Raw genomic sequence first — 142,736 nt, 5'->3', positions numbered from 1 at the left:
GCTACAGCATTAAATAGAAGACTAATCTGACAGGAGGAGCCTGACCCATACTGGATTATACTGGATTGAGTCTGATATCGCTATTTGAAGGTTTACATTTTTTATTTGTTTTACATGAATACATAAATAATGTACTTTATGTGTTCGTCTTGCTACCAATTTGCTTTACTTACAGAGTGGCACATACAAAAAAAATTATTAAACAAAACATGACTAAAAAAGATGTACAAATTACAAACTGGCCACAGTTTCTGAATTATTTTAGTTTTTTATGTTCTGCACTTTTATTTAGATTCTATGCAAACACATACAAGGATATTGAGATTGCAGATAAGCTATTGGTCCTTGGTTATAAAAATGATGACCTACAAAGGTTTGAGAAATTTCATAATAACTTTAATCAATTTGACGAATCCAATCGAACATTTACGCAAATGTAGGCCGTTGTGAGTCTTACAAAAGCATACTTGTGAAGCAGTGTGTTGCAAGAGGCCTCCCAGATGCACAATTTGTGAGTGACGCCTGTTTATGAAACGGGATACTGCCGCCATTCCTGCTCTGTTTCCAAGAAGTGCGCACAAAATCAGAATCAGTTTGATCTCATTAATCTAGATTATATTTTGTATTTCTGTATCTCCAGAAATCATTATTTCACGACAACATCCCAATGAAATACAACAAAGGGTCGATGAACCACTGCACAGCCCAAACTGGTTGTTGCACTGACATTGATCGATGGTGCTGATTAATCGATTGTTAATTAGCTCTGAGAGAATGTGTGTCCTGTGTGTGTTTGGCATGTTTCATCCTCTGAAGTAGGTCAGTGTAAACCAAAGCCTGGACACACATCTGTGGAGGAGTTTGATGATTATTTGTATTTTGTACTGGAAACAGTACATAAAATACATTTCTACACTCTATGCTTCAGGTTTTAATATCTGCCTGTTTCTGTGAGCAGCGCTAATGCTAATGATGTTTGCTAATGATTACCAGTGTTGGAGCTTAGCACCCCCACCCGCCCGATGTCACAATGCTCCACAGTGCACACTGATTATATGCCAAGTCAGTAGACGTCGGCCAACACTAATGAGCACAAGTACTTCCTTCACTGCTGTAACCCGCTGTACTGTGTCCATGTGTCCTCCTCAGAAAGAGATGACCTCTCGGATGTGCCACTGAAGAGGAGCCCAGAGGAGCCGTGGACTCACACCGGGCGCACACACCCATCCGTCCATCCAGACGACTGCAGCAGAGAACAAACAAATTCAGAAAGAGAGTCTATTTTTGTATTTAAGTACTGTAATCTATTTTAGCCACATACTGTAGGTTTCAACCAAGAACCTTGTCGTGTGAGTCGTTCTGTTCCTTTCAAACGTTTTATCAGAGCACAGTATTAAGAGGTCTATGTTTGTGTCGACGTATTTTTGTTTTTGTTTTGGCTTGTTTTTCTATTTTTATTTGAATCTCAATCATTCCATGATGCTTCGGTCTTTCTTTCCGTAAAAAAAATGATCTAAAATTAGAACGATTTCTTACTGTAAATCTATAAAAATCACTATGTTGCTATATTAAAATGATTACTCTTACTGCTGATGTTATGATTTGAATTTATTAATCACCGTTTGATTGACTTTCCCTTTTCCCAAACTAAGCTTAATGTATTGATTTTACTATTCAGTCAGAAAAAGTATTATGTACAAACAGTCCCATAATGTTAAACCACAGTGAAGAAATAGCTTTTTCCTTTCTATTTCATACTTTTATGCTTTGAATACAAGTGTTTTGAGTTCAGCTGCATTCATGTAAAGGTCATGTGGAAACACTAGTACAGTAGTACAGTGCTGGCGACCCAGACATGATCACGTCTGTGTTATTGTGCACTTTGGGCCTCGTGCCACCGCACAGCTTCTCATATGTCAAAAGCTGCAGGTGTTCGTTGCGGATGCCGTTGGCTGAGACTCGAAAAACCTCACATGACAAAACTGCTGACGGTGGCTGCACAGACAGAGGAAAGACAACGTCCTATACCGTCCACTGGGGGGCGTCAGACACCACTTTTTTCTAAACTTTTCCTTTTTTTCTCAGTGGTGATAAATAGTGTAAATCCAAGTTAATGTCGCCCTTCTGAAATCTGCTCAATGTCCCAGTTGTGGTCGTGAAGAGGCGATGGGGCCACTCGATCAGGGTTAATGATTCCACTCAGCAGCAGGTTATGTAAGAAACAGGCCAGACTGTGCTGTGATGGTGAACACACACAGAGAGCTTTTGTTTTGAATGAGCCTGGCTGGGTCAACAGCATTCATGAACAGGCTCGAGGACAACATAGCTGGTGGGATTTAGAGGCAGTCATCAGTCACAATGGCTCAGATTATGAGGTTAATGAGCAGTAATCTTCCACACAAGAAACACCCATGGAAACACACTTACAGGATTACCTGCTCGAGCTTATGCAGCTTGTGACAGTCATAAAATCAAGGGCATCTCTTTTTTCCGTATTGACGCTGCAGGTTTACGGTTTGTCGAGAGAGACGGGGCACTGGGGGAGGAAGTGATTATATTTAAATACTTTATAAGGAGAAAAGATAAGTAAGAGTAAATAGATATTATCAAGGAAATGTTCTCTGAAGTACAAAAGGACTTTTATGCAGAATGAAGGTGGTAAACACACTCAGCTTTACCTTTAATAGGTTCATGTGTACAGTCTGATGCAATAATACAACATGCAATGCTGTGGCATGTGACTTTTCAGGAAGTTATTAACATTGATTACATAGATTTAGAGGGGAAATATGCTAACAACATTTAAATTTGATTAAGGGCCCTAACTCAAGAAGATCTGCTGGACCTTCTTTAACATCTTGAGACGGGTGTTTTTCTACAGTTTCCTTGATTATTCAGAGAATAACTTGTGACTCTTAATGAAAACAATCTGGCTTGTTTTGGGCTTTGACATTAATGAGTTTGAGCATTCTAGGAACTACATCTTTTAAGATTATGTGTTTAAACTTTATCTTTAAAGTATTTTGGAGGAAAGGGTCAGACATGTACTTCTGAGATACTGTTGGGGAGGAGTATAAAGCAGTAGGAAATGAGAGTACTCAAGTACAAGTGACTTAAAGTTGTACTCAAGTACAGTAGGGACTAAATTATACCTATACTTATAATTTTCCTTCCCATGTGAATGGCTGGGGATGATGTGAATTGTTCTATCAGTAATTAACTGGATGTTTCCCCTTTTGATGTTTATCAGTACATTAAAAAAATGATGTAACTTTCTGTCCCATAACATCAACCTATGACTGTTGCAACCTGATCCTCTTACAGGACTGTCCCTCCTCGGTCAGTGGAGTCACTTCCTGTGAAACACTGGCAACATGTGTTACGCGTGTTACGTGCTGTGCCCGCCTCCCGCTCCTCCCTCCCTCTGGTGTGTTTGTCTCTTTTCTGAAAAGCATCAGACAGCCCCCAACGGTCTCAGTGGTTGCAACAGTCGAAGTGAAGAACTGGAGGGAGGCCAAGAACAAGGGAGGAGAATATCAGGTTGCAGCCAATCAGATTGCAGCTCGTCCAACTGTGTCAGGGTTTAGGCAGCAGTGTCGAGCGTGCAGCTTCGATGGCACAGGGTGATTGTTTACATGGAGAGAAAGGGTTTCGGGACACAATGTGAATCAGCAGAAGTCGGATTGTGCCCGCACCCTAACGGCTTTGTGGTTTGCCAGTGGGTTGCCCCATGTAGCCGGCAGCTACTGCAGCCACAGGGAAGGGAAGCGATTATGAATACCAGGGCCCACAGTTAATGTGGAGCCCCAAAAGTTTCAGATGATGAATTGGTTATATGTTATCTGCAGTTCAACAAATTTAGAGCATCTCATCTTTAAAGAATGGCACTCTACCTCTAATGGCAGTAGAGGTTGTACCTCTGCCAAGACCCAAGAGTAACCTGAAATTCAATCAAGCCAAATTTGACACACTCACGGATATCAGTCCCATAATTATGCTGAATGATTTTATCATGAATTATTACCTGGAAAATTTGAGAAAATGTCAAAGTAAACACCATATCTCTCAATGGTAAAGAAAGGGATAAAATATTCCCGGATCTGGCCCCTAATCTGGATCTGCCCCTGACATGAATGGGTTCTTTCATGACCCACACGCCCGCCTTCTGCCAAGCTTCGTGGAAATCTGTCCTGTAGTTTTCGAGGAACTGGCTCACAATCAAACAAACCAAACAAAGAGGACAGGGGTGAAAACATAACCTTTTGATTTACATCACACATAATTCAAGTCGTCTGGACTTGGTTGAGTAAAAGCAGATGACTTGTCTTTAACACTTATCGAGTATTCGATAACCTTGAAGACTAAGAATGTCCACAGACATCAAACTAAATTTTCAATATGTGCATTATGGACTCATGGAGACCTTTTTGAGGTTTGCAACTAATCAGTTAACAAGTTCATTTAGAAAATAATCCAAAAATAATAATCAACTAATCTTTATATGCAGCCATAACTGTAATAACACTTTACAGAACAATACAATCAAATCACAGCATCAGCTGTTGTGAAATCGACATTAAACAATAAAAAGCTTGATGCTGAACTCGATGTTCTAAACTACCGGCTCATTCAGAGGTGAAGTCGCGACACAAACACAAAAACAGCTGAGCCGGAACGTTTCAGCCTCTTGCAGACGAGTCAGCGGTTGCAGCTTCTGGTGTGTTGTTGCTCCATCTGAGAGAAGATTCAAAGGCCCGATTAATTTCAAATGCTTTTTTTTAAATGTGGTTATATAACAAAAGCAAAGTTCAGGGGAGAAAAAAAAGAATACAAGGTTTTTCTAAGCACAAATGGAACAAAGTGTGTTGCAAAATTCTTGTTAACGCCTCCTGTGTGAAAGTATTTTTCTGGATATTGGATTAATTCCAATGCTCCAGTGGGATGTCTGTCTCCTGCAATGCCTAGAGGCACTTACATTTTTGGCAGAGGTTTCGTCGGAGTCTTTTTCTCAACGCTAGGTTGCGTCCTTCTAGGAAGTTTGCTCTGGGAAGGCTTCTTGGAAAAGGTTCAATCATCGCACTGAGGCCAAGCGACCTTCCTACCTGAGAAATGTACAAAACGCATTGTTAGAGTGGAGGACTGCGGGTGGCTTCCAGCACCATTATCTTCTTGGCTCTTGATGAAGTTTTATTTTGACTTGCTCGGGCAAGCTTTTCATTCAAAACAGTTGCAGGTGTAAACATATTTACTCACATGTACAGATGCATGTAGCATTGTACTGCGTTGTTTATACAGTTAGGCAACAAAGCCCTGCTGGTTTTTATGAGGAGTTCAAAATGATAAAATTAGAAACACAAAGTTTCTTTGAGCAACTTTGAGGTTGTGCAGACTTTCACATATACAATAAGTGCTTTATTGGCATGTTGCATAAAGTTTACATAAAGTGATGTATTCCCACCCAAGGCTTGCTTTTCTATAGCAACAGGGCAACAATATACAATTTTATTTAAACTAGAATGTGTGGAACCTGTGACTTTGAACAATGAGTACAATGATCTGCTATTTTATAAATAACTTTGTGCTGTTTTCGAAACATCTGCAAAAACTATTCACTTACAGCAAAGTGCAATAATATTATTGCACTTTGCTGTATTGCACAATCAAGGAGTAAAGGCGACGATGCAGATGCCAGAACCACGCAGCACACTGGTTGATACCAGTGAAGCTGTGGATCCATACTGCATGTGGACAGTGTAGAAGACTAGAGTTGGATTTGTAGTTTTTGTCATGAAACACCACAACAACAACTACAGAGACACACCTCAGTTATATCATATTTCCCACTAAAATAACCTCCTTCCTGGCTGTGTCCTGGTCGAGGGCCCTTCCTATCAGAAAGTGGGCTGTTGCCGCCTAAAGTTATTTATGATGGCCCATCCCTCTCCCTTTTGACCTGTAGTGACTCAAGCCCACCCCTTGAGCTTTGACGTGTGATCTTGTTTTCCTACTAAAACTGCAGCTACACCATGTGCTCCTGGCTATAGGGCTACTCAGTCTGCCAGCAGCTTGCGTAATGTTTGCTACCACTGGGCTTATGTTTGAGGGGCAGAAGGTGAGAGGAGGAGAGGCAGAAAGCCTCCAGTCACAAGACAGGAGCTGCTGAAAACAAACCCTACATGGTTTTAACTAAGACACCCTTGATAAATAATACATTAATATGATACACAGCAAGTCTGCTGACTCTGGCTTACTCTTCATACAGTCATGACAGTGAAAGTTCACAAGAGGAAGTACATTAAAACAAAGCACATGGCATAATACAGCATGTGCACTTATGCCACATATGCAACACAATACATGCCATTTTTAACATCTGGATTTAATAAGCCAGATGCATGTACAGCAGTAACAGCAATAACTAAAGGGATCTAACACTTCTATCCTGTGCCCCCGTCAGAAATGCCTGTGCATTTAATCTCACAGAAGAAGCAGGGACATGTCACCTCTGTGGCATCTCACAATTAGCAGACGAGTTAAGAGAGTGCACATTTCCACCAGCATCGCAGTTCCTGGATTTCTTTCATTATCACAACCATGAGACCCCGTCCCCTCCCTCGTCGGAACATGCCTCCTCACCTGGCTTCAAAACCTGTCGCGAAAACATGCAACTGAATACTGATTTCAGTATAACAATTCTTATACATTTGATTTCACACAACTTTTAACAATGCTGAAACAGATTTTACATTTAAAAATGAATCAGCAGCAACTAGTGTCAGCATATAACTCTAACAGGACTTAGTGTCTGCTGTAAGAGTAGCCTATACTTTTATTTTTTTAGATTATAAAAACATGTAGATGCCCATCAATCATTCACTAAAACCTAATTTTACCTTGAGATACTGTTGCTTCTACTATGCAACTCATTGCAACACTTCTTCCGACTGGTTCTACATCCACATTACATTCCAGGACAGTGTATAAATAAAGTCATGTCACTGCCCCTGCGATGCGGGGGACAGACGATGCAGGCTGTGACTCAGACGGGGATTTCTTTGAACTCCCATCTGGCCACTGCAATCCATCCCTGGGTGTGAAACTAACGTTTAGGGCATTGTAAAATGCAATGGAAATGTGACAAGGGACCCAAACTAAAAATGGTCAATAATGCTTTAACATATATTTGATTTTAAGTAAAAAGTTAAATATTTATATACGAGTAAAAGGTTAATTATTTAAATGCGAGATATAGTGGAGTAGGAATGTAAAGAAGCATAAAATGGAAGTAAACCCACGTGGATATGACAGATTTAGTTATTATTATTGTCATTAATGCAGGTATACTTTGTATTGTAGCCTTAGTAAACCAATATGATTAACTACCATAAATTATATCATGACAATTATCCAAAATCATGGGCGAAAGATGCACAATTTCTACTTATAAAGAAGAAAACCTAATAATAACACTATTGTTGCTAATAAAAGTAGATTTAACTCAATCGTTGTAGTTCAGAGCAGTAATGGAGTAAATGTACTTAGTTACACTTCATCACTGGATGCCTGGTGTATATTGTGACCTTCTCGGGTCATTTGAACTGGATCTTTGTGTATCAGTAACAGAACGTTTGTCCATGTGAGACACACAGGGGCCGAGGCGTGGTGCAGGTCGTGTCTTCTCACACTCTTTATATAACCGGATGCTGACCAGTAGATGTTTATGAATGGCTCTTGTTTGTACAGTGACGGCATCATCTCCACCATCACACGGTGAACTGGTTGATCTGGTCCGTGTTGATGCGGGTCCGTCTCCATCTGCATCGCCATCCTCTCTCATCGGAACCAGCCTGGTGCTGCTGATTGTGCTGATGAGCACGTACTCGCCACTTCGCCCCTGCACAAAATACAGCTCCGCGTCCGCGTCCGATTTCGGATCCTCAACACATTCTGTTGCGTGGGGCTTCTTCTGAATAACAGTCGATAACATATAAAACCAGCCTCAATAAATGAATTGATAGCTGTGAGTTTTCTTCAGCACGCTGCGGGGGGGGGGGGGGTTGCGTGTTTTTAACGTCCACAAGCTTCGTAGAGGAGCGATGGAGCGAAACGGAACGAGTCCTTTCTAGAACCTACTTTCCGCATCCAGTGGTGTTGACGTGACCCATGGGGCGGAGCCAGCGGAGTGCGGATGACGAGGAGGAGGAGGGGGAGGAGGAGTCAGGGGCCGAGGAGGTTATAAAAGCCTCCACGCTGTTGTTGAAGCCACCTTCTCCTCCACGCACTTACGATCAGGCGGCTCCCTCCCCCTCCTCCCCGGCGACCGTCCTCTGCGGGCTGTTGAAGCAGCGGGTCAGTCAACAACGCCAACACTGGAGCTGTAACATTAACAACGGGGTGAGTGGAGGAGAGACGGACACACAAAGAGAAAAACGTGGATTTTAACATGGAGGCTTTGCAATGGCGATTCTTCTCCCCTTTGTTGGTGTCTACGTGACGCGACGCGAACACGGTGACGTTACCGTTTTAACGCCAGATCCTTGCAGCTTTCTGACGGGGGAGGGGGGGGGGGGGTTAAAAGTTGGATTTCAGCTCGAGCACTATTGCTAGCTAATCAGGTGTTAGCCTCCCTGGTGCTAATGTATGCTTTTCATGTTTTAGCCCCAACACGACGCCCCCCCCCCCCCCCCCCCCTCAAAAAAATAAAAATATGCGCATCTTACTCACACGCGCTTTGTTTGACAGTTTTCTCTGCGCTAGCTTCTTAATTTAACGTCCTGCATACAGCTAGCACTGACGCTATAGGGGGGTGGTGTTGTGGCTAGTAGCTGTCCGTTGTTTTAATCACCACGGACGTGCGATATGTCACAGTTAGGAGCGTCTTTTCGTTTTAGCGTCGGTCGTGTTTGTTAGATTGTGCTAGTTTACAGACAACTGGCTCTTTCTACGTGTCGGTACTAAGTTGTGTGTTGTAACGCTGAGGTGTTTCCCCCCCCCCCCCCTCTCCTGTGTATTGTCCACAGGGCTCCCGTTCAAAAGCTGACCAGCCAGGGCAGTGTGATCACTTGCGACTCCCTCTGAAGCCACCTTCTGTTTCGGAGAAGTGCAAATTGACCCCACGCCAACCAAAAACTACCAACCCCACCACCACTGCTGTCGCTGCCGCCGCCGACATCCGCCAGTCAAACACCCAATCTCCACCCAAATCGAAGCCAACATGGTGCAGAACAAGATCACCGAAGTCACCGGATTCCACCGCTCGTTCAAGGTGAGATTTGTGGGCCTCATGGAAGAGTCTATATCGGAGCACATTTGTCAGCCTGCAAGTGTGGGGGGGGGGGGCTTCACTTTGCTATATATAAACACATCTGTTGCTCTCTCGCATCTTATGACTGATGAACACTCCACGTGGCTCATGGAAGCACATTTGAGAAGACTAAAGCATTGAAAAGCCAACAAAAACAAGACGTTTGTATTTCCTGCTCTGCACATATCCTGTTATGATAATTGATTTGTGTAGCTGTGCATCACACGTTCCAGTTTCAAGAGTTTCAGTCCCTCGGGTGTGTTTTATAATGTAGTTTTAGTTTATGGTTGCACGGTGGGAGATAAGCGGGCCTCTCTTATCTGTCATAACAACTAGTGCATTCTCCGTCATTGAGATTGCAGACCTTAACGGGCACATTTGTTGTTTCTTCTCAGGGTCAAAATCCCTTTGAATCGGACGACTTCACTAAAAATGGATCCCATCTAATTGATTCGTCCTTTAATTTTGATTCCTCCCCAAGATATGGTGAGTATTCTAACCTGCTGAGTGCAGTTTAAAATAACTTATTTGTGTGCGTTGTTGATGCAACCCATGATACATTTGGTGCAACATAGCCAACATATCTGTTCAGTCAGCTTTCTCCAAATGAAATGTACACTTCTATCTCAACAGATGTGCTTGCACACAAATTGCATGGTTTTACTTGCTCATAATAATGTGGGCGCTCCTGTTTCCACAGACATCCCTTCCAGCCGGCCTATCGACATCCCCGATGCCAAGAAGAGAAACAAGAAGAAGAAGCGTTGCCGGGCAACTGACAGTTTCTCTGGGCGATTTGAGGGTAAAAAAGCTTTTAAGCCCAACTTATCATATTGCTATTCTTAACACTCGTAATCAAATATTATCTGCAGCAACTTGTGACATCCTCCTTTCATCATGAGTGAAATAATCATTTTTCTAACCGAGTCCTCTTTCTGCCACAGATGTCTATAGACTGCAAGATGAGTTACTAGGGGAGGGCGCTTATGCCAGAGTGGAAACATGCATTAACCTCATCACCAACAATGAGTATGCTGTCAAGGTAAGACATTTTTACACACTTATTGGAAGACTGAAATATATTAAAACAATATTCAAAATATATGGAGTCTTTGTTCCTGCAAATCTTCTCTCCTCTGTAAATGTAGTTACCATTGTAATGCTTCCAGTCTGTCGGGCACCTTGACAAGTGATCAGTATGATCTGAGTTGTGCAATTAAATGTCTCTATACAAGGAGGAACCATGTGTCTCTAGATGCTGTTTGAGAGTTAAATGGAAGAGAACTAGACTGTGGGATGTGGGTCAATGTGTGCCTGCTGCCTTCTGTTCACCGTTAATTCTTTAGAAATCTTGTCATGTGAAGTTCTGATCCTTGGGCCTTGTAATTCTGTTTTTCCCCCACTAGTTCAGCTCTTTACTGGGTAGCTGCAGGCTCTAATCTGTGTTGTGGGTTTTTTTCCGTTTTTCCCCTGAGTGTGCAACCCGAGCTGCTGCTTACAGGCTCTTCTCCTCACTGTTTTTATAATTTGTCATCCAATCGGAGGACTGGGAGGGATATACCCACCCCCTTTCTTTAATCATTTAGCCTACAGAGGACGCTAGTGCTGAGAACATTGTGTACTGGCAACTGTGTCAAAACAAAACCCACAGAGGGGAAGGAGGGGGGATGCTGGGTGAGGGTTGTGACCCAGGGTGTTTACATAGCTTTGTTCTCCTTGCTCGGTAAATTTAAACTTTAACTTTTCTTCTCCAAATGGGGCGTGGATGCAATCTTGACTCTCTGGAACTTCCCTTTTTGCTTTTATACACTTAATGCTCATTTCCTCATTTTTAGGAACAAAACAGTGTGAAATTATTTTATCTGTGGAAGTGCAGCAAAGTGGGACAAGAGATTTTTATAAAAGTGCTTGGCCTGTAACGTCTTATCCTATTGGACACTGGACATAACCAGTGATCTGTCTTCTCGCTTCTAATTTTTTGCGGTAGTTCTGCTTAAGTTTGGAACAGTGTTGACAGTTTCATGCTTGTTTGAGCCGAGAGCAAGTGTCCATGTAATGCCATTAATATTTCAGAGGAATAGGAGACCTGATTCCATCATGTGACCATGATCTCTTGGTAATGTTTATCCTGAGATGGTGTGGTAGATCCCTTGGGACTTTGCGATTTTGGGGGTGGAGACACAGGGTTCTGCAGTTACTGGAGGTCAGTCGGGAGTCGGCTGGGGCTCAGACGGCTCCTGCCAGATGTCTCTCCCCTCCCCCTTCAGACTGGGATGAGATGCATGTGTGGGCTCCTTGTGTTGCTATTGCACAAAAGCGTCAGCACCAAGGACTCACAGGAGGGTGTGCATTGCAAGCCCTAACTAAAGGTTGATGTTTAAGCCTGCAGTGTGGTTTAGTGACTTGTTTTGCAGCTGGCTGCTGTGCCTCTAATCTGTGCCTTTTTTCTTCTTTTTTTTTTAAACGACTGTAAATGTACCACCTCGCAAGTAACAGCCCACCCACTTATCATTTTGGTAATTGATTTGATAGCATTGTGTTGCAGATTCTGATTTATCGGCTTGTTGGCATCACTGTGATTTGTGTTGTGATTGGGAGAAAGTGAGCTGATCAGGGGCCGTTTGCTCTGCTGACTCAGACTGGAACATTGCAGCGGCTTTGGGCTACTCACAGGCCCCTTGTCTGTGCATTAATCCTAGACATACACTGCTGCCGTGGCCCCAACAGGATTCAATAGCAGCTGTAATCCAGCAACCAGGAAGAGAAACATGCACAGCCTCCCAAGCAGACAATAACTGAGCAGAGCTGGAAAATTCAGGCCTTTTGCTCCGGTGTCAGCAGTCTATCATTCTGTCACTTTTTGACCTTGCAGCCCGTGGCCCTTCTGTTTATTTCCAGGCAGCATAAAGGTTAATTTTAGGCAGGCTTTCTTGATAGCGTAAACACTTTTAGCTTAGCAGATGGGATATACTAATGACTCCTTAAGTGCAATTTAGAATCACACAAGACTGCTAAATATAGAGATTGTGTGACTGTTCCAGTCTTATTCTGTTATATCTCTGCTATGGCAGCAACCCTTCAAAAGTAGGTTACACTATTCTTGCAACTGTGTCACAGGGTGGGATGAATGTTTGGTCTTTAAGGCGACCAGTTATAGGGCACTCTATATGGAGTATGTAATCTAGGCTATACCGCCTGCTCTACAGTAAACAGACACAGGTGGTATCTTGCGGTGCAGTGTTAGGGGGTGGCCTTCGACGGAATATAAACTCTCACTGATGAGCTAGATTCTTCTGTAGCAATCCAAGAGCCAACCTCATTTTCCTTCATCCCACCTCTGTGAAACACATGGATGTTACAGGCTCTCATGTTTAGGTGTCTATTATTAGATAATGAAGCTCAGCCATGACATTGTTCTGTTTCAGATCATCGAGAAAAGACCAGGTCACAGCCGCAGCCGTGTCTTCCGTGAGGTTGAAATGCTCTACCAGTGCCAGGGCCACAGGTAATGTCATGTCCTGTTAAACATAATTCCACATGAGGATGAATGTATAGATATAGCTCTGCAGGCTGACCAAATTTGTGGTGGCTGTAATTCCCCAATACTGTAGAGATTGTATGAAAGTTTCCGTCAGAGGACTCGGTTACCAGTGGCTCATTGGACTTTTTTTCTTCTACTCTAAAGTAACATCCTGGAGCTGGTGGAGTTCTTTGAAGAGGAAGACAAATTCTACCTGGTGTTTGAAAAGCTCAGAGGAGGTGAGTGAATTATAGCTGCTGCTGGATGTCTGCATCATTATCCCTTTGTTTATTTAGTAAGATTCCTCTAATGTATGTTTACGGTCTGTGTGTGGTAAGACATTGATTCTATGCTTTTCTGCTTGTAAACAAGTCTTTAATTTCCCCCTGTTAGGGTCAGTCTTGGCACACATTCACAAGAGGCAGCACTTCAGTGAGCAGGAAGCCAGTGTTGTCGTGCAGGACATTGCCAGTGCGTTAGACTTCCTGCATAACAAGGGTAAGACCACTTACACAAAATTGCAAAATGACAAGCAATTAAATTACTACTATTGATCACCAATTGTCCACAACTGCCCCATATTCGATTTAGGGATCCCGTTCCTTACATTAGATAAATTGTACACAATGTTATTTCTCGATCGATTGACCAAGGGACACATTACTTTTCTTTTAACAGAAAATAGGACTTGCTACATACTAACAGCTTGGCCAGATGTCGGTGAAAAGAAAAATTGACTCATTGTTTTCCTTTTTTAGGAATGGCACATAGAGACCTGAAGCCTGAAAACATTCTCTGTGAGAGAGCCGACAAGGTGAGTTTACTGAAACCATGTTTGAGTCCTAACCGTTCAAAGGGCAACTAATGTGCTGATAAGTTTGATCATTTGCTCATAGATTGTGATAACAAACCACAGTGATGATAATAGACAGTTCAAATATCTCCTCCCACGAGTAGTTTTTATACGAATATACAAAATCCAAATGATTTGGAATAATCCTGAATTTGTATGTCTTTGCCAGATTTCCCCAGTCAAGATCTGTGATTTTGACCTGGGCAGTGGGATCAAGCTGAACAGCGACAGCTCACCCATCTCCACCCCTGAGCTCCTCACTCCTGTAAGTCCAGCTGCTCATTTGTATTTTTTTGCCATCCAGCTCAACAACCCTAATAAACAGGAAAAAATTGCTGCTCAATGAAGCTAATCTGATTCACGTTTCCCAGTTCGCTCATAAATTCCTGATTGTGGATAAGAAAGTTGTTTTCAGGCTTTAAAAGTTTATCAAGTCCAACTAGCTGGGTGACTATTGGGCAGCCCTGAGTGGCGCGAGCTGCAGGACAGCTCGCTGATTGGAGGAGTAAACGTTGTGTTTTAAATTTACGGTACTTCAGTGTTAGGCTGTTTTCTCTGACATGATGGCTAGGATTGTGTCCCGAATGTCCCAGTATGACAGCTTGTAACCTCCCTTATCGTACTGAAGTATCGGCAGCACTTGGCTATAGACCTCTCAGTTTAATGTCCACGTCCTGTTGCTTATCAGAAACAAATATTTTTGGCCCACAAGCTTTTGGGGGGGGGGTCATGAGGATTTAACCCTCGTGCTGTCGTCACAACACAAAGGTCTTCTAAAGGCACCTGGAAAAGCATGATGTTTGCAAACTCAGAGAATTGGCAAAGTTCAACCGCAAGCTTTCTACTTTTGTCAACACAGGCTTGTCTGTTGGTTGTCTTGGGGGATGGGGAGAGATGGATGGGAGCAGGTGAAGCACAGTGGTTTAGCCTGCAGGAGTGCATGCCTGCCTGTGTTGGGGGTTTTCAACACTGGTAACTTCATCTTCCTTTAGCAGAACTAAAGAACCGAGAGCCCTTCCCTGAACTATTTGAAGGGGGGATAGTTTTGGGGCCTCACTTTAGTCTACAAGGGGCCTCATAGTGGAGCCTGAGTAAATGTCTATTTTGTGCAGTGCAATGCACCTTTTTGTTTGTCTTCATGTTTCTGTGATTATTTTATAACCTGTTACACAGGGAATTTTGGTACATACCTACAATACTTGAACTAAACACAATGTGGTAGCCTTGGAATGTAATAAGGCTACAGGGAAAACATTTTTACTTTACAAGGACAGTCCCTTGGTTTGAAGAAGTTGCAATGAAAACAAGCCATACACACTCCTGCTCATTTCCCTTTTCTCTCTGTGGTATGAGAGAGAAAAACATCCACCCTCTGTTTAGTCTCCGCCCAGTGGCCCCAACCACAGCTTGTGCTGCTCTGCGCTTTCTTTATGTTCTTTATACAAAGGCTGTGCATAAGGCCTGTTCTAGAAATTGTTAGTCTCTCCCCCCATACCTAGCAACTGAGATGTGATTGGCTGGGCAGTGGGAGGTGGGGGTAAGTGGGAGGGACGAGTACCCAGTCTGCTCATGCGCTTTGACTTGTTTTCTTTGCCTTGGTCACAGGGACAATGTTATCTGATTTCCATCTCACTATTGGCATTCTCACCCTGCCCCCTTCTTTGCCTACATTCCTACAGTTGTTGCGCTATATATAATGCAATGTTATATTTATTGCAAAAGTTTATGATCCTACTGAGCGACCTTTATTGGCTTAAGTTTGCTGTTAAAGATATAATTTTCTGTGGATGTGTTCGTGCAGTCTATAAACAAGGAACGTCAGGGAGAGGAGAGGGACCTTTCTAGGAAAAATACTAATTTTAGTTTACTGAGAATGCTGCACAAGTGCCTGCCTTGCCCAAGTACTTGGCATGAGCTGTTCAAATATCCTCACAAGTGCTGCAGCTGTGAACTGGGCACTACACCGCTCCCCAGTCTGTAGTTGGTTCTCCTGACAGTTGCAGGTACAGCTGGATGATGACAGAACAGGTCCCCTCTCTGTAAGCTTCTTCAGCTAATCCTGCAGTTTACAAACTGCAGACTTGTGAATCATCGCGTCTGTTAATATGGTCTCATTGGTCACATGCTCACTGGAAAGCCCCAGGTTACAATACCAAGAAATCCTGCGGCAGCAGCAGCTGATTATATATCTGCAGCTCACAGGGAGGTTTGCGGCGACTGTGATTGTAAGTGCAGAAGACGTTTTCTGGAAGAATAAACCTGAGGTTAGGTTTTTGACCAAAGAATCGCGATTGCTTGCACTCCCCTTGTTTTCAGCCCTTATCACTGGCAGTTGCAGGCAGTGCTGGATTGGCTCTTTATCCTGACTTGTCTTGGATTGGCCGTGTGTCCGGGCAGCTTTTAAACAAGATTAGCCTTGATAACTGATTTCGATAGGACAGCTATGTTATTGCCGTTCTGTTTTAGGGTACCTTGGACAGCATAGATGTTGTTTGTTTGTGTGGGTGGGTGGGGGCTTCTATTGGCCTCAATCCTTGAGGTTTGTCTGTGGATGCAGCCGTCACAGACATGTCGATGCAATCGTGGGGGTTGGGGTGTTCTCTCCCGACAAAAGCAGCTTTGTCTGACTCTAGATTCCTGTGCAGCAGATTTCATTACATAAGGTCGCAGTGGGGTGGAGGAGGAGTCTGGAGACAGCTGGGTTATGGTACTCGGACACAAAAGAGTGAACGATTCAATGTAAACATGCTGCTCCACAGATGGAAGGGAGGATAGGGGGGTTTTGCCAGGATGCAGTTTTTAACTGATGTTTATACTGACGTGCTGTACCTTGTGCTACAGTTTTGGAAATTGCTGAGATATTCTGACCTTAGACCAGCAGTTGTCTATAGTAGGATCCTCTATAAATCTCAAAGAATCCAAACTCTATTTTTAAGGATGTAAAAGTATGAGGTAATGGTAACATCCTGTCCACAAACATCTGCCCTGCTGAACTGCTGACCTGCTCTTTTTTTCAGTATCAAAAAATAATTTGTTGTTTCCAAGTTATGTAACCGGTGAAGTCTCAGCCCAGACTCTGCTACTGCATGACAGCCAATCCTCTTTTCCCTGCTCAGTGTTTGGCCTAATTTCCCTCTTAGCTACATAACAAGGCACCGTCAGAGCTCAGCCCATCCCGGCCATCAGCCTGTTCAGCCTGGCTTGTGTACAGTTGACTGGTTAAAGCAGTGACTCACCGCTGCTGCCTACCCACACTAACCTGCATCATTATAGTCCAGCTCTTCCCTTCTCCACCCTTTAAATGTAGCTGTACAAAATGTTTCTACATCTGTTCTCAAGACATTAAGAAAAGCTGTAGAGGTAATTTTGAACGGCCAGCACTTCAGATAAGCATGTGACTGTCACATAGGCTGCCCGCCTCCCTCCCCAACTGCACAAGCCAAGAGAAGGCATCAAGCTGAAAGACTTTGAATCATAAGCTTTCAGCTGAATGAGGGAATGTACAGAGGGGCCAGTGTTTCTCACTTTGTACTATCTTGACTGTTTTTCATTTTATGTCATCCCTGGGGCTGACAAACCTCTTCTCTTTTGTTCCATGTGTATTTTTACAGTGTGGCTCAGCAGAGTACATGGCACCTGAGGTGGTTGAGGCTTTCAGTGAGGAGGCTACAATTTACGACAAGCGCTGTGACCTGTGGAGCCTTGGAGTCATCCTTTATATCATGCTGAGTGGCTACCCACCATTTGTAGGTCGCTGTGGTGGTGACTGTGGCTGGGAATCGGGGGAGCCCTGCCACACCTGCCAGGTAAAAATCTGTCACTGCTTTCATATATATTTTACAGGACATTAATGAAAATAGCTGTCGTTCTTGCCCATTAAGGTTAAGTCAACTAATTGTATTTTGTCTCCACTTCCAGAACACTTTATTTGAAAGTATTCAGGAAGGGAAATACGAGTATCCAGAGAAAGACTGGGCTCACATCTCCTCAAGTGCCAAAGACCTGATATCCAAACTTCTGGTTCGGGACGCCAAAAACCGCCTGAGTGCCCGCCAGGTGCTGCAGCACCCCTGGGTGCAGGGGGTAAGTCTACAACTAGGAGTCCATTTCTTCATATCTTTGACACACATTTTAGTTTTTTATGCAGTGTGTTTCAAGGCACTAAAATGTATTTTCCTTTTTCAGGGTGCATGTGACACTTTGCCCACATCCATTTTGCATCAAAGGTGAGATGACTTTAGAATTACACTATTTTAAAAGACTCTATTCATTTGACACTGATTTAAAATATTTGAAGTTTATTCAAAGATTTCACATTTTCTGTTCTTGTCCTTTTTAGAACCAGCAATGCCAGGGATCTGACTTTCTTTGCTGGAAAGGCCATGGCTGTGAACCGGCAGCTGGCTGAACAGGACGACATGGAAGATCAGCAGCAGCAGGAAGTCCCCTTTGTTGTTACTGCCGCTGGCTCTTCTACCCACCTCTCACCTCTTTCCAAATCCAAGCTGGCCAAGCGCAGGCAGCGAGGCAGCCTGCCCAAGGGAGGGCCTGTCTCTGCTACGGAGCTCCGTCAGCTCTTGGCCCCTCTGGTTATCATGGGAGACTGTGCCTGAATGTCATCAACCCTGACCTCCGACCTCCCGTTAAGATTTAAGTCCAGATCTAAGACTGTCCTGAAACTCTCCCACCCCTTTCCTGGCCACTCTCTCTGATTTCTAGCTGGCCTTGATTCCTCTGCCATTCAGGCTTGATTGCCTCGCTGTAAAGGAAGTTGCTGCTTGCAGCTATTCCTCTAAATGCCTTCTGCCCTTCTGCAGCACTTCTGAAGCACATTATCCCTGGGTCTGCACATAGCAAATGTGCACGTCCAGGCTGGGGAGGGGGGCCAGGTAATGGTTTGGGAGAGAGAGATGGAAGTATTTTCAAAGCTCTGTTCTGTTTTCTTTTCATACAACTCGGTTCAGAAGAAATCAGAACACTTATCTTCAAAACTAAGCTCAGACACCAAAGGACAACCTGTTGTGCTGCTCCCACGTTACAACTGGATCCACTGTGAATTAAGTTATCTGGAATGTTCTCTTTGCCTGTATGTGTTTGCATGAATGGCCCATATGCAGATACATACAAGCTTATGCAATAGGCCAAGATGAAGGCTGTTCTTGTCTTGAAGGGATTCAGTATACAGGGCTGGGAGGGCTGAAAGTCAATGCTGTCCGTGCCTGGTGCGGTTCATTGTGCGACTGGGGACGCTTCAAAGATTTTTCTTTCCTCCTTCATTTAGGATCAATTCCACACAGCTCTTGTGTAAATGGCTGAAATGAAACACGCCCTTGTCCAGCACTTAATGCTCCGGAAGAATGTTTTTCTGTACCCAGCCAGCTCTGACTTACTGTTGCACCAATTGGATAAGAAGCCAAATCATCAGGGGCCACATCGCTCAGTGTTTATGAGACAGTTAGGCAAGTCTGATAGTATTAAATTAAAACTATTTTTCTTGGGCCATGATGCTTGGCCACTGCTAAATAAAACCTCAGAGTGCGTTCTGAGTTTACCTGGTATGTTGGTACACGCTGGTTATACAGTATGTTAATTGGCTAGACAGGTGAAAACAGGCAATTAACTTTACTCTGTAAAGAATGACCTGCCACAACGAGAACTACTTTTTCAAATTTTTGGGGTTAATTTTTCGGTAAGATTATTTTTTTTTTTTTTTTACAGATCAAATGATGCATTAGATTTAACCTCAACTTTTGGCAGTATATGTTAAAGCTCCCATCAGGGGTTTGAAGAACATTTTGGCCAATGTGACAGATTCTCATTTGTTGATCAAATACATTTACCATTATTTGACAAATTTCTCTTACAAAATAAGAGGCAGATGAGATTACTCTAAAAAAAAATAGAAACAGTAAAAAAAAGAAAAACATTCCATAAAAAGAAAAACAACAAAAAAAGTCTTCCAAGGATGTGTAGCTGTATTAAGTTTACTTTATTTTTCATGTTTGAAAACTCCATGTCAATGTGCCACACTGATTTGTTTTTCTTTTCCCCCCACCCATTTTTGTATGGCTGTTAATAAGCTTCTTTTTTCTATATGGTGATTTCCATGCAGGTGCAGTTAAGTGAACACCAGATGTTTTTCCTTTTTTTTAAGTTTTCTTTTTTTTTTTATGTATGTGTTTTTAAAAGTTCGGAGTATGTGGTGTATGAGGTGAGAAGATGGAGTTTGTTTATTTGATCTGGAGCGTTCATGCCCAGTGAAGGCAAGTTTTTAAGTTTTTTTTTGTTGTAAGAGTTGGCAATAATCTTTTGGTTGTCGTTTGTTCAGATTAAGTTAAAGCTCATTCTGAAACTGACAGGTAATGGACTCGTGATGAGGTGGTATCACAACACTGTAGCCATTTCACCAAAGACGGTTCATTGAACTTGTGATCCATCACCTTGCAGTGACAAGTGGGAAACTTCTGATTGTCCATGTCCTGTCGCCAGCACTGGGGCGATGGTACTCTGGAAATGGTGTCACAGGACCCATTATGCTGATAAAAGGACACTGTATTAGTTCTAAAAATACCTTTCTGCAGATGCATCGTTATGGGGTTTTATGTCTTATACTAAGACTTACTTGAATTTGTGTATGCAGCTGTTTCTTCTCCATTTGGGAAACTACTTTGCTATCGGTAATCTCAAACCATTAAGCTAATGAACAAGGCAATCTTGGGGTTTTTGAAAATACCTGTTCACTTCAGTATTCTGCCTTTTCCCCCTTTAGAGCATCAGACAAGTTAGTCCCTACTTTTTTTGATAGGGTTGGATACTCAAACGCACAGATTTGGCCATACTCTGTAATATCCTCAATGGTATATGGGAGTTTTCTTGGTCATGACCATTTCTACTTTTTTGTCAAGTGGCAGTCGCTATTTTTTTTTTCCGACTGCCCTTTACTGGTGATACTGGGACAAAATGATATCCTAAAGCCTCACAACTTTTATATTGTATGTCATTTTGAAGAAGGAAGTGTTAAAATTCATTCATTCAAATAACCATCATCATCCACCTCCCCATAATTTGAATGTAGCCCAAAGGCAAAAGCATTTAACATCCAGCAACACTGATCAAAAGTTTTATAAACTGTTTGTTTCATGGACGTGGTGTGGGGTGTCTAAGTGGATCCAGTCGTCAACATTTTTCCTATTTTTTTTTTTTTTGGGAACATACCTTTAACACTGTCTGAATCACCCATCGTGTTCATTGGGAAGAAATCTGAAATAAATACATCCTTTAAATACAAAAGATATTTTGATTTAAAATAAGCACTTTACTGTACCATCTGAATGATTGCAGTTCACTCAAGGCAACATTTATGACAGTTGCTACAGATTTTTGTATTGTTTTTTCTAAAAAAAAAAAAAAAGCAATAAAGCGTTTTTGAACTACACACTGTCTTGTTTGTTGTCTGTGGTCTCCGGATGTTTAGCCCGAAGCCAGAAAGCTTCAGTGAAAACGACTGTACTTTCCCTGATAGGAGCTCTCGGTTGTATCACTAGTTTCATATTAACCAGCCGTTCTTATCTCTTGGCCAAGGTTGAGGTTGTTTCACCTGATTCCCGAGCCGTAAATCCTTCTATCAGGAACACTCCCTGATATCTGAGCTCACTCTGTCACAGATGTCCTTGGCAAGTATGAGATCACTTGTCTCCTCACACACGGAAATGTGACGTCCGTGTCCCTTTGCATTACTCATGTAGAGAGAGCGCCGGTGGGGGGCGCTGCAGCCACGGGCCTCATCTGGTGAGACTGATGCAACCTGCTGCAAGAGCTCCGGCTCCAGCGCGACACCTCCTGATCTGCCTGGGGATACACGATGACTGCTGCCTAGGGAAATGAGTTCCAGTATATTACTGCAAAACCCGGACGCGTCATCCTGCAGCTAAAACCTGCTGAGTACACGGAAATGATGTCTGTAGAAATTTCACTGGTATTTAATGGATTGGTTATTAAAGGGAGAGTTCACCCAAAAATTTTAATTCACTAACTACAAACTAAGAGAACGATGGAGGGTGGAAGGTGAATTGTTTGAGTCCACAAAACACTTTAGCAGTTTCAATACTATTGAAGTGACACGACATCCGGCATCATTTCCACCATGTTTTCAGCCTAAAAGTCTGTTTGAAGAAGTGGTCGCCATTTACTTAAATTGTGTTTGATTTGGTAGCAACTATTTTTACCCCTGAAACTCAAAGGGTTTTGTGGATTTATACACTTCACCAACTCTGCCATCAGCATACTGGTGACTAAATAATGAGGGATATCCTTTTTTGGGTGAGCTATCCCTTTAAAGCCAAACGGATATATCCATCACCTGATGTCATCCCGATATATATATATATATCACATTCATCAGTACTTGTGTGAAATGGTGAGAATACATAAATACAAAATGCTCTGCAACAACTATTCATTTCCAATTTCTATTTTAAGTCCCTTGACAGATGAATGTGTGTGTGTGTGTTTGTGTTTCTACAATTATCACCTATTAATATTTATGTCGGGAAAGTTTCTCTATTCATCCCATGTAATTGGACTTTTCTTCAGCTTTTACAAAAAACAAGTTCAAGTTTCTCAACTAATCTCAAAGCAAAACCTGTTTATTGCCCAACTTCTATTTCAGTATTGCAAAAGTCATATGGCAGCAGGAAATGAAATGATGCAACCGCAGTGTTTTCTGTGCAGCCTCCAGGGAAACTTCACATACATATGTCTCCCTCTAATGGAGAGTTTTCACAACTGCATGTGGCACTACACTGACAGGATTCTAATGAAAGTGTATCGTCTCTGTATTTAGTGATAAATAACTGTCTGATACAGGTGGAGCTGATTGTGTATTTAATAATGAAATGAACACATCTTCTTTTCAATGTGACTACATCGAGGTCCACTGGTAAATGAGAACAAATGGATCTGGTGTGCGCCACAGATCATGGGATTCCAGGTCATGAGATTGATTCGTGAGATCTGAAGAGAGTCAAGTGAATTCTATTTCTGCACTGAACACTGGTTTAGAAAACAGAACAGAGCAGAGCAGTGTCAAGTGAACTGAAAACAACAGTTGACCTGCTGTTGGAGCCTCGGTTCCTGCGTCTGTGATCATCTGAGCAGCACCTGAGGAGGGTGAAGATGATTGGATCACATGTCTGTAATGGAGAGCACAAAAAGCCTGAGCACATGTTGGTATGAAGTTTGAGAGGCCGACTGTGTGGAGGTAGGCATCAAGAGGTGTTTGAGGAAGCGTTTGTTTTAGGGATTTTCTAGAAGCTGTTAGATTGTGTGTGGTTTATTTTTTATTCAAATGTAGACATTTTGCCACTGGTTGCTCAAAATTTAAAAAAGGTCACTGATCACATTCAGTAACTTTGGATATAGCAATACAGTTGGCAAATGCAATGTGGTAATGGTTCTTAAATGAAGTCACAGTACTAGCCTACGTCTACATGTTGTTTTCTATCTTCAGTGAATGTGTTTAAGATTTAAAGAAAAAACAACAAATGTGTTCATCTCTAAATCCTGTAACTCTTCTCAAACATGTTATTGAGTTTAGCTTGTGTTCAGGCAAATGTGACTCATATGAATTGATCAGAATAGCATTTCAAACAATGGTTGGACATCTGTGGAAATGTATATATTATCTTCATAGAGGGATTCAGCTCAATATTTGTAAACTGAATGGTATTGATCTCAAATGCTGCTTAGGAAATAATGCAAATAAAAGTGTTTTACCTTAATGTTGTAACTGTTCTTTAAATGTTATAGAATTTCCCCCCCTAAAAAAGCATGATGGCCTTTCCAGTCTTCAAGCAAGCTTCTAAAACTGCTGGTAGCGTGGAGCCTTGTTGGTGGGATCTACAATCCTGGCGTCATTGCTGTGTCCTGTGCACAGCCATCATAGACTAGACACTTTGTGATGTGATATAAAATCAAATGATTATAAAGGTGTTCCCACTAAATTGTCATTGCTGTTGAAGCCATTTTATTTTAGGGGCCCTCAGAGCTCAGTAACACTTCCTGCTTTACCCTCCCTGTTGCCACGGCCCTGCCATGTTTCCACAGCAGTCGACCAGAGGCCGAGAGGAACCACCGCTGGACTCCTGAGAAATAAACATTAAAAAAACACTTCTTTACTTTTTTTGACAAACCAAAGCTTCTACATCACAGCTATGCTACTTCAGGCACTTTAAAGTGTTTCTGTTCACTAATGTTTGAAGTGGTGAGTGACAGCAAGTCTATACATATGATAAAGTTGAGGAGAGGAGACTTAAATCCTCAGCAACTCGTAAACAAATACATGAATGGAGAGCGGACATCTTTATTTTTTTCTAGAAAGTACTGACTTGTTTCTTAAGCTCACATTGAACAGATTTGTTTGCCTACTGGACAAACCGGAAGTTAACCCAGGGGGTAACCGGTTCATTTCCTGTGTGACGTCAGCGGAAAGAGTTGCACGTAGCCCGTAGACCCCCACGACCCCCCCCCACGCCCCCCTTCCGCTCCTACGACTCCTCCCACCGATCCAACATGGCGCCGTAGGGACGTTGTTATTGTTCGGTCGCTCTCTCCGCTTCTTCGCAGCGCCACCAAAAACTACGCAGGAGAAACCACCCGAGCGAGTCCACGCGGGCATGAGCGCAGCACCCGGACGCCATGTTACGCTCCACCGGCTTCTTCCGAGGGATCGACTGCCCGTTTTACGCCGAGTCCGGCGACGCTGGCGGCGGCAGGAATGGGTGTAGCAGAGCCTACTGTCACTTCAGGCACAGCCAGCAGCGGCGGCCGTCCTACGGAGCTCCGCCGGCGGATGTGAAGAAGCACAGGGAGTCGCTCTCCTCCCAGAAAGGTGCTTGTCTGTGGTTTTACTGGGGGTTTGAACTCGACACTGGGACGTCTCAGGCCGCTGGGTCCTGGGGGTGAATCCTCCCGAAGACCAGACCTCAGTGTGTCTCTCGGTGTCAAGTGATTTTCTGTTGTTAGCTTCGTTAACATCGAGCTAAATATCTGCACTGGGTTCATAGGATCCATGGAGAATGCAACCTGAGAAGTTTACTAGAAAGTACATGTTTTGCTCTATTGTGTTGACCTGCCAGGGAAGTTCCAGTGCACAGTGTCAGATCTTGAGACATTCTAACACAAAATAGCGGATAACCGTTTTAAACATTAGATTTCTGAAGCCTCCAGCTTCACATCCAGTCCAGGGACCATTGTTGTTATATATGTAATAATAACTTATTCAAATAGCACTTATCCTAACAAGGTTACAAAGTGCTTCAATAAAGCCCAAGATAAGAAATGGATCAATTCAAACAAAAGGTCATCAACTCAGCTCAAAATTAAGCTTCCAATCTTAACTAAACAGAATAAGGTCAAGACCTTATAAGTTCAGATCCCACAATGAGCAGCACTGTGGGAACTGTGGGAGAGAGATAACTCATTAACTGGATGTGGTGTCGCACTGTCCCTGAAAAATAAACAGAAATTATAAAGAAAAGGTACCAGACACTGTTGCCAACAACATACTCTCTGTTCTCGGACCCTTGGACAAAGATGATTCAGTCATACGGTTCAGTCGACTCCTCTTTAACACTGTTTCTGCCAAACACAACATTGAAACCACCACGAACATTGATATAATAAAATGACTTGTACTGTAAGACGGTAATTTAGTTAATTATAGCTGTGTGAAGTGTTGAAAGGTTTAAGAGACTTTTTTAAAAAGCCAGTGTGAAATTTAGTTGTTGAATGTGGTTTGAGATTATTTGTTTGTCTGGAGCTTTAAATCACATTTCAATGGCAGCTTGTTACCTATATCAGAGTCAAATTAACATCATAAATCATCTAATGTGCATCGGTCAAATCAAAAAAGGTACCAGCTCGGGGCTTCTCTATTAGTAAACTCAAATCTCAGACGAGTCTCGATTCAGTTTGAATACAACCATTTCCCTTGTGTCCCTGCAGAACAAGGTTATGATCCCTTCAACCCAGAAGTGGTGCGGCCCCCCCCGGAGCAGCAGAATGGGAAGCCGGCTGGGTCGGGGGACTTCAGCGGGGCCCTGGAGCAGGTCAAGAGGGCAATTGAGGAGGCGCGCAGTGAGGTGGAGTGGGAGAAGAGGAAGCTCTCTCGAATGGGGGACGAACCCTACAATCCCAGTGGGAGTACCAGTTTGTCTTCATCTCGTGCCACGAAAAGTAAAGCTGCAGCTTCGCACATGGCCTACGATCCTGGGAGTTATCAGATCACATCAGTTGGTTATAATCCCGCCCCCAGCTGCAGCAAGTACACCTTGGATTCCGACACCCAGGGGAAAAACAGTAACTCTATGGAATATGTTCCTACCTTGAAAAAGCCTCCAACTCGGACAAAAACGTACAAACTCCCCTCTCCCCCTTCCAGCCCAAAGTATTCAATCAGCGCAGTCGCCTCAAAGTGTAAATACACTCTGGACGATTCAAAACCTTCTACAGACATGGAGTATGACCCACTCTCCAACTACACGGCAGGAATTGCAGCGAAAAGCAAGAGGGCAGAGGCCCGGGCTGTTAAGACTCAAGGGAGCAAGACACACAAGTTACCTGTGCGGGATTTATCAGATGAGGAGTGCGTTGTAGCTGTGAAAAAAACCCAGCAGCCGAGCGTAGACATGTCCAAATACACTTTTTCTGACTCTGAGGATGAGAGCTCTGGAACGGAGTATCGACCCACCTCTCTTAAGAATCTCCAGCAGAGAAAAGGCCACACTGGAACGCCTGGTGTCGCTTTTGCGAAGGAGAAAAAAGAGAGAACTGAAAGTGTAATAAATGCACTGACACAAAGGAATAAAGAGGACTCGGCACAGGACTCGGACGTCCAGGTAGACATTAAGCGAAAGGGCAATCCAGAGAAGAAGAATCTGGTTAGTCAAATTAGTCATGAGAAAAGTGGCAAATCTGAGAAGATCCATAAATTAGATAAAGAGGCAAAGAAAACATTAAGTAGTAAAAGCGGTAGCAGCAGCCGTAACGACAAAGGTTCAATAAAACACTCAAACCAGGAGTCTGCAAAAAAAGAGAACAAGAGTCTAGGGAAGAAAGATGATAGTAAAAACACGATAACGGATAAGACCAGTGATAAAATTCAGAGGGAGGGAAGAGACAAGAAGAGAATCGATGGTAAAATCAAAGCTGTGGAAAAAGGTCAAACAGACTCAAGCAAACGACACATAGACACAGAAAATGATTCGAGGGAAAGAAAGAAACCCAAAACATTAGACAAGGAAAAGGAACCCGTAAGAAATAAGGACCCCAAACATAGAAATGGTAAACTTGACACGAGTAAAAGAGAAAAGGATGTGAAGAAAATGAACAAAAGCAGTTCTCACGGTGGGAGCAGTAGCAGTCACAGTAAGGGAAGTTCTGCAAGCAGCAATAAGACGAAGCACAACGTCAGCTCGTCAAACGGGAAAAGACCTGAGAGCAAGCGGAAGAGTCTGAGCCACGCAGATCTGTTTGGAGACGAGAGTCCAGAAGAGGCTGATCCGATGGAGGTGGACGACGACAGCGACGACGACGATGATGGAGAGGAAGTTTTGGTGAGAAAGTCAGCTGATGCTGTAAAGAGGGCGTGTCTAAACAAGAGGAAAGCGTCCGAGCGGACTCCGTCTTCCTCTGACGATGAGGGTGACGTGGAGGGAGGCAGCGCAGGTCGGGACGAGGTGGAGCATCTCGATATCGACTTCTCCGGGTTCCATGACGAGTTCTTTGACTCAGATCCCATGGAGGAGTGTTTGCGGATCTTCAACGAATCCAAGGATGTAAGGAAGGAAGACAAGGGCAGGCAAACTAAACAGGTATGTGCACTTCCACCATGATTTTTCTGACCAGATTCTTATTAAGCTCATGCCAGTAGGTGGAATTTGATTTGAATCAACATGCCATGTTGTGCCCTCTCAGCCCTCCAGGGATTCAGAGGAGGAGAAAGGCACAGAGACGACTCTCATCCCCGGTCAGAAGAAGAGAGTCTCACATTGTGCTGCCACAGTAAGTGTGAGGTTTTCGTCTTTCACCATCACACTATGTCGTAACAAGACAGGCACAAGCCCTGTAGATGTGTTGTGCAACAGTATTAGAAGTTGCAGCAATTCAGAACATCCCTTTATACAAAGCATGCTTGCAAATTGGTATTATAGTAATATGGTATTTTAAGAGTAATTCGATTAAACTTATCAAAGTCAAATTTTTTTCTATGGGAGGAAGCTATTTACAGTAGAGCTCGACTGATGTGATCTCTTCACAGACATATCTATATCTGCATTCCTGTTTGTTGATAGTAAAACTTTATTTTACAGATTAAATAATGCAGAAAAGATTTGTATTTATGTTTAGATTTCACAGTCATAAGATATGTCTATTTTCTCGGTTCAAGTTCTAGTATTCTTTTTATTTACAGTTTACTTTTAAACAAAAAAAATATCAAACCTCAATTAAATTTCTTTGTCATAAGTGTTTGGTAACAACATCTAAGAAATCATTGTCAATGTATTTTCTCAAGATATATATTTATCATATTATTTCCGTATCAGACATTTTTACCCTTACATCTCCATATCGGTCAGGCTCTACTGCATAACTTAATTATCTTATTTGGTTATGATGCTTAATTAAACTGTTGACATTGTAGGATTTGAGTCCTGACTTCAAACAAAGTAGGAATGGTTCAGTTCATAGTTTGACTCAAGTCAAATCTGAGTTTATGCTTGAGTAAATGTTTCTGGTAAACTTCACCTTTATTCTCTGGTCATGAGACACAAACTCAAAGTTGCCATAAGTGACTCTGAACACCTCACAGATTTCACTGAGTAGTTGTGTAACTTTTCTCTGTAGATATATGAGGAAAATAAATGACACAGGGACAGAATAAGAACCTCTCTGCCCGAGGCACGGAGTGCTGAGGCCTGCCGGCAGTTACAACAAACAAGGAAGTCTGATGTGAGAATACTGTGATCTGAGGCAGAACGCGGAGGTGGTGGGGCTTTCCACTTCATCAGGTTGTGAAAGTCAACCTGCTGTTTCCAAAGGGGCAGTGAGCTAATCAGTCAGCTGATTCATCAGTTAACATACAAAAATACAGTAAAGAGAAAAACTAAATCCGATCAGCATTTGTTTCTTCATGGAATTCTAATCGTACTCGATGACTTGTCCTGTGGGTCTTTCACCATTTGCTGCAGGACTCCTTGTTCTGCTTGTCACTGGTGACTGTTCTGCGGCTGTGTGTTGGGGTCGCTGTAGCACTGCAGAAATATTTCGAGAACCATCGGACTCCTCCCTGATGGAATATAAAGGATAATAATCTTAACATAAGAGCTTCAATCCTTTGCACACTACCACTTAAGTTGTTCAGCTTCCGGCTACTTACTTTCTCAAAGAGGAAACGCAACAAATACTTCATATTTGTGTTCTTATTTGCATTAGCAGCCTTTCAGTCGGATGTTGGGTAATTTCCAGAGACAAATAAATACTTGACTGCTCCTGTGTTTCAGAGTGAAGCATCTAATTCTGGTGTACGACCGTACAAGAGAGCCTCGGCCCAGGAGGTCTGCTACCAGCGCATGCAGCTGGCCCAGCATCAAGCTGCTCAGCTCTCTGCCTCAGTCAAAGCTGCCTCACGGAGCTCCAGCTCCATCTTCCCCGGAGAGAGGAAGAGGATAGCACACCGTCCCGGCCCACCGACCTCATCCTCCAAAACAAGTAAGTGTGCCTCTGTCACATGGCAACAGCCTTCAGCTTTGTCTACATGACACTCAGAATTTGAAGTCACATCTGTGTTTGTGTGCGTGTTTTGTCTCACTAGGTTCTGCAGATTCTAAACCAGCTGTCAGTCGAGTGTTGTCCCCCACCCAGACGCATCAGACTGTCAAGGCTCAAACCACAGCCGGTATTCTGTCCAAGACTATGTCCACTGTGACGGGGAAGAGGATGGCGCACACTCCCACCATGAAGGTATCCACAGGTTTCTAAAGTCTATAAAAAACAAAACGAGGTTTAATCTGCAACGCCTGATGTTTTTCTCTGTGCTTTCACTTTTTTCAGAGTTCCTCGATGAAGCGGCCCATAATCCCCACTGAATTTGGGGCCAAGGTTCCTACCAACGTCCGTCAGCGCTACCTCAACATATTCATAGATGAATGTGTAAAATTCTGCCCATCAGAGGACGCCGCCTTCCAGATGGTATGAAAAACCTCCCAATATCACTTCAAACTGGGATGTGACTTGGTGTAACGGATGAATTTCTTCTCTCTTGTAGCTTGTAACTATGTATAGTTCGTAAACTGTTTGGGAGAAGATGCTTCCTACATAGAAAGTAAAATGATTTTATTCCGAGGGCCTCTCGATTGTTTCCCAGTAGAACGAGCTGAAGTTCGGACTGTGATAGAGATGTTCTTCTGGTTTCAGGGCCTCGACGAGGAGAAGCAGGTGTATGACCGCAGTAGCAGTAAGAGCATCTATCTCAATATAGCTGTCAACACCTTGAAGAAGCTCCGCGGCAAGTGCACCTCCCGTCCAACACCTGTCCCCAGTAAGTCCCCTCAACACACAGGAAACACAACCTGACCGTGACCTGCGGGTAAAATCCGGATGCTTTCAAACATGCACAACACAGCGGGAGTTGTTCTGCACAGACACATTCACAACAGCATCGAATCCTCCACATTATTCATGGTAGAGTTGGAGCAGCCGGTGGCAGCAGGCAGAGGCAGGAAGCGACATATTACCTCCGCTGCTGAGATCACAAGATTTACTGGACGACACAGAGATGCTGTCGTCAGCTCTGATCACCACAAACTCTCCTGATATCTTCATCGGTGTCTTCTACTTGTGCGTCACCGCTTTGTCACCGGGAAATATTTGTTTTTCTTTGAGTTTTTTTCCCCATTTCTGCATCTGTTGTGTTTTAGAAGCACAATCAACCCCCCCCCCCACTCGCTCACAGTGAATCCAGCTGGGGATCAACTGCTGTGTTCTCACGACTTTCTGCTTACATACATTTACAAGATATAACATTTTAGGATGCATCAATGAGCCGAATAAATATAATATATATAATATGATCCACTGCAACACGTGAGCATGGACATTAGTGATGTACTGGTGGTATCCAAGTAAACTCTAGTTGTTAACCCCTGTATCTTTGTGTGTTTTTCTTTTGTTGTTTTTACAGAGTACCCGGGGGGGTTCGCTCACAGGAAGGCCCTGTCCCATGAGGAACTCCTCGGGGGTCGGTTGGCTGCTACAACCAGCTTCACTGTCAACAGGATGGGTAAACAGCAGGAGGAGAAACTCACAGGTGAGGGACCAATTCAGGTTTTGTCTTATTCTGGGCTGAGCTAACAGTGGAGCGCCTGGTTCGCGATGACGTGAAGGATCACGTTTTCAGTGTTTACACATGTTGCCCTGTTTCTTTGTAGGAGTCACTCTGTACAGGAAACTGAAGGCGTACATGATGACAGAGGAGCAGCTGCAGGAGCACGGATACCCAAGATTTAACCCAGATGCTCCTGGCAAGGCCTTAGTATACAACGTTCCAGAGAAAAAGGCCATCACAGATCGTAAGTATCTCATCTGTAAATTAAAAACAACATGAATACACAGCATGTGGTCCAGCAGTTATTACACGTTCAGCTGACAGGTAGTCTCATGCACCAGATGTAGACTGTGGGTGTAAGCCTGCTGTTTGCCATATGTCTCACATGGCATCCTCCCATCCTGTGACTGTTTGCTGTAAGAAACAACAACTTCCTCCGAGCTGCCTCGAGAAACCTACACTGAGAAAATAGCTAGTTGTGACAAAGATTATGATTTTGCAGTCAAACATCAGTCACACGCCTGTGTTTTTTTTTTCGTTACTTTTTTTTTTTATTAAGAATTTGTGAAATTTAAAGACGGTGATCGCTTCCCCACTTGTTCCACTAAAAACTAGTTCCTCCCTTACAATATTTCGCTGGGGCACAGACGCTGCATCCTGTGGGTAGCGCTGCTCAAGATAATTGGAAATGTTTTAAAGAATTTAAAACAAAGTGTCACCATTCCTGCAGTGCGGACTCAGGACTGCGAGGGTTCGGCTGTGTGAGACTTACTGACATGGCTCTGTTATATATTTTCCCAGCCTTGAACAAGATATGCTGTCGATGTGGAGCAGAGTATCGGATCAATGTCAATGGCAACTGTGTACGGAAAGAGGAATGCAGTTTTCACTGGGGACGTCTACGGAAACACAAAGGTAGGTTTGTTTCCATTTATCATTTAATAGTGTAAATAGTTGTAATCGTCCAATTTTTAAATCAGATTTGTCTCTGTCTCTTGTGTCCATCAGGCTCTGGAGGCTGGGAGACCAACTACAACTGCTGTGCTGGTGCAGTGGGCGCTCCAGGTTGTCAAGTGTGCAAGGTATCATCAGAACCTCACACAGTGTGAAATGACTGGGCTGGGTGTATGAAGTGTGTGTGTGTCAGTATCAGGAACACATTTAAATTAAACTGAAAACAACTTTCCATTCAACCACTAGGGGTCAGTCTCTTTCCTTTATTTCTGTGCCTTCCAGTTGAAAATGTAAACAAACCACTTCCAGGATCAATTTTTGTTTTTCGTACATAGTCCAAGTTCTTTATTTTCTTAAGATGTCGACCCTTGAGTTCACTTGTTTCCTGTTCCAACAGCAACATGTTCAGGACGGGCGTAAAGAGTCGTTGGACGGCTACATGTCCACGTTCAGTAAATCTCTACCACCAGATGGCAACGGAGGGGTGTTTGCTTTGGACTGTGAGATGGTGAGTGAGACGAATGATTCCAAAACATGAACCTACTGAAAAACTCCAGTGTAAATACAGACTTGGCCTTGAAGATGTATTCTGGAGTTAATTTATTGGTGGAACAGTTTTATTATTATTGGGCGAGTCATTCAGAGCTCAATCTTTTATTAATGCACATGATTCTTCCATCTGGTGAAATTAGATTCTGAGAAACTGTTGTGTGTTGTTGTCTTTCCTAAGTTCACAGGGTCAGTGCTGTTTTCATTCTGTCTTGTGTTTTTGTTCTTGTGTAACAGTGCTACACAAAACAAGGCCTGGAACTGACGAGGGTGACGGTCGTTGACGCTGAGATGAAAGTTATCTACGACACCTTCGTCAAACCTATAACCAAAGTGGTGGATTACAACACACGGTGAGTTTGGGCCATTGGACTAGTTTTACAGTAACTGTCAACTGTTGCCGAGCCTTAGATTATTTTAATCTTTTTAACAACAGTTCCAGAAACAGTATTGTAAAGGGAGCTTTTGTCTCACACACAGATTTTCAGGGGTGACTCAGGAGGACCTGGAGAGCACCACCATCACCCTGAGAGATGTTCAGGCCGTGCTGCTCAGCATGTTCAGCGCTGAATCCATTCTCATCGGACACAGTCTGGAGAGCGACCTGTTCGCCCTGAAGGTGCCGTGACTCTACATTTATTATCTCTTGAGACGCTCTATTTTTACACTTTGGTTTAATTTGTGAAGTGAATATGATTCAATCTGGAAGATGTGTCACTGACAACCAGAGAACTGGTTATAATTAGTTACAGTTATAGTAGAGCAGTATCTGTAGCTGAATGTTGCTTTACTGGGAGAAACCCGTTGTTCATTGGCCCTTTGCCCAGGATGAGACACTGGGTTTTATCGGTTTAATCACTCGGCCTCTTCCTGTCTCTCATTTTTTCCAGCTAATCCACAGTTCAGTGGTAGACACGGCCATCGTGTTCCCTCACCGCCTCGGCTTACCCTACAAACGTGCCTTGAGAAACCTGATGGCTGAACACCTCAAACGCATCATCCAGGACAACGGTAAGAGTTGTGTGATCATAACCCAACAGCAGGATTCGAATCAATCAATAAAAGTAATAAAGGAAAGTGCAGGGAAAGCGAGTCAATGTCCTAAATGTGTTTATATATTATATCATGTGACTGCAGTGTGGCCATGTCTCCAGCAGATGTCGCTCAACTGCTCTGTGTTGGTGGAAGTCTGAGCTTTGAAGCTATTTATTGCACAGTTTGTTGAATTCGCTCATTGAGTCACGTTTCTTCATCACTACATTTACATTTACTTGACGTTTTTCTGAAATATTAAGATCCGTCCAGGACTTATGAAAAACCCTTTACAGTAGTTTAACGAACAGTTTACTTCAGCACAACATTTCTTAAGATTCAGAAGATCCTTTTTCATTTCTTAAAATCATTCAGAGTCTCTGGCCCTGCCCAGACCTTGAGTTAACATCCGTCCTGAGAGATTTGATCAAATGTCCTGAATGTGAAGACTTGGCATCTGATCTCTCAACCTGCTTTAAAAATGCAAAATGAACATGTGCGTTATTTTCTCATTTCTGTTCACAAAGACCCAATATTGTTTGTACCCAGTCTGAGTTTTCAGTCTTAGTAACTGTTCCTCTGGTGCCATCATCCAGGTCATCTTTATAATTTAGATTAAAAACCTTTTAACAACTATTAACTGGATTGCAAATGGATTATAATTTCTAGTATAACTTGCTCCTGTGTTTCCAGTGGAGGGCCATGACTCGAGCGAAGATGCCACCGCCTGCCTGGAGCTGATGATATGGAGGATCAAGGAGGATGCAAAGGGCAAAAGATGACCTCTGACCCCTCTGCTCCACTTTCCGCAGCACGACTTCCTGCGTTCACGTTTGTGAGCAGGAAGTCAGAAGTTCAGGAGGCCTGCACCTGCTCTCAGAGCGTCTGAGTGGTGGAGAGATCAGAACAGAGGGAAGTTTTCATCAGTAAAGTCTGATCCCTTCTCTTTCTGAAAAGCAATAGGAGGCGGAATTGACAGTGTTTTCATTTGTTTGTATTTCAGTTCTTAACCATGTTAGTTTCAAAGAATTTCTGTTATTTGAGTGGTGTCTTTTAACACCTCGGACAGTCGATGAATAAAAACCTTTCTATAGCAGAACTACTCGAACCGCCGGGGCATTGTCCACTGACCGATAATGATGATATTCACGCCAGGCTCCACCCTCAGCCTAAATTGCACTATAGAAATGCTCTTGTTGTATAGGGCCAAAGTCTGAGTACCTCATTGTGTTATACTGCATTCACTTATAACGGATAACACATGTTCTTAGTTACACATAAGTGCATTGATGTCTTAGTCTGTCAAGCATTGCTGTGTAAACGCACTTTTCACGATGCGCCTCGTCTGGCGTCGCAGCGGTTCTTATCGCCTTCATTATGTCAGTTGGCTCTCAAACCTGAATAATCCTATAATACTTGATCATTTAAAATAAGCAAAACCCTCAGCAGGCGTTGTAAAGTCTCTGCTGCTACCTGTTTGGTAAAGTTGATGGACGATGTCACTGTAGTTTATAGTTCAGACAAAATACTATATCTGCCACCGTCTCCGTGTCGAACGTTGCATGAGATACAAAATATTCTTTCATAAACTCAAAAGTAGGCTCAGTATTGTAGAATTAAACCTGGGTTGTGAAATACTGACACTTATCATTTAGTGTGAATCGGCTGTTTTATGTTGAAAATGACAGAAGATTTAACCAAGTGCTGTAAATATGCAGTTTCCTTTTGTATTTTTGGTTGTTCATCTTTTTCTATTAAAAGGTATTAGTAAAAAAAAAAAGAATAAGATGTCGCTCTTTGTTTATGTTCCTCTAGACGTCTGCTTTCCTCCTGCTGCCGCCGTCAGCAGCGGAATCAACAGTGCATGACAGTGTGCTGGTTCCACTGGCCAAAGCCATAACAGAACCAGGTGGAGTGGTGGGATGCTCCTCTTTAACCGCCACACTTTCCTCTTTCCATAACTTAGCACGTTTGCATTAAGTCCCGTCTCCCTCACTGACGAGGAAACATGTCCGCCTACACAGTCCTGACCTGCTGTGCTGTGTCATAATGTCTTTTTCTGCTCATCCACACGACTCGTGTTCTTCAGTCAATCAGACTTTTTGCCATTTTCTACATTTCCAGTGCTCCGCTGTTTTTAATGCCTCTGTGACGGCAATGGCGAGCAGCTGGAGACATAATGTAGTCAGGTTTTACGTCTGTCCTTCCAACCTTTTGTAATTTGGGCATCGTGCGGTAAATGGTTACATCTCCCTTTCATTTCTAAAGCTAAAGCTGAGACTTTGCACTTAGACGTTGAAATCCATCATTTTAAATCACATTGTACTCGCTGCAGCTTAGATCCTGAAGAACAACATGTTTGACTTCCCCTTCAGTCTGGACTGCAAGTGGACTGTATATAACTTTCCAGTTATATAAAGAACTAAGCAGAGGGTTTGTGCTCTATAAGTAAAGTGAGGATGTTTTCAAAAAGAATACCATTTATATTTTTTACTTACCAATGAACACTATTTTCTGTAACCACCTTTAAAACAGAGCAGCACTTCCTCAAAGTGTTTTAAGATAATCTACTAGATCTGAAAATGAAAATTGTACGACATCTGTAAAACTGGTATATGAAGTTAAAGTTCACACTTAATTCCAGTACTCAAAACTACTACTTATAAGCTACTTATAAGCCAATATAACAACAAACATCCGTGAGATTTAGTCTGCATCACAAATACTTTAACTTCAGATATTCTATATTCTATAGTACATTTTACGGATGATGTTTTTTTACCTTTACTTGAATAATCTAGTCATTTCTTTAGTATTTCCCCACATTTGAATTTCTACCCTTCCTCCAGTAACAGTAAGCTCGGCACACTTCTCCCACCTCTGCTGCACAAATAGTGTTTGACAGTGTGACAGCTTTCTCTCGGTACAGTGCCGGGCCTCTTGCCGTCTATATGTCTCTTTAACAGCAGGTGCAGCGGCCGTAATTCTCCTTTCTTCAGCAGATGTGTAAATTGGGAAAAAATGGGAGAGAAATGCTAAACCGAGAGGCCCATCCTTTCTTCGATGTGTTTGCCTATTAAGCTCGTCCCGTCACATGTCAGGATGCATTTCCCGAGGCCGGGCCGCAGACCCCAGGTATTAAAAGAGCCAGTTAGCCGGGATCAATACCTACACAATGTTCCAGTGACAGGGAGGGGGGCTTCCTAGTGTTTATCGAGTGTTGCAGAGATTTTGAACATGTGGAGCAAAGCAGCTTAGAGATCGTCTTCATTATAGCATTCGATCAGTGCCTCTCTTTCTCTGTCCCCAGTGATCACCTTTGACTGGTGGGGGTCGGGGGGGGGGGGGGGGGGCCTCCACACTGACCCCATGCTGGGAGATGGAGAGCTGCATTATCTCCTGTGAGTGCTTCAGCAAAGAAACACTTAGACTGGGCTCATCCCAAACAGACGTGAAGCCGTTTATCAATCAGCAGCTCTTCAGAGAAAGTGTTTCATTATCAACAGAGCGTGTTGTTTATCCAGACATCCGAAGACGTCACCTTGAAAACCAAACTTTTCATCATATGAGCAGAAGCAAAGCAAAGTTTCGGGTCTAATATTGTTCGGGGAAAGTTTGTTGGTTTGTCGTTCAAATATCTCGGTAATGGTGACTTAAAGATCTGTTCCAAGAAGTAGACTTAACACTTGATTCTTGATCACTACCCCTGGTGGCTGGTTGCAGCACAGGTCATAAACCAAGCCTCCTCCATGTTAGCGGAAGGGACGAACCTTAAAATTCAGAGTACATAGTAAATAATTTATGTAGTTCTCATCACACCGATGTTTTTTCAAGTGTTGTTTTTTCTGGTAAGTTTTTTAATTACTTTGATGCTATTAACATGGGGAGAAACACCATGATTGACAGCTGGGACTGACTTGTGGTTGGCTCAGTGTGTGTATCTACTGCAGCTCCGTCCCCTGATAGCTACAGCTCAGTCTCTAACTTCAAATGTTCAAGATGGCGGCGTTAGGATATGGGATATTTTGGCTTCACTTATGGATATTGGAAGTGGAGACGCATGTTGTCCATCTGTATTTACAGTGAATATTATAAATGGATCAGTGAAAAGATACAGGTAAACCAGAGTGGGCATCATCGGATGGAGAGAATCGAGGATGTTAGATCTTTAGAATCTTAAAGCTGTGCACAAATACACATTGACAGGTTGAAGCTTTCTCAGTCTCATGCAAAATCACTTCTTCATATCCTGACTTTTCTGTGATTTCTGAAACTCCAACCTGCTTGGAAGTGGAAGAAAATCCTTGTTTACACAGTTCGTATTATCACCAGGCTTAAAAACACCCGGGGTCTGCTTTCTCTCTGTGGCCTGAGTTAAACCCTGCACCCCAGTCTGGCCCGCAGTGGGTACCCCTGACCCCCGCGGATACCCACAGCTGCCTGGCCCTCTCCCTCTTTTCTCTCTCTCTCTCTCTCTCCCCCTGTCTTTAATCTATGGCCCTTTCGTCCGACTTAGCGTCTGATCGTTGCTCAGCACCTCAAATTGATCTGCAGGCGGAGCTGCTTATTGCTCTGCTCCCGAGGGCCTTGCAGCAGATCATAAGAATCTAATTGGAAGCTAATAAATCTCTGGGTCTTATAAAAGGGGGGGCGGGGGGATGATTATATTCTGATGCACGTCTCACATGATCTTCATTCTAGATCATTAAATTCCCACTAATGGTTCGGTTTCCTCACTTCCAAACATCGACCTCTAGCAGTCGTGAAATTACATTCTCCCTCAACCTACAAACACACTGCGAAGCAAAGCCGACTCGGTGTGTGTGTATGTTTGAGATTTTCTGTGTGTACTTGTTGTGTTTGCAGCCGGGTCAATGTCACTCTAAGCCCTGAGTGTGTCACAGCCAGTGTCAGGCCTCACAGCGTGATCCTGGCACTCAGAGGGGCTTAAGAAGACCGGCTGACCTGCCGCCCGCTCAGCCTGTCCCCCTCAGGTCAAAGGCCAGCCGGGCCCTATTGATGAAGAAGTCTTTAGCTTCTCCACCCGCTCTCACTGCTCCGGCCCCCACATGCTCCCGGACTCACATCGAGGCCCCCCCGAAAAGGCCTCTCGGTTGTGTAATGCGTGCCGATCGATCCACTTGGTGTCCGAGGGGGCCTTCCTTTGAGATAACTGACAACTACAAAGGTCCCCTCCTGACAGGCCCTTGTCAATACAAATTTCTACTATTGATAAGTAATTAAAGAAAGCCCGAACATAAGGGAGCGCTGCTTTATAAAACATCTGTTAAACAGGGGACATTAACAAAAACGACTGAAGGACAAAAAGAGTAAATAGAGAAAGAGTGAGTCCCCCTGCGTCCTCATTCATCTCAAAAGAATCAGTTTCCATCAATCCGTCTGTCTTTTAACAGATAGAATGAACACACTCAGCGAGAGAGAGAGAGGATTAATTGATTAGTCAGATGGTTAAAATATCATTTGTCCAGCAGCAATTTTTATAAAACCAAACATATTTCTCTGATTTCAGCCTCTCAGTTGTACAACTTGTCTGTTTTTCATTGTTTTTCGTGATCACAGACTGAATCTATTCTAGTTTCTGGAGCTTTTTACTCATTATCTTTGATTCAATGCTTTTTTTTTTCAGTCACCAGGATCCATATCTTTACCCTCAAACCACAAAATAACTGCTCCGACAATGTGATGTGATAGCAGCAGAACTATAGAGGGTCGTATCATTTATTATTCTGTAGGATCCAAGAGCTTCCAAGATGTTCCAATGACCTGACGCTTAAAGATGGAAACAAGCAGTTTTTCCTCACTATTTGCCCCAGCATATAAAACCAGTGTGAACTTTAATAACTTCATGTTATTTGACACGGTGCAGGATAAACACTGGCTGCTCTGACTGTTCACGCTGCAGGGACGTGTGTTTAATTCCCTCCGCTCTGTGACAACAGCCGTTAAACCTGTGCGAGTTTCACCTGTTCGCCGGTCGTCGGTGATGTGGCTCAGCTTCTTGTCTTTTATTCCCTTTAATCCATGCATGTGTAAGTGGATCCTCTAAGACCAGGATAAGTCCCTTCAAGCAGTTTGAAACACTGCAGGAGGGACTCAAATCCAGTATCCTCTCATTTACCCCTGCACCTCACTCCTTTAATGCAACATACTTAGAGTATATCCTGGTGATTAGACCCAAAGCACCCAGGGCTGCTTCTTAAAACCACCGATTAACTTGAAGACTACGGAAATCTGATGATAGTGTTGATTAGAGTTGCTGTGGGGGGGGGGGGGGGGGGGGCCTTCGAGGATGAAAGCCCATCCGCAACTTTTGGATGAGTGAGAAGTGAGGAGCTAATTAAAGATTGAACCCGGCTCGTCTTGACGGGTATAGGAGGTGAACCCGGGCCGGGCCCGGCTGGCCTGCAGAAGGGGGAAGGATCCGGATGGGGGGGGGGGGCCGTGCAGTGAGTGAGTCGGTGGCAGCGGCTCCGGGGATGGGGAGGGTCACACACAACCACACTCTTTGTGTGCCACTAATCCCCCCAGCCAACACAGCTTTGGCCAGGTTTCATCATGAAAGTGCCATGAAATAACTACTTTTTTTCTCTCTTCGCAGTAAATCTCCCCTAATCCTGCGGGCTGCGGAGACAAAGGCCTCTGGGACCTAATCCTGGAGCTTTTAGTGGGGCTGAGGGGCTGGCCGACAGAGGCTCTTCTAAATGACTTATTTCTATCGGACACTAATATAGCTTGACAGCCAAGAACAGCGAAAGGAGGCGGAAAAGAAAAAAGCCAGGGGAAAAGGGAGCACAAACATTTTCACATATTTCGGGACTCTGAGCTGTTTATTGTGTGCGAGTGTGAGAGGACGAAGTGAACCGTGCTTATTGGTCTATACACCCTCAAGGTACACGGCAGTGGGGACGACTCACATATAGATTTAGAGAAAACATAGACAGGTTCCTTATATGCAGCTGATTTCGGTGCAGGAATGTACCTGTAGCTTCTTAATGAGCCGGTCTGTTGGATAAGAATCTGCCTTGAAACTGAACACAGGGAAACAGCTCCACGATAAACAACCTGCACGGACTGCAAAGCATTTCAATACCAAATGAAATTCACATTACAAACGTTAAAAATGGATGAATATGATGGACAGTGTGGTTTCATGTGAGTTTTCTCCATATTTATTTGTTTAGACAGATTTATTTCATCACTGTAGTAGTTGAAGCTTTTATTTGGTCCCATAAGTTCTTACTAACACATTAGAAACATTAAAAATGGATATGTATGAAAGAAAAGTCTTATTTGAGATTTAATAAATGCTCATCGTGAACTAGGATAAGTTTATTAGTTAATGTAATTACATTTTAAGTTAACTTCACGAAAAAGGAAAGACACCTTGAAACTAATAACTATTCACCTCCATCAAAGGAATTAGTATCATAGACTTTTTTAAACATTGTTTTATGTTAAAACTTACATTGTCACAAATATTGCAATCGCAATATCCGGATGTTTCTCTCTCTTTTCCCAGAAGAAGAACTGATCATCTAAGGATGGAGCCTGATGTGTTTGGGACAGATTTGGGTTTTTTTCAGCTGTTTTCATTGATAAACTAATAAAAGTCTTAATTGTAGTTTTATTATTTGAGTTAGTTGAGAGAAGACTAATCAGATGGTCAGGGAGAAAAATACAACAACTACTACTATTTCTAATAACGCAGTGGTCAAAGTATTCAGAGGAAACTGTCCCCTATAAGTACAATGTTTTATTAAATGTTGTGTAATAAAACTGCACCTTGTGGAGATGGAAATGCTGTGAAAAGACAAATTGAGAGAACTTCTCCTCTGATGTTTTATTAAAGGTTTTTCTCTTCCTGAGAAACATTTCTAATTTCGCCGGGCTGCGTCTTAAGACCTTGTCCTCATTGAGCAGGCTTCAGATTAACTTCACACGGTGACAGTTTATGGGCAAAATATGGCGCCTGTTAGCAAAACAAACCCTCGGAGAAAACCCCCCTGTGTATGGGAGAAAGAGGGCCGAGAGGGAGAGGACAATCAAAGGCTGTTATTTTAATCTGTGCTGCCTCGGAGATTAGCCGACCACATTGTTTTAATTGTTTTAACGGGGGGAATGAAATGCTCGCTTATAGGGGGGATCCTTGGCATAAATCTCTCAAGTTCAATAGTTTCAAAAACTTGAGCCCCTCGCAGCCCCCCTCTCTCCCCTCATCCCACCTAATCCCGGCTAATACCTTTCTTTCTATTGGCTAATGGCTGAGGGGAGCCTGGGTAAATGCTTCTTAAAGAGTCGTGGGTGAGAATGGTTTCGGGGAATGAGATGTGTGGCTCGACAAAGAAGCGCTGCTGTGTGAGGATTTAAGGCCCAAACTGAGACCGAACCCCGGACCAGCGCTGAACCTCTGTGCGTAAAGACGCACCAGGACCTCGGCCTCTGGAGCTCAGGTAACAGCCAAGGACTAAGAAACTGTGATATCAGAAAGGTTTTCATGTGTGAGTGAGGGGCCAGTTCTGTTGGGGCACGTCAAAGGTTGTAATATGCTGTTTTTATGGCTAATGGATGGAAAAGAGCTGTAAAGCTTGGTGTAGGGAGATTTTAAATTAAAACCTTTTATTTTTAATTTGGTATTTCAATCCCCAATTAATTCAACAACTAGCTGCAGGGGTATAAAAAGAGTGAATGACCCAATGCTTTGGTTGGTTTTGTTCTCCTTTTACAATCACATTTCTATATCTAAAAATGTTTTTAAATGATTAATATGAAAGTCAACAAGGTTTCATTTGAGTTTTTATAAACACAGCAAATGCTCATTGGGACCTTAGCTCACTGGGATCAGATTATTTTTACTTTCCAGTGAATTAAATTATATATAAGTAAACTTTACTACTAAGGAATCACAGCTATAATTAATCAGTAGTAGAGTTTTTAAAACCACCAACTTCTTTTGTGTTTTTTTATTTTTATGCCACAATAAGTTTTGTTTGGTCAGTAAAAAAAAACAACTAAATAAGGGATACAAATTGAGGAAATGGTCAATTGTGACCTGATGTTAGTTCCTTTGATCGTTAAATCTCACAGTTATTATTTCTCATCTATCAGTTTTATAAAATGAATAAATCAGAGCATTATGAAGCCATTTAAAAATTATTTGAGGCAAATCCCACAGACTTTTGCTTCGAAAAAAGAAACGAGCCTCTATGTCTCCTTCATATCTCTGGATTTAAAATGGCACCTTTCCCTCTGTTTCTTTAGATTCACCATGAACTCCTTGAATTTCTGCGGGACATCCAGCGGTGGAGTGTTTCCTCTCCACGGCGCCAGCTCCATGTTGTTCGACCTGCACCAGCAGATGGCGGAGCAGTACCACGTCTACTCTGCGGCAGGGCCCGCGGTGCACACCCTGTCTGTGGCGGAGCGGCTGGCAGGTGGGTCCCCGGGCTCCGGCTCATGTGGAATCTAAAAGTTTCACCCACTTCTTTTGTTTTACATAATCTAAGTATCTCTCGAAGTTGGGGGGTTGAGAGTGTTGAGGTCACATGAGTAGTAATGGGGAGATGGGGTGTTAAGCTGCCAGAGGAAGGAACTCAGCTAATTCACCAAAGGTCCAGTCAATCTACTCTGAAATAGTCCATTGTAGGTTAATTACATTTTAAGCTGCCATTTTAACTATTTGATCTTTTACTTTAATATAAATAACTTGTGACAGGCTTTTAAAAATATCATCTTTATTGATAAATGGTCAATTTAACAGTTGAAACTAAATCCACCTCGAACCAACTACAACAGTAAAGTCTAATGTACACATGAATCCCTCCGTCATAATAATCAAATAATCAAATGTGTAATTGTTTAGCACTTACAGATATTTTTCTGACTGAGTATTGATTTTGATACTTAAAAGACTTTTTAAGTGCACGACTTTAACTTATATTATATTCACCATTCAGCACGATATCGCAACTCTGCCTTAGGTGAAGAACACTTTCATACTTTTTCCTCTACTTCATAAAAGGGCTATATAATGGTTGAATAGAACTTTTATAACCTATAATAAAAACTAATAGAAATGTTGACTTGTGGATTCTTGCCTCTGACGTCTTTCATATAACTGTCATTTATGCAACATAACTTGTATTAATAGATAGAATGATGTACATATGTAAAGATTGTGTCAGACAAAAAAAGGAGGATTGAAGTTTATTTTTTATAAAAAAGCTGAAAAGTGCAAATGTGTGAAAACTGAGTGGAGCAAAGTCAAATTTATTCAATGGAGGAGTGTCATGGCAACAGCTGTAAATGTATATATATATATGGACAATAAAAACGGAAACAATTATAATTTTACCAATTAACTTACTATGAAACATGTATCAATCTATAATTTTGATAAAGTAGATTAAATTATCAAAATTTAAGTAAAAATACATTGTTGCCTTTGTAAAGTAAATGATGGAACGGTCACATCAATTTGAAAATGCAGAGAGTTATTAAACTGAACCCACATAATGAATTAACAACACAGGTTTTATTCAGCTTTTAAGTCTCATTTTAGCTTGTTGGGCCTAGCTCTGGTAAGATGTCCTAAAACAAATGCTTTATAACAATTGACCTGACATGTATGCTACTGACTAATTACACAGGTGGCTCCTTGTCAACCTCAGACAATCTGCTGACTCATGGTGTGATGGTAATTTTCCTCTCTCTGTCCCATCAGAGCTGATCCTGGAGGCTCGCTATGGGAACCAGCAGAAGCAGCGTCGCAGCCGCACAGCGTTCACCGTGTCCCAGCTGCAGGCTCTGGAGAAAGCCTTCCAGCAGACACAGTACCCGGACGTGGGCATGAGAGAGAGGCTGGCTGTTTGCGTCAACCTGCCCGAGGCTCGTATTCAGGTGAGAGAGCAAACTCCACCCGGCAGCACCTGACTGATCACCTGACACCAGTACTGCAGCACTGTTTGTTAATGGAGAACATTTAGCTGGAAAGCATGAAGAAGAAATCCCTGCTGCAGTTACCTTCTGATACTGATATAGATTATCAATGAGGTGAAGAAAGTGGTTAATATGAATAATGGCTACTGCATTGTTAAGATGTAATACAATACAGCAAATATATACATATCTACATTGCGCCATTTTGATGAAGCACTTTGCCATTTCTATACTAGAAAATGAGAGGTTCATAATAGACTTAAACTAAACAGAAAACTAAATTATGTATTTTATTGTTTTTTCATTTAAAAAGTTTAAACTTAAATTTCACTTATTTCACTTATTGGTGTGTGTGTGTCTGTGTGTCTTCTTTCTCTGTCAGTCAAATGATTGAATTTATACTTATAGTTAAGTGATCATAAAAATCGGTATAACGATCTTGTTATTTTCTTCTGCCTTCTGTTTTAAAGAATAAATCTCAGTGTAGTAATGAAAAGCTAAATAAATTGAACAATAACATAAACAAACTTACCGTGGCGGTTTCCTCTCTCTCCTCCAGGTGTGGTTCAAGAACCGGAGGGCCAAGTTTCGTAAAGATCAGAAGTGCTCCTCCTTCTCCAGGGACAACAACGGACTGGAGGAGACCCCCCACCGCAGGAAGGTGGGTCAGGAGGAAGTGAGGCCTGATGACAAACAGGAAGTCAACATATCATACACTGACAGCCACAGCCCTCCTCCTCCTCCCGCTCCTCGTCCTCCTCCACGTGTCCGGGATGTTCACCCCCCTCTCACCCATTCAGACTCGGATATCTCACGGTGCCCCCTCCGACTACACTCCCCTCCGCTGTTCCCTTACATGACGGGGGAGCACTACGGCCTCCCACATCACCAGCCGCATGTTGGAGTGCTGTCCTCTGACCTCGCCCTCCCCCCGGTGTTCTGGCCCATCATGCAACAGCACAGCTCGGCCCTGGGGGTGCCCTCATCATCACTAACTAAAAACTGTAGCCTGTCCCTTCAGACTGCTTGTTCCAGAAAAGCTATACCTCACCCTCACCTGGGGCTGTAAGGGATGTGGACTTATACAACCAGATGTTCTCTCTTCTCATGGGACACCTGAAGAAATCCAGTGTGGGAGACAAGATGGAGAAGCCCCTTTCTGCCTTGTTCTTCTAAACCTGATCACAGACAGTGCAGAGAATATGCAGAGAATATGATTTCTTATTTAGACTTTTTTCCTTGAATGTCTGTCTGTGTAAAGCAATGTAAAAGCTACAGTCTACATATTCTCAGACGTGATTTTATCAGCCTAAGTCTAATCTGGGTTCTGCTTTAAACAACATGTACACTTTGGTTGAGGTTGGCCTGTTGTTGTTTATTCCATCACAGACAATAAGCAGTGTCAGCAACACATCTAAAGATATTCCCTGTCTCCTTCAGCGTTATCCAACTGGCTTCAACGCCAAAAGTAATATCGAGAAAAGCCCCTCATTCTAACAAAGCACTGTAAAATACAAATGTGTAATAAAATTATTTGTTGTAGAATTTCCTGTTGTGTTCTTTTACTTTGATTTTGTGAGGATATGTTTCTCCGACTTAGAATACACTCTGGGACATTTTTAAGAGAATATATGGGTGTTTTCTGATTGAATATTGAATAAACCAACAATAAAGTGTCAAACCAGTAAAGTAGTTGAGTATTAGTAGATGGAATGATAACAAAAATACACATTAATATAATAAAAGGTTTACTAAATAAATACATATATAGTATATAAAGTAAGAAAAAGCAATGATGGCAAAACAATGGAACGGGATCAGAAAAAGTTGATGAATGAAAATAGATTGAATTATATAAATAGATAAACAGGATTTTTCAGTGTGAATAGGAGACTATGTCAATATATAGTGTAAATACTTGTATAGGTGAAGTCCTCAGCTGGGAAATTTGACCATAAAACAAATATTGAATGGCAAACCTATATATGAAGCCATGATAATAATCCAACATCATAATTTGTATATTTGATAGAATTATAAATCAGTATTTGGTGTTGAATTGTCTGACTAAAGCAGATACACAACTTGGTCTTACCCAGGTTGTGTGTCTGTGTGTGTGTGTGTGTCTGTCTTCACGCCATCTGAACCTCTCGTGTGTGTGTGGTGGGGGGGGGGGTAAAAAGTTCAGATGTGATCAAACCCATCGATCAGTCTGGCTATGGTCTGGCGCAGATGCTTCGCCCGCCCGATGCTGGGACTGATTCACCAAAACCAGTTGCGTCGGTTTTCCAGCGTAGCGCCAGTGACGCCGAGCACCGCTGCGCTTAAAGAGACAACAGCGAAACCATAGCAAGTTGAGGACGAGAGACGCGAAATGAGGCAGAATCTCCACAAACCCAGAAGCACCATGTCTGCGTGTCGGTAGCGCACGTCTGAAGGTAACACGCTTTGCTAAGGGGGGACAGACACTCGGTTCGTCCGTTGCTGATTTATTACAGACGCCATGTACAGGGGCGCCCTCCTCGGTGTTTCGTGTGCTAGCTTGCTAAGTGGCTAGCTACCGTGCTAAGCGGTAAGAGATCCCCCGGCTGCCGCTGGCGAGCAGTCGCTTGTTCGGGATTAAGGAGTTGCCCGGCGGCGGTCACAGAAACGAACGTAGCCCGGAATCTGAAAAATTACAAGCGACACTTTCAGGTAAAACCAATAAACCATTTATTATAATGTCACTGCGGCTGGGAGCTTTAATAACAACGTCGCCGGGGACGTTGTTATTAAGCATTTACTAACTAAGCACCTAGCATGGGTAATGCCAATCAATGAATAGTTCCTGCTGTGTCCCGACCCACTCCTGTATCGATACTGGTTCAGCAATAGTTATCTTGATGGTGTTGTCAACACACTGGTAAATGTTTCAGTGGCTTTTAATCAGGCGCTGCTGGGGCCGAGGCGACCGCTGTGTTTGGTGGGAAGCTAGCCCGGGTTAGCTGTGTGACATGCCGCCCTAGCTGTAGCAGGAGGAGACACTTCTCCTCTGGATCCATTCTCTGCCTTGCTACGTTTGTTTTAAATCACAAGAGGTGAGTCGGACAGGAAACGAGCGGGGCTGCGATCGAACGACACCAGGCGGACGGAAGCTAGCTAACCAGCGCGAGGATAGCCGGAGAACATTTGGCCTTGTCCGCCGAACCAGCTGCGGTAACGTTACCGCTAGGTTCCCCCCACACGCGTATTGACCGGACCGGCTCGTACGGTTTTCAGTGTCTATTTCTCAACTCGTATCAGAAAAACTAACTTTGTCCCAACCACGGGGAGAAGTCGGGTACTTTGGAATCCACCGATCAGTGACGCCTAATGACAGCTGCCAGCCACTAGCCAGGTAGCTAGCAGCTATCTTTAGCCCAAGATCAGGAAGGCAGCTATTTAGCATCACGTACGAGGAATATCTGGGGATCTGGCCCTGAGAGCTAGTGTTCGATCTCATGTGGAGTCTTTTTTAAAATTTGTTGTTGTGTTTATATTTCCTCGTTGGACCTCGCCTCGCGTCGTGTTGGTGCTAGCTAGCTGGGTTGGAGGATATTTGTAGCAAGGCTGTCGAAACGTACTTTTCAGGAGATATTGTTCATAGAGCTTTTGTTTCTGGGTTCATAAAAGCCACCTTTACACTTCCTGCTTGTATAGATACACACTTGAAGTGTTGTGTGTGTGTTGGCTGATGCGAAAAAAACAAAATACAACTTCCTGAAATGAGTGGTTAGCTTTGCCAACACTGCCAATAAGTTAATAGGGTTTAACATCACTCTGATCTTATTTGGATTCTACTTTCACCTGTTCTCTTCACCAGATCTCAGTTGGTTAGTTGACATTACCATTGTATTTTCAATTCCTTAACTGGAATTGGCTTTAGGTTGGTCTCTTGTGATGTCATGCAGTATTTCCATGGTATGAGGAAGACATGACAGTACAATGATTGACTGCACGCCCGGCTTCTACATGTGCTCTTTTCTTCAGGCGTGCCGAGCCCAGTAGTCAGATTACAGAAGTTTTTTTCTCAGTGGATCTTTGTGGGCTGTATCGTTGTTTATTTGCTCTCACACCCAAAAAAAATGTTGCCTCCTAAAGGAAGTGTTATCTCATCCATTATTTGTGGAATAAACCTGTGACAGATTCAAATCACAACGGCAACAAACCCCTGAAATGATTTAAATAGCATAAAAAAAATATACAGCTGAGCTAGCAGTCGACTAGACTGTATGCAAATCCATCCAATAATATGCTTCCCAATAATGAAAATGTTACGATGAGATGAGGCATTACAGCAGCCATTGATCCATGTAAGTGCCTTTCCATAGGAAAAAGTAGCTGCTCATTGCTAGTGCCTGCATTACCTGCACTCTTCAGCACCACCAGGATCTTAGCTCATGGGAATGGGGGAGTTAGGAGGGGGGCGGGTGGAGAAACATCGCTATGTGATTGTTTTCAGAAAGCTGCACAGAGATGGTCAAATTACACTCATTGCCAATATGATGTTGTTGGCTGTGCCCGGCAAAGCTTTTATAATAGTGTAGTCTGATTTCTTGTCACTTGTTTACCAGAGCACTTTTTGCACCAATAAACATTCAGACAAAAGGGGGAAAATGTGTGTATATGTTTCTAATCCTGCCATTCTGTTTATTTGGGGATTTACACCCCTGAAGAACAAGCCTGAAACTTACCCCAGAATCTCACAATATTATGTGCATACGTCTCATATTAAAACCCAACTTTATGATCTACAAAATCTCCCTCAAAAATAGCTTTAATTGCAAAAAGAGATAATATTTTTCCCATGTCTGAGGTTCCACTGTTAAATATAATGCTCCTATTGATTGCTTTATTGAATTTGTCTGGAGCAAGATCTCATTTCAGCTTTAGTAAGAAACGGCCACAGTCGACATAATTTGATCTTCGAGTAAAAAATAATTCTAAGAGTTTTAATCTCCTAATGACCATACAATGTTATTGGCACAAAAAGGATAGATTTGCCTTTTTAATACATTTTGATTCCAATTTATTGCTTCACAGAAAATGTAGTGGAGTGGCAATCTTGATTGCAGTTAGTAAGCACAACATTTTCTGATTTTCAATAGGCCGCAAGATATTATGGTCTGCCATGCTTAAGTGTTACAAATGATCCACATGCTACTAAACTACATGACAACCAGCATCATAACATACGGTTTGATTTCTGTCTGTTTTTTACTTTTGCAGATATCCAGTACATCAAATCCATCTGTGGCCCGTCTCTCTCATCGCTGTGCTCTCTCAACTTTGGGTTTCCTCGTCTTTTGTGGCCCTGCAACATGGAGTCTAACCACGGTGTCACCAAAGGCTGACCAGAAGGAATGAGGCACTCCAGGACATGTTTCCAAATCGCCTTGTGGATGCAGTAGCTGGAGTTTGGAGTGCTTTTTTATGACTAGCATTGTATGTGCATCTGTGGGCACAGCATAGCATAACCTGCCTATTCCGCAGGCAGGGAAATGCTACTCTGAGACTGGTGCTGGAGACAAGCAAAAGGAAGGAGCCCCTCCAGAAAACGAGGAACACAAAGACAAAAGGGAACCCTCAGCAAAAGAGGCGTCTTCATCGACACACTTCAGCTGTAGTTGGGCTTGTTTTCTCAATGGTCTTGTGAACCATTGCACATTTTAGCAGCAAACACCTTTCCTCTGTCCTGATTTATCTTCCTCCCTCTCTCTGAAGCCTTCTCAGTCACTGTTATTGGGATTTCTCTGGTTTGCATGGCTGGAGAATAACCGTGGAGAGGCCAGGGTATCACAAGCTTATGGATATTGACAAGAGAGGGGGCAAGGGAGAGACAGAGGAAGGGAAAAAGATGTCTAAGACAGCAGGCAGCAGGACTGGACATGGGGGCCGGAGTTCTGGGACCAATTCTGGAGTTCTTATGGTTGGTCCAAACTTCCGTGTGGGCAAAAAAATTGGCTGTGGGAACTTTGGCGAGCTGCGGCTGGGAAAAAATCTCTATACTAATGAATATGTGGCCATCAAATTGGTAAGTGAATCCTCAGGGATGTTTTATGAACCCAGATTTCCATGTATTCAACATAACTATAATGGCATTTATTAAGTCATGATAAATGTTTATTTTAATGTGCACTAGAGTCTCTTAGACTCTTTGACCTAAGTCTGACAGACACAGGAAGTACATTTTCCCACAGCTCTGTCTCATGCACTGTTAATGAGTCAACCATGTTCCTCTTTTGCTTATGAAAGAGATGGAAGAAGAGTTCGCTCAGATTAGCCTGAATCTTGATTATTTTCTTGGGCAGTGTTTTTGCATAGAAATTCATACATTTCAAAGTAACAGCAGAATTTTTTTGTTCCTTAAATTGGATCTAAATAAGTCTACTAATAGTTCCAGGTTGTGCTCTGAGCAAAAATAGTTGCCTGTGAAACAAATGTCTTTGTAAAAACAGAATTTTCTATTCCCTGTTTTCTCTCGTCGATAGAGACGATATCAAAACATGTGGAATCTCTTCCTCTGATAAGCTCTCACCAGACCCTAAGAGCAATCAATAATTTACTATGTCTTTATGTTTTGTCTCAGCATGAAACCTTTCTTTCCACAGCGTCTGGTTTAGTAGCATTGAGTCTGAAAACCACATGAAATGTTGAGGCCAGTTTGTTTATCCATTGTGAGGCAGCAGACGATGGCTCAACCATTTCCTCTTTACACAAACATTTCTCCACATATATTTTTTCCTTTACTATAAATGTGTTGCTACTCGTAACACTTTAATCACTGGTAGGTATACCCCCCGCTGGTAATGACTCAATCTAAGCAAGGCCTAACTCTGACTCGGCCCTTGTGAAACTAATGGAAGCAAGGCGTCATCTGCACCACAGCTCCACTGGTCTGTGTATGATTATCCTTACATTTGTATCTCTCAGGGAGGTCATTATCTCCCAATGGGCATCCATTGAAGGCCCTGCTAACCGCATAGAAGGCAGAGGTTAGCAAACAGCTGTAATTGCAGTTCTCCTCTTTTCAAAATCTTTAGTTGTGCTTGCTGCCTCTCCCCCTTCGCCTGTGAACCCTCCCATCTGTTTGGGTATTTTTATCGCCCTGGTGTCCAGCTATATCTGGATCTGGCATTAGGGCCATAACCCAGTTCCATAGATGTTGTGGCCCACTGGTCCCAGCATTTATCTGAATGCGCAGGGCGAGAGGAGGAAGTGTGCTACTGGTGTAAACAAGCTTAACAAGGCCTTGCTAATAGCAGGGCCTGAGTGAGAGGAAACTGGTTTATTTAGGATTTCATTTTGTAACTAATCTCTGATGGAGATGTTTCTTTGTTGCTTTTGGAGGTTAAATGATGACGCAAGTTTGTTCCTTTTTAACACTCACAACGATTATCTCTTTTCAATGAACCAGACACATTTCACTTTCATTGTTTAAGTGGTGTAAAATACTGGTGTTTCTGAGCCTCACGTGGAAAAGGCTTCTCCCCTGTCAGCTCTCAGGCTAACCCAGATTTTAGCACAGTTGTCTGTCCACATGTTTCTGTCCCTGGTCTTGCACTTCCCTGGTGTAACTCTGTGAATATGACTGTCTAGCAGGGCATCTGATTTGTCAGGGGCTGTTATTGAGCTCTTGCTTATTGACTAAAACAAATCACAGCTCTGTCATCTGTGACTGACATGCTTGAGATGAGTTGTGACTTCTCGTTGTCTGTCAGTCATTTCACTTGTTCAAAATGTTCAGATGTATAGGACCTAAATTAATAGTCAGTAATATGAGGTGCCAGGGAAATACCATACGATGGTGTTTATTTATTATAGTGCATTGCCTTTAAGAATTTTATAAATCATTCAATATTTAATCCTTATTTAATTTCTGATTATCGATATCAATAAACCCTATTTGATGCCTGGTCGCTCAGAAACTACCGGACTGAGAATTCAGAAGGACACTTAACTGGAGAATCAATCATTTTACCGAATTACTTGACTTTAAACATAAAATGCAAAAGACATTTAGTCATTGCATCAACAAAATAGCACACAGTTAAAACCTTAAGATGTCTAGCTTTCAATTATTTAAAAAAGTTAAAAGTGACAAATGCATTTTAGAAACTGGAAAATAAGAAGGTTTTTCTTTTAGGATTGAATTGATGTCTTCTTATGAAGCAAGAATACCCAAATTCTGGCAGTTCTGCCATTAGATGATACTTTTGATTTCACCGGTTGTAACTTGGGTCTGTTTTTGTAACTTGTTTATGTGTGGCATATTACTCACTAAATTGATTTGTTGAGCAAGAAAAATAACGGGCAGATAAATTAATGATAAAAACACAACTATTAGTAGCTGTACTTGCAGACTAGACTCTTTTAAATAGTCCCCTCGTCATTAAAATCAAAAAGGGGCACAATAAAACTCATTACTTTGTGACTGGTGGATTACCAGATGGTTCTGGGCTTTACCAATGAGTTGATAAAGCGGCAGTATACTAAATATTGAACTTAATTCGGCCCTAGTTGCTTAAATTATCTGTAATGAATCTTGGATTTTTGACTACCACGGCATAAGTGTTGGTGCGTTATGTGGTGAGTGTCTTGTGTACCGACTTGATCAGTTGGAAATTTGGGTGGAGCCTGTCTGCACCTGGGATAAAGGTGAGTCCCAGTGTCACCCTGCTGTACCGCGTGATCGCAGAGAGAGAGAGAGCTGTGTGGCAGCCCAGTGCTCGGGGTCCTCTGGCAGTGGTCGTGAACTGCTGTGAATGTTGCTGCAGAAAGCAAGAGAGAAGTGGGAAACTGAAAGGTGGTCTTTGTTCGTAGGCCTTGTCGACACACAGTGGTTCAGTCTTTGGTTCAGCTGGGCGCTTTCTCACACTGACAAACGCCTGTGTGATGGAGGCAGGACCGTGCAGCCACTGCTGTAAGTACACTGCAGGCTTTACTCCCAAGGGGAGACCCCGGTGCCTTAAAGAAACAGCAGCATAGAGTGTGCGCCTGCTATCGAGGCTCACTGTAGAAAGTCACACCCCCCACCTCCATCAATACATTCCCTGCAATGCTGATATAAATGTCCACTGAAAAAAGGAGACTTTAATTACATTTTTTGCATATTTCTGATATACTTTACATCATTTTATTTTAGTGCTCTGTTTCTCTTACTATATGATATTATCTTAATGTTTTTGTTTTATCAAGGTCATCGCCAGCTCCTAACTGCAATATTATTCAGATTGCAAGTCACATGCACACTCCCATTGTTCCTGACATTTCTACAGCTCGACCCAGAGTTACAAACTTTATAGCTTGTATTACATTATAGCCCCTCTTAGTGTCGTTGATCATTCACTGACATGTTAGAGGAGCCTATGAGATGCACCGTCTGTGAAGCTGATATTATCAGCTGCAAGTAATAAACCAGTTGGAGGCTCCTCTTTGTTGTAAAGGCTATCTTTGACTGTGACAAGTGACCATTATATTTTTCCCGCAAGGGAGCAGAGCAATAAGTGAGCGTTATAGTGTCGAGACTTATTGTACAACATGGTGCCTCCCTATAGCTCACACAGAGGGAGCTGCTATAGGAGTGTCCATCCATGGAGATGTACACAGTGACCACAGACTAATTGTACATTATGTGCCAGACGTGTAGATTCAGAACAGGGACTTATCCTATATTGACAGTGTGTTCACAGCAGGGATAGATATCTAATTTAGAAAATACCATTGTCCTTTGCAACCCAAATATTCATTGGTTGCCTAGGCGTGTTCGATTTAGCCTGCAACCGTGATTGCTCCGTCTGAAATGTGTTGTGTCAGAGGCGAACTTAATCTGCCGAGGCTAATTTGGGTTAATTACACAAGTTGGACCATCTACTAAATTTAAGTCTGGGTTGTTGTCAGACTTATAAATCTGTTCTGCTGATGTCTGTACCTTTCATACCCGAGGATAAGGAAATGGCGTTCTTCTTCAACAGAGCGAGAAGAACACTACTGAATATTTGGTTTCATAGCATGTTTGTTAGATTGCCAGAAACTCCTTTCTTAATGAATGCTAATATTGCTCCATTTCTCGGGGATAGCATGTTTATTAACATGTTAGTCATATCAATTAGAGGCAAGATGTAAAATGTGTTTTCAGAGATCATTATGCAATCTTTACACTGATGGATGATCTGAATTGTAAATCGCTGCCTTCAAATTGCCGGCTTCCCCGAATCGGAGGAGTAACGTGTATCACAACAACGGCAGCGTCTGTGCCACCACCCTGACTCTGTCACTGTGTACATGTTTATACCCTTTACATTCATGAAGGTTAACATTCGTGCCTTGAACAGGCTGTTGTTTAGATTGTTGTGGAGTTCTGCTCCCAGGTGTAAAAACAATAAAGTGGGCTCTAAGTTAATATAATATATTTAGATTCCGACAGAATACCAATATCATGTATTTGCCACTTTATGTAAGGTGATGGGTTGAATTGCCTCTGGCAGTCTTCTTATTTTCCTCCACCTGAGTCACTGATGTGGAGGTGTTAATGTAAGAGAGATCAGATGAGTGAAGCCACACAGCGCCGGTCAGTCGTGATGCTCAGAAGGAAATCTGAGGTGTATCAAACTCTCCTGTCGGCCTCCCACTGTAGCTTGATGAGCATCTCTTGTTGCAGTCTTTACTCAGCAGGTTACACCAGCTTGCCACAATGCAGTTGCCGAAGGACTGTGCAGCCACAAGAGCTCCATCAGCATGTTTGGTGAGAGTTGAAGTGACATTTTGATGATATTTAGTTCTTCACTGTTGTGTTGAGTTCTCCAGAGAGCACAGTGGCCACACAGAATGAATAGATCCTTCCATATCAACAGCAGGGTTTTACCTGGTGGGCCACAATCAACTTTTCAAGTGACTCGTAGGGAGCGGGATAAAACTTGCAGAGTTTACATTTGCTGGAATACTGTTGTAGGTATGACTGGATACTAGCATGACTCGGATACATTAAAGCAGACAAGTCTTTATTCAATCCACTTGATGGTGTAAGTACTGCAGCCAAGGCCAGCACGACTGCAGTAAAGTGTCAGGCTCCTAAAGAGATGGAAAATACACCGTCGATGTGGAAAGGTTAATGGAAGAGACACGATGTTCTCTGCCATTTGTGCAACGGCAGGTAGAACAAATGGTTTTACCAAAAGGTCGGTCACTTTATAATCCTCTAGACTTGCAGAATATGGTCATTGCGGTGACCGCGCACCAGCTGTTCATCTACAGTTAAGTGTCATGACACGGCACTCTGGGAAGATGATCAAGTTAAAAAGACACTTATCTCATAGCTGAAAGTTATTTAAATTTAGGCAGATATGTTTTTTTTTTTTAAACATGTCAAGTAGTTTTTCTTATCGCCTCAATTCTGCAATATTAACGGCACTGAAAGAAGTCCAGTCTAAACGGGTCCACCTATGGAAATCTGCTGAGTCAGTTGTATATCCAGGAGGTTACTGAATGAGGACCAGGAGCTACCGGGCTCATGTACAAATATAGGTTCACATGTATTATTTGCCAAAAACCAAGTTTAAGTGTATTTGAGTGGTATTATATAAATCTACTGCAGCATACAATTAACAAGGTGGTGCAGGTTTACTGGCAAAATAATAAATACTTAATTGAAAGGCTAAATCCACCGTCATGCATCTGCAGGTAATGGGCGTAATATTTACTGAACAGAGATGTCCGGTTGTAAAATTTGTCACGGAGGTTGTTTGTTCTGTCGACTTTAATATTCCGGAGCAGATTCAGGTCCCAACACGTGTGGATGGATTTGAGAATTTGCTATTTCCAATCAGTTATGTTACTTCTCTTTTCACATTTAGCTTTTTAAAACCCTGACACCATTAAGAGGATGAGACATTGATCAGAAACACTGGGTTCTGCCCCTTGGCGGGCTTCTGGAAAACAGCCAATCAGAAGAAAGTGGGTTTTTAGGGAGTGGGTCCTAAAAGAGCCCACAGCTAATATTGCCTGTTTCAGTTAGAGGCTTAACTGAGGGGTTGTGTAACAGGCAGCTTATTTATATTTTTTAAACTGCGAATCACAAAAAGCTACTTCAGCAGAGTCCCAGATTAAAAAGAAAGAGTTGTGGTTTTTGGGTTTCAGTAATAATGAACCTTTTCTCACATTTTCTGATGAGGGTGTCTGCCGTGTATTTACAATAAACTACACTTCACTTAACTTTCTTTATAGCATCAAAATTGAAGAGGTGAACTGGAGCCAAAATAACCAAACCAGAATCAGATGACGGTAATTTAAAAAGGGCTGAAGCTAAATTGACCTCAGGTCTATTTTGAGTTTGCTGAGGAAGACAAAACGTCCAGGTTTCAGAATTTAAGAGTCGGAATTAAAGCAGCTTTGTAGCATGTGAGAAATGAAATGATGCTGCTGGATGACCTAAGCCTGACAGGACATAACGTCAGGACAGATGGAACTTGATAATGACAAATCACTTGAAATAAAACCAGTTACCTTTATCAAAGCAGACATTTAGCTGTGTGTGTAATTAATGTTATTAATGAGGGGTTGCAGGAACCTCACTATTTTGTGCTGAGCGCCACGGACAGAAGTAATTCAGCTTTCATTTCAGGGTGTAACAGCCACATCAGACGAATGGTAGAACATCTAACCCCTAATACACATTATTTATATTTTTGCCTTTTAATGGATCAATAGACTCATATGGTTGAAAATTGTCTGCTTTGCCTGTTCTCAGCCAATTTTTCATTCCGTTTCTCTTCGAGTTATTTTGCTTCCAAACATTGTTCCTCTTATTTTGTTGTGACACTCTTGATGCTGACAACTAGCACTTAAACAAGATTGTTAAATATAAAACCTAATATATGACATTTAACAATGGATAGTACTTGCTGTTCTACTGTTTAGCGTCTGTACTGTGTCATTACTGTCAGGACCCCACAGAACAGTTTATATTGGGCATCGGCTCACAGTTCAACAAACAAGTGAGTACTCAGAACAATACTTTGTATTTACGCTCCACCTCGCTCCTGTATTAGATGACAAAGGAGACGTGCGTCTCGTGTTTATGGAACTTCGCATGACTCTGTTTGTCACTGGCATCATTGTGCTGGTGTGTTTGTCATCTGACTATAGCAACTGAGCTCAGCACATTTGTCATTTCTCAGCCAGACAAACTTTCACAGATTTGTAAAAACCTGTGAATTTGACTGTTGCCTTCAAGACGGCTACTATAGTTTTTGTATTGTTTTCATAAAGTAAATAGGTAAAACATTCTACACTGATACATTACATTGTCAGAGGCCTTTTCAAGTTCCATAGTCAATATTTTGTTATTATTATTTACAGCAGAATGAGAAGAAATTCAGTTTTTATTTACCGTGCATTACAGCTTTTAGTTCCTCTCCAGTTCTGACGATGATGCCACAATCGAACCTTTGTGGTGGCCTCTTGTCTGTCGCCATTTTTCAGACATGAACTCTGAGTCAGACGCGTTCACAGCAACAGGAAAATGTCCGTAACATTCAGGCGAGGGATGGGGTCTGGGTCGGTCAAGCAGGAGGTGGGACATGATGTGTAAATTCCACAGTGGAAATCATATTTTGTTTTTTGTTCACCAAATTGTCTTGAACCGTGACGTCTTTCCAAGTGGACGTAATCTTCAGCGTTTCGCGTTTTTTAATCCTGAGAATCGTTATTTTGATTGAATTTTTTTTTCCCCCATTGCGTGTTAGAAACGTCCTCAGCACGCCCACTCGCTCCCTGTTAATTGTCTGGACGTTTTTCTGCTGTATCCTCTCGTGGGCTCACTCAAACATTTTACAGATACTTTTCCAGGGGGCTGACTGGAAACTCTTTTGAGAATAACTAGAGTAACTGTCTCGGACAGTTGAGTTTTTCAAATACAACCCAAAGGTCAAAGGTCATCATTCTCCCACTCTGGTCTGTACAAAAGTGACCGCAGAACCTACAACCGATGTCTTCTTCTGTCTAATTCTAGCAGTGACTGATCACAGTAGGTTTTCAGAGGCAGCTGACGGGCTCATCTGCGTTCGTTGAATCTGAGCTGAAACTGGAGAGGTGCTGGACTCAGGCCAGCTGTTGCTCTCGGACAACGCTCCCTCCTTAACACCATCTCCAATCCTTACACACCGCTGATCATAAAGACGGCTTTGATGGAGAAACGCGCGCACAAGGAGCTCCACCCGTCTCCATTTGTTTCAATGTCACAGTACACGTCATTAATGCCTAATAGAGATGCGCTGTGTTGACATTTAGGTTTGTTCTGTCTCAGATGAGATGAGTCACATTGCCGGTGTCATTTTGTGAAATGGTTTACTGGGAGCCAGGCAAAGGTCAGGGTCTATTCTGGTCCTTGGGCGTAATGCTGGATCTGTTGCCTTGGACATGTCACACATGCACACACATGCACACGCTGAATATCACACTTACTTTAACTAAACGACACAAATCATGAGTGTAGTAAAATATTATAATGAAATTCAATTTTAATTTGGCTTGCTACAATTTCATGACCGCTTCTCCCCATACAACACTTATGACTCTACACACACACACACACACACTAACACACTCACCCATCCCAATGACTGCGTCGCTTGTGTGTAAAAACAGAGCAGAGGAGATCAGAACTTCTCTCTTTCATGTGCTCTCCCACTGAGAGCTCATAGTCAAGATTGTTATTCATACTAATAACTAATACTTGTCATGTCGCACTTTGATCTACATAGTTGCTGCATCATGACAGAAAGAAAAAGGCACTGCATTGATTTGTTTCATTATATTATTAAGGTTATATCAGGAAGTCATTTTAGTACTGGGATATTTCTACACCCCTATTAAAAAGCAATCTTTTCACTGATATTGAGTCTAATCCAATATTTGCTGTTATGTTGATTTAATTAAGTATCTTGACACTGAAATGACAATTTTAGTCATCGAAAGCTGACACATCAGTCTTCATCACATTACATACTAGACTTGATATTTCAGGTTGTAGGTGAAAATAGCTGAAAAACTGATCAGCAATATCACCTTGTTGAAATGTCTTTTTGTTTTTCATTTTGAATTCAAAGTCAAGGTTTTGACCAGACATTCAATTTGGGCTGTGACTGTGGTCGAGTGTATTTTAATTTCCACAGTCAAACGATGACATCTTATCATTTATATTTTCCCATTTTGTTTCGTGGTCATTTTCCTCGTCCAGTCACCAAGGTCAGTTCTGATCTTTCTCAGCTGCGTTGGGGCAGAGATCAGATTTAGATGAGATGACATCATATGCAGGGCTGGTTAATCCCACGAAGAGGACTTTATGTGGTGCCGATGGCTCGCTCCATCCCCGCAAGTCTAGGGAGGCTGCCACAGGTTGAAATACACAAACCACCTAATCCACGATGACATAATCACATATTTGTACAAGCTTCAAGTGTTTAACTCTAAGCAGGGCCCTTGAAATGGCATGTAATGTTTCATCTCACACCACCACCAGCGACAGGATTTGATCTTGCTGGAGCAGTATTTGCTGGTTGTGCTTTCATCAACAAATCTTTAAGCCTTTTAGCTGTGAGCAGCAGATAGTTAAGTCTGTTATCACTGTTTCTCTGTCCCTCTTGTCCATCGTCCCCGCGGTGTTTGTCATGATTTGATCGAGGAGTCGGACAATACTGGCGCAAACAGAAGTTGTCGGATCTGTTTGCACTTTGTGCAGTGGGAACGAAGGCTCGATGTTTTTGGTTGAGGTGTTTCATGTTTATCACCATTTTAGTTTTTCAAGTTCAACCTTTCATTTTACCAGAGGCTGCTTTACGTTTGGCAAAAAAAAAAAAAACAATAGTAGAAATGCCCGGGATGATGAAACTAGTGGTTGAAACCCTTTTGTAACTTGAACTTCTCAGATCTGTTGTCAAACAAAGTTAACAGACTTCATGACAAACATAAACTGGAATCACAGACATGGCTCATTCTATTCAGCTCAGTACATGAATACATAACTGTTGTATAATGCTACAGAGCACATCACAATACACAAATTAAGATTCGCTGGTGTAATGGCAGTACCTGATATAGGTTTATTAAATATTTCTAAACTGAATAAACTAGAGCGAAACTCAACCAATCCACTGTAACACAGAATTGTTGTGGCCTTGACTTTATTAGCTCTCGTGGAGCTGTAACTAAAATTACGATTCCCACTCGGCACACCTCTTTTTGGTTTCACCGCTGCACAAGGACAGTTTCGTTTCAGACCCATTGATCATCAAGATTAAACAGAGACAGCTGCAGTGTGGAACAGCTGAGGTGGAGAGGTTCCTGTGGCAGCAGGTCAGACAGGAGAGGGCCCTTCTAGCAGTAGGGTCAGCTGTCCTGGACACAGGTCTGCACACTTTGCAAAAAAAGCTGTTCTCTGCATGACACCACACAGGGGAAACCACAACGTCCCCTCCACTTCTTTTATTTCTGAAAAACAAGATGATATCCTGAAACATGACTCCTGATGCCGAGGGCCAGGTAATGGTAGCAATGTAGAAAAAGCTGTTTCACTTCATTTTCATCTGTAAAATGTTGGTGTGCTGTCTTCATGAACAGGTTGTAATGATTTGTAGATATAAAGGAGGTGAAAGGTGGAGTTTATTTGGTAGAAAAAGTATAAATATACTTTAAATGCTATTCCCTTGCAGTATATTGCTTCTGCACGAGCAGCCTATGCCAGGGACGGCCCACTCATTCTAAGCATGTCAGCCCAGAGAGTAGATCACCAAGTATCTGATGAGAAGTAGCTGAGAAAAATCCTTGTCATATACAAAGATGTTACATCAGACATTTGCAGCTCGGCCCTGGTCGTTTACACAGCCATAGCTCAGTCCATCTGCTGGGAAAAGAGATGTCTCTAAGTACGTAAAGCTGCCATAAGCCTCTGTTTCCTATTGTAAGCTGTTTTTTAAAGGGTCCTGCGGGTTGTGCCATCTGCTTTGACTCATTATTTATATATTTTATATTTTCTTCCCCTCTCCTCCCTGACATGGCCTGACTTGTGAGAGACGTGCTCACGGTCCGTGTTCAAGTGGGAGATGCATGACACCACAGTAGATTCCCACTCCTCCTCTCAGACTCGTCACGTGTCCTCCTCCCACCGGCTTCCACTCCTCTTTGCCGCCTCCTCTCTTCCACTCAGTTGCTGCCTCCTCACATACTCCCTCCTTACTCCTCTGGCAGGCGTCCTCGTTGGCATCTTATTGGAGCGTGACGCTGAAATGATTTTTTCCATAGATTGAAGAAAAACATGTTTGTACTTTGAGTGTGAGATCATCATATATTTTTTTTTTGTGGGGATGTTTTGAAGTCGCTTTAATTCTCTCCATTTTCCACATTGCATCATCATAATCCAGTCATTTTATTATGTGGCTGCTTTTTCGTCGTTTGGTATACAAACAAAATCACAAGTCACAATATATAGTTCCTGCAGTGTTTGATAGAACATCAGCATTATTCATAAGAAAAAACGTAAACATATCCAACCAGGAGCTTATATTTTCAGCCGTGTTTGTCTGTTTGTCACTTAGCAAGACTACAAGAACACTCTAGAACCGATTTCCTTGAACCTTTATTGGAGGGGTGGGGCATGACACAAGGAGGAACCCATTTAATTTGGAGTGGATCCTGTTAAACTGGCAGACCCAGGAATCTTTCCTCTTTCTTTAAAGCTGCATTTGATTGTGCGTTAGCTTCAGTCAAGGAATAGCTTCTCCATGCAACCTTTTAGTTTTACTATGTTTAAGTGATCTTCTGATTACGATTTTCCGACTCTGATACCTGGTCTTTGGATATCGGCAGATGCCATGTACCAATCCAATACCAGTGTATTAAACGAAACGTCAACTTGAATAACATGAACTATGACAGTTTTATGCTACTAACCCTATAAGGAAGTGAATATTGCTGTCATTAGATTAGAAAGTCGCCAATTTATCCCACAGATGCCTGACCCGGTCATTCTGTCAGTATCTGAGGCATTTCCAATACTGGTATTGGAACATCTGTACTGGGATTTAAAGTCTTGACTCTGTTTTAGAAACATTTCCTTGGATAGTCTGCCACTGATGTCACGTTCCGATGTTTTTATTGTCTGCTGTGTTGTGGTGTTGGCATTGCAGATTAGCAGTAGATTAATACATCACAGCAAAGTATAAGAGCACTGCGTTGTGGCCAGACTCCTGAGTCCATCATACAGTCAGAACATGGTAGATGGTTATGTAAGACTGAAAATCACCGGCCGGTGGGAAAATTAAGAGATGCTGAGACTCTTAGTTCTTTCTTTATTGGATCAATAATTCTTAAGACTCAGTTGGCTGTTATTGTTTCGTAGAAGGCAGACAGGATGAAATGAGGATTGTCTGCAGATTAAAATCCAGATCTGTGTGAGTGATATTTTGTCACAGAGATGCAGTAACGCAAAGTTGGTAAATAATTTTGTTTACCTACTCTGCTAAACCATGTTCTGATCTAAAACCACAGAAAACACTATCAGACTGAGAACGGTCATCGTAAAAGGATGGAAAGTCCCTCACTGTGTTGAACATGGCTCATACTGTGTGTGTTCACTCCTACACACTCACAGGGCACCAGCACTGAAAGCAATCCTGATTTGATAAAGGCCTAATGGAGTGAATGTGGGAGCTTAACAGCCTTTCGGCTATCAGTTTATGTAATTTAAAACAGAAGTGCTTTGGAATTAGATGCACATGGGAAACAGCTTTTAAGATTAAATCTTACTTCAAGCACCTCTGGAGAAGTTGGTATGCTAAATTAAGTTTGAGGCATTTTTGTATGTATAGCGGTAAGTTTAATACACACTCAGGCTAGAGTCACTCGCAATGAATTTTTCATAAGTTGGGCTGAAACTAAGCTGTGTGTGTCGTCATCGTCGTATTTGAATTGAAACGTCACCTCATTTACATTTTCCTAACGACGAATGATGCGTGTGGCTGCTTCACGATGTCGGACATGGTGCTTAACCCTCTGAAAGTGGAAATCCCCCTTGGACTCTTACTGCCCACGGAAGATTCTGGTTTTGCATGATCCTGTTCAAATCGATCTAGACCATTAACTCATAATAGGTAGAGCATTCACTCATTCAGTGGAAATCCAGGCCTCGGTCACGTTTGGTTACCTGTGGTAGCAGAAGTAGTAGATAAAAAAATGGTTCAGTGATTTACGTGACATTCAGCTTAGGTTATACAGATTATAGAAATGTGAAGCATTTGAAGATACTCCAAGAAATGACATCACAGAAAGCAATAACACCAATGTCTTATTACAGAGTTCTGGGTTAAATAATCCCTTTGAGAGACGGGATGATGTCCATTTTTCATTGGTTGGCCTTGTGTGTGAAAAGGTGTCTGACACTGTACATACTCACACAGTAGATTAAGGCTTTAAAACAGTCTATGGCACAGCTATTGAAGATTAAGGGAAGGATTTAAGTGCGTGTGTTTGTTCCCTCCTCTTCATGTTTGTCCATAATGCCCTTGTCATCATGAGAGTGGGGCTAATCAGATTACATTTAGGTTGTAAAGCTGAAGCTAGCGATATAATGAACAATATGTCCTGGCGGGTTGATTATCAACCATGTCATCACTAACGCCTGCTGTTCACCGGCTGGAACTGCTCTTTATCCCATCACATCCCACACGTCTGACCTGAGACTTATGTTCTGCAAGGCAGGAAAATAGGGGAAACATTCTACTGTAGGTATTTAAGTTAATTGCAGGCCGGGGAATCGTAGTGTTGCGTGTGTGCAAGGTTGTCAATCACAAACCACTTTCTTCCTTTAGGTTAAAACTCTTTACACATTGGTGCAGACTTCATGCTAAATGTTTACATGTTCCATTAATAAGGAAATGTAAAGTATTTTTTAAATAGATTAATCCATCTGCTTATTTTACCCTTTTCTGCTGTTTTCTGCCTCTACCTCGTGTTTAATTGTTAATAGTTTAATGCTGCTTATTCTACAATCATGTGAATAGTTATCATATTTACGCTCAGTTTAAGTGGAATTATTTAAGTGCATTAAACATGTGCAAAAAATATCAATGAAAACCAGATCAACATACTTTGACCAGTGTAACTGTGGAATACCTTTTTATTGCTATGCCTTAGAATTATTTTACTGCAGAAACCTTGTAAAGAATGTTGACGTTGTGCATTAACTGTTTTTTTCTTTTTATCTCGTCTCTTTCAGGAACCTATAAAGTCGAGGGCGCCACAGCTCCATTTGGAGTATAGATTTTACAAACAGTTGGGAAACTCAGGTAAGAGGAATTGCACCTGTAGATTATGAGTCACTGACAAACAGCAATGTAATGATGTGGGTATTTTCACACGATATTGTGAAAGCGACATCCATTCACGTTTCAGATCGTTTTTGCTTTGTTTGGTTGTGCTGATGTTAAAGAGGGCAATATTGTTATCATCACTGTGATTTTAATATTGGTTTTATTCAGTTTAACTGGCTGAAGGGGGGGGGGGGATCTATTTCCCAGCCTGTGTAAGACAGAGCAGGTTGCAGTTGCAGTGTATATATTTTACTTGTGAGGTTACTGGATCTGTTTTTCAAGGAATACTGGCTGCAAAGACTTTACTTTTTATATGGACAAGTGCTAAAATGGGTGACAGACAGAGGATGACGAAGATTTAATCCCTAAAAACCACTGACTCTGATATGGAGGTGGCTAAGTCAGTTGATTTTACTTGGCTGAGTGGAATTTTTTAATACCTCTCCATTAGTGAAAGCCGTGGCCACAGGCATTATACTTTTGGGTTGCTCAACCATTTGATTCCCATGAAAGTAATTGTCATTCTGGAATGCCTTGAGGAGGTTTTTTCCAAATTGACACAAAAAATGCCTTGAGTGAATATTTAATTTCATGTTTACATACGTGCAATTTATTTGGTGTGCAGTTATTGATTTTGTTGTAATAGATTTGTTTACCTTTTTGTGTAGTCCTCCAATTAGAATGGATTATACCTGTAGATAATTCGTCTCTGCACTGCAGTGTTATGCCTCTTTTTTTGAAGAATCAATCTGGAAAATGTAAATGTTTTTACAAATGAAAACTGCCAGCTGGTGGATCAAAAACAAACCTGGAGAAGAAAGGATGCATTTTTAAATGTGTTTGCACAAGTGTTGACCGGCAGCAGAGAAATTATAACAACTGTAATTTAGGCATGTTTGTTTGCAACCTCTCTCCTAAAACCACCTCCACAGTTCCCAGAGTAGTCACTCTCCCTCAGTACTGCCCAGAACATCCACATGTGTTATGATGCATAACTGTGGCTCCGGGGCGGCAGAATCCGTGATCTGGCCCGGCTGATCAGCTAGTTATGGAGGAGGAGAGAGGTGGAAAGAGTCAGATAGTTGCAAGGAACTGGGAGTTGAATTGTTTCACAGCACTTCCTGGTTTGCCGTCTGTTTGAAAAGGCTCACCTGTCATGTCCGTGCAAGTGTTTGTAGATGCACAGTGTTGGTTTGGCAAGCTTACAACACCCACGCTCAGCCGTTTATTCAGATTCATGTGCAAACGTTACTTTGTCAAACTGACTAAAGCAAAAGTCTGGTTCTGTTCTTTGTGCAACAACCACATCCACATGTCCAAATCAGTTATTCTTCAATTCAGTCCTTTACAGTCGAATAATTCCAGGCATCAATCCCCAGCTTAGATGACATGATTTAGCCTAACTACAGATCAAACTACCAGTTAATGAGTTTAAGTGTGTATATGGTAGTATGTCTGTACTATGCTTGAAACTGTTCAGTGTCTTTGAGCATTGTCGGCATGTTGCAATGAAGGATCTTGGTTTGTTAGACCTATCTGGTCAGACTGGCCATTTTACAGTCCCCAGCCAGCTGGCAGAACTCACCACAACAGTGGTATTCTCTGCTTATGCTCTCTGCGTTCCTGCAGTCCTCAGCAGGCAGTCTGACCTCTGCTTAACACCTGGCCTCTGTTTGCAGTGTAATCACAACAAACCTGCACCTTTGCCTTTTTCATAATGTTTCATCTGTAGCCTGTGTATTTACTGTATTTGAGATAGGTTCTCTCTATCTCCTGGAAATGGCCTCATCATGTTGTTACAGTGATCCACTCGTGTGTCTGCAGTGGTCTGATTATGTGACACGTCCTTGTGCCAGCCCTCCACTGCTGATAAGGAGGTGGGGCAATGGGGCAGTCCTTGACTATTTATAGATGTCCCTCTTCAAGCAATTGGGCCGTTATGGTGTCTCTACTTGGAGAGCTTCCCTCGCCACAGTACCCTCTGCCTCCCTGATTGACTTTGTGCTGCCTGCAGGGAGTGCAGGGAAACACTCCAACATGCATTGCTGACAGGGTGTGGCTTATTTTCCTCTACGCTGAACTTGTATTAATCTGATCTGTCTGATCTGTAAGCGTATCTCACACAATGCATCCCACCACACATTCAAAAACCCAACTGTTACTGTAATTGTAATCTCCTGCGATTACTTTGATTACATTAGAGGAGTCCTCCAGTCCAGGCTTGCCTCGCTCTGCCTTTGGTTGTTTCCTCCATTGTATTAAATCTGCCCTCATCATCCTCTCTTCCATTGAGACACTGGTGGCCTTCAGCTTCCCTGTCATTGACCGAGGTCGAGTGGTTGTAACGTACGTATGTGACAGAACGAGAGACGGGCAGTAACAGTGCACTAGGATAACAAAGCAAGCTAATGTGTTGATCTACAAGATTAACATGAGCCGCTTTAGTCATGTAGGCATATCTTCTGTGTAAAAAAATATAAATATGAAAATAGTTTCCAAGAGCAGATAAATAATTAACTAAGGTATGTACTGTGTTATCTTTACATGTACACACAGTATAAGGTTTTCTACTGTGAATCCCTTGAAGCTATAGTAAATCTGCACACCCTGTGTCACAGTCATTACATTTCATTTTATCTTACATTTGTTGAGGCTACATTGACCTATGTCCACTATGCTATTGTATTTCTGTCTTACAAAAATTAAAGCATAAAGGTAATACACGTTCATTTTATTTTTGTTGATGCCTTAAAAATCGATTTACTTTTGAAGATCCGGTCAGATTTCACTTATTTTGATCATCTGAAAATAAAAACAGATTCAACAGGAAGTGTGACGTCTACACACAGTGAAGGACACAATAAATGACAGGTTACTACCTCTGTTTTTATAGCATTTCACTGCCCTCAATTTTGTAAATCAAAAATAAACATCCTACATTTTAAAAAGTAAAATAATCTACAATAATCAGATAAGTGAGTCATTTTGATCTAAGTATTTTAGACTTGTATTGGCAGGGCCAGAAAGGGAATCGTTTTCAGTAACTTAAACTATTATTTATTGCATGCACAATCTGGCCGAGAGGCCTCGTCTCCTGCAGATGATTTGCCACTTCATCATGATATGACAGGATAGCTCACTTGACTGTATAGCTTTAGAGGAATCAAGGCAATAGATTAAATCTACTTATGTTGTCAACTTGGCTAAATGGAGACATGTGACCCTGTTAGTCCTGCATAACCCAGGAGCCTCAAATATGTCACGCCCAGGAGGAGCTTATCTGCACACTGTTAATTCTCTCTTGTCCTGAACACATCCCAGCTGTTGGGAATACTGCCTCTCCAAAATGTTGTGAAAACTGATAATAGACCTGACATTTTAGAGATGGCAAAGCAGGGCTTTTTTTCAAAACCACTCTGTGGGGTCTTGGTCAGGGGTAGAGCTTCAGATCTATCCTCCAGTATTTATGGACCAACCGTTAGATAATAATACACAACTTAGCTCATGCAATCATGCATTCATGATGCATAGATTTTTGAGTAATTACTGTCGCATTCATTTACAAAGAATTTTCCTCACTGTTATTATTCAGCGATGGATTTCAGCGTGACTGTGAATATTCATGAGCTACATCAAGGCTTGTGATTGCATGATATGATGAATCAGTGACACAGGATCTATGTTGATCATTTTATTTCATGCAAATCATGGACTCTTAACCACGACATGTGGATCATTTTAATGAGAACTGTTCATGTGGTTACTCTAGGTTAGATTGATGAGATCACTTTAACAGCTAACCGCTGACGTGCCTTTAGAGCCCACACATAAGACATAATGCAGCGTTAACCCTATCTGGGCTTTACTCTGGCAGCCCACCTAGGTAGATTATGTCCAGTACTCACATAAAGGATTCAGTGTAATAAAGCCTATTAGGTCAACAGTGGAACATTACATAAACCATTGTGCTGCTTGATGGAGAATGACAAACACTCTCTCATGACTAATCTTAAATACAAAGCAACAAGACTAAATATCTTAACTTAACCTACTTTACACTAGTTTGTACACATGCATGAATATAGAAAGTGCTGCGTAGCATCAGAAAAAACAGAACTGCCCCTGGATTTTCCAAAAATGGACAAATGGTTGCACGAGTGAATTCTTTCAGATTGGAGGTTAAAAGCTGCAAGTATTTGGTAGAATTAGTAATGCATCTATTATGAACAGTTTTTTTATTTATTCCTGATGAGCAGTAAACCCTGTGGCTTCCTGTGGCGTTGTTGTGCTTATATGAGCTATGATGCATTTGTAGCTCCAGGCTCAGTCTGTGCAAGCCCGAGCTCTGATCACATTTCAGCCTTGTGAGTACATCTCCAGAGCACTGGGCCTAATGGAAGTCACTCCTCCTCCTCCTCAATGCCCTCCATACCATCATCTAAATCTTTAATACACATTCCCTCTCCTCTCCTCTCCTCTATGGCCCTTAATGCAGACATTTCATTGTATGGCCACATTGTCTTCAGTTGCCATGATGCAGCCTCTCCTCGTATACTGTGACGCCCGAGAGGTCCCGCCTGCTGATACAATAGGTTTGATTGTCTCAAATGCTCAGTACAGCGGGGGTCAGGGCATCATTTATGTTGGCCAGCAGTGAGACTATATCCTCAACTATAAGATGTGTTTTATGACTGATTTTATTAGAGCCCAACCCATGTATCAGTTAGGCGATAATATCGGCCAATAATGAATAGTTATTATTTTTATTTCAGACATTTATCCTATGAGAGTTGATTTGAGTTTGCTGAAATGCTTTGGTTGGCATTTAGTTTGTGGAAAGAACACAACTGTTGTCTGATCAACTGTCTGTTTTGGTAGTTTTGGCTGAGTCTTCCAAAAGCCAATAGCTATAGTGGGCAAGCTGTGTCCCAGTATCAGAACAGAATCACCCCCAGAATGTGCTCTGGGCGTTTTCTTTTTTCCCACCAGTCATTTCTAGACTGGTGCTTACAGCTTCTGTAAAGCACCAGTCTTTACAGATGAAAGATGATAATACACAGTCACACTATGCTCCCCGCTTGTGATGACTATGCTTTGAATGCCCTCCAGATTTGGGCCAAGCTTTGATGAGTCAGCCTCCCAGTGATCTCTTGTCACTGCCTCATCTGTCATTGGCCTCATTACCAGGACAGTCCTCAAGACCGAAGTACAGATAGGTGTGTCTTGTTGCCCTGTGAGAGCAACGCTAAGGGCTGATCGGGTAAATTAAATTGTTAACTTCCCGTCTCCTGGTTAGCAGCTGATACACACCCAACCCAAACAGAATACTATAGAGCACATCGCGCTCCAAAGTTTTACCTATTGTCAAAAACTAATTTAGTTAGTTTATTTTAACGTGTTTGTCCATCTCTCAGTTTTTCATTCCCTGTTTCACTCTCTGAGACTCTCCTCCTGTCTGTGTCACTGTCTTTTTCTCTTTGCTCACACACCACGTCAGTGCTGCCACCACAGCAGGCGCAGCAGTACTGATGTGGTAATCCTATGGTTAGTTGGGTTTCAGGGACATGGCTGCCTTGTAGACAGTCCTACGCCTTTGGCAGCAGAGAATGGTTCCACGGTCCCAGAATGACTGCCTGATGAGAGAAGCAACTCATCACGGACAGCCTGACCCAGATCTCTGTGAACCTGGGGACCAGAAGGTCGTTCATTTATGTTTGATTGTGTCAGAAGTGAAAGGCTGTTCAACTTCTCTGACAGTGGAATCTGAAATGAATGCATGTCCAGGCTTCCATTTCCTCTGAATTTCCCTTGGGAAGGGCCGACAGAAATGCCAGTCAAATGAATCATGGCTTTGCGTCTACGTAGCATTACTTTACTTTGGTTCCTAGTAAGATAATACAAGATAAAACATGATGCTGCTTCGTCAGACCTCAGCAGCTTGTTTTATTGCTAGGAGACATTAGATCACAATGAGACAGCTTTTTTGTGGTTTTTTCCAACTTCATTTATTTTTATTGATTTGAATGATTCAGTATCAGTCTTTTTGCATTTGTGCCTTTTGTTAGTAAATGGTAGTTAGTTGGTGCATGGTTGTTGAGCAAGATGTTTGTGGCAGCTTTATGAGGAACTTGGGCTCATAAACAATGACGTGAATAATTACAGTCCACTTGGTCTAATGACTCAGCTAACTAGCTTACCTTGCCTATCTCTAAGCTGAATTGCAGATTGCATTCATTAGATAGGAAACACACTCTGAACTCTGAATTTAGTCTGTGTCGGTTGAAGAGGTATTATCTCCGAATATACGAGGGCGTGGAAGTCAAACAACTGTTCGGTCTGTTCCTACCCGATAGAAAAAAGATGGCAGCTGTCTGTCCTTGAAGCATCTGCCACCGTCAGTCAATCGGTGGCTTTTTTTACTTATTGATGAAACTCCTGTAAGAGGTGCAGGTTTTTTCATGTTCTTGCTCAAGTGTTTTACTCGTGTAGAACAAAAAAACATGAGGTTTCGTGTTTTAGTCCCGTTCATCCTTGGTCCACATTTTTATATAACCAGGAAATGTGTTTATGATTCAGACGATGATGTGAACTCTACATCATTTTATAGTCAAAGAAACAACAGTGTTGCGTATTAAATGAATGTTTAAGACGTACAAGCGCTTCACGTTCACCTAATGTAACTGAATCATCAAAAATCGAATCAGATCAAATTCAAATTAATTCATTTTAGATTTTGTGAATTGACACCAGGTTAAATCAGTGAGAGTGCTTGCTAATATTAAGAAGTTGTATTTTTCAGAGCTGATTTACATGAAGGTCAGATATAAGCTTTAAATATTTCTATTGCGAATTCAGAAACACTCGTCCTCTAGTGTGTGGCTTATTGCTGCATTAGAGGAACATGCGGTCGTGTTTTGTTGCTCCTCTTTCCACTGTCATTCCATTACTGTAATTTTACTGTACATACATTACATAGTGCTGTAACCATAAACATTCTTCAGAAGTCAGACACACAGCCAAGAAGTGGGTGTGGAGGTTTAAGACTCTTTCCAGTTTGTGATCTTGTGTCATTCACGTTTAACTAATGTTTTTTTAAGACACCTTGTTGAGCAAAAGAAACAGTGAAGCACGCCTGTTTCTGACAAACCTGTTGAGGGAGGCAAACTGAAATGTAATGTATCACATCAGCTGCAGCGTGAGGGACCAGACTCCTGTGTTTCTTATCAGACACAAGGTCTATGATTCAGCTCAGCAAATGCACCTTGCCCCTAAGTTTCCACTGATATCGTATGTGACAATACTTAAGACACTTTAAATAAATAAAAAAACAGTGATCTTGTTTGGTTCATATGTGTTAGAGATGAACAGAAGAAAAAGCAGCTTGTGTGTCAAAATGCAATGAAGACCACATCTCAGTAGCCGTAGCATATTCCTGGTTCAATTTCAACTTTTAAATGTTGTGCACTCGATTCAATCAGTAAATACTTGATTCAGTAAAAGTTATTGGCATACTGTTGTAGTTATCAATGTATTTGGATTTGACATTCTCTAACGTTGTTTGTGTTTGTGTGTCTCTACAGAGGGAATCCCTCAGGTGTATTACTTTGGTCCTTGTGGGAAATACAACGCCATGGTGCTGGAGCTGCTCGGACCCAGTCTAGAGGACCTGTTCGACCTCTGCGACCGCACCTTCTCCCTCAAGACCGTCCTCATGATAGCCATACAGCTGGTGAGGCCTGGAGGAGGGGGGCCACAAACTTACCTGTAGTTTCAGCTGGCATGTGTGATTTGAACCTGCACAGGAACTGTATTACAACTTAGAATCTTTGAGTAGAGGAAGGAATGTTCAAGCAAGCAGGAAATTGGTGTGATTGGGGATTTACCTGAAAACTCAATGTAAAAAAGCTGTCACGAGTTGTTTTAAGTGTAACCTCATGAAAATCTTACTGACTAATTTGATCCATTATCCCCCTGTACTCTGAATACTTGCTTTTCATGTTCAATAACTGCCTGGATGACTGAGTGATTGAAATGAGGCCAATCTCGATTGTTTCTTTGCTCGTGCAGATAACACGGATGGAGTTTGTCCACACCAAGAGTCTGATATACAGAGATGTGAAGCCAGAGAACTTCCTGGTTGGGCGGCCGGGAAGCAAAAGGCAGCACACCATTCACATCATCGACTTTGGTCTGGCCAAAGAGTACATAGACCCTGAGACCAAAAAACACATCCCCTACCGGGAGCACAAGAGTCTGACCGGGACGGCACGCTACATGAGCATCAACACACACCTGGGGAAAGGTGAGAGAGTCTCAGGAAGCCCTTCTCATCCCTCTTTCATGTCTCTGATGTATAACTTTTATTACACCTTACTGGTTTTCATCTGTAACAGTGGTGTCCAACCATGTGCCATAGAGAGTCTTCAGTCTCCACAATGTAAATTCAACCAATCCCCTCAGGAAGTGATTTCCCTGATTAGTTCCTCCCTTCTAGTTAAATAAGTGCTAATGAGTGGGTGGAGTGTTTGTTTGGAATGACAACCTGCAGACTGTTTGTGGGCCACACCTGCTCTACGGCTGAACCATTCGGATAATTGTTCAATTGTGCTCTATTTTCCACTGCCCAGTTACCTGTTTTCCTTGTCAGCTACTTATAAGATTCATTTGTTTGTAGGCTAATTCTTCTTCTTCTGTTTCTTCCAGAGCAAAGCAGAAGGGATGATTTGGAGGCGCTGGGTCACATGTTTATGTACTTCCTCCGAGGTAGCCTCCCGTGGCAGGGCCTCAAGGTACTGTAGTTTGTTTTGTTATATCTACATGTTGACACATAATGATTTACATCAGAATGCTTTTATAATTTTAATGCTTAGTATAGAGCTAGGCCCTTTTCTGTCTCCAGAACATTTTGTCTTTCGTAGTTGTTGCATGACTGTAGGGACAGAGAGCCTGGTGTTTACAGCACCATGTTACATTTCAAGGTGATAACATTTCAACGTCTCCCCCACCGATGTCCCTGTTTCTATTTCGATTTAACCTAAAATATTTTGAAGTCCAAAGTTCCTGGTACAGAAAACATTCAGTATTCTTTGTGCAGTTGCTGCTTTTGCATCAAACAAACATGATATCATATGTGGACCTTATGCACAATTGTTAACACGCCAGTGTTTTCGCCAGGTTTTAGGATTTTTCATTTTATACAATTATCATTATAATATTTATAAAAGCACGATACAGGCGTTTATTTCTAATGGTACACTTGAATATAAGAAACGAATATGCTCAGTGTTGCAGTGAAAGCTATTCTCAGGTAAGAATCTAATATTTATGAGTTCATCTGCGCACCGCACAATATCAGTAGTAAAAAAAGTCTTGTATAGTAATTTGATTTTTGTTTTTGTTTATAATATTAGCATTAGACTACATATGGTCAAAAAATAACTAGATAGGTTTCATGTCTATAATAATATGAAACAGATGTTGGTGCCTGAACAGCTTGTAACTGCAGTACCACAGACTGTTGGGGCAACTATTGTTGACATTCCTACTTGTCTTTCCACTAACATCATAGCCACTTGCCAACTAGCCTGCCATATGTCATTGAATCCAATTATTTGCATTATGTAATATGTTTTTGATCTAGCTTGTTTATGAACGAACATGAAATATGTTCTCCACCTCTCCTCTGCTTGCTAGGACAGCTGGTGGCTTTAAACACAGACTTGAGTTTTAAGTGGCAAAACTGGGTTCTATTATCTATGCCTCAACAAACTTTGTCCATTTCAACCAGTCAGAATCAATACTTCTCAGTGGCCACGACATAACTGTAGATAATGTTGTCTTCCTTCTGTAGATCAGGGCTACTCATTAGATGTGTTTAAATTTAAATAACGGTATCCGCTAGTGGTGGTAACAGTCACGCACCAGGTGCCTTAAAACAAACCCACCTCCACTCTTCCAATGTGCCTTTGAACAGTTTACTGAGAAATAACTACTTTCTTGATCACATGTTCCAGGAGGACAGAATGAATGTGTTTTCTTCATTTTGAAAGATTATAAAAGGTGTACAGAGAATAGACGAGAAGACAAGACACCTCATTCTGAACATTTGTTATGTGGGAGGAATCTCTTGCTGGATGAATGTGAGAGATGCATGAATGTGGGGGATGTTGGGTGGCATAGGCCAAAACAACAACAGAATACAATGAAGGACCGGAGACCAGATATTTATTAAACCCTGGAAGGAACATTTTCAGTGGTTAGTGTTGGTAAGGGTGTAGTAAAGCCTGCATAAGAGAAATTAGGATTAGTCTGGTCTAATGAATCCAGCTTAGATGTTGATAATGGTTGGTTCAGTCTGAACAATACAAGACAACAACCCTGTCGGACAGGGCGACAGGAGACATGTTCTGCTCATATTAAGATTCATCATCAAATCACTTCAAAAGGTTTACATGCTCTAATGCTCAGAAAACACATAACTTTTCATAAGGCGTGTTTTCTTTCTTTACCATGGACTTTGGGCTTTTTAAGTAACATTTGTCTCTAAGTGCATTCAGCAATCACACAGTCAGTCTGTTCACAACTAGAGCTTGACAAGGCTGGAGAACCCTTCAGAGGACGTGATGAATATAAACTCTCCCGGTTTCCTGTGTAAACAACAAGGGAGTTTTGTGCCAAATGCCATTGTTCACATGGCTTTAAAAACACCTAAGCTACAGGTCCTTTTCTAAGTCGTTACCAAAGCTTGTGGCATAATTGTTGTGGCAAAGTGCCACGGTGGACAAATCTGGTTTTCAGCCTCACAAGGCTCCAGTTCATCTGTGTGACGGTGACTCAAGAATTCAGAAACTAACAAAAGGATTTGCATTTGTACATCTCAAGTACCCGCTGTAACTTTTGATAATTATACTTACTCCTTAACTCCACACCCAGCTGCTGTAAACATTTTGAGTGTAATATTTGTATTTCTTCCTCCAGGCGGACACTTTGAAGGAGCGGTATCAGAAAATCGGAGACACCAAACGAGCGACGCCAATTGAAGTGCTTTGTGAAAGCTTCCCCGGTGAGTGGAACCAACTGGTTTCCTTTTCACCTGCATTACTGAATGCCTCATTGGAATTCCAGTTTTCCCGCATTTGACGTCATGTCGTTTTGTTACAGAAGAGATGGCCACCTACCTGCGCTACGTGAGGAGGCTGGACTTCTTCGAGAAGCCTGATTACGACTACTTGAGAAAGCTCTTCACCGATCTGTTCGACAGGAACAACTACGTCTTTGACTACGAGTACGACTGGGTCGGCAAATCACTTGTGAGTGCCTCTTGGTGAATCCTCTCGTCCTCTTCCTGGTCTCCTGCTGAAATCGTTTGATTGGACCACGATTGCAGTTGATTCATTGCTCTCTCATTAGATCATAACCGATTGTTTTTGCACACACAAAGATCTTCTCTTATTTTGTGGAATTCAACGCTGTATTAGTTTTGACACGACCGTCTTTCCGTACGTTTCAGCCCACACCGATAGGCCCCATCCCCAGTGACACGCCCCTGCAGCCCAGCAGAGACAAAGCACAACAGCAGACCAAAAACCAGGTGAGGTCATCATCAGCATTGATTACACAGTACACACCACACCCGTTCACCAGCGTGTCAGTCTGACAGACCGACCAGCAGACCGACCAAACCCCGTCATTCAAGTTCACCTGCCAGGCTGCACTACCAGCTGTGAGCGACCTCCTGGACAAAATGGCCGCCTTTCAGATCCAGTTCTCCCTCATTCCTGTTCCTTTTCTATCTGCTTGGCAGTGAAGTCATCTTTCCCTCGAAGTCTTTGACAGACAATAAGATTTAAGTGGCCCCAGTAGTTAGTAGCTGACGTGCACAAGTCCCGAGGCAGAGCTCCAACAAAGCACTGGTTTGGCTTCAATTAACTCCTCACACCTTGTCACTCTAAGCTCCAGTCATTGCATGCATGAGTTGAAAATGCAAATAGCATTGTTCATACCAGTAATGACAGTCATGCTTAGTGTGTGACAAAATGTACAGTTGATTTTTTTTTTTTTTACTTTTTTTTTTTATTGGCATGCTATCCGAGCCTTGGGTTAGTTTTAAGAGGGTAATAATTCAAGAGTTTTATTATTCTAAAACCACAATGAAATCACTCTGACGGACAGGAATCAGGGTCCATGTCCCGCTGTGATGAGTCGATGGTTCCCGGTCAGCCACACAGGGAGTGCAGGACGTTTTATGACTTATTACTGTGGACTCTCGCCTCTTTTTACTGCTCTCTATCGTGATGGGCACAGCTCTCTGTACCAGGCTTATTGACTGTAAACCAACAACCTCCAACAACAGCCTGGTCACAATACTTTACCATATCCAACCAAAAAAACTAATATCTGCACTGAAACAGTATCTGTCACATATCATATGAAGTTATGCATTTTTATGTCTGCAATTAATAATAATGTAAAAACGTAAACTGTAAATTTGAAGTTTTGTAAAACTAGGTCACTCATTATAGTCTTATTTTATATTCATGTATTGGAATCAGATACATGCAGATCCTCATCTGGATCTGCAGCACATTTGACTTATTAATTGATGTGGGCACTTTACACATTTCAGATTTGTTGATGAAGAAATCCGCATTATATCTGAGAAATTTACCCAAAACGTTTGGGGGGGGGGGCAGACAAAATAAGCGGATATGCTACCTGATCTGGATCCGCAGCAGAATGTAATGGATTCTTCCCCAACCCTCACTGCATCCCTCCACACCTGGTTCCATAGACTTTGTATTTAATATGCTAAAGGGGAATAGCTGAGGGGATCAAGGCTGTTTTCTTTTACTCCTGCATGACCTTACTAGTGTGTTGATCTGTGCTTCACATAAATATATTTGCTTCCCTCTATTTCTCTTATTAACATAGTTTGTCTTAACAAGCCTGCTTCTGCTTGAAAGATGTCTTCTATAATTTTTATTTTTTTTACTCACTTTCCCTCCACACCTCTCCTCCCCCCCACACCCCCCTCCCTTCCCACCACATTGCCTCACCCCTCGTCCCCCTGACCCCTCAACCCCTCTCCTCTTCCCTCCTTCCCCCCCTCTCACCACGCTGCCACCACCTGCCTCCACCCTTTTTTTGCTCTTTGCGTCAAGTCTCCCGATCCCAAAGGAAGTGAGTCTCAGCCCACTCCCGTGACCAATAAGGAGACTCTGGGGTCGCACCTCACAGCTGAGCGGCTGGGGGGCTCTGTTCAGGTACTGCTGCTGCTGCGACTGCTGCTGCTCATTGGCTAATGCATGAAACCACAAAGTTCTGTATGTGTATCCCACCCCCGTCCTCCCTCACTGGCTTCCCACTGCCTGCCCCGTCAGGTGCTTTGTCTCAACTCCTGCCTGCATGAAACTCCTTGAATCCCAGTGTGTCAGTGCTCCGCCTGTTCTCTTTGCTCTCATTCACCTCATGTGCTGTGGGCTGCTCACAGGGAAAATGACATCCAGCAGCAACTGCAATGCAAACCCCATGAAACACAGATCATTACAAAACGCTAGTTTATGTCTATATTTGATCTTTTTAAACAGTCGTTTACCTTTTTGTTTTAGCCCAGACTCATCAACTAAACTGTATTTCCACCTTTATACAGTTAGACAAAAAAAACTGTTGCAACAGGATTCAGTGGCCTCCATAGTAATAATGGTACTACTGTGCCACCTACTGTCTGGTGACAGGATTGCAGCTTTTAAAGGAAAGGTTCAAATTTTTCTGTCTCTTAAAACAGTTTTCATATACTGTTGTAAATATTATTTGCTGTTATGATTCCGGTTAAATGTTGCTTCAAATTGGAGACAAATCACAGTTTCCATTACATACACATGCAACTAGTGTAAGTGTTGGATCACCTCAGTTATTCCAGATGTAACTTTTACATAATTTGACGCCTCAGTGCTTCTGAATTCCCCTAAAAATTCCAGGTGGCTTTGCTCTCACTTTCTGTCCAATTCATCTGAAACCAGGTTTGGAGACTGTGCTGCTCCTCCCTCATGTGAAGCCACTCTCCGGTTCTTCTATTATAATAATAAACAGTGCTTCTCCTTTGAGCCCTTGTAGGAATCCATTTAGTCGTTTTGCTCTTTTATTTCGATGCTAAATTTTCTTACATTGCTGCAAGAAAGCTGCAAGTTAACAAATTTAGTGACCTAAACTTTTTTAGGGTCAGTTTACAGCCGACCTTTGGACCTTGAGGGGAAGTTAGTTAAGGACTGTGCATTTTGTCCCAATCTTTTCATCGGTAGCACGTTTTCAAAGGACTCTCATGATAGCAGTACAAACAGGATGAATGATTACAGCTGGTAAAACCTGGTTTAAATATCCATTTGGGAAACTTACTCATGTTTTTAAAATGACCTGAACAAATTTGGACATGTCCTTTAAATATCTGAGGTTGCTTTAGTTGGGGCAATCCAGGTTCACGGTTTAACCGCTGCCCGTTTCTGACAGATGATAATCAAGGTTACATATTTTTATATGAATGTGCAACTCCACCCTGCTCCCAGTGGCTTTAAGTCTGTGTGTGTCAGCAGTTTTGTTTCCTTTTGTCCTCATGCAGGTGATGAGCTCAACGAATGGCGAGCTGAACACTGACGACGCCACAGCTGTACACTCCAACGCTCCCATCACCGCTCCCACCGAGGTCGAGGTGGCTGACGAAACCAAGTACGAAACAGATGCACAGAGAACATCTGTCTGTCTTTAGCAGCGCTGCTAGCTCTAGCGTTGGGACTCGTTTGCACTGTACTGGATCCAAGTCCACCTTTGAGTTGGTCACAGATAATGGTCTTTAGTCCTGAACAGAATAACTTTGAATATTTGAAAGATCTGATTTGCTGAGAGGGAAGAAAACAGTTAAGTTTTGACAAACGAAATCAGAAGAAAATGCATTTGACACAAAATGCATTTTGGTCACTTATCTATTATGCTTATGACATCAAAATATTGATGTGTGTAGAAGAGGGAGATTCTGTGGAATTCTCTGCTCTTATGTCGCTCTCTTGTTTGTGTGTTTCCCTGCAGGTGCTGTTGTTTCTTCAAAAGGAGAAAGAGGAAAGCCCTCCAGAGGCACAAGTGAAGAAGAGCACGGAGAGAACTTGAAACATTGTGGTCACTGTCAAGTTTTAAATGGAAGCAACTACACAGACCCTACCCCCTCGCCTCTTCTTTCTTTCCAGCTTCCCCCCTCCTCACCTCTTTTCCCCTCTCACCTCTCCCCCCCTGTCACTTTGTACCCCCCTCCCTACCCCACCACGCTCTCTCTTTCTCGTTCTCAGTGCTCCCCGGCTACCGGCGAGTTAAAGGAATGTTGCGGACTCCACAACAGACTCTGATTCCTTTTTATCGACGCAAAATAAACGTACATGCATTACAACCGGGGAGGGGGGGGCTTGAGAGAAAACGTTAAAAAAAGCTGTAACAATGAAACTCGAATACCGTGGCGTGAATATGAAAAAAGATACTGTTTGAAACAGTTGTTGTATTCTAGATTCCATAACGAACGTGTATTGTTCCAGCAGTCGGCTGTTGATCAGGGGGAATCATTCAAGTGGTTCAAGTGAAAGAAACCTGCTCCTTAGGAAAATGTTTTTTCTTTATTTTTCTTTTTTCTTCCTTTGGTGTGTGTTTTTGGGATCAAGGTAAAGAGGAAACGATGAACTATGCTGATGTTAATCTGAGCGACACAGGAAGCATTTCATCTACTGTATGAAACCATATTTGGAGGATTTTTTATGTATTTTTTTCCTTTTGATTTTTTTTTCTTATTTTGTAATTGAATCCTCAGTTTTCGAAGTCAAATTCCTGCATTGAAAACTTAATTTTATGTTGTAGTGTTCTGGAGTTCAGTTCTTTTTCCTCACTCTGGCTTTCTTTTTGTCTGTCGACATGGACTTTGTAGCACAGTCACTGGCCTCAGGTACTGTGGAAGATCGAGAGAAACAGATATTAAGCTCTCTTATTATTGTTATTATTATTATTGCACTTTTGGAAAAAAAAAGATTAAGACAAATTACAGTGGAAAACTCTAGGTTTGAAATTAACAATTAAGAAAACAAACTTAATAAAGACTGATCTAGGAAGAGTCCTTCACAACGCTTATATCGGAGTTATGGTCGGGAAAAAATGTTGTTGATTTACATGAAAAGAGAAAGATATGTCTTTCGATTTTTATTTCTTACATCAAAAATAATTTACCAGGAAATCATAGTTTGTGCCTTTCTAAGTAAAATGTTTAAAGCTCAAGTGAGTGTCCCGCGATGACATTTTATCTAATCTGTTCCAAATGCTCTGTGGATTACTGTGTGCGTTTGTGTGAGTGTGTGTGCGCATGACATTTTTTTGTAAGTGAGCTTGACTGTATGACTACACACATCCTCTTATTATCACCACGTCTTATCACAATACTGTGCGTCCTCTTCCTGGGCTGTGACGATCAACAGAGAGGGAACAGGACTGATGGTGTGTGTGTGGTGGGGGGAGGCTCAGACATCCAGCAGATCCCAAATCTGTCTGAGCTACCGTTTCATTTTTGTCAGGAGGTCACAGACTTGTTTATAAGGTGCGTTGTCGTGTCTGTGAAATGATGAGACTGTTTCTAAACAGCAAAAGGGAAAAGTCATATTCCCTGGCTTCCTTGCTGCTGTAAACAACTGCAGCTTCATGTACTTTTTTCTTTTTCGATCATTTTTTAACATGTGCGTCCTTTTTGTGCGACAGCCTGGTGCTCTGTGTTCAGCCAGGTTTTAAATCTCCCCTTAAGCCTTTAGAGTCGTCAGAGATTGCAACTTGTACGGCCTTGACTTATTTAAGGGAGTACTCCAGTGATTTTTAATATTTTTATTTCCTTAAATGTGGGGGGGCTTGCTTAAAAAATCTGATAAAATGAGGCTAACGGGTCAAAGCTGCAGCCGGAGCCAGAGCCAAGATGTCCTGACTTCACCTGCAGCCGGAGACGACCTGCAGCTGGCCGAGGTCCATGGAGCCACGGGCTGAGTTCCACTCCCCACTCCTCAGGACCTGCACTCTGTTTTTGTTGGAGCAGCTCAAGTTTCTAAACTGTGAACTCCACATACAAATGTATATAGACAGTAAATGCTTTTATTCATGGGATAAATTAGTGTTTAATGGTGCATTGTGTTTCTTTCAACCCAATTTCGTTGTCTTTATCTTGGCTGGCTATGGCCTCTGCGTCTCTTCTTGCTCTGATCACCATCACTGTGTTTTTAAGGCAGAATAATAATTCTCATATATTCGTGGCCTTAAACGTACCAAATTGACCAGCAGCCATTACTTAAGTTGCTTTGCTGCAAATAGAAAATATAAATTTCCAGTCGTATCGTCCTCAGACGTGATCAACACATACAGGCCTCTGACGGCAGCTGTGCAGTGAGATGTGCTGTGTTGTGTTACAACTACTGACCAGTACCACAAAACCAATACTGCACTTGACATCAGACACCAGTGGAAGTGTTATTTCATTATATCTGTTTAGTAAGTTTAAATTTCAACACATTTCCTCCAAAGGACTCATGGAGAAGGAAAATGTTGAAACTTTTAGCGTCTAAAAACTGATCTAGAGTTATGAATGAAGGGTACGTGTGTGTGTGTGTGTGTCCATGTTGGAGGACTGAAGAGGAACCAGCTACAATTCATCAGTGAGTTTCTGTGATTTGAAGATGCTCCGAGAAGTTGAACTCAGTTTTTGCTCAACATCTCTTAATGTAGGTATTTGATATCATAGATTCATATTAAAACAGCAGATCTGAAACTGTGCCTGTAGCGCAAACCTCCACAGGCCAAGTAAATTCATTCTGCTCACACGTCAGGTCACTGAATGGGCCTGATGGACCTCATCCAAGAAGTACTCTTTGGGGAAATGTGTGTGTTTTCATGATATCACTGCTATATCTTTGTTCTCAACTTTTTATTTTAAATCTGTTTCAAGATGTTTCCATTAACAAAGAAAGACACTATGATGATTGAAAACATCTTGATAAGAAAAACTCATGGATACATAAATGACCACTCCCCTTCCGTTTCGTCGGCCACACACACACACACACACACACAAGCACATCATCTCCTGTCGGGGGGGGGGGGGGGGGGGGTGGCGTATACAGGCTTGCGTAGCTCAGTCACCTGTGAAGACCAGCATCATTTACCCCTGAACTAGCGCGGAGAAATGCGCTCCCTGGGCCACAGGGATGAGCCAGCCCCACGCCACCACGCTGCCATGGGTGGAGCAGGACACCAGTGGACACAGGAGCTGGGTCCGAACTCATAACTGATTTGCATTAGGGCGAACCAACTGGTGCACCAGTTGTGTCACTAACATTTCAAAAGAGAGATTCGCCATCTCGACTGTATTCAGGGAATCTTTTCAAATGGAGCCGCGCTGTTTGACTCATTACGGTAAAACCAGCTTTGTAACTTAACTTTCACAATCGCTACAACTGTGTACCCATCATCCATATCGTGTTGTGTTCGACTTTGACGGAAGTTTTCTCCTGTTAGTACAACACGTTTGTGTCGCTTGTACTGTATGCAGTGTAATTAATTAAAATGTTCACCCTGACTCAGTATGCTTGTTGCACACAGAGTACCAAAGGAGCTGTGTTGATAGTTACATTTAAACCAGGATGCTGTGCTCTCAACGCATACTGCATGTGACTATGCAGTATTTCATTAGCAAAGCTCATTCAGGACAACAGCTGGAGTGCAGCAGTTGTTCACTAGACTGGCACTCAGTAGAGCTCAACAGAGGCGTATAGGTTCATCTCTGATCCATGCAGCTTCCTTCTACCAAGTTGTGTGGTTATTGGTCGAGTAGTTCATAACATAAACCCGTTTACTGACAAATCAGAGATGAAAACATAACCTCCTTAGCAGAGGTAATAAAACCTCCACCCATTTATCAAGGAAATGTCACCAACATTAATATTAATAAGAAACACAACAGGAAATTAAAAGTAGAATTTTTCTAGAATATCTAAATAGTTGACAGGTAATTTTCTGCTGGTCGACTTATCAATTCATGTATTATTGCTAATTTTCCCCTGCTACTTAGTCTATGTGTAACGATTGCTAAATCCCCAACAGTAAAATAATAACAATCACCATTCACATGTATCTTTCATATAACCAAACCTATATTTTAATTTTAACACACATCAATACAACAGCAAAATACAAGTTACACAATATATATTCCAGCTGGTATCAGTGAACCGAGAGCAACAAATAACACTACAACACGTCAATCAAGTGCAATGTACCACCGGGGGCAAGCAGTCCAAATATCACAGAATTGTCCGTTGAGTTGGTGCCGCGCACTTCACTCCGTCCAGTCAGTTCACAGTGTCCATTTCACTTAACGTCCCAGTCAGTCAGAAGTGTCTGTTTCACTTATCGTAACACTCGGTCGGGGAGATGCCTCGTAGAATCCGTAGCCTGTAGCGGGAGCTAACTCACAGCCCAGTGCAGCTGTGGAGAACGCCAGCGGCAGAGTTCAGACGGGAGGAGACACGAGGGGAGAGGGGAAAAGAACTTGGAGAGCGCCACACAACCGAGCCTGCCGCGCGAACACCGCCCACCGTGACTCCGACGCCGTCTCCTCGTCCAGGTTCGCCAGCAGTCCTCCGGTTCCTTGCCACACACAGCTCCTCAGCTTATCCTTTTTTAAACTTTTTCCACAGGCTCTCACACTGTGCCGCCGTCTTCTCTCTGTCACCTGGCTCTCTCGGAAGTCCCGCCCCTCTCTCGCTCTCCCTCTGTGTTGTCTCCTCCCATTGGTCCAGGTCTGGCAGTCATGGGCTCGTCACATTCCCCCCCTTCAAACTCTGCCACTACCAAGACTTCTCCACAGCACTGGGACGTAGTGAAAACTGTCCATCGGTTACCTTTGTCCCAGATAGTTCAACTGTTAGGAATTAAGGTGGAACATTCACAATCAACATAATGCATACATGGCTACATTAGCACACAAATAAAAAAACAAAAACAAAACACAATCACCAGATCTATTTAAAAACATAGTCATTAAACCTCCCGGGAAGTTGACCCCTTGTGCTTCTCTGAGGCCGAGTAGGCCGTGACAAATCTTCACTGTCTGTGCTAGACTCATCTGCGTCCTCAGACGGCGCCCCGCCCTCTAACTCCCCACCCGAGGCCCCCTGGTCTCCACCCACTTCTGACTGTGCGCTAGGCTTCCCTTCCCTCTCCGTGTCAGGTGATGTACTGCAGGGGGTGTTATGGTGGTTCTGAGTGGTTTGGGGAATACTGCTGGGCAAAAATATTGCATCACAGGTGTCAGACATGGACGGATATTGGGCCCTATCTTGAGTGTGGGGTTTATGGGTATTGGGATTGGTCCTAGGGCTGGGCGATATGGCCTAAAAAAAAAATCCCCGATTTTTTCCCAAAAAATCCGATTTCCGATTTAAATCGATTTACACCCCCCCCCCCCAAAATCATATGCAGAGGACAAATAATTAGTTGTTCCAAAATAATATATTTCCTTTTATTATTTTGATTTCCCCCCTTGGGGTTTAAGTGCAATCACGAACAACTAGCCAAGCATGCATTATGGCAGGCCCTGCCCTTGTAAACAGTGTAACATGTAACATAACATAAAATGTAAAATACATAAAATATAAAATAAAATATTTCTGTAAACATGAAATATTAATAACAATAAGAGGTTGTTCTGATAAAGTGCCAACATAACATTCAACAAAGCATCCATCAGCATAAATCAGTGAATAAATCAACTTTTTGCATATTAATGAAGCCTGGCTTTTCCACCGTATACATCGGCACCATATCCTTTGCTATATACATAGCAATCGCATCAGTAATGGCTTTCCAGCGGGGCGAATTCTTCTCATATGGGATGCAGTTGGCAAAGGTTTGTGTAAGGGTTGTCTGTATTTTACTAGCTGTGCGTGTGGTGCTTGTGGTGCCGCGGTCTCTCTCATTCCGCTGCGCGCAACATTTCTCCCATTCGCCGGGATGTTTTTGCCTGAGGTGCTGCAGTAAATTTGTCGTACTGCTGCCTTTGCTAGCAACAGACTTCAAACAGACTTTGCAGCGGGGTGTTGTCTGCTCTAAATCTCTCCTTTCGAACGCGAACCAATTCCAAATGACGGATGACACCGTGCCTTTCTTAGGAACATATTCTTCCCTACTCGCTGCCATGTTTGCGTATCACTTTGGTAAATGCGCGCTCTGTGCGGGGGGAGGGGTGAGCTCATTCCGAACTACGGGAGCTGAGAGGGCGTTCGCGGATGTTGAAGAGAAAACCGATTTTCATTTAAACAAGTCGACGTGAGCTACACACTCGAGTTAATCGATAAAATCGGTTTATCGCCCAGCCCTAATTGGTCCCCAAAATGGGGACTTCGAAAACACAGGGTTTCAGCTGGTCACGGTGCACAACTCTAGTAGGGCCGCCACCCTCAGGCCTAATGGTGAAAACAGGCAAATCAGAGTGGTTTTGTGCTACAACGAGGTAAGGCTCTGACTCCCACCGATCCTGGATTTTATTTCTACCTCTTGGTCGATGGTTGCGCAAAAGAACCCTGTCCCCAGGCCTAATGAGGGCTCCTCGTGCCCTGCGGTCATATATCCTCTTGCGCTTCTGAGAGGCCTCTTGTCCTGCCCTACGGGCCGCATCAGCTGCTGCCTGTAGTCGCTGGTGATGGCCCAGGACCCAGTCATCAAGGTTGTCCACATCACTTACTTCCAGGTCCTTGCCTGCGAGAATACCCAGTTGAGGAATGTATATGACCATTATATGCCATGGCCAACTCTGGGAGGTGCTCTTTCCAGTTTCTTTTCTTTTTTACAGGTAGAGCCCTTAACATGTCATGCATTGTCCTATTAAAACGTTCACACTGGGCATTGCCCTGCCCTTGCTACTCTTGGCAATCCCATAAGAACGGCAGAGCTCTTTAATGACACTCGCCTCAAAATTGCGGCCTTGGTCAGAATGTAATCTGGCAGGGCAGCCATAATTCACGAACCAGTTCTTGATTAAAGCATTCGCTGTTGTACGTGCTGTTTGGTCCTTGGTTGGCACTGCAATAGTGAACCTTGTAAACATATCTGTAAGTACAAGGACATTTTCATAGCCTCCAGCAGATGGTTCTAACAGAGTATAATCCATGGCGAGCACCTCCAGAGGGGCCACAACATTTGTGCAGGTCATTGGGGCCTGGGACTTTGGGAATACATCTCTCGTTAGGGCACAGCGCTTGCATTGCTGTACCCAGCACTTCACATCTTTAGTCATAGCGGGCCAATAATAGCTCCGCTGCAAGGCCTCCATCGTGCCCCGCTCCCGGAAGTGTCCACCATGGTCATGTTGTGCCTCATACACATGCCGTTGCAAGGACACTGGCACGACCAGTTGGCATATCTCTTCACCATCTCGAGGATCGTACACAACGGAACAGGGTGCCATGCTGCACTTTCAGTCGCTCCCAGTGACCGATAAGTTTCTGTTGCGGCCAATTCATTTTGCGCACCACTTGTTTTACAGGCTTTTCATGCGCTTTCAGAGCAATCAGCACCGGGCTTATGTCAGGGTCATGTACCTGTAATTCCCGTAGCTCCTCCCAGCTGTGTCCGCAAATCTGGCTTCGCACCCTGGACTGAGTTGCTGAATGTGCCACTGAACCTGACTGCCTAACTTTGCAAGTGGGACACAAGCAGGCACGCACTTCCTCTTCCTTTATCACTAGGAAATCCTTCTCTACGTCCTCAACTTCAGGCTCTGCAGCCACTGGAATGCGAGACAACACGTCAGCGTTTTGGTTCATCTTGCCCGGCTTATAGTGCACCTCAAAATTGAACTCCGCCAACTGGGCCACCCATCTTTGTTCTACTGCTCCAAGGTTTGTAGTCTCCAAATACCTCAGGGGGTTGTGGTCTGTAATGACAGAGAACTTAGCATACAACAACAAGTCACGGAATTTTTCAGTGACTGCCCACTTTAGGGCAAGGAGCTCAAGTTTAAAGGCACTATAATTTTTGTCATTTCTTTCGGACCCCCGCAAACAAGTATGGGAGGGGCTGACAGACACTGTCTCAGACTATCAAACGCTGCCTGGCACTCTTCGCTCCAGACAAATTGTGCTAATGGAGCCTTTTCAGCACCCTTTATTTCCTTGCCCATCAGTGCATGTAATGGCTTCGCCAATTGTGCAAAACCAGGAACAAATCGCCTGTAATAAGACATGAAGCCCACCACCTGTCTGACTTCTTTTACAGAGCGGGGGACAGGCCACTCCTCCAGGGCCCTCACCTTCTCCATATCTACGCGCACCCCCTCAGCTGACACTACATGCCCGAGAAATTTGACTTCACTCCTGAGTAGGAAGCACTTTTGGGGCTTGAGTTTCAACCCATGTTCACGCAAGCGCCCAAATACAAGGTCTAACTTCTCCAAGTGACTTTCAAAGTTCCTTGAAAACACCAGGACATCATCTAAGTAGACCAACAGCACCTCAAAAGCCAAATCCCCCAGGACTGCCCCCATTAGGCGCTGAAATGTCGCTGGGGCATTGCAGAGCCAGAAGGGCATGCGTGTCCATTGGTACAACCCGAAAGGCGTCGTTACAGCGTTTTTCTCCTGGTCCTGCTCAGCTACAGCCACTCGGAAATACCCTGCGGTCAAATCCAAGGAGGAGAAGACTTGTGCATGGCCTAGGGCGTCCAGCGACTCTTCAACCCTGGGGAGTGGGTAGGCGTCTCGGTGCGTTACATTGTTGAGCTTCCTGTAATCACAACAAAAACGCACTGACCCATCTTTTTTCATAAGCACAACTGCAGGTGAAGCCCACGGACTGCAGCTCTCCTTCAGCACACCCTGTGCGACCAGGTCTTGTACGTGCTGCTTGACTTCTTGAAAGATATGAGGCGGAATCCTGCGATGCCTTTGCTTGATGGGGTATGCCCTGCCTGTTGGAATAGAGTGTTTGACTGTGGTAGTATGTCCATAGTCTTGGTCATTTTGTGAAAATGCAGCATGATGCTTCTCCAACAGCTGGTTAAGCTGATGTACTTGGTCTGAGGTAAGCCCCTGGAGGTTGGCCTGTACTGGAACAGATAACGACCCTGGTTCTTCCTGCTTAGACACAGCTCCCTTCTCGCCTGCCACTGCTCTGACCTTAAGTTCACCCCCCACCTCTTCAAAGGCCACCATCTCTTTCGGCAGCACTTTCTCCGGTTTAGACAACTCCGCAACTCTTGCTCTTGGTGGCAAAATGACTGGCTTCTGACTTGGGTTCATCAGGCGCACTGGGACCTTACCACCCACCGCCTGCGCTAGAACATTGGCTACAAGCAGTCCAGAGGGTGTGTTGGCCCTAGGGGAGGCCTCCACTAAAACCCGGCATTTCATTTTCGGAGGGATGCGGCAACGTCCTTCAATGACTATTTCACTACAAGGAGGAATGACAACCGCCCGTCTACCAGCTACTTTAACGAAGCCTATCTTCCCATCACGGCCCCCAATTTCCTTCTCTTTCCCCATCTTTGCAAAAACGCGCCGCAGGCTTGCACTCTCAACCCGCTGCCCGTGCCTGTCCATTCTCTGGACCCCCTCTAAGCCACTAAAGAGGTTGCGTAGTTCACCGAGCACATTCATTCCTAATATCCCATCTGCCCCATCTTTACCATCAGCCATATTATCTCGCAGCACAAACACACATTTACCTTGAAGCTTCTGGCCAAAGCATTCAATGTCAGCATATAGACACCCTATTATGGGGATATCCAGTCCATTTGCAGCTGTTAATTTCACCCACTTTGCAGGCGACAGTGCTTTGCCCTTAAACAGCTTTTTGAAGTGCATCTCAGACATTGTAGTCACTTCAGAGCCAGTATCCAAAAGGCAGCGGGTATTCACTCCATCGATGAGCACGTCTATAGTGAAGCAGTTGCCGAAGACACTCGGTGGGTTCACCACCTGCTCCATATCCAGCTGACCAAGAGGCATTGTAGCCGGTCTGACAGACGCCGTTCTAATGTTGGCCTGGGTCTGCCCGCTTGATTGCTCTGGTCCTACCGCTGTGGTCTTAGCTTTCCATGGTCTTCCTTGGCTCTGCTCACACGTTCGGCTTGTATGCCCAGGCCGTCCACAGGTATAACAAACTAGTCTACCCTGCTGGTCTCGCAGAGGTGGCCTTCTAACTTCCCCCTGTGGCAAAACATGCAGCTCTGTTCTTTGCAACGCTGTAAAAAGTTCATCCTGTCTTGCTGCGAGTTTTTGAATGGACTCATGCAGCGACTGTAGTGATAAGGCAGGGGGAACACTTTCTGCAGTTGCTGCGCTAACTGTGCCCCGACTGGGGTTCCTGGCTGGGGCAGCTGAGGGGCCTTCTTCCTCTTCTGACCAGTCAATCGCAGCCTGCATTAGCACGCTGAATGTTGGAGTAGGCAATCCTTTTGCTTGCCGCTTCATCTCTCTGCGCAGGGAGTCGTCATATAACCCAAAAACGAACTGTTCGGTAAGCACTGTATCTGAATTAGCAAGGCGGTCTGGGTAACGTCGCTTCAATCTGCTAAGCTTTTCCTGGAGGTCATAGGCAAATGCCCTAATTTTTTCCCCTGCCACCTGTTTGCGGTCATAGAATTCCCTAAGTCTTGTGCTTACAGGGGCTTTATCAGCATAAACTTCCTCAAGGATTTTGAAAACAGACTTGATGTCTGTAGTGTTATCCTCTAACCTAAGCCTTACAGTAAGTTTAGCTTCCCCCTTCAGATGTTGTTTCACCAGTTCAACTTGGTCTTCTTGTGGAATCTTGCAAACTTTAAAGTATGACTTCATTGACGCTACCCACTCTTCTATGCATGGATCTTCATTACACTTGCTGCCACTAAAATCTGTGCACTTTCTGTCTCTTTGTATGTAGACAGTGGGTTGATTTTTCTGCTCAATGACCACTTTTGCCATAGTCAGTGCCTCTCTTTGGTCGCTCCTGGCCTGTTCCATAAGTATTGTTTGTCTGCTCACATGGGCAGATTGTTCAGCAAACTTTGTCTGAAGCTCTTCAAATTGCTTACGCAACTCACTCATCTCTTCCACCATTTTGACCTAACTTAACTGAGACTAATTTGAATGAAATAAAATGTTATCAGCTTTAAAAGGACACACAATAGTTTGTCCTGTTAGTGACGCCAAATGTAACGATTGCTAAATCCCCAACAGTATAATAATAACAATCACCATTCACATGTATCTTTCATATAACCAAACCTATATTTTCATTTTAACACACATCAATACAAAAGCAAAATACAAGTTACACAATATATATTCCAGCTGGTATCAGTGAACCGAGAGCAACAAATAACACTACAACACGTCAATCAAGTGCAATGTACCACCGGGGGCAAGCAGTCCAAATATCACAGAATTGTCCGTTGAGTTGGTGCCGCGCACTTCACTCCGTCCAGTCAGTTCACAGTGTCCATTTCACTTAACGTCCCAGTCAGTCAGAAGTGTCTGTTTCACTTATCGTAACACTCGGTCGGGGAGATGCCTCGTAGAATCCGTAGCCTGTAGCGGGAGCTAACTCACAGCCCAGTGCAGCTGTGGAGAACGCCAGCGGCAGAGTTCAAACGGGAGGAGACACGAGGGGAGAGGGGAAAAGAGCTTGGAGAGCGCCACACAATCGAGCCTGCCGCGCGAACACCGCCCACCGTGACTCCGACGCCGTCCCCTCGTCCAGGTTCGCCAGCAGTCCTCCGGTTCCTTGCCACACACAGCTCCTCAGCTTATCCTTTTTTAAACTTTTTCCACAGGCTCTCACACTGTGCCGCCGTCTTCTCTCTGTCACCTGGCTCTCTCGGAAGTCCCGCCCCTCTCTCGCTCTCCCTCTGTGTTGTCTCCTCCCATTGGTCCAGGTCTAGCAGTCATGGGCTCGTCACATATGGGGTTTTTATATTGTGTTTTATTTACATTGTTTATATTGGTTTATTTTTGTCGTGCACTGATTGCTGGTTGTACATCAAATTGCCCTTGAAGGATAATAAAGATTTTCTTTTATGGACAACTTTAGTTAATCCACGCTGCACAAACCAAGCAAGAGCAGCAGAGGAACCCAGCAACCAGCAGGGGGCAGCCTCACGACATCACGTGCAAACAAGCAGCAGCAGACTGTGATTCTTGTAGGCGTCAGTTATCTCTAGGTCATGGGGTCTGCAGGAGTTGTTCATTTGTACATGGAGAGTCCCGGCGAACGCCACACTGGTTCCGGCGTCGGATCCCAGTCTTCACTCGCTCCCTTGAACTGTAAGCCTCCAGCTAAAAAATAAAAAGCACATTCACATTAAATGACAACTCTCATTACAGGTACATGTGAGAAATATACGTCTATTTTGTGAGGATCAGTAGCACATTGTAGTACAGACAGAAAACCTAAAAGGAAAAAAAGGTTATTTCAGTAATGACCTGGTGCAGTATATGGCTGACCGAACTCGAGAGAGCCGGGAGCTGGAGCCTGCATGGAGCTGTAGCTGTAGCCAAACAGAGTGTGTTTCAGGGTCGAGGTGGTGGTGGAGCTAGTGGTGTTGGTGGGATCACCAGAACTACTGCTGGTATAGTGTGGCGGACGCCACACTGGTTCCGGGTTCGGATCCCAGTCTTCACTCGCTCCCTCGAACTGTGAGCCTCCAACTAAAAAATAAAAAGCACATTCACATTAAATGACAACTCTCATTACAGGTACATGTGAGAAATATACGTCTATTTTGTGAGGATCAGTAGCACATTGTAGTACAGACAGAAAACCTAAAAGGAAAAAAAGGTTATTTGAGTAATGACCTGGTGCAGTATATGTCTGACCGAACTCGAGAGAGCCGGGAGCTTCAGCCTGCATGGAGCTGTAGCTGTTGCCAAACATACTGGGTTTCTGGGTCGAGGTGGTGGTGGGGCTAGTGTCTTTGGGGGGAGCACCAGCAGGACCATGGCAGAAATCGCTGACAAGTGGTGGATCTGGAGCAGCAGCAGAATCTGTTGGGAGGAAGAGGGGAAAGGGTTATCTGAAATATTCAAGTCTTCATTTTGTATTCATGTGGATTTGATTTATGTCACATTTCAACTTCTGAGTACTTCTCAGCCACATGTCATCATGCATTAATATCATTTTTCTATAATACAAATAAACTGATAATTATCTACTAAAAAACCTTCTAGTGAATATCCAGCTGAAAAAAATAAAAAGCACATTCACATTAAATGACAACTCTCATTACACGTACATGTGAGAAATATACGTCTATTTTGTGAGGATCAGTAGCACATTGTAGTACAGACAGAAAACCTAAAAGGAAAAAAAGGTTATTTGAGTAATGACCTGGTGCAGTATATGTCTGACCGAACTCGAGAGAGCCGGGAGCTGGAGCCTGCATGGAGCTGTAGCTGGTGTCAAACAGACTGGGTTTCTGGGTCGAGGTGGTGGTGGAGCTAGTGGTGTTGGTGGGAGCACCAGCAGGACCATAGCAGAAATCGCTGACAAGTGGTGGATCTGGAGCAGCAACAGAATCTGTTGGGAGGAAGAGGGGAAAGGGTTATCTGAAATATTCAAGTCTTCATTTTGTAATTATGTGGATTTGATTTATGTCACATTTCAACTTCTGAGTGCTTCTCAGCCACATGTCATTATGCATTAATATAATTTTTATATAATACAAATAAACTGATAATTATCTACTAAAAAACCTTCTAGTGAATATCCAGCTGAAAAATAAAAAGCACATTCACATTAAATGACAACTCTCATTACAGGTACATGTGAGAAATATACGTCTATATAGTGAGGATCAGTAGCACATTGTAGTACAGACAGAAAACCTAAAAGGAAAAAAAGGTTATTTGAGTAATGACCTGGTGCAGTATATGTCTGACCGAACTCGAGAGAGCCGGGAGCTGCAGCCTGCATGGAGCTGTAGCTGTTGCCAAACAGACTGGGTTTCTGGGTCGAGGTGGTGGTGGGGCTAGTGTCTTTGGGGGGAGCACCAGCAGGACCATAGCAGAAATCGCTGACAAGTGGTGGATCTGGAGCAGCAACAGAATCTGTTGGGAGGAAGAGGGGAAAGGGTTATCTGAAATATTCAAGTCTTCATTTTGTATTCATGTGGATTTGATTTATGTCACATTTCAACTTCTGAGTACTTCTCAGCCACATGTCATCATGCATTAATATCATTTTTCTATAATACAAATAAACTGATAATTATCTACTAAAAAACCTTCTAGTGAATATCCAGCTGAAAAAAATAAAAAGCACATTCACATTAAATGACAACTCTCATTACACGTACATGTGAGAAATATACGTCTATATTGTGAGGATCAGTAGCACATTGTAGAACAGACAGAAAACCTAAAAGGAAAAAAAGGTTATTTGAGTAATGACCTGGTGCAGTATATGTCTGACCGAACTCGAGAGAGCCGGGAGCTGCAGCCTGCATGGAGCTGTAGCTGTTGTCAAACATACTGGGTTTCTGGGTCGAGGTGGTGGTGGGGCTAGTGTCTTTGGGGGGAGCACCAGCAGGACCATGGCAGAAATCGCTGACAAGTGGTGGATCTGGAGCAGCAGCAGAATCTGTTGGGAGGAAGAGGGGAAAGGGTTATCTGAAATATTCAAGTCTTCATTTTGTAATTATGTGGATTTGATGCATGTCACATTTCAACTTCTGAGTGCTTCTCAGCCACATGTCATCATGCATTAATATCATTTTTCTATAATACAAATAAACTTATAATTATCTACTAAAAAACCTTCTAGTGAATATCCAGGTGAAAAAAATAAAAAGCACATTCACATTAAATGACAACTCTCATTACAGGTACATGTGAGAAATATACGTCTATATAGTGAGGATCAGTAGCACATTGTAGTACAGACAGAAAACCTAAAAGGAAAAAAAGGTTATTTGAGTAATGACCTGGTGCAGTATATGTCTGACCGAACTCGAGAGAGCCGGGAGCTGCAGCCTGCATGGAGCTGTAGCTGTAGCCAAACAGAGTGTGTTTCAGGGTCGAGGTGGTGGTGGAGCTGGTATAGTGTGGTGGACGCCGCACTGGTTTCAGCTTCGGATCCCAGTCTTCACTCGCTCCCTTGAACTGTAAGCCTCCAACTAAAAAATAAAAAGCACATTCACATTAAATGACAACTATCATTACACGTACATGTGAGAAATATACGTCTATTTTGTGAGGATCAGTAGCACATTGTAGTACAGACAGAAAACCTAAAAGGAAAAAAAGGTTATTTGAGTAATGACCTGGTGCAGGATATGTCTGACCGAACTCGAGAGAGCCGGGAGCTGGAGCCTGCATGGAGCTGTAGCTGTTGCCAAACAGACTGGGTTTCTGGGTCGAGGTGGTGGTGGGGCTAGTGTCTTTGGGGGGAGCACCAGCAGGACCATGGCAGAAATCGCTGACAAGTGGTGGATCTGGAGCAGCAGCAGAATCTGTTGGGAGGAAGAGGGGAAAGGGTTATCTGAAATATTCAAGTCTTCATTTTGTAATTATGTGGATTTGATTTATGTCCCATTTCAACTTCTGAGTACTTCTCAGCCACATGTCATCATGCATTAATATAATTTTTATATAATACAAATAAACTGATAATTATCTACTAAAAAACCTTCTAGTCAATGACACAGCTCATTTGTATTTCCACATTCAAAACCCAAGACTGAGAACTTGAAAATATTCAAGTCTTCATTTTGTCTTTATAGTATTTAAGCTTTAACAGGTTCGGCCTATCATATTTATTGTTCTTGTCTATATATAATTAAACTGCATACCAAACGAAAAGCTTACATTCACAGATGAGCTACCTGCAGAACTCTTACCATAGTCACAGTTGTTCATTAGGACCTCTTTAAAAGGTTCTTGGCTCTTGTCGGCTGGCTTGCCACCGCTGCTCGCTGCATTTGTGCTGGACAGAGGAGAGTCACTGGAGCTAATTGGGCTGATAGATGGGTAACAAGGGTACAGTAAGTACGACAGAACTTCATAAACTTCCCAAAAAGAAGTCAGACATCTGCAAAACGTTTGAAAAGTGTTGTGATTACATTTAATCTACATTGAAAGAAATTGACCGAAATGCCAGCAATCTTTGCAATAATTATTATTATGTATATTGTTTTTATGGTATCATCACTAATGAATTTCCATCAATCAATCAGAGCATCTCTGATAGTATTGCATCAGTACCTATGAGATGGACCTGGGTCTGCCATTGGGAGGTGAGGTGATTTGCTTGTGGGCTGTGGGAATAAAACACGAACATAATTAGCATCAGAGAATGTGTTAGACACAAATAAGTCATATTTAGTATGTAGGAACAATGTTGTGGACAGAAACGCAGCATAATGTGCCTGACCGTTTCTTTTGGGGTCATGTCCACATCTCGTCCTTCTCCTCCAGGAGTTAAAATGTTTCCTGACACTGAGGCTGCATCAGGAACCATCAACTTCTGCACCGGTGGGAGGTTCGAAACCATCTGAATTCAAGAGGGGGAGATTAAAATCATAACGACCAAAGGTGATTCCTTTTCTTAATAGTCAACACCATAAAATTTGTATTGGGATGTAGCTTCAACATAACAAACAGCCAGAGTGGTTTATTCCTCAACTCAAAAATTAAACCGCTTCGTGCAGTCCAGAATAATTTTGCTCACAAGCACTTGAACGGACGCACAAACACTCACACACACACAGTGGAGAACAGCTGTGTCCCAGCTGAGGAGAATCCTGTTAACTACTGTAACTGTCCCAATAGGCAGTGGGACAGGAATTGACAGAAAGATAAACCACAACAAGTGCTGCTGAGTTTGACCAATGACACCAATGTTTCATTCACATCACTGAGCCTTGTGACCCTTGTCTAAGGTCTCCATTAAAATTGATGAAGGCTATTTGCTGATGTTCATACACAAGCTTTAAGTCATAACAGGCACAAAGTTACAATGAAATCAGAAGCTTCTTCCACTACATTGGAATTTGGAATAACAAACATTTGTATCTACCTGTTTCTTTTGTGGCTTGGAATGTGAAGCATTTGTGCCATTTAGGTTTGTGCCATCCATAAACTAAAGAGAAAAAAAGACAACAGGACATTTTGTTTGACATAACTGAGCCAATGAAATCAGGTGGTTGGCCATCATGATCACATTTCATTTAAGAATATTAGTGACCTGTATTCATGGGATGTTAATGTTCACAATACATGGAAGTATATTCAAAGTACTTACTGTTGATAGGGTATTTGGAACTCTTATTGGGATTATCTTGCCAACCTACAGATGAGAAAAAAAACCAAAATAAACTATTTTAAGAAAACATAATTATCAAGGAAAATACTAAAATGTTATGACGCTAAATTGACATTAACCAAAAAAGGAAACCACTGATGCAGCTTAAATCAAGTTTGATTTTCATCCATGCGTGTGTAAACTCACAGCCACAGGGCTGGACATGCTCTCCAATGACTGCAGGATGCGTCTGGCTGCGTTACTCTTCACCCCACAGGGCTGAGCTCTAGCAGGCTTGGCCGTGATAGGTCTCCTCACTAGGCTCTACAGATCAGATGAGCCAAATTAGTCTCCAGTTTAATTAATAACATCCAGTCGCTGTCATGTCAGAAATTCATTGCTAACCTACTAAGGGATGACAAACGTATGACATTGAATGTACACAAAGAATGACTATAATTACCTAATTTTTTCTATAAAGTAACTCGACTCAGGTTTTAATGTGTATGGTTCTCACTAGCGTACCTGGCATGGTGTTTCAGCACGCCTGTGAGGGCTCCTGCTTGCCGCTCTCCCACCATAGCTGGTCTTCCCAGGGTAGAAGGGTGAATCTCCGTTTTGGCTGGAGTTCAGTGCTGTGCGGTCTAATGTCGACTGCGAGAGAAAGGCGTACATTAGTTAGGGTTTGACCAAATTTCGTTCACTGGGTTATTAATTAATGGCATCCTCAAACATAAACCCATTAGTATGTTATTCATGAAATAACAAAGTACATTTAAACTCCAAAAATCTTTTCAATATTTCCAATAGATTCTGTCGCAGATCGTGTTTGGCCAATAAATAAACTCCTGAGCTGTGGGGGTGAATAGTCTTAACAGCTGAGAAGGCAGAAGGAAGAGTTACCCAAGCAGCTCGCTACCATGTGCACCTCCCACGATATCAGTACACAGAGGGGGCTGGCGTTAACTTTTCTGCCTGCCTGCTGAGGTGAGTATAAACCTTACAGTCCAGTGGGCCTCTGATATGATATTCTCCCCGAGATCCATAATCTTCATTTCATTATAAAACTGGGGTGGGCTGATTGCTTCTACTAATAAGTATAACCATCCCATAATATTTCATGGGAATGAATATGTATTTTTATTATACAATGTCAGACACACCGTAAGGATGAATAGACACTCAGATACTCACATATGTTCCAAAAAGGGACAGGTTGGATGCAGGGTTATTCCGACTGGACCGGGAAGGCTGAGGCCTAGAGTTTGCTTTGTCCATCTCTCGGGACGAAAGCTTGCGAAGTGATACCATTTTTGAAGTGGGGACATCTGAGTACGCTGGTACTGAGGACAATGGAAAAATTTAATTCTCATGCAAGAGCTTTACTATTCCAGATAATCTGGGATGACCCAAGAGACTGAATGATCCCTCACCTGTGGAACTAGTGCTAGGTTCTGGGGAGTCACATCCATCAAGACGAAGAGGTCCCACTTCGCTGCAATAGGGACAAGGAGGAGGCGGTGACTGGCAGTTCTGGTCTGTCCCTGGTACAGCACCCTCTTCTGCAATAGCACCTTTCTTCTTAAAGTATTTCTTCATCCAGGAAGGAGCCATGCTCTTGACTGTGTCGTTCATCCAATGGACGAAGCCTGACCTCTGATGATGAAACACACAGACAAAAGGGAGAGGAGGCAATTAACAAGGGAATGAAATGAGTAAGATACAGAGATGAAGACTAACAGACAAAACAAAGGACTATAAACTTTACGCATATATTTTATTCCACCCCCCCACCCTGCCAAACAAGGTATTGATGATCAGCACATCAAATGTGTGTAAAACAAAACCATCTCAGTAAAAATGTAAATGCTTGAAAAGCTGATTATCATGTGGAAATTATTTCTAAATACCAACTATAGAGAGAATAGATCAGTATGGTCACAAATAGGTATTACAGGAGCTACAAATGAAAAACAATATTGGCCATTGTGTACATCAATTTGTCCAAAATCAGAAATGTGTGGTCCGATCTAAACACACACCAAGCAATCTGAACACACACTAAACAAATTTGTGACATTCAATGTGTATGTGTACAGATTGGTGGGTGCAGGTGACCAACACAAGGGAAACAAATGCTGAAGCTTGTATTTATTGTGTTGTAAAAACAATAATGAATCTGCAGCAAAGCAACTCCACATCATTTGTTTTTGAGACGTCTGAATCATATAAGTTGATGGGATCTTGTCATTTGCTAAACAGAGCAATCAACAAGTGTTTCCCACAAAATCAGAATCAATTTGTGATGGCAGCTGGGTGTGTGAGAGAGTGTGAGTGAGAAAATGAGAGGGACAAGGCGGATAAACTCTTTAAGTAACTGTAGATCAGACCTGCCCCATGTTCAGGAGGACTTTAAGAGCATTGGCCTGACAGAACTCAGCTCAGCCATATTCTTCATGAACAATATCATATCTTGAGTTTATTCCAGGACATCTTGTATCCCCCCAACAATACCCTGGTATAAAAGTACATTGTATAACTGTGTATCAAACTGATAAACACTGGAAAACTAATTGAGAGTTATGATATAGATATTAAATAATGTATTAGAAATGAATAACTAATCTTGGAAACAAAGTCATGGGTTCTTCACCTTAACCTTCTTGGGGCGTTTTGTGGAGAATTGTATCTTGATCCCGAGAGTCTTTATCTTTCTCCCTCCCGAACCATCGCTTCTGGCTGCTGGCCTGCTGGAGGGGGGATAGGCGGAGCCAATTGTGCTGATAGATGGGTAACAAGGGTACAGTCAGTACGACAAAACTTCACAAACTTCACAACGAGAAGTCAGACATCTGTAAAACGTTTGAAAACTGTTGTGATTGTCTTGCTCTTCATTTTCTTTTCATTATCATTGGAACCTATTTCTACAAAAATGTTGGAATGAATGATGTAATTATCTTGTTTCCATTGGAAACGATAGCAAAAGACAAGATTTTGAACAACTAAATAGACAAAAATTGACAAAAATGACAGCAATCTTTGCAATAATTATAATTATACATATATTGTTTTTTTGGTATCATCATTAATGAATTTCGGTGTATTGATACCAAATCAATCAGAGCATCTCTGATAGTGTTGCATCAGTACCTTTGGGATAGACCTGGGTCTGCCATACGTGGTTGAGCTGAGTGGCTTGTGGGCTGTGGGAATAAAACAGAAACATAATTAGCATCAGAGAATGTGTTAGAGACAAATGAGTTATATTCAGTATGTAGGAACAATGTTGTGGACAGAAACGCAGCATTATGTGCCAGGTGATTCATTTTCTTAATAGTCAACTATAACATCAAATGTGTGTCAAAGGTCCACTCGGTTTACCTGTTTCCTCTTGGTGTAATGCTTGTAGACGATGCGGTATTTCCTGTTACTAATTATCCAGTTGACCTCCATGGCTCTGTCGTTTGAGAGTCTTTCGGGGCAGTCTGGATACTTTAGAAGACACTCACCTATATATGAAGATGATCTGACAAGTTAAAATGTGGAAAATGGCCAGTAAAGGCATATAATATAAAAGAACACTTTTGCATCTAAGACATCGAAGGAATCTAACACCAATGACACAGTGACATCAAAGCAAACTGACAACTAAGAATTATTTGCTTGAAGAATCCTATGAAGTATTCTTTCATATGAAGGCTTCATATAAAATATCACTTCAAAGAACACTTGAGGAATCCTTTGTTGTCAGTTTGCTGTAATGTCACTGTGTCAGTGGTGTTCGATTCCTTCGATGTCTTAGATGCAAAGATTAAAGATTTATACGATCTGAAGAGAGAAAATAGTGTTTTTGACCTGTACAGATCAATTAGTCTGTATAAAGTTGTTACACTATTGTGTTTCAACTAAATTGTATAAATTGTTGTTTCCTTTATCTTAAAATGCGACCTTTATATTAAAATACTGTATATTTATACAAACTGTTGTTTTCTTTACCGTAAAATACTTCTCAAAACAAACTCAATGACTTCCTTTGGGAGGCTTTATAATGGCGCAGCTCATCGGTGAAACACTGGATGCCTGGCAGACAAAAATGAGCGACTTGGACTTCACAGTCTTTGTGCACTCAGTACAGCTTAAATGTAGCCTGGATGCCAGACGAACTTAGCCACAACATTTTTGGTCGGGCAGTTCGGTCTGGAGTCGCTCCGTTGGGAAAAAATTATGCCCGACTGGGCCAACCAGATTGTCAGGGCGGGCTTTATACGATGATTGACAGATGATCAACGGTAACGTAATCAACCACGTCATCAAAGTGCCCTTGGGTTGAATTCGTTTTCAAAAAACATGGCTGCCGCTGGCGAGCTGAGATGTGTAGATGCTGCCATTGAGTCTGTTTTAGAAGACATCGACAGCGCATTCATTTTGAAAGAGGAACACAGAACGTGGAGGCGACGCCAAAGCACCGCGCTAATCCCTATCGCCCCGGCGCTTGGCTGTTCACAACGGACGCTGAAGCGACGCTGAACCGCCGGGCAGCGCTAATAATATCACCCGTTGATCCAGTAGATCGCTGCACGGCTTTGTGCCAGTCACACCGGAGGCTGAAGCACCGCGCTGCGCCAAGGCTGCCTCGCGGTGCTTCAGCCTCCGGTGTGACCGGCACAAAGTTTTAACATGGGAGTGGATGGGAGCCAGCTGTTATTTAAGGCTTGGCGCTGCGCTGAAGCGTCCGGTGTGAACCCGGCGTTAGTAAATAACTCACAATGCGTTGCTTAGCATACGTCACATACTACGTTGCTCTGATTGGTTGTAGGTCTATCCAATTGAGCGAAGAAGAATTTTACTTCCTGGTCAGTTGAAACACGCCCCATAATCACAGCCCAATGGAGCGGTCTCAGACTCACATTCTGACTAGAATTGTGAGTCTGACAACGTCAGGCTAGCTTAAATGCTACGATTACCTTCAATTTAGGTCAAATGGCTCAACTACTCTCTTTTCTCTAATAGCCATTGCTGGACTCTTTGTGTTTTACTGAGAAAAATTATTGAGGGTGGTTGGGAGGTTTCTATGGAGACAGTGAGTGCATCGAGGTGAGGATGTCACAGCCCCCTGCCCCATCTGAGGTCACCCGGCTACAAGAGAATTTGATCATACAACACTTCGAGTATGACAGACAGCCAGAAACAGACGACTCACTCGGTGCAGAGAAAAACAGCAGAAAATCGATTTTCTTTCTTCGCCATCACACGTCTAGGTTATAGAAGAAGAAAAGGACTGAATCTCTGAATTGACTTGCCCTGTCATAATTCATAGCGGGTGTAAAAACTGTATAAGATAGTTAAAAAACTATTGAAAGGTAGATGTAATGTTTACACAGCTCTTGTAGGTGAAGCTGTGATTGGGAGAGCAGGTGATCAATGGACGGTCTGAAAAGGAGAAATGATTACTGTGGTTTACACAGCTCCTTTATGATCCTGTCCTAAAGACCAGTAATTAAGAGGACACTACTCAGCAGAGTGAGTGGTGGTCTATCCGCTCACACTGAGGATCCAATGCCATGGTCTTAATCATAATGTAATTTACTCAAGTGCATTCAGCAGATTTGTCTTTCTTTCTAATTCTTGTTGAACTCGTGCTGAATTGATACTGGTATGTTGCAGTATTTCTATCGACGAGACAAATATGTTACAAAATAAAAAGATGACGTGATTTTTGAAATTAAACCATCGTGTTGTCCTTTTCGATTTGTAGACATAACACGCTAGCGAGTGCTGGGTGGGGATGATCTCTGGATTTCACTGACAAAATCTTATGCTAGTGATTGTCACACATAATTACAAACAATTAACTAAGATTAAAGCTAATTGAGAATTTTTATTACTTACAATTTAGCTACAAGGGATGAGACATAACCAATTATTTAAAACAAAAGTAATAATAGAATCCGACTCAGAATCTGGGTTCATTGCCAAGTCGGTATACACATACAATACATTTATTTTGTGTGTTAGTGCAAGCACATACAAACATATATATGAACAGCATTATAATATTACAAACACTAGAAACTAGAAAATAATGATAATAATTAGTTTTCCCCTGGCGAGCGCGTACTTCGAAATGCCGTCGCGTTGTCCAATGATCCGTCGACGTCTCACAGTTTATAAAATCTGACCAATCGCTGACACGGCTTCCGGCGCCGGCCAATAGCAGGGCCGTGGGCCAGCCGGTGGGCGGCAGCTCCCTCGGCCAATCAGATTGAATCTGGAGTTTAAACCTTGAGCGCGGGCGGTGCTAGAGCAGCAGCGGGGGCTTTTTGATTTATAGTTCTACGAGCCTTTTTGTTGTGAAAACAATTCACCGCCAGAACAGTAGATGGCGCAACTGAAGTCGAGCATAGAGAACCCTACCTCATGAGGTATATAGAAGAAGTCCACGCTGGTTTATTTACGTCCTCCCGGCTCCTCACACACAGTGAACGATGGCAACTAACAGAAAAAGGATGTTGATGACGCGACAGTTTTTGCTGAATAAAGTGACACCCAGCGGGTCAAAATGCTTTTGTTATCGTGTCTTAGCGCAGCGGTTCCCCGGTCTTGTTTCCAAACTGCGTTGCTAATTCAACAGCTGCAACAGCTTGAAGCTACACGGAGGCAGCTAGCTCCCCCCAGCTTCCACACACAGTCAGCAGGGACACCCGATACTAGCTACTACCAAGTGTTTGCTTCTAACCTGACGGTGTTTGAGAAACAGTGTCATGAGCCGTGGGATTAAAGTCAGCGGGTTTTTGCGCTGTTCCCACCGCAGTTAGCATGGTGGCTAGCCCGCTACCCCCGTTATCAAAGTTCGTTATAACCGTATTTGACCGTACACACATGCTGTAAGTGCTCTAACCAGCCACCGTCAGCCGGACAACGCCGCTGGCTTAACACACTTGTCACATTAATCATAGAGTCGTAGTTGTGATTTTGGTTTATTGTGATGTAGGGAATGGAACAGGAAGTTTCCATTCCGAAATGCTGGCGGACCAATCACAGCCAAGTGCTATCCGTGGGCTGTCCGTCATTTCGACGTATAGTTAGAAAAATGAGCGCGGCACGAAAAGCTCTCCGAGGAGCCTCGGAGAGGCACGGAGAGGGCGTTCCACGTTGGAGAGGGCGGTCCTATCTGTCCGTGTCCGTCAAAACGCAGAAGCATACATTGGCCTTTACACTTCGAAATGACGGACAGCCCACGGATAGCACTTGGCTGTTGCAGCTGTTGAATTAGCAACGCAGTTTGGAAACAAGACCGGGGAACCGCTGCGCTAAGACACGATAACAAAAGCATTTTGACCCGCTGGGTGTCACTTTATTCAGCAAAAACTGTCGCGTCATCAACATCCTTTTTCTGTTAGTTGCCATCGTTCACTGTGTGTGAGGAGCCGGGAGGACGTAAATAAACCAGCGTGGACTTCTTCTATATACCTCATGAGGTAGGCTTGTCTAAGCTCGACTTCCGTTTCGCCATCTACTGTTCTGGCGGTGAATTGTTTTCACAACAAAAAGGCTCGTAGAACTATAAATCAAAAAGGGTCCGTCCGATCCGTCCGTCCGTCATTCCGAAACGGACTCGGAGAAGCATACTGAGGCCTTGAGGCCTTTAGAAAAATGAGAGCTGCACGAAAAGCTCTCCGAGGAGCCTCGGAGAGGCACGGAGAGGGCGTTCCACGTTGGAGAGGGCGGTCCTATCTGTCCGTGTCCGTCAAAACGGAGAAGCATACATTGGCCTTTACTTAGAAGTTACTTTTTATATTTTGGGATTTTAGATTCTGGATGATTTAACATGCTTTAAAAACCTATTGTTAGAGAATAACCCAGTAGTTTCCAACCTTCTTCGTCTTCTGACGCCAGAATCACAGTCTGCTGCAGCTTCTTTCCATGTGATGTCCTGAGGCTGCCCCCTGCTGGCTGCTGGGTTCCTCAGCTGCTCCTGCTTGGTTTGTGCAGCTTGTGATTAACTAAAGTTGTCCATAAAAGAAAATCTTTATTATCCTTCAAGGGCAATTTGATGTACAACCAGCAACCAGTGCATGACTAAAATAAACCAATACAATGTAAATATAACACAATATAAAAATCCTATAGACTAAGTAGCAGGGGAAAATGAGCTTTTAATAAATGAATTGATAAGTCGAGCAACAGAAAATTACCTGTCAACTATTTAGATATTCTAGAAACATTTCTTTCTACTTTTAATTTCCTGTTGTGTTTCTAATTATTATTAATGTTGCTGACATTTCCTTGTTAAATGTGTGGAGGTTTTATTTTTTATTTTTTATTTATTAAATAAAGCAGAGATAAACTACTGGAAACTACTGGACCAATAACCACACCACTTGTTAGAAGGAAGCTGCATGGATCAGAGATGAATCTAAACGGCTCTGTTGAGCTCTACTGAGTGCCAGTCTATTGAATAAATCTGGAATCTTCTCTCAAAAAACATTCCCCCCCACAGGGTTTGAAGTGTGAAGCTAATGAGGTGTTTTATAAAGATGTGATCGAAAACGTCAGACCAAGTGAATCCACTTTATTTCAGCATGAACAGAAAAAAACGAAGAGAGTTTCATTTCACCGTTAGCAGCACAACATACTACTGGATTTTTCCTCTCATACGATGAAGGTTACTCTATCTCTTCAGTTACTAATACAGCTCTGTTCAGTTAGACACACAAAGGGATATAAGAACTGGGATTAATGAAAATGCAAGAGATTTCAAAACCAACACAAATTAGTCCTCCTTAAGTTTTACTCAACCTGCGTCTCTGTATGTGTCCCTTCTGTATTTCTAAAAACACTTTTAGCATTTTGACACAAAATACTGGCATGAAAATGAATTAAACATGGACACTACAGGGGTTTATCAGGCAGTCCATGCCCAACATACTATATTGCCATCTTTCTGATGCACGAACCTGAGAAACGAGAATACAACACATCAGTATCATTATTAGGTTTCTATGGCTGTGACCAAACAGCTGCACTCCAGCTGTTGTCCTGAATGAGCTTTGCTAATGAAAGAATAATGCATAGTCACATGCAGTATGCGTTGAGAGCACAGCATCCTGGTTTAAATGTAACTATCAACACATCTCCTTTGGTACTCTGTGTGCAACAAGCATACTGAGTCAGGGTGAACATTTTAATTAATTACACTGCATACAGTACAAGCGACACAAACGTGTTGTACTAACAGGAGAAAACTTCCGTCAAAGTCAAACACAACACGATATGGATGATGGGTACACAGTTGTAGCGATGGTGGATACTTGTAACAAATGAGCTGTTAAAAGACCTACCTTGTACATAACCGTCAAGTAGATAAACTACAGGTCTATTAGAAGAATTTAGATAAACCATTAATATTAGAAGAAGAGAATATCCTTCTCTAACAGATAAACTGTCTCTGTTTACACCTTAATCCTAATATAGCTTAAAAACCCAAAGCAAAGAATTAAATCATTTCAACATGCATCAGTAGACATTGAATTATCTGAAATAGTTTTAATAAAACATGCACTTGTCAAAGTGTAGGTGTGCTATGTCTTGAAAAACAGCTTCGGATTCCTATCACTTGTCTGTGCATATGTACTAACTTTCTGGAGGCAAAGTATGAATTACGAAATGTGAGGATGGATTTAAAAAAAAGAACTGAAGCATGACAGTTTGCGTTTGTTTGTGGAGGGCGCCAATTTTACATCTCGCATAGGGCACCAACATTGCCAGGACCGGCCCAGCTTATAATGTTGGAGGGGCAGGGGTCTTATAACTCTAAAGATGGAGGGGCAGGGTTCTTATGACGTTGGAGGGGCAGGGGTCTTATAATGTTGGAGGGGCAGGGGTCTTATAACTCTGATGGTGGAGGGGCAGGGGTCTTATGATGTTGGGGGGGCAGGGGTCTTATGATGTTGGGGGGCAGGGGTCTTACTTCTGTAATGGTGGAGGGACAGGGGTCTTATGATGTTGGGGGGCAGGGGTCTTACTTCTGTAATGGTGGAGGGACAGGGGTCTTATGATGTTGGTGGGGCAGGGGTCTTAGGATGTTGGGGGGCAGGGGTCTTACTTCTGTAATGTTGGAGGGACAGGGGTCTTATGATGTTGGAGGGGCAGGGGTCTTGTGATGTTAGGGGGGCAGGGGTCTTCTTATGTTGGGGGGGGCAAGGGGCCCCTTGGTCTCACGCGTCCACTGTGCAAAGGGCGCCCCCCGGCGGCGGCAGCGCGGCGGTGTGGAGGTGTTGTCCGCCCGGGCCTCATCACCGCGGACAGGCGGGACAAAGCACTTGTCCGCAGCGGAAACCGTCGAGTGTGAGTCCGGAGCTTCGAGCGGTGACTCGGCTCCTCTGGTTCTCTCCTGGTTCTCAAGACGCTTCACCTCCATCTTTATTCTCCAGCGGCTTTTTAAACTCTTCGATACGGACTTTTCTCTTTTTGTTCCTCCGCGAAGGGAACTTTTCACAGGAAGCAGGGACGAGCCTCGGACTCTTCTCAGGTAACACGAGACTTTAACAAACTTTAACTTCTTTAATCCACCGCAGCGCGTGAAGTTCTTTAACGTGAATAAACCTGTGTTATTAAAGTCAGAGTCTTCAGCTACACTCACACTGAACTCTGTGTTAATAACGGTCCGTCACTAGTAAGCTGGTAACAGGTGGATCTCGCGTTGTTTCCCAATCACTTCACACGTTGACGCCAATAATCACTGTTTGTTATCGATCAGGAAGGAATCAGATGGATGAATATCAGAAACCTGACGGAAAACAACGAGAAAACCATTATAATCGACCAGTTATAGTCTTAACCAGTGTAAAATATGATGCATTTTTGAATGAGCCCAGTTCAAATTCATAATAATGCAACAAATACACGATTACAGCCGCTTTTAACCTGTGAGGATAAATAGAGAAAAGTAAAGTTAACCCCAAAAATCAAATGAAAAACATGTGTTCAACATCTAACCTGTAATCTGCCCAGGTGGCTGGTTCCAGATCAGGGTGTTGAAGGAAAACACAGCTAAATCCTTTCAAGTCACAATGAAAAACATTCAAAACAGCAGGAGTTGAGCCAAAGTGCGAAGGAAAAGCAACACAAGTTCAGATAAAAGAATATAAACACAATTTGTAGAAGATGTAGACAAGATGAGTTTAAAACATAGAATAATTCCTACTCTTCTTTCATTAGTATAGTTACCACCTTGTACTTTATTAGTAAATGATCGACTAGGACAATGAGCCACGAATTTCTTTTATAGTTTTGTGTTATAGCTGCTGTAAGGACTGGTCTATTACAGGTGTCATTTTATTAGGGACACCCAGCCACCTCTTAAACAGCAGCCCTGCAGTAAATCACAATGTTCCATCGACAGTTCAAATCCCACAGATGTGATCAGTGTTGTAGGAGAGAAACAAAACCAACAGCATTCACAACAGAGAAGGTCAAACAAGTCAGTGTTTGTGTGTTTACTCCGAGAAATAGAGCAAAATATTGTTTGATTTATTGCAGATTAATATTCTGTTAATTGATTAGTGGACCATTTGCTTCAGTTCTGCAAACTGTTAAAATGCAATTCAATACAACAGCTGCACAAACTGAAGTCCACAAGACGACCACAACACTTGTATTAAACGGTTTGTGTAGTAGTGAGTTGAGCTCTAGTTTTGTGTGATTGCATTTCAAACCAACCTTTGTGGGTTTTTTTCTGCTGGATTTACTGAGTTTAGCTTTTTATGATTCAGGAGATTTACCAGCAGGCTTTTTTTTTCTTGGCTGACTCCAGTGTGTATGCCAGTGGGTCCCAGTCAACATGGGGCAGGGGCCTAATGGTTTTTGACAGATGTGAGACATGTGACTGGAATTCCTTCATCGGCCGCCGATGATAGAGTCTCTGTGTTGTAGTTGAGCTCAGGCTACGGCTGGTGGGTGTCTGACCTGACCTGTGACTGTTGTCCAGACTCTCAACTCTCTGCCCGGCTCAAAACCAGATTTGTGAGCCAGATTTAGACAAATACCAAAGTACCACTGCCACCACTACTACTACTACCACTACTACTACTTCTACTACTACTATGTCTCCTGCTGTTTTCACTGTTACTCCTTCTCTTGCTAGTATTATTCAGAAGGTGCTTCGGTTTCCCCCCAATTAGCAAATGTCACAAATAACTCACTTTAACATTCAGTGAGTGAGACCTAAGTACATTCCTTTTGTCCAGGTAATTGTAAAGTAATGCTAGTTATGGTTTTAAGTTAAAACTTTTAACTGATCGGTTCATCTTTTTGTCCATAAAATATTTGAAAACGACCATCATAACTTTCAAAAACCCCAATGTAATATCATCAGATGTCTTGTTTTGTGTAATTATTGGTTCCAAAGCCAAACTGATTCAGTTTCTAATAATGTTCAAACAATAAGAAGCAGGACATCACAACATCATAACATCACATGTTTCCGCTTTTGGAAAAATGTCGGTATAAAACAGATTTCTGACTTTACCACCGCTGTTGAACACTCCCTACTTTTTTATATTGATGGAAAGTTTTAAGACCAAACTGCCCGAACTTGTTGACCTGAACAACAGCCAGCATTGGATTTGAAATATTGCAGATTTCGTAATATGATAAAGTCGAAACATTCAGAAGGAAGTTTTTTACAGTGTAGATGTTTCCTCACTGCCTGGAAAGACCTTGACCCTCAGATTGTTTCCTGCCAGTCAGCGATATAATGACGCTGCAGTAGTAAATAAGACCCGGTGAGTTGCAGGACATTCTGTTGATCAACAGTAGAGGACACCTGACACCCGTCCACCTGTCCTCCCCTCTCTCCGGCGCTCCCCCGTCTCCCTCCGCTCTGCACCAGCACAGAGGAGCTCTTGTTTGATCCTCCCTGGACAGAAACCCAATTTTACTTCGTCTTTCTTTCTCTTTTTTTTTCACTCCAACCCCATGGCAACACTGCTCCCGTGACGAGCAGCCTTGACTTTTGCCCCTCCTGCTCCCGAAAACAAAGGCAAGAAGTTATGGAGGGATGGAGGGATGGAGAGATGGAGGGAGGGGGTTGGTGAAGGGGATGAAGGATGTGGAGGAATGAGGGGAAGGGATAATGGGAAGGTGTCTAGGATGGAGGCTCTGAGGCGAGACCTCTGCTGCTGTATGTGCCAGAGCCCCATAAAGAGAGAGGAGTTATTACCCTGTGGGCAGTGCCAGAGACCATTACCCCCCCCCCCCCCCCCCCCCACAAGACTCACAGAGCTACAGACAGAGAGAAGTGGCTTTGTTTAAAAGAGGACCTGTGGTGCCAGTGGACGACGGGACAGTAGAGGAGGAACTGTGCAATGTAATTCATGAATTGACTAGAATGAAACTCTGTAGAGAGGGAGCCTCGGTGCTCTCAGGATACCAAGGCCCAATGGTCCACTTAGATTCAATCAGGCTGCAACAACTTTCAAACAATCATGGAAATCATCAAGATCCAGGAATGAATCCCTGGGAAATCAGGGAACATGTAAATTACAATATTAAAGTCGTTTAACAGTTTGTCCCGTGACCCACACCCAGCCTTCCGTAAAGTTTATAGGAAATCAGTCCAGTTGTTTTTATGGAAGCTTGCTTACAAAACGAATAAACATACAATCTAACCAACAAAGAAACACAACGTCCTTGACCGATGTAACTACAGCTGGATTTAGAAACCGACAATCTCAGGCCGCTACAAACATTTGTTTTTCAACGATAAAGCTTTCAACTTTCTCTATGAGTCATTTGGTTGATAACATGTAAATAGTTTTTAAAAAGCCCTTAACGGGGGATTGGTGACATTTCAATGATTTATTTGGTCTAGTCCACTATATTGAATAATAATAACATCTATATTTAAAGAGAACTTCTCAAAACAAAGTTTGAGGGTGTTTCACGAACAAAAATAACCCACACAAAAACAACATAAAAAATGTAGTCATTAAAGAATAACACCCCTTCACATGTTATGCATAACCACCCCCTTATAATTGTATTAATAAGGTCGAATCGGGGAATGCGGTACATACAAAAAATGTATAATGTCTCAGTCAGAAGACAAATTCATGAATCAACTGTTTATTTCTCTAATTGCCACAATATTCTGACAAGTTAAAGATAAAACATTTAGTATTTCCTCTTTTCAGCCCATGAATCAATGAATCCCTGTTCTGTGGTGTGTGAGCAGAGTGCAGTGCTCTCACCATTATGTTCCTATCAGGCTGAGATAACAGTACGAAAACAAGGACAAGGTAAAAGAGGCATTTAGTTCTCATTGTTTGTCCTCCACAGCAACTGTTTCCCTCTTGTTTTCACTACGACGTGTAGACAGCCCACTCCCTGGAGAAGAATGGGCATTGTTGTTAAGTCGTATGCACTGTGGCCTCGGATATTTCTCTGTAAGATATTTGACAGAAAGAAAACAAAATGTGAAGCAGGAGTGAGAACTGGAAGTGTTCAAAGTCTGGCTGGACATTGTGGAGGCTGAAGGGAGAGAGAGAGAAAGAGAGAGAGAGAGAGAGAGAGAGAGAGAGAGAGACACTCCCACAGCCTGTGAAGAGGCAAAAAATGAAAGTATTGTTGTTTGGCTGCGCTCTCCGTCCTGGCACCGACCTCCCCACACTGATTCTTCTCTATCTGGTTCAGAGACCTTAAAGCTAAGGTCATTCCACTAATTTGTCTATTTCCTGTTAAGCAGCTGCATGGTTAATCTAATTTTCTCTACCTGACAGAAAGAGAAAATTGCACAATCAATCTGAACCCTCGTAAATCACACTCCCGTGGAAATGGTCAAACATTTACCCTGCTCTGTTACCAAGCCTCCTTACCAGAGACGGTCACGCCTAACTTTCCTGTATCTCTCCACGTAACATTAGTACTCATATCAGGGCTGCTGAAAGGCAGAGGCAGGGAGCTCTCCACCTCTCTCTCTCCGACTTGTCCACAAACCCTTCTTGTTTTGGTTGTTTCACAGTTCTCGGGATCTTTTGAGAGATGTTCAACAAGCAGCAGTACGAGAGTCCGCCTGTCTACAGTCCTCCCTTCACCTCTCCATCCAACAACGGCTTTGGCCCCGCAGCCAGCTTCCATGGCCCTCAGAGCGACTACAACGCGTACCCACCTCCGCCGGGATCGTACTACGTGGAGGACAAGCCACAGCACTTCTACAAATGGCTGTCGCCTCCCGGAATCATCAAGGCCATGATGGCTACGGTGATTGTGCTGTGTGTGGCGATATTTGCCTGCGTGGCTTCCACTCTCATGTGGGACATGCAGTATGGTTATGGTGGTGGAATGGGCTACGGTGGAGGCGGAGGATACGGCGGCGGGGGCTATGGAGGTAGCTACGGCGGTGGTGGCTACGGCGGCGGCAGCTACGGTTCAGGATATGGAGGATATGGAGGTTACGGAAACGGCAACTACCAAGGTTCCTACATCTCGCCCTCCTCGGCCAAAGCCGCCATGATCGCCTTGGCGGCCATTAACTTCATCGGAGCGCTGGGGTTCTTCATTGCCAGTTTCTCTAAATCCAACATGGTCCACACCAGGAAGTTCTTCCTGGCCCTCATGATAACCAGCATCATCCTGGCCGCTCTGCAGGTGAGCCTCATACAGTTTAAACAGTTTGATTAATGATGACTTCAGATGTTTCCAGTTGATTAGAGCTCTTTGCATTGACAGTATGATATAACTTGGATGATATAAAGATATCGTCTTAGTCATCTTTGATATGAATACTGAGGAGAACTTCTTAAAGTCGTTATTAATATTTAGAGATATGAGTGTAACTGTACTGTTTCTTCCTCAGGGCATCATAAACATCGTCTACATCGTTGGAGTGAACCCCATGGCCCAGGGCTCCTCCAGTATGATGTACAACCCAATGCTCATGATGTGCCAGAACCTGTACCAGAGCGGCTACTCGCAGATGGGAGGAGTCGGAGGTTTCCCCATATACAACCAGTACCTCTACCACTACTGCTTCGTGGACCCACAGGAGGTTTGTAGTTTTATGGATGTATGATTAGAACAATGTCATCTACATGTTGTAGTCGAACACTGACCCAAATGGACTGTTCAATTTTTCAATTCATTGTGCTCCATTTGTTTTATATTTATGTTAAATGAGCCTTTAAGGACAAAAACATATATTTATTATAGATTTCAAAATAGGAAGGTGTACAAATATATTCATATATAGTATGAAGTAACAGTGTTATCAGCTTACTGTATATTACTGTATATTCTTTCCATTTTTGACATCAAAACTTCCTGGAGTTCACGTTTTAGGTGACGACTTCCAATTGTTTATGCTTATTTTTTCTGAACAACAAACCAAACCATAATATCTACAATGTGCAGTTGAAAAAAAGAAAAGAGGTAGATCCTGACAATCAGGAGCTGGAACAAGAACATCTTCGCTGGCTTTGCATATTTATTGAGTTAAATGATTGTCTTTTCTTTCTTTTTAGTTTCTTTGTATAATGTTTCTACTCGGAGTTGAAAAATTAGTATTCAGTTGTTGCACAAGGTGTATTACAGCCTCCTGTTTTATTAGTCATGCGCTGTTTTGATATTGTATCAGTCCTGAACCATTTGTTATATTTCTAGTACATGGAGCCACAAAGTGTGATGTACATTTCCCACAGGGACGTGTGTTTCTGTACCTCCTGTACCAGGATAAAGCAGCTTTATCTCTGAGCTTATCTGCTTTAGAACTTTGCAAATTTCATTCCCTTGTTTTTTTGTTTTTTACTTTTAGGGAGTTGCCATGGTGTGTGGATTCCTGGTGGTGATCGCTCTGGGTGTTGCAGCTTTCTTTGCGCACAAAACCAGAGGGAAGATCTGGCGCTATGGGAAACCAAACATCTACTGGAGGGAGCCACTGGTCGGGGGGAAGGCCTCGGAGGGCAGAGATGTGGAGGACTGGGTAAGAGACAACAGTGTGGTGGTCACGGTTAAATAAGGCTGGGTTCATATGGGATTTATGGATAAAAATCCTATTTGCAAGCAGGACTTGAGGTCAAATGAACCGGGGCTCAGGAAGGTTGATGGATTATATTGTCCACAGACAGATTTGATTAGATGATGAAATGATCAGTGTTGTCTTATATCAAAATATTTGCTTGGCATTTACGTTTGGTGTGAAGGAGGTGAGGAGGTACGTCATCAGTGAGTCACCAGGTGTAACGACAGGTTGGGGGACTGTGGTGATGCACATGTAGTAAATAGCCGAGCCCAGACTCACACATTCCCATGGTTGGGTCGTCTCGTGGAATGCTATTTTTAAGATAAACCTACGCTCCACGTCCAGGTAGACTTTGAGATGTTTTGCATTAGTTTTACATCTCTCATGTGTTGTCACCGCTCATCTTTATGAGATCAAAGTCCTAAAAGTGCCTCATATATATTGATCCTTATCGTTTTATGGGATCGAACAGGGAAACAGTCGAACCGCCGTCCGAGCGTTTCCTCTGACTGAGTCACTTGCTCAGGGTCAGGGCTGATAGCAGTCGGGGGTTGTTTGCTCACGGCCTACCTCCTGGTTTCACTCTAAGTAATCATTAACCACCCGAGAAGATATTAAGCACGCAGGTGGTTTCTAGTGAGGCTGCCTTCGGGTTTTTAAATGTGAACAACACTCCTGTCATATCAGGCTGTTCTCTGAGATACTGGCTGTTTATTGACCTCTTTTTAAATGATGCCAGTTTCATACGTTGATATCAGAAGCTTGGATTTGAAATTGAATTGCTGTCATAAACAGCAATAGTCTGACAGTTACATTTTTTAAGGTTAAGTTAGAAACACAAGTGTGTCTCTGAATCTATATAAAAAATAGTTCTGTTAGAGCAAACATGATTCATTCTCATGCTGTCGACGCTGTTTGTCCAGATATTGTGTGCAAGAGGTCCACACAAATAACTGCTGACAAATGGCATGAAATTAATCCATGCCATTTTTGAGAAATACAAATAAATGAAAAGATTAAAATCTAAATTCCTTCTGGCATTAAAGAAAAACAATTATTAAAATAAATACTGTTTGTTTAATCCCCAAACCACCAATCCCCTCATGTATTTGACCATTGCTAACTGCTAGTGAATACCTTTAAATAACATGCACACAAAGGACTTTACTTCATAGTACACATTCACCATACAGCGCTTTCTATCACTCACACATCCCATTCTAACACAGACAAATTGTGTTTAGTTACTTGCCCAAGGACACTTTGACATACGGACTGGAGGAAGAACCAAGTTTGAGATTAGTGGACAAGCAGTAATTCAAAGTAATGAACCTTGAAAACACAAGTTATTTAAAGTTAATGCTAATTTTCAATTTTCTGACATCCTTTACTTAAGATTTGAGATTACTCTTGCAGCCGTTTTCTCTTCTGGATTTATTACGGTCTGGATAATCTAAGCCCTTTCCTATATCCATCTATAAACATGTCCTGCAGAGTGTAATACTCTATGATTTGATCACATTGGTCAAATAATGTTGCAGTGAGTCGCAGTTTATCTTTTGCACCAACTGAGAAAAGAGGTCCATAACAGACGTGGTGTTATGTCGGATTATATAGAGCTGTTTGTTATTAAGTGGCTGTCGTCGTCTGGAACATGGCATCATGCACACAGAGGTGTACTGGCAGGGCCGAGGCCACCAGTCAAGCCCAGAGAGAATCCTCTGACTCGCACTAGAGTCTAATAATGGTGCCATGCTCCCTGGTGTCATCACACTTATTGTGATGCACTACAGTAATTAACTAGACGCTTCTGCTGCAGTTAGAAGCTCAGCACTTTTAACGTAAATACAACTGTTAAAGAAAGAGTGAGGAATATGTTCAGGCTTATAAAAGGTTCAGGGAAAGACGGCTGGTCAATGCAAATAGATCATTATTTTATTTATCGTCTCCAAAGGTTCTCCAGTCATCTCAGACCAGGACCTTATTATTTATTCTATGTTTAAAATGTTTTGTATGTAACAGAGCCCGTCTGATATCATTTCTGATGCTGATATATCAACCTATATGTATTTTAAAACAAAGTTGACAGTTGTTATCAAACCCTTATGACAAAGAAATGCAATTGAGGCTTGATATTTTCCAGTTTAACAAATATACTTTATTATAAACAACTATTAATAAGAAGACAACAAACATGCAACCAAATATACATAAAATTCGAAAAAGTAATGCACATCTTTTTTAGCTTATATGTCTTTAAAAAGCTCATATCGGCCGATACTTTCACCCTGTTAATAAATCTGTCTGGCTGTAGTATGTACTATATAGACTGTATGTGGTGTAGGTTGTGAAACATGTATAACTTTACTGCCTGAAGTCTTTAATCTCTACAAAAGCAGGTTAGTGTGTCATCATTGTATCATCATATTAACCATATGGCCAATATACGTGTGTTATATCTTTGGAATAAACCAATGCCTGGTGCCACCTTGCTGTGGTTATTGTTTCCATCTTTCCCGTTGCCCCACCTGAATCTGTGCCACAGAATGAGTCATGGTGCTGGTTTGGCCAGTGACAGTCTCAGGCAGTGGTTGGTTTGAGATCTGACCCGTCTCTGTGCCTGAGCCCGGGGAGGCCTGGCTCGCTCTGATGACCTCACACACTGGCCTTATTCAGTTCACCCATGACGGGGGCTGGGGCGGTGGTGGGGTGCATTGTGTCTGCTGCATGAGGTCACCAGAGTCGGGTTCTGCAGGGCTGCCTGTGTGCGCTGGAAACTCTCAAGTGCTGCACACATGTAAAGGCATCCGGGATTATTTTCTATGAAAGGTTTGATTGTTGTGTTTGATTTATGATACTTTGAAAATGTATTGTCTTACTGACAGTTAATCCATTTCATACAGTAGTTCCAATTGTTTTTAGGAAAATATCTAATAAGGAATTTTGGTTTGTCTGACCACAAGTTCCATCATCTACATTTCCTTCTATACACCGCCTCCCCTTGATTTGTACTTGTCTCTGTCATGGCGCTGCTCCGCCTTCAGCTCCCTCACTTGTCCTTTCCCTAAATACAGTATTACTTAGATTATGATGTTTTCATGAGCTGCTAATAGAATATTCTATTCATAATCCGGTTTACCTATTACAGAGCATAGTCTTATGAGTCTACTACCTCAAACATCAAGCAATAAGGAAATGCTGTGTGTTAATTGAATTATTTCTTATACTGAGTTTGACCTTATTTAAGTTAAGGTATCAGCGCAGTCTTAATATTGGAATATTGGTGTCCATATAAACAAGTTTATTCCGTTTCCATGTCCCTTCTCCTGCCTCTTTTCATCAGCAGGTTCAGGACTCTAACTCATTACCTCTGTGCTTTCATACTCAGCAGCTGCTGTGCCGCACACTCAGAGGGCATTTTTGGCATTCTTACATGAACCGAGCAAAATAAGGTTCTTCCACAGAAACTCTCCCCCACCCAAACACTCCTCCCACAGAGATTATTGTTTTTTGGAGGGATAGGCTGATGTTCAGATCTGCTCCTGCTTCGTGAGGAATTTCTGAGTTTCTGAGTAAAGCATCATCCAAGAAAGTAGAAGAAATCATGTTTTGTCTTGGTGCGATGTTGTTGTGAAGTAAGAAACTCTAACCAGTGCCCAAAAGAAATGTGTGAGTCTGTGGCCATGTGGCTGGAGCTGAAGAGGAGGTACAGCAAATATCCATGCGTCCCTGTGCGAGGACAGTAGAGGTCAGAGCTCTAGAGGACAATAATCCTGCACATCCTGCACAGATTTTATGTTTTTAGATCCAATCCTTCTAAATCCGTCATTTTCATAACCATTTATTGATTTAATTTCATGTACAAAGGAAGATAAACTGCACTCAGAAGACAACGTAATAGTTTCTGCTAACATTAAACCAGTCAGCCTTCCAGTTGTAGAGAGAGAACTCAGAGTTTAGACACTTTTGGTAAAGGCAGCTTATGATTGATAAATTTACTGCAGGAAAACATTGACCACCCCTGTGGCCTTCATTGTGAGGAATTCCCTTGTGTGGCCGCTGACTTCACAGGAAGGGCCTGAATGAAGCCAAACGTATTTGTCTGACGGACAGCGTTTCCGTTTGTTTGAAGGAAGAAAGGAGGAGCTCATCCGTTCCAGGTGTCCATGAAGACAGCATAACTAAAAGAAGTGAAAGCAAAACTCTAATCCTTGTCTTTTATCGTCTCTGCGTACGTTATATCGTTATGATTAATGGTTTTAGATTATAAGGCAGGAAACAGAGGAGAAAACACTGTAAACAGAAAAACATCAATGACATTCTCAAAGATTTTGTTTTATTTGTGGTTAATGTTTGGTGCTTTTTTGTTAATTAGCCTTTAGTCCTTTGTTTTCGTTCTCCTGACCTTTCCATGCTCGGTGAATCAAGCAGATAACCCACGTTTCACTGAGGAGTTGGACCAATTACATGCCTCACAGCTCTCTCCAACTTTAAGAGCTGATTACCAAACCTCCCTCTCTGCCGTAGAGACACCTTCTCCTCCCTTAAGCTCACAACTCGGGAAATGAATGAGATTCTAAAACAGGATGTCGGTCAGAGAAACGAGCCTGTGGTGTGTGTCCTGCCTCCTTGTGAGTGTTTTCGATTGTTTGTTTGTGTTTGCTCAGTCTGTTCCTCCTGTTTTTTCCTTCTTGCTGTAGGTGAACAATGTGGAGGAAAGCCGCAGTGTGCAGGACGCCCCGACCCTGCTGATGTCAGAGAAGGGAGGCGGGCTCCTCAACGCCTCGGTGAACAGTGTCATCTCCTACCCCCCGGCCAAGGTGGACAGCAGCTCCTACAACGGGGACACATACACCAACAACGAGTAGGTGACACTGGGTTCTCAGCTCCTCTTTTTTTTCACACTTACATTTTCATAAGGTTCTGAACAAATCTTTCTCAAGGGTAACTTAGGAATCAATCAAATCAAATTGGAATGTACTCTCTTTTCCAGTTAAAGAAAAAAAACATCTCTAAATCTCTAAAGTAGTAAATCTCTCATCTAAACACCGTCTCACTTCCCAGATGTTTATTTAATATTAAAAAAACCTTGAATAAAAAGATAACCAGCACTCACTGGCAGCAGCGTCTGGGACTCATCAACGTAAGAGATGATGTTCATCATGACAGCAGCGTGTTCATGTCCAGGTCAACATCACCTGGTTCTCCAGTTCGTCGGTTCTGTGTATGGAGTCAAACTTTGAATAAACAGGTGACCGGCTCAGCAGCAGCCGTGCTGGTGCATCAGGCTTCTGTGGTTTTGTGATCGGATCCCAGCAGCAGGTCTTTACTTGCCTCAATTACTGCAGGTCACTACAGTTTCAGAAAGAAAGCAGCAACCAGCATCACCACAGGACCAGAAAACAGCCCATTCCACGCAGGCAGGTTTAGAACAGGCACTGCACTAGTTTCCATTACCTCACTCCAAGTGCACAAGTACATACAAATCAGATAAAGCCCATTTTGGCCGATTAAATTATTCTTGGGAGGTATATTTACTGTATATATGTATTTAGGGATTAACCAGTTGTGCAAATACCATTTGGATTTATAAATCTATTAATATGCAGCCACAAGCACCAGATAAGCCAACAAAATGATCTTTTCAGACAGAGAAAAGAGACATTATAATAAACAAATCCTCCAAAACTATTCATTTTACATATTTGAGGTATAGACAAGAGACAACAGAGCAATTGACACAAGTACGCAGGATTAGAACCCATTTGACTCGTTTCTATTTGTGTCAGTTCACTGTAAAGCAAAGACCAGTCAACCTTTCTAACACGTGACCCCCCCCCCCCCCCCCCCCCACACACACACACAAGCAATATCTAATCACTGCTCTGTTTAGAAGCTCCTGAAACATATTGTCCCGCTCTCAAAAAGTGAGCTGTGTGTATGTGTGACCTTTGAGCCTGTGGTGGATTAACATGTCCATGTGTTGTTTTTTCATATTCATTGAATTCTCTCAGGACGAGAAAAAGCAGCATGTCTGTGAACTGATGTATTAACTTTCCTTCAAAGCCAGATTTGTGGAGCACCTTTATTTCTGTTGTCCTCAATATTTCAGCGTGTGTGTGTCGTCCACTGCTGTCGCTCTTTTGAAAAACTAGTTCATCTCATGTCGGGAGCACAGCCAGAGAGACCTTACAACTGCTCATACAGTATAAACAGAGCAGTGCAGAACAGAATATTATTAATTTGATGATTTCCTCTTTGACAAAGTAAACAGAGCTGTCGTTTCTCATAAGCTGAAGAATGTCAGCCTGAAGACCTGCCGTGGCCTCTGCTGCTGACATGCTGCTTCTGTTTTTCCTACAAACTTGTAATATCTGCTCCACTGGATTTGGATTCCACCGTAAATCCCCACAAATCTACAAAACTGAGCGTGTCTCCCCCTGTTGTTATTAAAGATCTGTACCTGCTTCCTGCTCCGAGCCCTCCACATGGCACACAGTCAAATTGTCGGGTGTGAGCAAACATAATAATCACTAGTGGTTCAAAGTGTCTACCTCCATCAGTCTCTGTCTGGGCCATATCAGTAAATAATTGTTTTGTTTAGTCACTGTCTCATATCAGCCCATCCCTTTACTCATGATGTTCTTGGAAGGTTTTTTATTTAAATATTTAAGGTACAGACATGACAGTAGTTTTACTTCTCATCCAAATCTCTGCCAGATAGTGAAACATGTATTTCCCAAAATGTTGAAGTGTTCCTTCAAGACCTTTAAGGTGTGTTCCATGTAGAAGTTTCTGAACAGCTCCAAAGAGGAACAGTTGCTGTTCTAGGTCTCTCACACACACACACACACACACACACACACACACACACACACATAAACGCAAATTTTTTTATTGTGTCTTTGTGTCTTTCCTGCAGGTACTCGGACAGGACCACAAGCCGCCCCTCGGAGGTCTTCTCCAACGGGGGAGGGACCAGCTCCAGCCCCTCAGAGGAGATGAGCAGTGTCCGCAAACCCTCCGCCAACCGGGGCAAGAGACGCAGACGTAACCCAGAGCTGGACGAGTCTCAGTACGAGACAGAGTACACCACGGGAGGAGAGACGGGCAATGAGCTGGATGAAGAAGAGTGGGAGAGGTGAGAGCTGGACACGACTGCACGGCTCTATCTCTGGATTAGAGATGGAAATGTCTCTTTTTTTTTTTAAAGAACCCAGAACGTAGATTGCATTTAAATACTGTGGCTCCCTCAGGACCAGACCTCAATTCACTGATCGGAATGAAAATGAAAGCTCAGAAAACCAAGCTCACTTGAGAGGGACTTACAGGAAAGTGAAGCTGGAATATCTTTTGGTTTGAAACATGCTTCAGAAATGAATCAGTCATTACTTTATGGGAAGCAAATGGAAACAGAGCCGTCAGTTGAAGCCACTTCCGCAGCAAACACCGCCATTTTTTAAAAGGTCCTGCTCGTGGTTTGCAGAGTGCACTCACATGAGAGGTTGTTTGAAAGTCACAATTAAGGAATCTTGTTCACACTACGTACCAAGAACAAATTTGCTAGAATAGAACAGTAAAAAATAAACAGATGCTTAAACAAGAAAGGATGGAAAAGTCTACAGTCTTGTGTCCGGGAGAGTGGTTAATCCTCTGAAGCATGCCAGTTCACATGGACTGGGCCGAAGGATAATGAGAGAATTGGGCCAAAGGTACGACACATGAGAGCTATTGTAGTGTATGAGGAAGTATTCTGATTTGTCCACACTGTTACTGAGAGCAGCACTTACAGTCGCACCTCCTTGACCTCTGCAGTGTGTTATCGTGTTCTTCAGTAAACTTAATAACCTGAGTGAAAGTTCGAGGGACTGATGCAAGTCTAGCTCTGATGCCAACGTCTGTTTTCTCTTCCTCTCCTCACCCAACCCTGCCTGTGTTCTGTCTCTTTCCTGCTCCTCCTCCTCCTCCTCCTGCAGCTTGTACCCGGTGATAACATCTGATGTGCAGCGTCACGACTACAAGAGGGAGTTCGATTCCGACCTCAAGGACTACAAGCGCCTCTGTGCCGAGATGGACGACATCAACGATCAGATGAACAAACTCAGCCGGCAGCTGGACACACTGGACGACACCTCGGGCAAATACCAGGTCGGACTTGCACAGCACTCAGAACTAGACGTCATGACTTTCATTAAGTTTTTCCTAAGAAAAATATCAAAATATTCTAAATCTCCCCCTCAGCCCTTTACCTTCCCCCTCACTATGTCCAAACTTCAATTTAGCTGAGTTAAGATGTTGCTGGTGAATCTCAGTCTTCTAGTCTAAGACAGTCTCCTCTGAGCTTCCCCAAAAATCATGAATCATCAAGATCTGTAGTTCACAAAAACATCCTTCAACATTCAGTTTGTGATTTCGGGGACGTGATCATAACAAATGTTTGTTACTCATTTTTCTTCAGGTTGCTGCCGAGGAATATAATCAGATTAAGGATCTGAAGCAGGTGAGGAAACATCTCTGATGATGACATTTTATAAAGTTCTCTTAGTAAACACCCTAAAAATATATATTGCAGTTCTTTACAGACACGTTTTTTATTATATTTTTATTTATATTTTTCTCATAGATCTTCTGTTACTGTCAGTCACAGATCTTTAATTCTCTTTGTAATTATTTCATTTTAGGCTCAGCTTGACATGAAGCCAAACGTGTTCCCATGTCTCAATTGCATTTCCCTCATTATTAATACCACCCAACATGTGTTCTTATGATGAAATCTTAATCATTTTATTAATCCATTATTTTTCTGGTGAAGCTGAACCCACCCAATCCCCCAATAACTCAGATATTTCACATCAGAGTGGGTGAACCAAGGAACATTCCCAGATCATAGTGTTTTATTCCTGTTATTTAAGTTATTATTGAATAACTAATTTGTGCTGTTGACAATGACAACACACGTACTGTGCTGTAGCGTTAGATATCTCATCTGTGCTCCTCTGCTCTGCTCTGTAGACACCAGACTACCGGTCTAGGAAGAAGCAGTGTCGCAGGCTGAGATACAAACTGTTCCACATCAAGCGCATGGTGAAGAACTACGACAAGACCCACCCGTGAATCCACTGGGGCCTGACTCCGCTCTGTGGTCCACACAGACACACACTCACAGACACATGGGCCAAGATACACTCCAAAACACTGCAAAGACCCTGGGACACACGCTGAGACCAAAGTTACCTTCACAGCACACACCGGATACAGAGGGACCCATTTTAACACACTCTCACTCACACAGGGAACATAATAATAATGATCTACATTCTGCCTGATCAGAATTGAATCAGTCATTACTTTGTGGGAAGCAAATGGAAACTGGTCCGTCAGTTGAAGCCACTTCCGCAGCAAACACTGCCATTTTTTAAAAGGTCCTGCTCGTGGTTTGCAGAGTGCACTCACATGAGAGGTTGTTTGAAAGTCGCCTCACCTTCAGTCACCTGTGATCACACCGGGGTTTGGTTTCTGTGGCTCTGTTTGCTCTCCAGATTGCAAAACGTTTATTTTTTTTATCTCCACAGATAAGAGGTGGTACAGTATTGTAGGAGAACGTAGTTATGGGTATGAGGCAGGTCACGAGGATCGATTGCAAGTAAATACTCTGTTTCTTCTAACCCGTGGCTAGACGTTATCTTTACTGCAAATTAACTGTAGTTGTGCTTTCCTCATCTTTTGCGTCCGTGTTTTGTGACTAACTCCAGTGTCAGTGCATTTTACTGCTCTCTGCCGGGACCACGAGTATTTCATCTCAACTAAGATATTTATACCGATTGTCATAAAAGCGAGTGAGACCAAAAACAAAGGGCACAAACTGGCCAATGAGATACGTGTTGTTGTGTTGTATATATGGTTAATGAATCTTGTTCACACTACGTACCAAGAACAAATTTAGTGTAACCGTCTGTTAGATTCAGCAAATTTCTCAGCATTCCTGATGTTATCTGTACATACTAAAGATCCATAGAGGCCTGTTTTTTGTTTCTTTTGATCAGTTGTCATTCAAAATAAGCTAAATCTATGCAAAATGGTAAAAAAAACAATATACTTTCCTAATATTGTTTATCATGTCTGTTCCTCAACAAATGTGTCTCCCTGTTTCCGACTGTCTGTAAGCCGAGCACATCTTTTCATTTGATTCTTTTCCAGTAAAAAATCATCATCAATGTCTTAATTGTTTTATATTAATCCACTTCCTGTTCATAGTGTTGCTATCTGCTGTACCCTTATGAAATCGTTTAGACACACTTTTGATTTGTCACTCATCTGTATTTTTATGAAGAACTTTGTCGTCATTTTACAAACCGTTTTGTGAGCCATTTATTTTTGTATGAATTTATTTTCTTTGATGCTATTATAAAAGACCATTTTTTGTAACGGTATGCTTCCACATGGAATTATGTCTTAAAGGTATTGAATACAGTAAATAATAAACATTTCTAATTCTCTAAAAATGCATGTAGGTCCATATCTTTGTTTATTCTGTATCTTGGAGATTTGCAGCTGGGTGCATCCGCAGTGAGCTTCCAGCAGGGGGAGCAGGAGTACTGGTTGAACCTTTGAGGTAAGCTGTTACCGCCCTCTTTTGGTCAAAAATATTGACATCATTTTACCAAAGCTGAGAGTCATTATTAGTTGATAGTGAATATAAAACCTTTTTGGCAAATAAGGAAAAAAGGCTTGAAAGAAATATAAATGGCTTCAACCCTTTGTGTTAAAATGAATAAACAATCCTTTTCATATTTGCTTGATCAAAAATATTTAAACTATTTAATGAGGATCAATATTGACTCGTTTTGTGATCCAACTCATCCTGAAGGAACTTGAATATTAAACTAACTGGGAAAGTGTCTCTGATACTCGCAGCACGTGTTCTACACTTAAACACAGAAGTCGTCCACAGAAGGAATGTGCATTCTTTTATTTCCAGAAATGCAAAAATAACCAGTCAGCTATATGAACATCTTTTGCATCATTTTTTTTTTTTTTTTTAAGTTTTGGCATGGTCATAGAAACAACTTCTTTTAAATGCAAAGCTAAACAGTCAAATCACTAGTTTACATTCCAACAAATAACACAGAGTGATTCAAGGAGAGCATGATAAGCGGCTTCAGGGATCGTGGTCATTGGTACCTTCTTTTTTTTAATATGATATAAGAACAGGTGATACAAAACTTTAAAAGCCAAAATTGTCATTCAGTCAATTATTGTGGAAAGACCAACACGTGTGACACCGAGCCATGAGCGTACCTTTTATCTCAGTACCAACAAACAACGTAACCTTTAAACCTCAACACGCGACCTTGCAAGGACCTTGCATAAGCGTAGAGTCGATGTGATAGTGACCGCTGTGCACCAGCACACGCTTTTGAAAAGGGGATCAAACCTGTGACAAAATGAACTACCTCTGCCCTTACAAAGGCTAAAGACACAATGTCCAGTCTGCAGAGATTCAGCAGAAAAGCGCAAGAGTAATTTGACTCTGTGCCGCTCCCTTTAAAATGATCCGATAAACTTCACGTGCCCTCTTACATCCAACTTTACGTTTTTTAAAACACTCAAAACATATTTTGGCTGCAGTCTGAAGGACAGACGTTTTTTTTTTAAGGGAATATTATTGTCTGTGGTTTCTGCGATAGTGATAATTTGATCCCTTTATATTATTAGTACATGAACAGTTCACGATACAATCTTTGATGTATAAAACATGAGGTAATAATGTTGGACAGGGATGTGACTGAGGGAGCCAGGGTGTGTCCGAGCATATTCACCTCCACTTCTCTTTCTACTGGAACAACTTTATCGTGTTCTACATCGAAGGCATAGTTCCGCACTTTGGGAAAATAAAGTTGTTTGCTTTCTTGTTGAGGATGAGAAGATGGATTCCACCCTCAGAGCCATTAGGAGGATGGAACCAGCAGCTGTTTAGCTTAGCTTAGCGTAAAGACTGGAAAGACAGGGAAGCAGCTAGCCTCGTTTTGGTCATAGACAAAATATCCGCCGGCATCGCTGCTAAAACAAAAAGCGTAAAATCTTAACAAGTGTATGCAGGGTTATGTGCAATAGGAAAAAAAATGTATATAGCATGTTAGCTAGCAAGCTTAAGAGTTGCTGGAAGTTATTAGCATCAGCTAGCCAGCTACTGTACAGACATGAGGTTGGTGTCAGTCTTTGTATCTGACCCTCAGCAAGAAAGCAAATAAACTTTAATCCACAAAATGCTTAGCTATGCCTTTAAATATATACCATACAAAATATTTCTTGGTAGTACTCAGTGTTGCCAGATGTACGACAATTATCCTATTCGTACGATATTTTGATGACACTTCTGCTGGATAGCAAAACAAGGATCACGTCTGTGTTTGCACATCTCATCTCACGTGATGTCTTTCCAGCCAATCGTGCTCATGATAATGAACGTGAATCACGAGCACAACGTTAGCGCTCCACTCAGCTTGTTCCAGCAGGGAGGGAAGGTACATTTCGGAATCTCGACACAGCTTCCAAACGTTGGTAGCCTATTGAGCGTCCCATCCTTACACTGGTCGCCCACAATAATCTTCCTCAAGATACAATCATTTGAAGCTTCGTGTACGATACTTTAACATTTCCCATCTGGCACACTGGTAGTACTTTACAGAGTAGAACCTGTAGTACTATGCTCACACCTCTTCTTTGTTTTCAACGCTGTGCAAGGTGACATTTTGCAGTCTTCACAAATACATTTGGTAAAAACGTCTGATATTTCATCCACATATCAAACATGACACAACTTGAACGATGTCTGTGGAAAGTGGCACCGCTATGGCTTCATTTGGACTCAAAGACAAAGCAGAGGGAAAACACTCGGGCCTGGGTTCACACCGAGTCACATATGAGGTGATGTGGAAGGAGGTAGTATAGGCACATGGCCTCATGTAAGAGTCTGAATTTTAATTAAAGCCCTGTTTTTCCTCTATCCAGAGTGAGACCAAGAGAGATCGGAGGACAAAACTGTCAAGTGCGTCAAACAAATGTACATTTTTGTTTTCTGGTGCGACTACCACCGAACTGTACAAGGCTTAAGTGAGGAAAAACTGATCACTTAGTTTGTGTTCATAACATTCTCTTTGTACGAGTGTGTCGTCTCTGGGAACTTCCCATCTGATCTCAGTCCATCTCACTCTGGTCGTCACCGGGGGTTTACTGTCCCGGGACGTAGGGCCAGCTGATGGAGCTCCCTGATAGCTGCATGTCTCGGATCAGCGTCTCGATGGGCGTCTTGCCCACCAGACGCATGAAGAAGAGCTGAGAGATGAGGTTGGCCGGCACGGCGCGCAGAGCAGGGAGACGCAGGAGTAACCGGCCGAATCTCTGAGGCTGGTTGGGGTACTGCATTCTCTCATACTCTGTCAGGGCGACCTGGGCCTTCTCCTGCAGGGAATCCACATGGGCCGGGTCTGTCAGACCACATGCATCTGTAGAGCAAAGAAAAAGAGGATATCATCACCATTTTCATTTCCTACTTCTGTCCTTTGGCATGTTTATAGTTTGTAACAGAAATGTAAAACTTTCAAATTTTACGCTTGAGTCTTCTTTTCTGTTTTGTGAGCTATTATTAGACATTCTCATGATATTTCCATAGACTGCTAAAAAGTCACACTTTTAAGTTGTTTTTATTAGTGTGCTTAAAAGTTAGTATGTGGGTATGTTTCCTTGTTACTGGTCTTTATGCTGATCTAAGATAACTGGTTGGAGCATCAGATTTATTAAAATTGACATGAAAGTAGTATTAATATTTCATGCAACTCATGGTAGGACAGCAAATCAGCAGGAAAAAAATGTTGTATTAAAGCTTTACTCTTTTCTAACCTTCTGTCTATCAGGTCAGAGGTCATACCAGTAAGGTCAGAGGTCATGCTGAGTCAAATCAAAATTCCTCCACCACAGGGATTTAGTCTCTTGGCCCAGAAACTGACCGTGTTTTATACCACACACAGACAGTTGTGTTTTGGCTTCATATATAAAAGATAGTTTACAGTAAACACATCCAGCTACTGTTGTTCTCATCACTTAGATAACCTTGTGAAAATCCACCAAACCCACCAGGAGAAAACAGTGCGATGGCTTTGAGGCAGCTGTACTCAGCTGAGTCCACCTGCAGCCGGTTCAGCTTGTCCACCTGGTCCTGGAAAACCCTGACCTGGTCCATGAAGGACACCACACGCTCGGCGGACATGGGAGACGAGTGGAAACCAGCCGCGGCCAACAGAGGAGCCATGTGCAGGGGCAGAGCCGACTGAGCCGCATTCAGGATGAAGAGCTCGCTCCAGCTCAGCCTCAGCAGCGCCACCTGTAGGAACAGTCGGACGTGAGGAAAGGGTTCACTTAGAGTTGAGGTTCTGAAAAGTTATTTTCACAGCAGAAACTAGTGTTCCTGATAACGTTATTGATGTTTGATTCAAGTGACCCAGTAAACAATGACATGTGAACAATGTCATGACCCCGAAACTGAAGCATTCCAGCTGTTATGCATTTTTGTACTTTGTAATCTCACATCTGTGGTCTCATTATTTGTGGGTATGATGTTAGAGATATAACCAGCGATGATTTTAAATGAAAATGTTGGCGATGTTGTTTAAACTGTAAATTTTGCACCTTAAATGTAACCCGCACTGAAAAGCAACATATGTCTCCTCTGACCTGCTCTGAAACTGGCAGCTCTGGGAAGTATGGGATGTTCCTGGCCCACTCAATGGTGCTGAAGAGGAGGCGGGCGGCCAGCTCACAGATGCTGTCGATGCCCATGACGGAGGCCCCGCTCGCAGATGTCTGCATCTGTGCCTGGCTGTAGGGGCCCCCGTAACGGCTGCTGGGATACGGCTCAGCCCGGAGGAGCTGGGAGATGAGATCTGAAACCGGCTGCCCGTTGAAATACTCGGCCCCAAGGTGACCGGGCCCCGCACCCCCAACTCCACCTGCCAGGGAGTTGGGGCTGATCCCCGAGTGAGACGGAGGGATACGACCTCGCTGGACAGCTGCAGAGCAAGAGAGGGAGAATCTGATGAAGGGCCTGAAAAATATCAGATTTTTCCTTCACTCTCTACAAACAAACATTCAGAATGAAACCATGTGTTTTTGAAGCAGGGGACGAGGAGTGAAGTTTAACCACACTTACTTAAATACTTACTACTAAAGTTAGGGAGGTGTGGATGTTGTGCCTCAAACTGTTTATCATCTGAGGTTATATAACTCTTGTCGTACACGTTCTCCACCACCAACGATTTATTTCCCTTCCAGGCATTTGTCTTCTGGTTTTTATTATCATTTCATGAATTGCGGTTATGGCACTATTACAAGCTTGTCTGCCTTCAGCTGTATTACACCCAGATGTCTCACTATCTTTATTACAAAAAAAAATATATTTTAATATTTTACATGAGCTACATATGTCAAAATCAGCCTTAGAAGTGGCACATGCTCTCTGAGCAACGAGTCCTCGTCTCCTCCGAGTGTCGTCTGGCTCTCTTTTGATTCAAGGACATTACAATTTACAGCTGAAAGCTTCAATTTGAATGTTATTTGTTGAAAGTTATGGAAGATGGGTTTACAATTTTGAAGTAACATTACTGAAAAGGGTTTTTATCTTTACCATTTACACTTTTAAAATACATTTTCTTTGTGTTGCCTGAAATGTTGTCCGCTCTTTGAACAATGATAATATATGACTACCTTTGATAGCATCCAGCCAAAACAGCTCCAGGTATTAAATACATTTACTTTCACCGCCAATTATAATGAGGTATAAACAATCATTAGTTAAATACACTGATAATGACACAGCTTTATGTCATTGTAATTCTTAGTGGTTGAAATCTAATACCAGTATCCCAAGGTGAGTGCTTCGTCTTGTGCCAAAAAAAGTGACTGAAGCTGTCAACGTGGCTGCTTCTCTGACAGGGTCAAAGGTGAGACAGACGCTTCCAGGTAATGTGGAAACAGGGCCGCCTGCGTCATGGCCACGGTCAGCATGGTTCATTAATAACCAGGCCCAATATAACCGCTGGCACGCTGTCACCTCAGAGCACATTATGTATAGGAGTGGTGGAGGTGTCCACTGACACAGACTGAAATACAAGAAGGCTTAAGATCGGACACAATTACAGACTTCACTGTCACCAGACTTCTTACAGACCTCAGCAGTAACTTAAAACACGTGTGATGTAATAGTAATACTTGGGTTGTTGATTGAAATGAAAATAATAACACCAGTTCATTCATGGTTCTTAATCGACCCTGCTGAGATGGAGAACATAAGAAGCTGTGATTAATTTGTCTTATGGCATCAGACCAGTGGGTGTTTAACCAGCTTGCAGCAGTCTGCTCTGTTAATCTATAGAATCAAACATGGATGCCTCCAGTTGGCCCCTCGCCCCAGAAGCACAACAGCTGCAGGGAGTCGAACACCAGCGTGAAAACATGCTTTGGTTGACAGTATAAATATTGTGACTGGTCAGTGGCAAATGTCAGCGGCTGTTTCTCTCTCTCGAAGAAGGTTTCTGTGTGTGTATGTCTGTGTGGGGTGAGTGTGGACACATAATAATAACTGGTGATATTTGACTACTTGTTACAATCTTATAACAGTTAATTCATAGTTCTGTTAATGTGGGTTGTATTGTAGCAAACCTCACGTACCTATTCTCACACTGCACATATCTATCTTGTTTTTATACTGTTTATATTAGTTTTTATTCCATTCATATTTTTCTATATTTTTTACATTACCTTACATTATACTCCTGCTGCTGTAATACCACAAATGTCCCCATCATGGGACTAATATCTATCTTATCTTATTATTATAATGTTATGCTTGTTTAATGAATATATATATATATATATATATTGTGTATATCATTAAGTCAATTTTATGATTTTCTCTTGTTTCATGTATGAATCATATTTTGTTTAGTCTAGTTCCACTATCTAACATGAACTGTCATAATAAAAGCAACATGGCGCCATCAGCGCTCACCTCCGTCCTCCATATTTCTTCCTGCGTCACTTTCTTTACCGGAAGTTGCACGCGCGCATGCTCCTACAGGTGAGCACGCGGACCACGGGTTGTTTACTTTGTGGCTAACAGCTAAGTGGCTAGCTTAGCTTGTTTCGAGGAACGCTGCCTCCTCCTGTCACGGGGATGTAAGTACACACACAGAAGTATGAGTGTGTAGAAATGGATGTTAAAGCGTTGTGTTCATTATTTGGGGACATTTCTTGTGTGTTGGTGCTGAGCAGGTTGACCACAGTGGGTTTTCACACAGCACTGGTCTGTTAAGCAACTCCCTGCTACAGGAGGAACCTGCACTGGTGAGTGATGGGAGGAAACCAGTGAAGTTGTGCTCTTCAAAAGCCAGAATTGATTTCAAGACCAAAATCTCACATATTCGTGGATATCTATAATTACTATGGTAGATGTCAAATTATTATTTCTTAGTTTATAAACATTTTTTTGCTCCTGAGTGAAAGTTGTGGTTTAAATCTTATTTTTATTAGCAGAGAATAACAAACAATTCACATGCAACAAACTATTTTACAATTATGTGTTATACCTCCTCTCTGTGCTTACACAATGTATAAGTATTATATTGATATATATTGGACTTCTGTCCTATTGCCATCGATGAAACATATTTTATTGCCCAACCCTGTATTAAAATCACCCATTGTTAGGATCAAAATATTGATTATTGCCACTTTAGGTGAAGAATCTTAAATCAATGCCAAAGGTGGGAACCCAACACTAACCCCGGAGACTAATACGACATTATTATTCACTATTTGTGTGTTACCTAATCCTGAAAAACACAATGTTAGTCATCTGTTAACATGGAGGACAGAGATCTGATACCTTCTTTTCGCATCCCAACTCGGAAGCATTTCTTCAGCCGACAGTATTGGCACTGGTTCCGGTGATGCTGGTCGATCTGACATTCTCGATTCGATCTGCCCATTGGAAACAAAAGATAAAACGTTAGAGCCCAAAAAACCTTTAACAAGCTGTAATATTTCATGATGGTAATTTGGAAACCAGTCAAAGAGCTTTAAATTATTTCCAACATGAAAGTCTGTCCCCCCTCCCCTTCACGCTGACCCCTGTGATGAGTGAACTGTGCGAGCAGAAAAGCTATCAAGGCTGTGACCTTTGTAAATCATCAGCCACACACGCCCTCGCGTTGCCATTTACAGCAGGACGAGGTCTGGCAACAAGAGAGCCCTTATTTCTTCAGCCCTGGATGCGACAGAACCTCCACAAAGACACCTTCCATTCAGACAGAGGCTTATTATGTGGAAGAAAATAACTGTACACAGCGGCTGAAGGCTCCATGTGTGAGAGCAGAGTTGTGACATTGTGTTCCTGTGGTGAAGAGTAATGGGAATGTTGACCTTCTGATGCAATCCATCCTCACATGACTCTCAGGGCTTTCGTTTCTTTTTTTTTTCTTTCTATCCACTCGCTGTTTGTGAGACATGTCCAAGGTTGGAACAAATCATCGGCTGTTTCCTTTGTGAATTTGAATGCCCGTGTAATGGCTTGTTAAGATGTTAACTTTCTCGTAAACACACAGTTAATTATTTATGACACACTGTAATGTCTTCGTCTGCAGTATTTTTTAAACAACTTCATCTATGAAGACATATTTTGTTATTAAATATGTCTTTTACTTAAGTATCATATATTATCCATTTCTGTTTATATGGTAGCATCCACTTATGTGTGTCCACAGGATAAGTTATCATTGTTGTCATATGAATAAATGAACACTTATATGTTCTTAAAACTACATTGCAGGGTATTATTAATAAAATGAAACGCAGCTCAAACTATTCAGTTTCAGTTTCAGATACAAAAGATTATTTCTATTTATTCAATGTGCCTTGTCTAACTCTACATTAATCATTTATGTAAAAAACTAATTTTAACATCAACTTCAATCTCCCAGCAGTCCCTACCTGCACGAGTAGTTGAGGCTCCGCCTGATGCTCCTCTTGAAGAAGCTCTTGCAGCCCTCGCAGGTGAACACGCCGTAATGCTTCCCACTGGACTTGTCCCCACACACCACACAGTCCACCACGCATGCCTTGTCCTCGTCCCCGACGTCCACGTCGCTGCTGCCGGCCTGGGGCGATCCGTCCTCCTCCTCCCTCTTCAGGTAAGCCTTCTCCCCCAGTCCATTAGTGTCCCCATTGGGGTTGCCCCATCCCCCGCTCACCATGGCCATATTCTCTGAGACGTGCAGTCCTGTGAATGGATCATTCACAGACCCGCCCTGTGCCCTCAGCTCCTAGTTACCCTCTAAGTCTAAAAAATTGCTTCCACACTTGAAGACCGTGGTTCCAGGTTTTTAATTCACGGAAGGTTTTGTCCAAAAATGTGATGAAAAGTTGTCCCGGCTCCTCCGTGTTGACCTTACGCTCCTCCGCCGTCTGCTGAGACTGACCTGGAGGTCCTTCCCAGTGCGGTTTTCTCTCTCTCTTCTTTAATCCCCCTGCTCGCTCTGCTCTTGTCTTTCACCCCTCTGTTCTCTGCCCTGACCTCCGATCAATGGCTCCCAAGGTCTGAGAAAACTTCAGACACACATTTAGTGGTTCAGAGTTCATGCAGGAGAAAAGGGCGCAGCCTTGCTCTTTTCACAGGAAACAATAAATTACTCCCTCCTTCTCCCTCTAACTTTCTCTCTCTCTATCTCCCCCCCAGGAAGAAGTTAAAAAAAACCTCACCTATCCATAAGCATAGCGGCGAGGGAGAAAACGAGTCAGTCTCCAAAAACAAAAAGAAGGACAGCCTCTCTCTCTCTCTCTCTCTCAGCGCATGACTTTCTCCCAAAAGGACAAGCAAGTAGGAGGGAAATAACACAGGTCTCCTTCAGGCAGGGTTAAACTGCCCTGCCCTCTCTTCCAACTTTTAAACTAGTCCAACCAGTTCCTGCTGTGCAGAGGTGTTATCTGCCGATCTGAGGCAGTTCTAGTCCAGACGCACTCTTAACTTGTCGAGGCTGTAATTGAAGGGAAAGTGATGAGGAGGAAGAAATAAGACCTTATTTTGTTTTGGAAATTTAATGCGAAAAAGAAAAAAAGTCTGGGGAGTTTTGGAATTGGATTCTGTCCTTGTCTTTGGTTTTCTGAGAGTAAACAAACTTTAGCTTTTATACACACATAGTAGTTTGGCTCAGAAACACATTTGTGCCCTGAAATGAACCATATGCAGACAATGACCCCCCCCCCCCTTGATATTCAATTTGGAAGCGTGGTGAGAAAGACAATACCCTCGGTTTTTTTTAGTCCTCGAAAATGTGGTTTCTGCAGCAACGGAGTTCGTGAAAGGACTTCGTCCTCGTCTGTTGTCTTTGGTTAAATGACGTTTTCTTGTGGCTCCTCCAACTCTCCAGAGTTTGTGGTGTCAGAGGCTCAGATGTCACAGAAAAAACAACAAGCCAAAACAAAAGCCGAGTTCAACACTCTCCTCAGTCATAGGCTCCTCTCTTCTCTCGTTTTGTCAGTGCTTGTCCATCCAGCGCTAACAACCAGAGGCCAGAACCGTTCTGCATTCCCTGTCAGCGAGTCACGGTGTTCTGTTGCACTCTTTACCATTCCGTCTGTCCTTTTTTTTTTTCTTCCTCTCTGCCTTTCTCTCTGCCGGCCCCCGCAGGAATAAATTAGGCAAACAAGCGCAGGAAAAACCCGGTCACAGACCTTTTAGTGAAAGCCAGACGATAGCCTCCTCTCCTGCTCCTCTCGATCCCTGCTCACTCGCTCTCTCTCTCTGCGTGTCTCTGCCTCGCTCCCTCCTTTCGAGAGAGTGAGCTGTGTCTGTGTGCTGAGGGATTTGACACTGCTATTCAAGCCCTGCCGTTGCCATGACACTGGATGCCTTATAAGGCCAGAGGAGTCAAAGAGCACAGAGTGGGCTGCAGCCACACACACACAGACACACACACACACACACACACACACACACTGGCTGCCTGTTCTCCCGTTCTCCCCCTGACCTCAGGCCAGCCCGGGAGCAAGGGGTAGTTAACCTCAACACTGCAGAGAGACAAAGAGGGGTGGGGGTCCTCTGGTCGACGTACAGCGAGCGCATGGCACTCGCACTCATGTTCTCCACTCCACTCTAATCCTTGAGACTTCCTCCGATCTTTGTTGACCCAATAATAACAAGGAGGGCCCTCTGTTGTTGAGCAACTTGTCAAAAGGTTATATGATACGGCCACCGGCTCCTTTTCACACCTGCTGCACACACTCACAGGTCAATGGGAAAGATGCCAGAGATCCTGGGGAGCCGCGGGTCCCTGGATGCTACTGGTTATATTTCTAATAAGCAAGGCAATATGGTTCTGTGTGTCTATAAAGTAGTCTGACTTGTTAGAAGCATATTTGTTTATAGAACGCATAAAATCAGCGGAGGTAAAGATATCCTGACTTTTTGCTCAAATCTTTAAAACCTGCCTTATTATTTATGCATATTGGACAATTCTGTGTTCCATGAAATGCTAGAGTTCAGAGACAATGCAGAATCTGTGCCATAAATGTAGTGAGGCAGAAAGTATTGATGTGGAGATTGTAGCGCATATGAGTGCAGCTCACACTTTTATGTAGGAGGCCTCTGATTAGAGGCATGCTAGTCAATTCAGTATTTTATCAACAGCAACCACAATAGCTCCCTAACATTAACAAGATCATTTAGTTACCTATATGTAGCCAGATCTTATCTTACCATATTTAATTAGTCATAAACAGATTCTAGGTCAGTGTGATTTATATCCCTAGAATTGCATCCATCCATTATCTATACCACTTACCCACTGAGGGTCGCGGGGGGAGTCACCGAGGCTGGTGCCTACGTAGAATTACATGGTCTGTAAATAGTGCTGACAATAGTCCATTGATAGGAAGTTCCCTTTTTGTCACTTGTTCTCACTTCTGCACGTGGACGGGGTTGAAACAACAAGGTGACACCGCACTTTGTTTCCCGAGTCCAGTTTGTGTGTTTCCAGTTGGTTTAACAGCAAAATCGCTTAAAGCCCTGAAAACAGATGATGAGGATTTTGATGAAATGTTAATAAGCTGAGAATGTTCCTCTCGAACGCTCTGGAAGCGTTTACGATTCTGGAACACAGTCGCCAGTAACTTTTAGTTTCTTTTCAAGTTTGGGTCCTGATGTGTCTGGACAATTTATACTTGAGTTCGTAGAGTGGAAGAATCTTGGCACTCACTCTTAATGAACCTCAAAGTTTTTTGCAGGGATGATTTGCTGGGGTCAGTGACCTGGATCTGGGGAATGGGCTGGCTGGGCTATATTGTTATATCATGTTTCTTTCAATTAAGTAGAAACATCGGATTTATAAAAACAACAACTGCATGTTCTTTGCCACATTTTAAGACAATGTTGAGATTTTGTCTACAAGAACAGATTAACAAATTAATTAAATTGTCAAGGAACGTTTGGCAGATATATTCATATATGTTAATTCATATGATCTCATAGCTTTGTTAAAACTATAATCCTTGTGAAAAACCTAATCGTATATTTGTAAATGTAATTTTGACATAGTGTTAATGAGTAAACTGGGCTTAAAACTGGAAGAACAGCCCTTTAACTTAGACTGCGCATTATTCATGTTAACAACAAAAGCATTGTGTTTCTGTATATATACTCTCTGTTTCACAAACCCAATTATGATTGTTTGTGTAACTGATCCATCGCCTTGGCAGTAGGCGGTGCTCCTGTGGAATCTCTGGCCTGCTTTGTCTGTCACACCAACAGCACTGTCACGTGAAGGTCTTCACAAAAACAGGGAGGACAAAATAAACAATCAGAGCCGGCAACCAAGGTTTCCAATAACAGCCTCCGAACGCAGGAGGGGAAAGAACCCACAGAGGAGGTATTCACTGCTGCTTACTAACATGGCTGCTTAAAAGAAGCTCTATGTCCAAAAAAGTGTTTGCTCATCACATGGTTTTACAGGAGTTCCTCCCAAATGACAGCACATTGTGTCCCTGGACCTTCAAAGGAATATGATATCTCTTTTAAAAAGTGCCCAGATGTCAAAGGAGCATAGAGTTACATACAAAAACAAAGTTTGGCAGGAGAGGAAAGGATATTTTTTTTCTTCACTGAGGTTAATTCAGCCTCTTTAATGTGCGCATAAGGCAACTTTAGCCCACATCCGTCACAGCGAGACTCATTGTGCATGGATAGGCCTTTTGTTTGGTTAAGAGGTTATCAGGGGCCAAGCTAAGCTGCTGCAAGTTGAATTAGTGCTTTCCTTTAAGCCTCTGTCTATGTTTGCTTGCAGTGGTCCGACCATGTGGAGTACTGAGTGATATTTTCTCATGAAACGGTAACAACAACAATGAGTTTTGATAAATTAGAACAATCAACTGCATCTGAGGGAAATAAAACAATACATATATGTATTTAATATATATATGCATATATTAGAGGTGCATATACAGAGGGAAAATTTCCCAATTGTTTTCATGGGGACATTTTCGGAAAAACTTGTTGATCTCAAGACATGTTTGCTACTGAGCTTATGATATAGTGTAAAAAAAATTAAATATGTGCTGCTCAGTTAACTTGAGTGTTATATGAATACTTCAATATATACAACTCTAGAGATTATGTGATGGGATTTTACGGAACATAACGACCAACAACATGTTGATATTCTAACCCATGAGTCATGGAGACACCTGTCTCGTAGCCAAACTGCCACTGAGGCTGTTGTGATTTAGGTTGATACACATCTCAAAGTCTTTTGCGTTATCTTAAAGTCAGGAGTCAAAATATTAAGAATACATATGAAGCTATGAAATAGTTAGTAAAAAATGTGACGTGAAATTACGATGCTTCTCTTTTTCCTCTGCAGATAGTTAGATTTTATTTGTTTGATTCCTCTTAAGCAGTTGATTGAGACAATTAAGGGAATAATTGGAAGAAAATGAAGTTAGTTATGGTATTTGGAAATGTTGTTGTTGTTTAACAAGCACACTGTGTAAAGTTCGGTGTTGTAATTTACAGAGTTCATTTAATCTTTGACACAGTAAAAAGAAAAAAAAGACTTCCGCTGCTTCTAAAGCTCAGAGACACATGGAATAATGTCAGTGAGCATTGTGACAGTGACGACCAGTGAAGTAATCAAGTGTGATCAGTTGAAACAGGCAGTGAGAGGAGGACCACATTTCTCCGAGGTCAGATCACTGACCTTTCTGTCCCCACATGTGTCTGTTGCAGGACTTTTCTGCAGGTTTGCAGTGTGAAGTCAGAACAGGACCGTTCATGTTTGCAGCCCTGCAGCAGCTGCAGTGTTGGAAAGAACAGAGTCACAGTCACATTCGTGTCTGACTGTTGTGGCTCTATTACAGCAATGTTGTGTTGAGTTTTTTGAATGTGTGCGTCTTTTTTTGGAAGAACATGCATGTGCCCTTCTGCAAAAATACATATGCCTAACATACCTGGGAGTTGTGTGTGTGTCTGTGTGTTGCTCTTTGAACTGCAGGTCAGGAATGCAGCTGCTCTCGGCGTGAAGTCAACTGTGACGGAGTCGGTGCATTTTCTCAACAGTGAGCGCAGAGTGAAGCAGATTAACATTCAGTGTACTCACCTGAACAGTGCACAAACACTGTACACACACAGAGACCTGCACATACAGCCCTGGTTAATTCACATTCATCAGCGTCGGGCCTTATCGATAAAGGCTGTCGAATATTATCTTAAATTCTATTCTATATCATCAACACATCCATTTTAAAAGCGGGCTGCCAGATAGTTCTGGAAGATGTCTGGAGCAACTAACTCAGGCATTTGCGTTCTCAGCCGCTCTGGGAACTTTCAGGAAAGATGTACAGTGCATCATGTCTGACACGTAACTTTCATGAGGGCCTGAACCAGTTGAAATCCCAAAGGTTGCTAGAGCTGCTGCGTTGTGATCACCTGTTCAGCAGAGCTTTAGGTCTCTCGTTATTTAATCTCTTCAACCGAGGAGATTACCGAGGCTTGTGTCAGATGATATTCAAAGTAAACAAATCCTCCTGCTGTTTTAGTCCTTTTTTTTTGGAGCATTCCCTGAAATTTGACCCTAGTTTGAGAGGATTGAATCAATTCTGTGTAAGTGGTGGACTGTTTATTAGTCTGGCAGTGTGTTAACTGCATTAGCTAAAGTGTAGAGGAATTTGAGAACTGGGGTTAAACTTTAACTCTGAGGAGTAGCTCTGCGTGAACAAGCGAGAGCACATGACTCCCTGCTCCTTCCTCATTAGCCCCGCTGCCCTTTGGCCCAGAAGCCGGAGGAAAAAACATCTTCTCCCCTCTCGCCCTCCTGTCTCTCTGTCCCACCTTCTTCTCACAACACGTTCTCCATCCTCGGGCCTTTGACCTCGAGCGAATGACGGAGCACTTTAAAATAAACAGGGCAGTGGGACCTGCCAAAGAAAAACATCTGCTGGGGTGACTCCGGAGCAACACACGGTGTCCAATCAATATTTGCCCTCGTCCCTGCACAGGACCTGCTGGAGGTGGTGGGAAACTTCCCATTTGGTGCGTTGTGTTGTCATTCAAATCAGCTATCAAGTGTTCACTGTGAACGAGGTATACGCCCATTGTTTAAAGAGGAGTCAATAGATGTGTGTACTGTAACGGCAGAGAAACCTTTTTCCACGTGTTTGCTGTAAGGATAAGAAAAGACTGAATGAGGTTAAACAGAGACAATAAACGTCACTCTTATTTAGCCTTGATCCCTGATATTCAATATTACTACATCCAATATTGTTTACTACAGTATTTTACTACAGTATTAATACATGCAATATTCCTCTTTTACCTTCTGTGAGGCTATTTTGATCGGCTGCTTACTCACACAGTTTAGCAGCTTATTCTCATTATTCACAATTATTTTTTTACTTTATTTATATTCATTGAGCTTCATACATTGTCACCTGGTTACATCGGCCAAAGAGTTTATGTTTTCACCCCAATTGTCAGTTAGTTAAGATAATAATTATTTTGCACGAAACTTGGTAGAATGATGGAATATAGTCCAAGAAAGAAGCTGTTAAAGTTTGGCATGGATCCGGACAATGTGGTGGATTGTCTTTGTTTCTTTACTTTTTCCCAGGGAATAATTTAGGATCCTAATGGAAAGAGTCAGGTATATATAATTGATTGATAAATGTGAGTTTGCAATTTAGTGCGGATGATTGACGTTGAGGCTGGCTGTTGAATGCTCTGGCCCCCTCCCCCACTCCAAAGACATGCAGCTGTGGTTAATTGGAGGCTCTAAATTGTCCATTGTGCGAACATTTGCATGGAGGGTTGTTTGTCTCTGTATGTCAGCCCTGTGATGGACTGGTTACCTGTCTAGGGTGTGTCAGCCCCCCCTCCCTGCTGAGCTCTTCCAAAGGATAAGCGAGATGGATGAGGGTTGGATTGTTTAGTCTAAAACCTGGGATGCTGCTTGTCCTGTCCTGGTTTCCCTTGAGATACAGGTTGTTGACTTCAATGCAATTTATCTTGTTAAAAAATGGGGAAATAAAACTAAATAAATTATCATTCAGTTCAGGTTTCCTCTCTATCAGCCAATGAGGGAACTTCCATAGGTATTAGTTGTTAGTTTGGCAAATGCTGGACTATTCTTCAGCATCTGGTCTCTGTTCAGTTCGGTGCTTTTCTTTGGCTATAAGCAGGTTCCCGCTGACACATACTTGAACCCTCACCAGGGCAGAGGGCCACTACAGATCTGGGTGATGATGCTCTGTGGGCTCATCACTACGAGGGACACTTCTCACAGTACATGTGCACTTCTCATTTGACCTGTTGTTCATATCAAATTACCATGTACCAGCGTTGGTTGCCTCCTACGTGAAGTCCTATCTAATTTATGTGAGAGTTCAGCAAACTGAAGTTGCAAATTTTGACTTTCTGTCTTCTGTAAAGTTATTGTTCCAGCTTATCATATAAAGGTTTAAATAGCAAATGCAAATTTTTCTTTGGCCGCACACTAAGCAAAGCAGCTCAGGTCACTTTTATAGATGTTTTCCTTGATTTTTATGGATAGAGGCGGAGGAATCATTCATATGCGGCTGCATTGGAGGACTGATGGCGTCGCAGTGACACAACTAGATCCCATTTTCAAATGCTCTGACAAATGTGTAATTTCATCCCTGAGGCTGCAACGGGCGAATCCTTCTAGGAATCCGTTTCATTGCGTTTTGGTGAAGAAGCGTTTTTCAAAGAAGTAATGGCACCAGCAAGAAACAACAGGAACACATGTTGAAAAACCAAGGGGCAAAGCAGTTTGGACGGGACATGCTGGTGATGCTGATCCCTGAAACGTGCTGTAAACCAAACCGTCTCATTTTGGTTCATCCTTCATGGTCTATATGGCCCATGAAGATCGTTTCCCCTGTTCTCAGCCATGGTGTATGAATGTGTTGATTTAATGGTTTGATCTGTAATTGTGTAGACAGTATAAGTGTGTAATCAGCTGAAGAGGTTGCAGAGGTTAGGGTTATTCAAAACAAACTTTGTAGCTGAATGTTTTCCTCTAGCTGTAAAGTGGTTACCATTGACATGCTGTCAATATATTGCGAGCAGATTACCCGTTTAAAAGATGATCTTCTTTGCGTATATTCCGCGAAGCCTGACATTTTCAGACAGGGCATTAACTTAACACTTTGCACAGCCACAACAATTTGATCGAGTTCCAAATAGCCAACTTAAATCTGTTGTCCAATCTGTTGCTCCCTGATGTGCCCTCTGCTAACTGCCAGACATTAGTCAACTAAGATGCTGAGGATGACAGAAAATTAACCTAATCAGCTCTGTGAAGACGACTCAAATGCTTTAACAGGATTAGGCCCAGGCCACTCCCCCAGCCGCCTTTCCTCCCTAAACACCTTATTGCTGTAATCTACCGCACCAAGCTGACGAGCTGAGTGACCTCATTAGCTCATCTGCTCTGCAGATTGTTTTTCTTGGACTGGACACTGATCTGTGGTGGGTTTATCTGCACTGAAAAAGCACTGGCACACTAAGGCTCTTTTCAAACATCAAGTCAATGTCCAGACCTGGGACAATTCTACCAGGGGGGCTGGCAGGGCAAGTTCCAGGAAATGTCGAGAGCAACTGACTCTGATTTTGTTTATTCTCTCATACAGCACCTTCCGGCAAGTATCAGGAAAAGTCTCAGACTTCAGTGCATGTCTGAAAGCTTCATCACAGTTGAGTGGTAGGATTCAGGCTTGAATACAGGTTCACATGCATTAGTAATGTGTCGTAACCATATGATGAGAAAACAACTTTGACAATTATTTAAAAAAATCTATCTCAATCAATATTCAAGTCTCTGCAAGTTGATTTGGGATCTGCTGCA

At 42.6% G+C, this 142,736-nt stretch overlaps 8 protein-coding genes across 11 annotated transcripts in view; 6 read left to right on the top strand and 2 right to left on the bottom strand.

The window, feature by feature from the left end:
* Nucleotides 1–1,586, top strand: part of mob3a (MOB kinase activator 3A) — a 6,161-nt gene extending 4,575 nt beyond the window's left edge. Inside the window, exon 4 of the mRNA XM_053430553.1 lies at nucleotides 1,150–1,586. Coding sequence (XP_053286528.1) covers nucleotides 1,150–1,179 — 30 coding nt within the window. The 3' untranslated portion in view covers nucleotides 1,180–1,586. The remainder of the gene's footprint in view (nucleotides 1–1,149) is intronic.
* A 6,656-nt stretch (nucleotides 1,587–8,242) lies between these two features.
* Nucleotides 8,243–21,112, top strand: mknk2b (MAPK interacting serine/threonine kinase 2b). The gene is made up of 14 exons (XM_053430552.1): nucleotides 8,243–8,394; nucleotides 9,021–9,265; nucleotides 9,700–9,790; nucleotides 10,005–10,106; nucleotides 10,249–10,346; nucleotides 12,730–12,809; nucleotides 12,990–13,063; nucleotides 13,218–13,322; nucleotides 13,583–13,638; nucleotides 13,847–13,942; nucleotides 17,289–17,483; nucleotides 17,596–17,760; nucleotides 17,863–17,903; nucleotides 18,017–21,112. Exons 2-14 carry the CDS (start codon nucleotides 9,215–9,217, stop codon nucleotides 18,288–18,290), a joined length of 1,428 nt encoding a protein of 475 aa, XP_053286527.1. The 5' UTR covers nucleotides 8,243–8,394; nucleotides 9,021–9,214; the 3' UTR covers nucleotides 18,291–21,112.
* A 3,144-nt stretch (nucleotides 21,113–24,256) lies between these two features.
* On the top strand, nucleotides 24,257–35,389 carry rexo1 (REX1, RNA exonuclease 1 homolog). Its single transcript, XM_053430551.1, has 16 exons — nucleotides 24,257–24,565; nucleotides 25,681–27,548; nucleotides 27,652–27,738; nucleotides 29,238–29,445; nucleotides 29,549–29,697; nucleotides 29,788–29,925; nucleotides 30,151–30,274; nucleotides 30,917–31,042; nucleotides 31,164–31,304; nucleotides 31,862–31,975; nucleotides 32,069–32,142; nucleotides 32,412–32,522; nucleotides 32,801–32,916; nucleotides 33,044–33,182; nucleotides 33,454–33,574; nucleotides 34,289–35,389. Exons 1-16 carry the CDS (start codon nucleotides 24,373–24,375, stop codon nucleotides 34,375–34,377), a joined length of 3,798 nt encoding a protein of 1,265 aa, XP_053286526.1. The 5' UTR covers nucleotides 24,257–24,372; the 3' UTR covers nucleotides 34,378–35,389.
* A 7,492-nt stretch (nucleotides 35,390–42,881) lies between these two features.
* zgc:101100 (uncharacterized protein LOC445169 homolog) lies at nucleotides 42,882–45,620 on the top strand. Its single transcript, XM_053430789.1, has 3 exons — nucleotides 42,882–43,047; nucleotides 44,337–44,512; nucleotides 45,111–45,620. The coding sequence occupies exons 1-3, from the start codon at nucleotides 42,882–42,884 to the stop codon at nucleotides 45,618–45,620; spliced, it is 852 nt and encodes a 283-aa protein (XP_053286764.1).
* A 1,220-nt stretch (nucleotides 45,621–46,840) lies between these two features.
* csnk1g2b (casein kinase 1, gamma 2b) lies at nucleotides 46,841–81,225 on the top strand. Of its 4 annotated transcripts, none has more exons than XM_053430540.1 (11): nucleotides 46,841–46,989; nucleotides 49,799–50,603; nucleotides 64,836–64,905; nucleotides 72,510–72,658; nucleotides 72,997–73,231; nucleotides 73,633–73,718; nucleotides 75,907–75,991; nucleotides 76,093–76,238; nucleotides 76,439–76,519; nucleotides 79,541–79,647; nucleotides 80,005–81,225. In XM_053430540.1, the coding sequence occupies exons 2-11, from the start codon at nucleotides 50,376–50,378 to the stop codon at nucleotides 80,057–80,059; spliced, it is 1,242 nt and encodes a 413-aa protein (XP_053286515.1). In that variant the 5' UTR covers nucleotides 46,841–46,989; nucleotides 49,799–50,375; the 3' UTR covers nucleotides 80,060–81,225. The 4 variants fall into 4 exon arrangements, with proteins under 4 accessions (XP_053286515.1, XP_053286512.1, XP_053286513.1 ...); XM_053430537.1 differs by having other exon boundaries at nucleotides 76,090–76,238; XM_053430538.1 differs by lacking the exon at nucleotides 46,841–46,989 and adding an exon at nucleotides 47,061–47,245 and having other exon boundaries at nucleotides 76,090–76,238.
* A 16,214-nt stretch (nucleotides 81,226–97,439) lies between these two features.
* LOC128448219 (uncharacterized) lies at nucleotides 97,440–100,761 on the bottom strand. Its single transcript, XM_053430787.1, has 7 exons — nucleotides 100,638–100,761; nucleotides 100,407–100,459; nucleotides 99,910–100,036; nucleotides 98,690–98,912; nucleotides 98,451–98,599; nucleotides 97,782–97,910; nucleotides 97,440–97,580 (listed from the first exon to the last, which is right to left on the bottom strand). Exons 1-7 carry the CDS (start codon nucleotides 100,707–100,709, stop codon nucleotides 97,440–97,442), a joined length of 894 nt encoding a protein of 297 aa, XP_053286762.1. The 5' UTR covers nucleotides 100,710–100,761.
* Nucleotides 100,762–107,533: 6,772 nt separating this feature from the next.
* On the top strand, nucleotides 107,534–124,775 carry si:ch73-61d6.3 (occludin). The gene is made up of 9 exons (XM_053431233.1): nucleotides 107,534–107,787; nucleotides 112,279–112,904; nucleotides 113,113–113,304; nucleotides 114,067–114,234; nucleotides 118,974–119,137; nucleotides 121,196–121,414; nucleotides 122,250–122,421; nucleotides 122,732–122,773; nucleotides 123,286–124,775. The coding sequence occupies exons 2-9, from the start codon at nucleotides 112,299–112,301 to the stop codon at nucleotides 123,385–123,387; spliced, it is 1,665 nt and encodes a 554-aa protein (XP_053287208.1). The 5' UTR covers nucleotides 107,534–107,787; nucleotides 112,279–112,298; the 3' UTR covers nucleotides 123,388–124,775.
* A 452-nt stretch (nucleotides 124,776–125,227) lies between these two features.
* On the bottom strand, nucleotides 125,228–135,193 carry nr2f6b (nuclear receptor subfamily 2, group F, member 6b). Its single transcript, XM_053431234.1, has 5 exons — nucleotides 133,315–135,193; nucleotides 132,212–132,306; nucleotides 129,004–129,338; nucleotides 128,407–128,653; nucleotides 125,228–127,778 (listed from the first exon to the last, which is right to left on the bottom strand). The coding sequence occupies exons 1-5, from the start codon at nucleotides 133,581–133,583 to the stop codon at nucleotides 127,504–127,506; spliced, it is 1,221 nt and encodes a 406-aa protein (XP_053287209.1). The 5' UTR covers nucleotides 133,584–135,193; the 3' UTR covers nucleotides 125,228–127,503.
* Between the last annotated feature and the right edge of the window lie 7,543 nt (nucleotides 135,194–142,736).

Source organism: Pleuronectes platessa, chromosome 9 (genome assembly GCF_947347685.1).
Source record: "Pleuronectes platessa chromosome 9, fPlePla1.1, whole genome shotgun sequence".
NCBI lineage: Eukaryota > Metazoa > Chordata > Actinopteri > Pleuronectiformes > Pleuronectidae > Pleuronectes > Pleuronectes platessa.
Note: the sequence above shows the minus strand (reverse complement) of the source record. Positions and strands in the feature narration are given on the sequence as shown.

Bases quoted from the DNA above. Each gene is read 5' to 3' on its own strand.
- LOC128448219 (XM_053430787.1), bottom strand. From the start codon at position 100,709: ATGGAGGTCAACTGGATAATTAGTAACAGGAAATACCGCATCGTCTAC. The intron at 98,913-99,909 runs GTGAAGAACCCA...TTTCATCATCAG, and splicing joins AACGCCCCAAGAAGGTTAAG to AGGTCAGGCTTCGTCCATTG. The intron at 98,600-98,689 runs GTGAGGGATCAT...CATTGTCCTCAG, and splicing joins ACCTAGCACTAGTTCCACAG to TACCAGCGTACTCAGATGTC.
- zgc:101100 (XM_053430789.1), top strand. From the start codon at position 42,882: ATGAACTCCTTGAATTTCTGCGGGACATCCAGCGGTGGAGTGTTTCCT. The intron at 43,048-44,336 runs GTGGGTCCCCGG...CTGTCCCATCAG, and splicing joins TGTGGCGGAGCGGCTGGCAG to AGCTGATCCTGGAGGCTCGC. The intron at 44,513-45,110 runs GTGAGAGAGCAA...TCTCTCCTCCAG, and splicing joins TGCCCGAGGCTCGTATTCAG to GTGTGGTTCAAGAACCGGAG.
- csnk1g2b (XM_053430537.1), top strand. From the start codon at position 50,376: ATGGATATTGACAAGAGAGGGGGCAAGGGAGAGACAGAGGAAGGGAAA. The intron at 73,232-73,632 runs GTGAGAGAGTCT...TGTTTCTTCCAG, and splicing joins CAACACACACCTGGGGAAAG to AGCAAAGCAGAAGGGATGAT. The intron at 79,648-80,004 runs GTACGAAACAGA...GTTTCCCTGCAG, and splicing joins GAGGTGGCTGACGAAACCAA to GTGCTGTTGTTTCTTCAAAA.
- mknk2b (XM_053430552.1), top strand. From the start codon at position 9,215: ATGGTGCAGAACAAGATCACCGAAGTCACCGGATTCCACCGCTCGTTC. The intron at 13,943-17,288 runs GTAAGTCCAGCT...GTATTTTTACAG, and splicing joins CCCCTGAGCTCCTCACTCCT to TGTGGCTCAGCAGAGTACAT. The intron at 17,761-17,862 runs GTAAGTCTACAA...TTCCTTTTTCAG, and splicing joins AGCACCCCTGGGTGCAGGGG to GGTGCATGTGACACTTTGCC.
- nr2f6b (XM_053431234.1), bottom strand. From the start codon at position 133,583: ATGGCCATGGTGAGCGGGGGATGGGGCAACCCCAATGGGGACACTAAT. The intron at 132,307-133,314 runs GTAGGGACTGCT...TCCAATGGGCAG, and splicing joins AGCCTCAACTACTCGTGCAG to ATCGAATCGAGAATGTCAGA. The intron at 128,654-129,003 runs GTCAGAGGAGAC...CTGTTCCTACAG, and splicing joins AGCTGCCAGTTTCAGAGCAG to GTGGCGCTGCTGAGGCTGAG.
- si:ch73-61d6.3 (XM_053431233.1), top strand. From the start codon at position 112,299: ATGTTCAACAAGCAGCAGTACGAGAGTCCGCCTGTCTACAGTCCTCCC. The intron at 112,905-113,112 runs GTGAGCCTCATA...TTTCTTCCTCAG, and splicing joins TCATCCTGGCCGCTCTGCAG to GGCATCATAAACATCGTCTA. The intron at 122,422-122,731 runs GTCGGACTTGCA...ATTTTTCTTCAG, and splicing joins ACACCTCGGGCAAATACCAG to GTTGCTGCCGAGGAATATAA.
- rexo1 (XM_053430551.1), top strand. From the start codon at position 24,373: ATGTTACGCTCCACCGGCTTCTTCCGAGGGATCGACTGCCCGTTTTAC. The intron at 27,549-27,651 runs GTATGTGCACTT...GTGCCCTCTCAG, and splicing joins AGGGCAGGCAAACTAAACAG to CCCTCCAGGGATTCAGAGGA. The intron at 32,523-32,800 runs GTGAGTGAGACG...CTTGTGTAACAG, and splicing joins TTGCTTTGGACTGTGAGATG to TGCTACACAAAACAAGGCCT.